This window comes from Hyla sarda, chromosome 12 (assembly GCF_029499605.1).
Source record: "Hyla sarda isolate aHylSar1 chromosome 12, aHylSar1.hap1, whole genome shotgun sequence".
NCBI classification, from domain to species: domain Eukaryota; kingdom Metazoa; phylum Chordata; class Amphibia; order Anura; family Hylidae; genus Hyla; species Hyla sarda.
This window is the reverse complement of record NC_079200.1, coordinates 21743569-21887747: the sequence shown is the minus strand read 5'-3', so window position 1 is coordinate 21887747 and position 144179 is coordinate 21743569. Positions and strand designations below refer to the sequence as shown.

The 144179-nt window shown below is 44.4% G+C and overlaps 1 protein-coding gene across 8 annotated transcripts; it reads right to left on the bottom strand.

Moving 5' to 3' along the window:
• Positions 1-37756: 37756 nt before the first annotated feature.
• On the bottom strand, positions 37757-138166 carry LOC130296323 (keratin, type I cytoskeletal 17-like). 8 transcript variants are annotated; one of them, XM_056547730.1, is made up of 10 exons: positions 63803-63850; positions 63610-63710; positions 63356-63522; positions 44004-44086; positions 42533-42689; positions 42279-42440; positions 42051-42176; positions 40631-40851; positions 39011-39027; positions 37757-38122 (listed from the first exon to the last, which is right to left on the bottom strand). In XM_056547730.1, the coding sequence occupies exons 3-10, from the start codon at positions 63413-63415 to the stop codon at positions 38025-38027; spliced, it is 924 nt and encodes a 307-aa protein (XP_056403705.1). In that variant the 5' UTR covers positions 63416-63522; positions 63610-63710; positions 63803-63850; the 3' UTR covers positions 37757-38024. The 8 variants fall into 8 exon arrangements, with proteins under 8 accessions (XP_056403705.1, XP_056403707.1, XP_056403709.1 ...); XM_056547732.1 differs by lacking the exons at positions 63356-63522; positions 63610-63710; positions 63803-63850 and adding exons at positions 114325-114428; positions 138128-138166; XM_056547734.1 differs by lacking the exons at positions 63356-63522; positions 63610-63710; positions 63803-63850 and adding exons at positions 114325-114428; positions 115328-115378.
• Positions 138167-144179: the final 6013 nt, after the last annotated feature.

Here is a 144179-nt window from a genome sequence, read left to right as displayed (position 1 = left end):
AGATGATGGGCGACCACAGCTGTCACCCCCTTCCACTCATGTCTATGGGAGGGGGAGTGGCAGTAGTGTACTCCTGCTCCACAGCCGTCACACCCCCACCCATAGACATAAACAGAGGGGGCGTGACGGCTGTGATTATGTCACGAACACGGAAGCCCCAAGTCGGCATTCTAAACGTAAATGTTCAGCCTGCTGGGCTGCTGATCAGACATCGTATCCCTTATCCTTTGGATAGGGTATAAGATGTCTAGGGGCCGAGTACCCCTTTAATGTTAGAAAACCTTCTTTAGGGTACGTTCACACGTACGCAGATTTGATACACAGGATTTGCTGCTGCAGATTTCAATGCAAACTAAACAACTGAGCACAGCTTCTAATCTGCAGTTACAAATCCTGTGCATCAAATCTGCGCAGGATCATGTTCGTGTGATCGTACCCTTTAAGAGGTACTCGGGTGGAAAACTTTTTTTTTTTTTTAAATCAACTGGTGCCAGAAAGTTAAACAGATTTGTAAATTACTTCTATTAAAAAAATCTTAATCCTTCCAGTACTTATTAGCTGCTGAATACTACAGAGGAAATTCTTTTCTTTTTGGAACACAGAGCTCTCTGCTGACATCACGAGCACAGTGCTCTCTGCTGACATCTCTGTCCATTTTAAGAACTGTCCAGAGTAGGAGAAAATCCCCATAGCAAATATATGCTGTTCTGGACAGTTCCTAAAATGGACAGGGATGTCAGCATAGAGTACTGTGCTCTTGATGTCAGCAGAGAGCTCTGTAGTATTCAGCAGCTAATAAGTACTGGAAGGATTAAGATTTTATAATAGAAGTAATTTACAAATCTGTTTAACTTTCTGGCACCAGTTGATTTAAAAAAATAAAAAGTTTTCCACCCGAGTACCTCTTCTAGATCGACAATGAGCTATGGCTAGGGCCAATATAACCCCAATTGAGGAAACTTGGCTTGCGGACATGAATCCAAACACATCTAAGAACATTAACGTACCTGGATGGATTCATAAATTTACAAGAAATAAAAGTATTGTCCCTACTGACTGTCAAACATTGTGGTTATGGTAATGCATGGTTCCTTCAAGGTTCAAGGTTGTGGTTCATTCAAGACAGAGACTTAGCGCTCCGTTCAGGAAATGGTGGTGGGGGGGGGGGCAGTGGTTGGGCCCCCATGACCTGACACTTATCCCCTATCCACAGATAAGTTTAACTCAGATGACCCCATTAAAGGTTCTTATGGAGTGTAAATAAGCTTTAATATAAAGACATATCATTGGCAAATATTATGTTCTATTATTAAGTTACTTACTTTTAGAATTAAAAAAAATTATACAACAAAAATTCTTAGTTGTACAGGATGGAAAAAAAAAAAAAAACACATTTCAGCTTTCTACCTAAAACAGCGCCACACATGCCTAAGAGTTTTGTCAGGTATTGCAGCCCATTAGTATATGGGGTTAAAGGGGTACTCCGCTGCTCAGCGTTTGGAACAAAATGTTCCGAGCGCTTAGAGCCGGCCCCGGGAGCTTGTAACGTCATAGCCCCGCCCCATCATGAAGTCACACCCCGCCCCCTCAATGCAAGATTATGGATTGAGGGGACAGGGCGAGACGTCATGAGGGTGCCGGGCTATGACATCACGAGCTGCTGGCTCTAGGCATTCAGAACATTTTGTTCCAGAGGCTGAGCAGCGGAGTATCCCTTTAAGTAAACCAAACACCAAAATGTGGTGCTGCTTATGGAAGAATGCAGATATGCTTTTCTAATCCAAGACAACTCCCATAAGACAACATCTTCGTGTTTGATAGTTGGGCAGAATAAGGTGGTAGCAACTATGGAGATGGAAAACAACAATATTTTGCCAAATCTCAATTATGCACATAATTATTCTTTACTGTGGCAGCACCCAAAAGTAAAGCAGCTATTGACTTTATTATAGTATAACAATATTATGCTTACTACACACCAACACAATAGCGCATTGTACCAGAACCCACATAAAGAAAAATAATTTATCTTGCAAGATGAGAATTTGATATAAGCTTGTAAAGCATGGTGCCCGTGTGCTAGAGATGTGTATACAGATATACACAGGACACTTTATTAGGTACACCTTGCTGGTAGTGGGTTGGACCCCCTTGTGCCTTCATTCTTCATGGTATACTATCTACAAGGTGCTGGAAACTCCTGCTCCACCCTATCCCAGCGGTGATCTATTGGATTGAGATCTGGTGACTGTGGAGGCCATTGGAGTCATGTGACCTCATTGTCCTGTATGAGATGATGTCATGTGACACCATTGTCCCGTATGAGATGATGTCATGTGACACCATTGTCCTGTATGAGATGATGTCATGTGACCTCATTGTCCTGTATGAGATGATGTCATGTGACCTCATTGTCCTGTATGAGATGATGTCATGTGACACCATTGTCCCATATGAGATGATGTCAAGTGACACCATTGTCCTGTATGAGATGATGTCATGTGACCTCATTGTCCTGTATGAGATGATGTCATGTGACCTCATTGTCCTGTATGAGATGATGTCATGTGACATGGGGAATTATCCTGCTGGAAGTATCATCAGAAGATGGGTCCACTGTGGTCATAATGGGATGGACATGGTCAGCAGCAATACTCAGGTATTTTTCAACTTTTTTTTTTACAATTTTTATGTCCCCATAGGGGACTATCTATAGCAATCATTTGATTGCTAATACTGTTCAGTGCTATGTATAGGGCATAGCACTGATCAGTATTATCGGTGATCTTCTGCTCTGGTCTGCTCGATCTCAGACCAGAGCAGGAGAGACTGGGAGATGGACGGAGGCAGGTGAATGGACCTCCGTCCGCCATTACAGATGATCGGATCGCCGCGGCAGCGCTGTGGGCGATCTGATCATCCATGTTAAATTGTGCATTGCCGCAGATGCCGTGATTTGTACTGATCAAGATCCAACAAATTATAAACATCAATTAGAATAAAATATAACTTTTACTTGAGATATAATAAAATGAATAGTAAATATGTACACAATTAGTGAAAATGAGCACAAACAGGGGGAAAGACAGGGGAGTAAAGGTAACAAGTGATGCCCTAATTTAATTCCCTACCTAGAAAAAATCTCCTAACAGCTAAGTGAAGGATAGGGTTATGGGAGTGATTACAATATGTCCAGTTAGTACAAATATAAATATATCAACCTCTCTGGCCAACGCGTTTCTCTCCCGGGTTGAAGGGAGTTCATCAGGGATATGAGGATAATATTCACAGTGCAAATAGTGCACAACAAATACAAAATAGTATACAGGAGATGCCAAAAACAATAACAACGATAAATAAATGATAATACACAGGTCCGGATCCGTCAGTCATAGGTACCAGTCATATGTGTGAGTCTGTTAATGTCTGGTCAAACATGAATGAAATGCACATACATTATCATAAAACATAGCAAAAGATAGTATGTAAAATATTCATATGCAATGTTAGTGAAGTAAGTTGACTCCAGACAGAGAGGAGGATGTTCTGTTCAATATGCATACAGATACACTCCTCTGTAGGGTGGCGATATTCACTTAAGACTTAAAGGGGTACTCCGGTGAAAACCTTTTTTCTTTAAATCAACTGGTGGCAGAAAGTTAAACATATTTGTATATTCTATTAAAAAATCTTAATTCTTCCAGTACTTATTAGCTGCTGAATGCTACAGAGGAAATTCCTTTCTTTTTGGAACAGTGCTGACATCTCTGTCAATTTTAGCAACCATGCATAGCAGATGTATGCTAAGGGCAGCATGGTGGCTCAGTGGTTAGCACTGCTGCCTTGCAGTGCTGGGGACTTGGGTTCAAATCCCACTAAGGACAACAATAAATAAAGCATTATTATTATTATAATAATTACAGCAGAGAGAACTGTGCTTGTGATGTCATCAGAGAGCATTCCAAAAAAAAAAGAATTTCCTCTGTAGTATTCAGCAGCTAATAAGTACAGGAAGGATTAAGATTTTTTAATAGAAGTAATTTACAAATATGTTTAACTTTCTGCCACCAGTTGATTTAAAAGAAAAAAGGTTTTCACCAGTGTACCCCTTTAAAGCACCAACAGAACAATCTGTTCCTGATATTAGAGCAGATCTCAGTTTGACGGACTCCTAAGACTGATGCCGGTCAGGCAATGATGTACTCCCACAGGGTAGGTCAAGTACTACTGGTCTCAATTGGGGTCATGTTCCCATTAAGAAAGGATGTAAATGGGTAAGCACTTGATAGAAGTGATCCACAACAAGGTTAGGTAACAGGGGCCATGACAGATACAATAATAGATGTAGCCCAGACCTGGTACCTGTAGATGAACAGGAATGCCTGGACCACATGGGACGCCGGTGACCAACTTACTTCACTAACATTGCATATGAATATTTTACTTACTATCTTTTGCTATGTTTTATGATAATGTATGTGCATTTCATTCATGTTTGACCAGACATTAACAGACTCACACATATGACTGGTACCTATGACTGACGGATCCGGACCTGTGTATTATCATTTATTTATCATTGTTATTGTTATTTGCATCTCCTGTATACTATTTTGTATTTGTTGTGCACTATTTGAACTGTGAAGTGTGAATATTATCCTCTCATCCCTGATGAACTCCCTTCAACCCCGGAGAGAAACGCGTTGGCCAGAGAGGTTGATATATTTATATTTGTACTAACTGTACATATTGTAATCACTCCCATAACCCTATCCTTCACTTAGCTGTTAGGAGATTTTTTCTAGGTAGGGAATTAAATTAGGGCATCACCTGTTACCTTTACTCCCCTGTCTTTCCCCCTGTTTGTGCTCATTTTCACTAATTGTGTACATATTTACTATTCATTTTATTATATCTCAAGTAAAAGTTATATTTTATTCTAATTGATGTTTATAATTTGTTGGATTCTGAGTATTTAACATCAAGGATCATAAAAATTTTTGACTATGGTGTACTGGATCGACAGAGATATTGCTTAGTTCCAGTGGTAGTGATAACCTGTACTGATTAAGGCATCTGAGGGGTTAATGGCAGACATGCGCGCGATTGCGGACGTCGGCCATTACCGACGGGTCCCCGGCTGCTGATAGCAGCCGGAACCTGCGGTGTATGACGCGAGCACCGCTCCGATGCTCGCGGTCATACACAGAAAGTAAATGTACGTCCTGGTGCGCGAAGTATCGCTAAACCAGGACGTACATTTACGTCCATGGTTGTTAAGGGGTTAAACTCAAATTGCGTCAGAAATGCATGAGAACGTTCACATTATGCGATTATTTCTCAATAAATATCAGTATGAACGTTCTCATCAATACCATCCGCTCCTACTTATTTTATATTATGTTATATGATATTCCTAATCCAGTGAAAACACAGGAAAAATGACATATAAAAGTATTTATAAAAAGATATATATTTAAAAAATAGTAATAATAAAAATAAGATCTTATAAGTACCTGCACAGTTATATTAGCGGACATTTTCGATCGTCTCATTAAGACCCCACGGGACTAAGGTGACTAATTTATGGATCCAACAAAAGGACTCCCGATTAATCAGACATTGATATCTGTTCAGGGTATTTTCAGGGATAGATTCTACAATTGTGAGACTTAAAGGGGTACTCCGACCTTAAAACATCTTATCCCCTATCCAAAGGATAGGGGATAAGATGCATTCGGCACCCCCCTCTTTGAGCTGCACGCCGCGCTGCCAGCTCACAAACTGCCGGGTGCCGACTACGGGGCCGGAGTGTCGTGAAGTCACGACTCCGCCCCCAGTGTGACGTCACGCCCCGCTCCCGCTATGCAAGTCTATAGGAGGGGGCGTGATGGCCGTCACGCCCCCTCCTATAGACTTGCATAGCGGGAGCGGGGCGTGACGTCACACGGGGCGGAATCGTGACGTCTCAATATTTTTTTTTTTTTTTTTTTTTTTAATAGCCTCAGTTTCGTGTTTTTATACAAGATTAGCACCTTGTGTGGTCTTCAGCTGCTGTAGCCCATCTGCTTCAAGGTTGGACATGTTGTGTGGTCAGAGATGGTATTCTGCATACCGTGGTTGATTATTTGAGTTACTGTTGCCTTCCCGTCATCTCGAACCAGTCTGCCCATTCTCCTCTGACATAAAAAAAAAATTCATTTTCGTCCACACAACTGCCGATCACTGGATATTTTCCAGAGATGGTTGTGGCTGAAAATCCCTGTACATCGCAAACAACCCTGCCATGTTCACAGTCACTTAAATCTTTGCTATTCTGATGCTCGGTTTGAACTTCAGCAGGTTGTCTTGACCACGTCTACGTGCCTTAATGCATTGAGTTGCTGCCATGTGACTGGCTGATTAGCTCTTTGTGTTAACAAGCAATTGTACCTAATAAAGTGGCCGGTGAGCGTATAATACATGGATAAAGTGGTTCACACAATAAAGTAGAGTAATATCTCCTGTTATTACAAATATGCAACAACATATCAAATTTAGACAAGAACATAATTGTTTAACTGGTGCCAGAAAGTTAAACAGATTTGTAAATTACTTCTATAAAAAAATGTTTTAATCCTTCCAGTACTTATCAGCTGCTGTATACTACAGAGGAAGTTGTGTAGTTCTTTCCAGTCTGACCACAGTGCTCTCTGCTGACACCTCTGTCCGAGTCAGGAACTGTCTAGAGCAGGAGAGGTTTGCTATTGGGATTTGCTTCTACTCTAGACAGTTCCTGACATGGACAGAGGTGTCAGCAGAGAGCACTGTGGTCAGACAGAAAGGAAATTTAAAAAGAAAAGAACTTCCTGTAAAACATACAGCAGCTGATAAGTACCGGAAGGGTTAAGATTTTTAAATAGAAGTAATTTAGAAATCTGTTTTAACTTTCTGGAACCAGTTGATTAAAATAAAATAAAAATTTCCAGGGAAGTACCCCTTTAACCCTCAGTGGGTTGCAGCTTTCTAACATAGACCCCATTCCAAGTTCGTTTCTACAAACATAAGATCCTATGATCCTATGTTAAAGGGGTACTCCGCTGCTTAGCGTTTGGAACGCTGGAGCCGGCGCCGGGAGCTCGTGACTTCATAGCCCCGCCTCCTGATGACTTCACGCCCTACCCCCTCAATGCAAGTCTATGGGAGGGGGCGTGGGACGCCCCCTCCCATAGACTTGCATTGAGGGGGTGTGGATATGACGTCACAAGCTCCTGGCGCTGGCTCCAGCTTTCTGAACAGATTGTTCCAAACGCTGAGCAGCGGAGCAACCCTTTAGGGTGTGTTCCCACCTGGCTTATACGCAGCGTATTTCATGCTGCGCAAAATTTGCGGCAGCATCGGGAAATACGCTGCGTATTCCTCGCTCACTATACACACAGGGCTTTCTGGCGGCAGCACTACGCGTGTAGTGAGTTTTAGAGGCGGGGCTGTGACGCGCGGTTCCACCTCCAAAACTCACTGCACTCATAGGACTGCCGCCAGAAAGCCCTGTGTGTATAGTGAGCGAGGAATACGCAGCGTATTTACCGATGCTGCCGCAAATTTTGCGTAGCGTGAAATACGCTGCATATACACCAGGTGGGAAGGCAGCCCTGGCCAGTGAATGTCCCTGGTCAAAGAAGGTCCCCATATATAGTTCTACAGGGTATCCCAAAAAGATAGGACCTACATAGACTAGGCCTCAGCCAAATAGTGTACTTACCAAAGAGCGCCCAAATCTACAGTTCCCAAGTCAAAGGGTGACCCTATATAAGGTGCACCAGCTATATGATGTGCCTTTATATAAGTTGCCCCAACAGTGTCCTCCAATACAAAGCTCCAGCTACAGTGTGCCCTACCATATACAGTGCTCCAAAATATAGGGGACCCAAGAGTGCCACAATATACAAATCCCCACCCAGACACTAACCTGAGGACACATACAGTGACCCCCCAGACCTACGATGGCCTCAACATACGATCATTTCAACATACGATGGCCTCTCAGAGGCAGCATCAACATACGATGCTTTTGTATGTCGGGGCCTTCGCAAAAACGGCTATCCGGCAGCGCAGACTGCTTCAGCTGCCACCGGATAGCCGTTTAAGGTGCCCCGTGTGGTCCGCTGACGATCACTTACCTGTCCTCGGGGCTCCGACACTAAAAAAATTTGCACAAAGGATGCGGTCTATCGCTAAGCCCTTCTCCAACAGGAGAGAGGCCCCCCAACAAACCTACCCTTCACCTCGGGGCCAAAAGGCACCTGCAAGGATCCAGGTTCGATGCCTCTTTTCGCCAAAGCCACTAAGGGGCCGAAAATGCTCCTGTCTTCAACCTAGGCGTTAACCAAGGTATCAGCCAAGGAGCCGTATACTGATGGCAACTTGACCGAAGCCAAGATGCCCAGGGGCTGCAGGGAGGTGAGGAACCTAATGGCCACACACACCTCCCCTAGACCGCCAGGAGGGACACCCAGAAGAGCTACCGCATCCTGCTAATCCTGTGTACAAAGAAAAACATGAAACGTGGCACAGTGACATACAAAAAAAAATAAAAAATGTTGTACTGAAATTCGCATAGTGCGCATGCGCAATTATATCTTTCACCTAAAAGTAGGGAGGGATCAGTGTCCAGTCTGGAAGTGCCGATATTTGCATAAATATTTGCATAAAAAATTAGAATAAAAATGTGCATTAAAAAAAATTACGAAAATATATATCACTATATACTAATATATTCCCATTTTCGATATTCGCACTCAACACTGATGACATCATCCCTTCCTTCCTATGTAACCAACCAGTTAATTACTAGGGATGAGCGGTAGGGGCCATATTTGAATTCGCCATATTTCGTGAATATATGGACAAATATTGGTGGTAAAAATTAGCATTTCGAATATTCGCGCTCAACACTATTCTTTTATGGCCGTTCTTTTACGCCTCTTCTTTCAGGTTAAGGGATAACTACACTGACAGCCCTTTCGCAAGGTAATCTGTCACCTAATATCTACAAATAGCGTTAATCCATTGCTGTAATGTGACTTTCAATATCATCAGGTTCCTCTACAATTCTTCATTTCATCTGTTATCACTCTTCAATTTACATTAATGTGCAGTTATTATGAGTATATAAAATGTCATTTTATAAGCTCATAATCCAGCACAGTAAAAAAAAGCTTTATATGGACAATAAACTACTCTTAAAGTGCTTCCCAAAGCTGTAATCCACCATATTGTTAAAATATCAACCGAAAATCTGGATCCAACCTAGTGACCCCCCCACCCCACCCCCCCAAACATATATTATTTTATAGTCCCATTTACACCCAATTTATGAGAACAATTAATGGGAGGGGTAAAGTACATTCTATTTTATTGGCGTCTTATGATCTTGGGGAGGTCGAGCCCAATATCTCCTGACGAGAATTTCGCTTATTGTGGCGTATTAGCGATGAGTTGTGTTCGTGGTTCCTGCTTTGGCAACCAAATGTGAGTCAGCACTGACATGTCTAAAAAACCTCGTAAAATGAGGCATTTCGTACACCACATGACATGTCAGGACAATGGTGGAGACATTAAGACAAATAAATGAGTTCCTACTAACTAACACCCATTTCTATTGTAGGCATAGAGGACTACATGTTAAAGGGGCATTCCAGGAAAAAACTTTTATATATATATATATATATATATATATATATATATATATATATATATATATACACTGGTTCCAGAAAGTTAAACAGATTTGTAAATTACTTCTATTAAAAAATCTTAATCCTTTCAGTACTTATGAGCTTCTGAAGTTAAGGTTGTTCTTTTCCGTCTAAGTAATCTCTGATGACACGTGTCTCGGGAAACGCCCAGTTTAGAAGCAAATTCTCATAGCAAACCTCTTCTAAACTGGGCGGTTCCCGAGACACGTGTCATCAGAGAGCACTTAGACAGAAAAGAACAACCTAAACTTCAGAAGCTCATAAGTACTGAAAGGATTAAGATTTTTTTTTTATAGAAGTAATTTACAAATCTGTTTAACTTTCTGGAGCCAGTTGATATATATATTTTAAAAAAAAGTTTTTTCCTGGAATACCCCTTTAAGTGTAACCTAAGGTGGCTTCCAAATCCTGCTAGCTTCAATGTACCTGTGCAGAAAGAAGCCCAACCACAGGAGAAAGGGGTCGGGACCATCATCACCTGACAGCCTAATCTCTATGTAAAACCTCAAGTAATGATGCTTAAATGTGTATTCCAGGAAAAAACATACCGTATTTTTCGCCCTATAGGACGCACCGGCGTATGAGACGCACCCAATTTATAGGTGCAAAATCTAAAAAAAATTAAGATTTTGAACCCAATAGTGGTCTTCAACCTGGGGACCTCCAGATGTTGCAAAACTACAACTCCCAGCATGCCCGGACAGCCGTTGGCTGTCCGGGCATGCTGGGAGTTGTAGTTTTGCAACATCTGGAGGTCCGCAGATTGAAGACCACTGCATAGGAGGTAATACTCACGTGTCCCCGCCGCTCCGGACCCGTCACCGCTGCCCTGGATGTCGCTCCATCGCTGTCGCCGTGTCCCCGTCGCTCCGGAACGTCTCTGCTGCCGGCCGGGTATCCTCGCTCTTCGTCGCCGCCATCACGTCATTACACGCGCCGACGCACGTACGCGACAACGTGATGACGAGGAAGGAGAGCGCCGGCCATACAGGGGATCCCTGAACGGAGAAGACACCGAGGAGGCAGGTAAGGTCCCTCCCGATGTCCTGTAAGCACTAACCCGGCTATCCAGTCGGGCTGTTCAGGACCGCCACGGTGAAATCGCGGTGGTCCCGAACAGCCCGTCTGAACAGCCGGGTTAGTGTCACTTTCCCTTCAGACGTGGCGGTCAGCTTTGATCGCCGCATCTTAAGGGTTAATACAGGGCATCACCGCGATCGGTGATGTCCTGTATTAGCCGCGGGTCCCGGCCGTTGATGGCCGCAGGGACCGCCGCAATAGGGGTGTATTCGCCGTATAAGACGCACCGACTTTTTCCCCCCAGTTTTGGGGAAGAAAAAGTGCGTCTTATACGGCGAAAAATATGGTATATATATATATATATATATATATATATATATATATATATATATATATATCATCTGGCTCCAGAAAGTTAAACAGATTTGTAAATTACTTCTATTAAAAAATCTTAATCCTTTCAATAATTATCAGCTGCTGAAGTTGAGTTGTTCTTTTCTGTCTGACAACAGTGCTCTCTGCTGACATCTCTGTCTGTCTTGGGAACTGCACAGAGTAGAAGAGGTTTGTTATGGGGATTTGCTTCTACTCTGGACAGTTCCCGAGACAGGTGTCATCAGAGAGAACAAAAGAACAACTCAACTTCAGCAGCTCATACGTACTGAAAGGATTACGATTTTTTAATAGAAGTAATTTACAAATCTGTTTAACTTTCTGGAGCCAGTTGAAAGTCCCATTCGTACAGCCACCTGCTATAGGTTACAGGAGCCGCGTCTCTCACTCCGGGAGTCCACGCTTGTGTCCTCAGCAGCCCTTGCTGTGCCCGCCTGGCACTGGACACTGTGTCTCCCCCCCCCCCCCCCCCCCTCTAACAGCCACTTCTGTCTAGGGGAGAGCCAAGGAAATACACCCTTTCCTTGCCACACATCCCCCCCCCCCCCCCCCTTTGCTCAGACCACCTGGAAGGAGCACATGTATTTGAAAGGCAGAAACCATCTGCCTTTCCTTTCTCTTGGACAATTTTTGTCCCACAGTCTCTGAAGTCCTTGCCTTTTTTCTTCCGGACTTTTACCAGCCACCAATTGCAAGTCTCTCGGTCACACCTCTCCAGTACCAGGTTCTTCACCCTGGTGTGGGCAGGGTTCTTTAAATTAAGGAGTGAGAGGACCGATGCTTCTAACCTTTGTCTTCTTCTGGCTTGCCGGACCTCTGCCTCTGCTTCAGAGAATCTTTCGGCCTCAGTGGCTTCACCAACCACTGTCTTGTTCTCTGTACCGTCAGGGGACCTCTGACACGGGTCCATCTCAGTTTCAACTTTAGAAGACTTCCCACCTGGTTTCACCTCAGTCTTGACTTCAGTGGATTTCTCACATGGTTTCACCTCATCCCTTCCAGCTTTCTCTTCAGGGGCACCAGCTTCCTCAGGTTTGGCTTCAGAGTCTTTGGCTCCTTCAGATTCTTGTGTAGAATCAGCTTCTACTACTGCAGCTTCTTCAGGCTTACTCTTCTCTTCACCTGTAGCTTCAGTTGTGCGATTCTCTTTACTAACAGCTTTTGAGGTTGACTCTGGTTTAGCTTCTGCTTCAGAGGATTTCTCTGCCTCAGCATTACCTTCAGAATTTTTGGTCTGCTCAGGTTCAGAGGATTTCCCACCTCTCTTCACCTTAGTCTTCACTTCAGAGGATTTCCCACCAGGTTTCAGCTCAGTCCTAGCTTCAGGAGACTTCTTATAGGACTTCACCTCAATCTTAGCTTTAGAGGACTTTTTCGCAATCAGAGAAAGCATAAATGTATCCTGTAACTTCGGCCCCAGAAGCCTTTCTTGAGCCAATTCTGCCATGTCTTGGTCTCTGCTCTCTTTTAGGACTTCCTGGTCCTCTTCCTTTTTCTCACATTTTCGCAGCTTACACTGGAGCTTAGCGGACTTCATCCTCTCACTGTCAAGTAACTCTGTCAAGTCTCTGACAGTATCTTCCGAAGACAGCAATTGTTTCCTCAATTGTTCATTGTCCGCCAGCACAGCCACCTGCTCGTAGAGTTGCGCTCCCAGCAAAACCAAGGCAGCTACGTGGGACCTTCTGCGCGTTTCGTTCTGCGCTTCCAGGCTCTCTTTTAAGATCTTCATGTCATCTTCCAGCTTTATATATCTCAGCTGCTCACTCTTGAGTTGTGCGGAGATCATCTTCTCACTGTCCAGCAACTGTTTCTTGGACTTCACTAACTCATTGATAGATTTTCCACTCTCACCAGTGAGATAGATCTGAGATCTCTGGTTGCAAGTTCTTGTTTTCATGTTGCAGAGTCTCAACTTGTTCCAGGGCCTCCTCATACTGCTCACGGAGCAAGACATTGTCATGACGAGCAGATTGAAGAGCATGTGCAAGGACATTCTTCACCTTGACTTCCTCCTCAAGTTGTCTCTTAGCTTTAGAGACACTCTCCAGATTGCTGGCAAGAGCTTCAGCTTCCATCTTTATTTAATTCTTCTCTTTTTCTATTTTTTCCATGGCTATCAGGCTAGCCTTGTGATCACTCCGCAGAGCCTGATATGCACCATGTAGAAGACTCATTTCTTCTTCCTGGAATGACATCCGCTTGGCCAGACTCTCCACTTCACTCTCCTTGCTGGTCACAAGACCCTGGGAGCGGGACAGTTCATCCTGCAGAGCCACAAACTTACTTCTGTGATGCTCCATGACTTTTTCCAGCTGAAGCCTCACTTCTTGCTCTTTTTTAAAGTCAGCAAGTGATTTGTCCCTCTCCTCTGTCAAGCGGTGTACCTCTTTTTCTTTCTCCAACAACTTCACAGAAACCATCTGCAAGGTTTCTTCCAGATTCTGGATCTGCTCCAGTTTTTTTCCAAGGCCAGCTCGTCTTTTCCGAAACCTTTTACTGACAGTGGTCTCCTAACTCTCGCTGTTAGACCTTGAGACATCCTCTGGTCCTCTGTCAGACACTTGACCCAGCTCTTCTACATCTCTAGATGAAGTATCCCCCTTTTTCGGGGTTGCGGCCACTTGTGCCTCATTATTATCATCCACAACAGGTGCCACTGACACCTGGCACTCTTCCTCTCCCACCACGTTGGCAACTCTGGAGACTCTCACTAAACACTCCCTTCGGACCGGCAATCCCTTGGCGGTAAGTTTGTTGCCCCTAGCAACAACTTCAATGGTTCTTGGCACCAGCGAGTCAGGGAGATTCCTGATCAGTTCCTCTGAACTGTCTCTCGGCTTCTTGGCAGACTTTTCTTTTGTCTTGTCACAGTCTCCTTCACTTAGGACTCTGTCTGTGACCGTAAGCGCAGCCCCCAGCTCCACTAGTACTCTTTTCTGGAGTTTTGGTTTTTCCACAGCCATCTCTGGAGCTTCTATTCCAGTCACCACTTTAACTTGACTCGCAGACTGTTCTTCAGCTCCCCTAGTGGTCTGGCACACTCCCACCTGACATATACCTAGGGTCTGCTGACACTCCCACCTGACATATACCTAGGGTCTGCTGACACTCCCACCTGACATATACCTAGGGTCTGCTGACACTCCCACCTGACATATACCTAGGGTCTGCTGACACTCCCTGTCCTCAGTTAAGTTACTGTCCCCTGCTATGTGGTGAAAACCAAGTGTTGTGAGCCTATCAGGTGTTCCTGCTCTAGTCACCTGACTATCTTCCCACAACTGCTGAAAAAACGGAAAATCTTTCCCCAGCACTACTTCATACTGTAAGGTAGGCTCTATTGCAACCTTGTGACTTATGGTACCATAGGGAGTAGAAATACACACATTAACTGTTTTATAACCCCAAATACCGGCCTGTATAGACACTATAGCGGGGTCCGGCTTTCTGCCGCTGGTCTTTACCAGACTTATTACACATTTTGGATCTAACAAAACAGTCATCTTTTCACCTTCTATTTCCAGCTCACACAGGTTTTCTTTTGTCCTGCGAGCGGTGGGAATAGAACTCTTTACATCAGAACACATTAACATAAGTGTTTCAAGAAAAACATTATCAGCCTGCATGGGTTCCCAATATACAGCCCCATTCACACAGTCCAGTAGAGACCCCCCAGTCCTCACTACTTCCGGAACCTTTGAGTGCGAACTCTCAGGTGCACTCTCAGCATCCCACAGCTGCCAGAAATACGGAAAGTCTCTGCACAGTACAATTTCCACTGTAAGTTCCGCACATACCTCCATCATATGGCTTACTGTCCCAAAACATGTATCAAAGGTAATTTGAACAGTCTCACCGGGCTCCGGGCGGGACTTCACAAATGGAATTATTTCTGGCATAATCCGAGATACAGTCTGGCAACAATCCAAGTCCACCCACAGTGGGATTCCGCCCACCGACAACTCACGGGACCTCGGCTTCTTCTTGGCGTCCATCGGTTGTGGCCCACGTCGGTTGCTCCCAGCAACAGCCTTTCGAGGTTGTCCCATTTTCTTGAAAAAAAATTCTCGATCCGTTGCCCCTAGCAATGCTCCTCCACAGACACCAAACTGGGCTTGAACTCCTCTGCTGGGCTCCTCCGACTTGCAATCTTGCAGGGGGTTGCTCCTAGCAGCAGCTCCTCTCCAACTCGCTTGTTGGTTGCCCTTGGCAACGGGTTGCCCTTAGCAACGGCGTGCCCGCATCCTCCACCAAAATGTGACGATCCGTCTTGGGGATTAGCTCTGGGATCGTCCTGGACCACGCCACAGGATGCGTTTCTTCTCAATAAACCAGCAAACAAACCTGTCTAATAAAACTCGCAAGGTGCCAGATTTGCATTATAAGCGTTTGTTTGCTGGTTTATTGAGAAGAAACGCATCCTGTGGCGTGGTCCAGGACGATCCCCGAGCTAATCCCCAAGACGGATCGTCACAATATATATATATATATATATATATATATATATATATATATATGTAAAAAAAAAAAGTTTTTTCCCTGGAAAACCCCTTTAAAAATTGTAGGCTTGACCAGAATTCAAAACGTTCTTTTGTTAGGTGTTTTTTAATTTTTTTTTATATATATTACATAGTTAGTACGGTCGAAAAAAAGACATATGTCCATCAAGTTCAACCAGGGAATTAAGGGGTAGGGGTGTGGCGCGATATTGGGGAAGGGATTTTATATTTCTTCATAAGCATTAATGTTATTTTGTTCCATGAATGTATCTAATCCTGTTTTAAAGCTGTTAATTGTTCCTGCTGTGACCAGTTCCTGAGGTAGACCGTTCCATAAATTCACAGTCCTCACGGTAAAGAAGACGTGTCGCCCCTTGAGACTAAACTTTTTCTTCTCCAGATGGAGGGAGTGCCCCCTCGTCCTTTGGGGGGGTTTAACCTGGAACAGTTTTTCTCCATATTTTTTTAAAATATATTTACATTTATTTTTTTTAAATATATTTTTTAATAATGTTTTTTTTTTAAATATATTAGTGTAAGATCTTTCTGAATTGTACACTTAATTTAAATGTGAAGATCTTTTAATTTGCTTTTATAATAGTGATTAGAAGCCGCATGTTATAACGTTGCATTGCAACAATTTAAACTGAGCGCCAGAATTATTCGGTAGCGTGGGCCACGATAATAAACGCGCCGGGTTGTACACAGTCGGGATTCTGAAAAACCAGGTAAATGAAACCTGACACAATTACTAAATTCCCCCTATTATGACTATTTATCACGGATAATCTGATAATGCAACGTAATAATGGAGAGGCGGGTGCTACTTTTATATTATTAGAAGTTTAGTATAAATAGTAGGTGGAAACTAAGAACACAGTGGGGTGAATATATTAAAGAAACAGAAACAGGATATCCCTTTGTTGTGATAACCCAGCAATCAATTGTTATCTGTAGGAGAACATGGTATGTTATTCCTTTACAGTGCCTCCACTGGGGGAATTAAGTATTACATTGTGCCCATTAAAGGGGTACTCCGGTGGAAAACTTTTTTTTTTTTTTTTTTTAATCAACTGGTGCCAGAAAGTAAAACAGATTTGTAAATTACGTCAATTAAATTTTTTTTGAATCCTTCCAGTACTTATTAGCTGCTGAATATTACAGAGGAAATTCTTTTCTTTTTGGAACACAGAGCTCTCTGCTGAATCACGAGCAAAGTGCTCTCTGCTGACATCTCTGTCCATTTTAGGAACTGTCCAGAGCAGCATATGTTTGCTATGGGGATTTTCTCCTACTCTGGACAGTTCCTAAAATGGACAGAGGTGTCAGCAGAGAGCACTGTGGTCATGATGTCAGCAGAGAGCTCTGTGCTCGTGATGTCAGCAGAGAGCTCTGTGTTCCAAAAAGAAAAGAATTTCCTCTGTAGTATTCAGCAGCTAATAAGTACTGGAAAGATTAAGATTTTTTTTAATAGAAGTAATTTACAAATCTGTTTAACTTCCCGGCACCAGTTGATTTTAAAATAAACTAATAGACTGTCCATAAGTCGGGTCCTTATCTTCAAAAGATAAAAGATGCTCTTTGTAACCAAATTAAAGTATTCTCACAAGTGCCGGTGGCAGATTAGACAAAGAAAAGTACAGTAGTCCCTCAAGTTACAATATTAATTAGTTCCGGGACGACCATTGTATGTTGAAACCATTGTATGTTGAGACCATAACTCTATGGAAACCTGGTAATTGGTTCTAAAGGCACCAAAATGTCATCCAAAAATAGGAAAAAAAAGTGAGAATTAAAGAAAAATAAGTAGATAACTAATACAGATAAAGCAAATCCTTACATATAAAGTAATAAAGATCTGCTGGGAGCTGTAATCACTGTCTATGTCAGTGTTTCCCAACCAGGGCGCCTCCAGCTGTTGCAAAACTACAACTCCCAGCATGCCCGGACAGCCAAAGGCTGTCCGGGCATGCTGGGAGTTGTAGTTTTGCAACAGCTGGGGGCACCCTGCTTGGGAAACACTGGTCTATGTAGAGGACAGGAGCTTCTTCAGGGTCCTGTACAGTAAAAAGTGTCCTAAAAAGTAATGGAGTCACCCTCACCTGGTGTCCAAAGGAGCAGCTAACATTGGGACAGGTAAAGAGTACAGAACATGTAATACCTCCCTGTACTGTAGGGGGCGCTACCAGACACCAGTCAGTACATACACTCCAGTAATATAGGTAAAGAGTACAGAACATGTAATACCTCCCTGTACTGTAGGGAGCGCTACCAGACACCAGTCAGTGCATGCACTTTAGGAATACACTGTTTTACCAGTGAAATATCCATTCTGATTGGTCGGTTCTTCCAGCCATTGACACGTTTCGCAGATTCCATAGCATTGTATGTTGAGTCTGGTTTCAAGTTACAATGGTCCAGAAAAGACCATTGTATGTTGAAACCATTGTATGTTGAGGCCATTGTATGTTGAGGGATCACTGTAATTATAATTAAAAACAAAATGTAATTTATTACTACGATGCATAGTCTATATGTGAAGGAAATGAATGCTTAAATGTTTGTTCTTTTCCCTTGAAGTAATCAAAATCTGACATAAATAAAATGCAAAGGGGGCAAATGAATCATGGGTCCTTGCGTGTAGTTACTTTTCTCACCCTTTTTTTGTGTAGAATTTTGCGCAGTTGAGGGAAATGTATTAAAGGTGCGAAAAATGGGGGGTATTTATGAAGCACTTTACCATTGTTTTCTGGGGTTAATTTGGTGCAAAATTTTGTCGCAGTGCGTTTTCCTGCACCGTTTGTTGCGCCTTTTCATTTACGCACATTCCTTTCCTTGGCGGCAGTATGTGTGTTTTCAATGGGGTTTTTGCAGTGGTCAGAAATTTGTGAAAATGCAACGCGAAATTTGTCGCAAACCCTTTAAAAAGGCGCAAATCACCTCCATAAAAAAAGTGGCATAGAAAAGACACATTACAAAAATTTGTTGAAATTACTCATTAATATAAGCAGACCACTGCCCCAAAAAATAAAGGGAACACTTAAACAACACAATGTAACTCCAAGTCACTGACACTTCTGTGGAATCCCACTGTCCACTCAGGAACAACACTGATTGACAATCAATTTCACATGCTGTTGTGCAAATGGAACAGACAACAGGTGGAAATTATAGGCAATTAGCAAGACACCCCCAATAAAGGAGTGGTTCTGCAGGTGGTGACCACAGACCACTTCTCAGTTCCAATGTTTCCTGGCTGATGTTTTGGTCACTTTTGAATGCTGGCGGTGCTTTCACTCTAGTGGTAGCATGAGACGGAGTCTACAGCCCACACAAGTGGCTCAGGTAGTGAAGCTCATCCAGGATGGCATCAATGCGAGCTGTGGCAAAAAGGTTTGCTGCGTCTGTCAGCATAATGTCCAGAGCATGGAGGCGCTGCCAGGAGACAGGCCAGTACATCAGGAGACATGGAGGAGGCCGTAGGAGCAACAACCCATCAGGACCGCTACCTCCGCCTTTGTGCAAGGAGGAACAGGAGGAGCACTGCCAGAGCCCTGCAAAATTACCTCCAGCAGGTGACAAATGTGCATGTGTCCACTCAAATGGTCAGAAACAGACTCCATGAGGCTGGTATGAGGGCCCGACATCCACAGGTGGGGGTTGTGCTTACAGCCCAACACTGTGCAGGACCTGAATCCGATTGAGCACATCTGGGACGTCTGGCTCCATCCACCACAGACTGTCCAGGAGTTGGCAGATGCTTTAGTCCAGGTCTGGGAGGATACCCCTCAGGAGACCATCCGCCGCCTCATCAGGAGCATGCCCAGGCATTGTAGGGAGGTCATATGGGCACGTGGAGGCCACACACACTACTACTGAGCCTCATTGGGACTTGTTTTAAGGACATTACATAAAGTTGGATCAGCCTGTAGTGGGGTTTTCCACTGTGATTTTGAGGGTGACTCCATTTCCAGACCTCCATGGGTTGATACATTTGATTTCCATTGATAATTTTTGTGTGATTTTGTTGTCAGCGCATTCAACTATGTAATGACGAAAGTATTTCATACGATTAGTTCATTCAGATCTAGGATGTGTTATCTTAGTGTTCCCTTTATTTTTTTGAGCAGTGTATGTATATAAATGCATAATCCACCATAGAGCACACTGGGTCAAAGCAGCAACCGTTTATATGCTTTTGTTAAAGGGGTATTCCAGGAAAAAAAAACTTTCTTTTAATTTTTTTTAAATCAACTGGTTCCAGAAAGTTAAACAGATTTGTAAATTACTTCTATTAAAAAAATCTTAATCCTTCCAATAATTATCAGCTGCTGAAGTTGAGTTGTTCTTTTCTGTCTGTCAACAGTGCTCTCTGCTGACATCTCTGCTTGTCTCGGGAACTGCACAGAGTAGAAGAGGTTTGCTATGGGGATTATCTTCTACTCCAGACAGTTCCCGAGACAGGTGTCATCAGAGAGCACTTAGACAGAAAAGAACAACTCAACTTCAGCAGCTCATTAGTACTGAAAGGATTAAGTCTTTTTTTAAAGAAGTAATTTACAAATCTGTTTAACTTTCTGGAGCCAGTTGTTATATATATATAAATGTTTTCCTGGAATACCCCTTTAAAAAAAAAGCTCAGTAATTCCAGCTGTTCTAACATGCAGCTATTTCTTTTATCTTTACAATCTGTGTACAGGTTATTGTTGTTTCTTAGAAGTGTATGGGTTAAAGGGGTACTCTTTAACCACCCCACCCATTGCAGCACAAATAAGCTCACAAGATCAGTGTTTTCTAATCAGGGTGCCTACAGCTGTTGCTAAATTATCTCTATGCAGAGAAAACAGCTGGAGAGAGAGGAGCCTGGCAGGGTTTACCTTTCTGGACCAGGAGAAAAAAATCAGATTTTTAGGCTCTAAAGGTGCACTCCCGAAGACTTTAGATGGGTATATCAATGCCGTCTTTATTATGTCAAGGATGGCAGTTTACAGCAAGGACAACGCGTTTCAAAGGTTACACCTTCTTCTTCAAGTCCAGACTGGACGGTCTGGACCTCTCTCTCTCTCTCATCTCTCTCATCTCTCTCATCTCTCTCTCATATCTCTCTCTCTCTCATCTCTCTCTCATATCTCTCTCTCTCTCATATCTCTCATCTCTCTCTCATATCTCTCTCATATCTCTCTCATATCTCTCATATCTCTCTCTCTCTCTCATATCTTTCTCTCTCTCTCTCATATCTTTCTCTCTCTCTCATATCTCCCTCTCTCTCTCATCTCTCTCTCTCTCATCTCTCTCCCTCTCTCTCTCATCTCTTTCATATCTCTCTCTCATATCTCCCTCTCTCTCTCTCTCTCTCTCTCTCTCTCTCTCTCTCTCTCTCTCTCTCTCATATCTCTCATCTCTCTCTCTCATCTCTCTCCCTCTCTCTCTCATCTCTCTCATATCTCCCTCTCTCTCTCTCTCTCTCTCTCCCTCTCTCTCTCATATCTCTCTCTCTCTCTCTCTCTCTCTCTCTCTCTCTCATCTCTCTCTCATCTCTCTCTCTCATCTCTCTCCCTCTCTCTCTCATCTCTCTCATATCTCCCTCTCTCTCATCTCTCTCTCTCTCTCTCTCTCTCTCTCTCTCTCTCTCTCTCTCATATCTCCCTCTCTCTCATCTCTCTCTCTCTCATCTCTCTCTCATAACTCTCTCTCTTATCTCTCTCTATCTCTCTCTCTCATCTTTCTCTCATAACTCTCTCTCATCTCTCTCTCATATCTCCCTCTCTCTCTCATCTCTCTCTCATATCTCTCTCATATCTCTCATATCTCTCTCTCCCTCTCTCTCTCTCTCTCATATCTCTCTCCCTCTCTCTCTCATCTCTCTCATATCTCTCTCTCATATCTCTCTCTCTCTCTCTCTCTCTCTCTCATATCTCTCTCTCTCATATCTCTCTCTCATCTCTCTCATATCTCTCTCTCATCTCTCTCATCTCTCTCTCTCATCTCTCTCTCTCTCATATCTCTCTCATATCTCTCTCTCATATCTCTCTCATATCTCTCTCATATCTCTCTCTCATCTCTCTCATATCTCTCTCTCTCATATCTCTCTCTCTCTCTCTCTCTCTCTCATATCTCTCTCTCTCTCTCTCTCTCTCTCATATCTCTCTCTCATATCTCCCTCTCTCTCTCATCTCTCTCTCTCTCTCATCTCATCTCTCTCTCTCTCATCTCATCTCTCTCCCTCTCTCTCTCATCTCTCTCTCATATCTCTCTTTCTCATATTTCCCTCTCTCTCTCATATCTCTCTCTCTCTCTCTCTCTCTCTCTCTCATATCTCTCTCTCTCTCATATCTCTCTCTCTCATCTCTCTCTCTCTCATATCTCTCTATCTCTCTCTCATATCTCTCTCTCATATTTCCCTCTCTCTCTCATATCTCTCTCTCTCATATCTCTCTCTCTCATCTCTCTCTCATATCTCTCTCTCTATCTCTCTCTCATATCTCTCTCATCTCATCTCTCTCCCTCTCTCTCTCTCATCTCTCTCTCATATCTCTCTCTCTCTCATATTTCCCTCTCTCTCTCATATCTCTCTCTCATATCTCTCTCTCTCATCTCTCTCTCTCTCATATCTCTCTCTCTCTCTCTCTCTCTCTCTCTCTCTCATATCTCTCTCATATCTCTCTCTCTCTCATATTTCCCTCTCTCTCTCATATCTCTCTCTCATATCTCTCTCTCTCATCTCTCTCTCTCTCATATCTCTCTCTCTCTCTCTCTCTCTCTCTCTCTCATATCTCTCTCATATCTCTCTCTCATCTCTCTCTCTCTCTCATATCTCTCTTTCTCTCTCTCTCTCTCATCTCTCTCTCTCTCTCTCTCTCTCTCTCTCTCTCTCTCTCTCATCTATACAGATTATGAAGTGGAAAATGTAACAATGGAGTTATGTCTATTCTATACTGTAATCTTTACTGACCATTGTGGATTTGTCCTAGTGTTATCTATAGTGGATTATGCACTTTTATATATTTACTATTGTTGAGTTTTATTTATGTCCGACCTTGAGAACTCAAAGGGAAAAGAACTTTCATAGCTAAGTAAATTCATTGAAATTACTCATTAATATAAGCAAATTACCTTGTTATTTGAAATATATATATATATATATATATATATATATATATATATATACTGTATGAGTAAGGCTGAAATGCGTAACTTTTATCTTGTATCCCTTGGTGCTTTAATAAAGAAGTAAATCACACGAGGTCCACTCTGGATTCATCCTTTGTTGCTTATATATATATATATTTAAAAAAAATATAACAAAAATATATATAACTTTATTTATTTATTTATTTTGTAAACATTTTTCAATAGGGTTAGGATGGACATGTTTAAAAGTCTGGATATTTGGTACAATAATTTTTAAAAACCATACTTGTTTACATGTTTATCCAAATTATTACTTTAAAATAAAATTACTACGTTTTTAGGGATGCAAATGCATGAGCAGGTGCACCAATCACATCCCACCACCACATGGCAGGGACACGCCCCCCTTCCCCTCATCTGATTTCTTACCTTGTGAGCTGATGAAAAAATTTAAAATTAAATTTAAATTAAAGGACATTCAAAATCTCCTCTGAAAAAGCTTCTTGGAACTGAAAGGTGGGCACATTCACACATATGACATTTCTGAAATTGCACCAAATTTATAGCCCGACTTGCGCCTTTTTGTAAATTTGGTGCAGTGAGTTAAAAAGCCAGCCATGAAAAAAGGAGTAAAAAAAAAAAAAAACACATGCCACCGCCATTATTAATAAATACCTCCCAATATAACAAAGGGGGGGGGGGTATTTATGAAAAAGGGAGTAGGTGAACATCTTTTTACCCCATTAATTCATGTAGTGGAAACTGTGTATTTGCACCTAATTTTACACATGGTGCATGACATGTGATGAATCTGGTGCTGATCACATTTCTTACATCAGTTCTCCACTCTGTAGGGTGTTTTTCTGTGACTTTTTGTGCAACTTTTTAATCCGTGGGACAATTATGCAGCTTTTAATAACGCTGTTCACAGTAAGTTTGTAAGTGCTTTTTTTATTTGGTGGTGATTAGCGCCCGTTTTGGTGGGTTATGCCAAAGTATTTTCATAAATCCCTGACCAGTGCAAAAAAATCAACCAAAAACATTGTCTACCACAGCAACAAACCAAATCACAGGTAAATGAAAAGTCGCAGGAAAAGTCGCAAAAAACACACTGCGCCAAAGTATTGAGATAAATTTACCCAAGAAAACCAGGGTAAAATGCTTCATAAATACCTCCAAAAAGCACTTGTGAGAATATTTAAGTTTGCGTCCTTTTACTGCGTACAGTTTGCAGGGTACCCTACAGGGTGATTCAAAAAGGATGGCGCAAAATTATAGGTTCAGTATTGATACCGAGAGAACATAACACAGATGTATTAAAGGGGTATTCCAGGATTTTTTTTTTGTTTGACTATGCTACAGGGGCTGTAAAGTTTGTGTAGTTCATAATATAGTGTCTGTACCTGTGTGTGACGGTTTTCTCACAATTCTTATGTGATTTTTACCCCAATATTTATTTTTATCAGCATACAAAATGACTGTTGTCCCAGATTTTTCCCAGGATGCAATGCGGCCGAGACCTGACCTCACTAGTCAGCTGATGACAGGAATCCTGTCTGCTTCAATGGGTGGAGCGATCACTTGGTGGGAGAGAGATCAATCTGCAACTAATGCAACAGCTTTAGGCACACTGATTGAAAACCACAGGTCTTTTGAATGGATGCAGCTCATTTATGTTTCAATGGGTGGGGTGGCTTATGTGTGGGAGGGAGGAAAACGGAATTATGGGATTTGTAGGCAAAAAAAGAAAACTCAAAAAGGAGATGCCAGTTCACAAAAAGCTAGCCACAGTGTTATGGTATCTGACAAAATAGCCATTTAGCCCCAAGACAAGCGCAGATCCTTCCTAAGCATGTCCATTACTGTCTGCCAGGTACGTACTAAAATCACCTTATGGTGGAGAACCCCTTTAACCTAAAAACATGCACTATTGATCCAAGTTCTAGCTACTAATGTTTTGTACACTACAAATGTCAAAATGCAGAGATTTTGGTACGATACACTATAACTTGGTTTGGGGAATCCATAGTTTCATATAAATCCATAGTTTCATATAAATCCATAGTTTCATATAAATAGTCTTAATAAGTGGGTATTACAATATGAGCTTTGATTTGGCCGTTCTCTACCTGAGCATTTTATTTGATACAGTTGATCAAAGTGGTTGCAGGGCATATACATTGCCAAGTCAAACCTCTTGCCAGGTACATTTACCAATTGAATTTATGAGAAAATGACACTGGCATGTGTAATTACGTGAATCATTTATAAGGCTGGCAGAACCTGTATATACGGTAAGTGTTATTGGACAAATCGCAACGTGTCATTATCTGTGTATCTATAATAATCGGAGTTATTAAGCAACTAACTAATTGTCTCCATCTAATCCTGTCATGAATTAAGTGTCAGACATTGTCTTCCCAGCGCAAGGCTTGCCAAAGATCTGTAAAGTTCAATAAACTCATTTGTGAGAATTTGTCACATGTAGCTTGTGGCAGGTTGGAGAAATCTATTGGCAACATGACCATAAGATAGCTATTGGCCTCCATTGTGCACCATTAGGCTACGATTCCACTTGTTTTTTTTTTCTGGCAGTTTTTGGAAAACTGCCACTGCAGTTTTTGAGCCAAAGTCAGAAGTGGATCCATAAGGGAGGAGAAGTGTAAGTCCTTCCTTTTTTATGTCCTATTCCTTTTGAATACACTTCTGGCTTTGGCCCAAAAACTGTAGTGGCAGTTTTCCTAAAACTGCCAGAAAAAAAACCAAGTGGAATCCTAGCCTTAGGGTATGTTCACACTACGTAATTCCCGTGGAATTCCGCAATCGGAATTACGAGCTGTGAACATAAACATCAGTGTACATGACAAGGATGACCCTTATGTTTCTGATGACTGATCAATATATTAATACTAAAATGCCATTGCTGATGCTGGAGAAAGATATTTGTTAAACTACCCTTAACCCATAAAGCTTGCTATTTGCTTGCAACTAAGAAACCTTGGAATGACGCCAGGAGGCCCATACTGAGACGTTCGAAGGCAAAACATTTGAGGAAGATACAGATTTGATAGAAGGGCAAAGATCTGGGTTTTTCCAGTCTCAGAGTGAAAAGAGCCATATAAATGAACTTTGGCCAAGAAAGAAATAAATGTTTAAATATGCTAAAATATACAGAGATAAAGCTCAACTAACCAATCAGAATGTGACATGATGATTTTGACGTCAAAACTAAACCTCCCTTTTTTGTCAAATGTAAAAACTTACTTCCGTGTAATTAAACAGTAATTCCTTTGGGGCAGCTGCTTAGCAAGTATGCTGAGAAGGAGATATGATACCAACATTCTGTTTGATGTGTATTCCTTGTGCCGGCAATCAGCAGTATATAGCGGCAGTCACTCACATTTTAATGCCTCACCTTAGGCCATCCTTGACATGCACACTAAAAAAACAGGTACCCGCACTCACTGCTAAGCTGCTGTAGCTAGACTCCTTCAGCTCATGGACGATCCAGTATCAGACCTGTAGCAGGGCGCTCAGAAGCAAGGCTTCTGAGCGCCCTGCTACAGGTCTGACACCGGATCGTTCGTGAGCTGAAGGAGTCTAGCTACAGCAGCTCAGCAGTGAGTGCGGGTACCTGTTTTTTCAGCGCATATATTTGGTAGATGACTTTGGGTTTTCTGGTTCCCAGCACCCCTGGATTCCTAATCACAAGGACCGTGGTCTCCTGAAGTGACAGCTCACACTGATCAGCATCCTTACAAGCAGTGACATGTCATACTAAGCCAGGTCTCCGACCACAATAGTGCCATCTTCAGTTTTCTAGTAGTTGCATAAACATCAGTGTAAATGAGTCTTCCCCGAGACCCATTGGGGGACATTTATGAAAGCATTTAGTCTTTTTTTTTTGGGCTTAAATTGTTGCAAAAATTTCGCATGTGCAACTACTCTTTTTTTTTGCGACTTTTTGATTGTGCAGTGCCCTAAGCAAAAAATAATAATAATAAAAAAGAAACTTGCTTGCCAAAGCAAAAAGTGATTTTTGACTTGCAGTGGTCAGAGATTTGTCAAGTGCGAAAGTTGCATTGCATGAAAAAAATAAAATAAAATTTACTCCAGCTCAAACCTGGAGCAGAAAAAGCTACTACCAAAGCAAAAGAAAAATATAATAATTGCTTATGTGCAACAAATTTATCAACAGGCTGCAACCAGTTGATAAAAAGTTGCGTGTAAGTAAAAAAAAAAAAAAATGGAAGGAAAAAATAACTAAAAAAAGGAATACATAAGTAAACATTGATAACTGTCCCCCATTCACACTGAGAAATTTCAGCAGCAGACAATCCGGCCGCTGAATTTGTTCCGCGCAAAGAAGGAACATGTTAATTCTTTGCGCGGAAGTCCGCAAGCACTGCATAGCCGTCAATGGTAATGGCGCAGTGCCGCGCGGTCCTACCACCAGAATGGAACATGCCCTTGTGAACATACCCTTAGTCTCTAGATCTTGAGAGGGTTCCATGTGGTCATACCCTGCTTATCACACATATTACATCCATATGGTCAATGGAAATTTGGATAAGGCCCCTTTCACACTACAGGTATCATCCTGCTTTTTTACTTCCATTATTTTACAATAACAGATGAAAAAAAAACGGATGCAATAACTGGCAATAACGGATAATAACTGATAACCATCATCCGTTATTTAAAAAAAAAAAAATTCTTAAAAAACCTGATGTTGTTCATCCGTTATCATCTGTTATCACCAGTTACATCTGTTTTTTTTTTTTTTATCAGGTTTTTATCCTAAAAAAGAATGATAAGGCTGGGTTCCCATTAGGTTTTCCCCCTTACAGGCGCGCATATGGCAGGGGAGAGCTAAAAACTTGCGCTCCCATATGCATTTCTATGCGCTCCCGTATGTAATTCATTTCAATGAGCCGACCGCAGTGAAACGTTCGGTCCGGTCGGCTCATTTTTGTGCTTTTACAACCAGACCTAAAACCGTGGTCGACCACAGTTTTAGGTGCGGGGGGAAAGCGCATACGGGGCAAAAATGAGCCGACCGGACCAAAAGTTTCACTGCGGTCGGCTCATTGAAATTAATGACATACTGGTGCGCATAGAAAGGCATATGGGAGCGCACGTTTTTGGCTCTCCCCTGCCGTATGCACTCCCATATGGGGGAACACGTAATGTAAACCCAGCCTTTCGGATGTGTGGTGTCCCGGTACCGTATCCTATATAGCCAGAGTCCCTAGGACGTCGTGGTCCCGATTGTCTTATCTACCCCTAGTCACCTCTCATCCCTATAGTGCTTATCCTGTAGCCATTTAGGATTTGTATGTGTAAGATTGTATAAATGTAAATAAATAGTTAATTGCCTGTCCATAGCGTAGCAGGACCTGCGGGTCACGTGGTCAGGTGAACTCTATGGTATTTCTGCTTGAGGACCTTTGGAGGTCCTTGTGACGTAGTTAACCCCATCACACTGTGTAACGGTGAGTGACGGGTGTTCGGACCAATAAGATTAGCCCCGCCCCCTGCCCATATAAGGGAGCGGCGGCCAGGTTCTCGCTCTCTCTGTTCCTGTGCAAGCAAGCAAGAAGCATCTGCGCTGCTGAGATCAGTGAGTCTAGGCCTGAACCTTGCGGCGACGGCCGATAACTTCTAAATTCTGAGTGTATCAATCACCACGCACTCTGCAAGATCACAGGACCTTATCTAACCCCCTAAATCCGGACAGATCTGCAATAATTATCCTAAATTCAGAGACTTTAGTCTATTTCAAGGTCCGCAACTGCTGTCAGTCATTGAGCTATATAAAGACTGTATTCCTGAGACTGTCATTGTTCACTGGATGTACCGTAAGCACTTAAGTAAAGTTACCCAAGTTCAAGTACCTTGTGGACCTTCAGTCATTTTATTACATGCACCTATCGTTTCAGGGAAGGGCGGCGATAGGCCGGAGAATTACCTCAGCATACTAGCCCTCAGCCTGGCGTCACGAACTCTAGGGTTAACATTAACCCCTTATCACCTCTCATCCCTGTAGTGCTTATCCTGTAGCCATTTAGGATTTGTATGTGTAAGATTGTATAAATGTAAATAAATGGTTAATTGCCTGTCCATAGCGTAGCAGGACCTGCGGGTCACGTGGTCAGGTGAACTCTATGGTATTTCTGCTTGAGGACCTTTGGAGGTCCTTGTGACGTAGTTAATCCCATCACACTGTGTAACGGTGAGTGACGGGTGTTCGGACCAATCAGATTAGCCCCGCCCCCTGCCCATATAAGGGAGCGGCGGCCATGTTCTCGCTCTCTTGTTCCTGTGCAAGCAAGCAAGAAGCATCTGCGCTGCTGAGATCAGTGAGTCTAGGCCTGAACCTTGCGGCGACGGCCGATAACTTCTAAATTCTGAGTGTATCAATCCCCACGCACTCTGCAAGATCACCGGACCTTATCTATCCCCTAAATCCGGACGGATCTGCAATAATTACCCTAAATTCAGAGACTTTAGTCTATTTCAAGGTCCGCAACAGCTGTCAGTGTCACGGGTCGGCAGGCTGGAGGTGGATCCTCTGTGTCAGAGAGGGTTTGGCGAGGACCGTGTCGGTGGACCGGTTCTAAGTAGCTACTGGTTTTCACCAGAGCCCGCCGCAAAGCGGGATGGTCTTGCAGCGGCGGTAGCAACCAGGTCGTATCCACCGGCAACGGCTCAACCTCTCTGACTGCTGAGATAGGCATGGTACAAGGGATAAGGCAAGAGCAAGGTCGGACGTAGCAGAAGGTCAGGGCAGGCAGCAAGGATCGTAGTCAGGGGCAACGGCAGGAGGTCTGGAACACAGGCTAGGAACACACAAGGGAACGCTTTCACTAGGCACAAGGGCAACAAGATCCGGCAAGGGAGTGCAGGGGAAGTGAGGTATAAGTAGGGAGTGCACAGGTGGAAACTAATCAAGCTAATTGGGAAGATTGGGCCAGGCACCATCATTGGTGCACTGGCCCTTTAAATCTAGAGAGCTGGCGCGCGCGCGCCCTAGAGAGCGGAGCCGCGCGCGCCAGAGCATGACAGCCGGGGACCGGGACAGGTAAGTGACCTGGGATGCGACTCGCGAGCGGGCGCGTCCCGCTGTGCGAATCGCATCCCCAGCGGCCATGACAGTGCAGCGCTCCCGGTCAGCGGGACTGACCGGGGTGCTGCAGGGAGAGAGACGCCGTGAGCGCTCCGGGGAGGAGCGGGGACCCGGAGCGCTCGGCGTAACAGTACCCCCCCCCTTGGGTCTCCCCCTCTTCTTGGAGCCTGAGAACCTGAGGACAAGACTTTTGTCCAGGATGTTGTCCTCAGGTTCCCAAGATCTCTCCTCTGAGCACTCGACTACAAAGGGTCCAAGATAACGTGGTCCGAGATAAAAACTGGGGACACGGAAGCCGAAATACTTGGCGGAGAGCCACACAAAAACAGGAGGAGCTCTTCTCTTTTTTCCGGCAAGCTTCTTCACCCGGGATGAGGCCAGCATGAGGAATTTCAGAGTCTTTTTCCAGATGGTGGCGAAGCCCCGGGAAACCACATCAACAGCGGGCACACAAGAAGGCGTGGGGGTGGGGAGGGAGGGAAGAGGGTCAAGCCCGGCACGGGGCAGAGTGTCAACAGGACGGGAGCCGTGAGGAGGAGACACAGCATAGTCCAGACAGGCCTTGGGGAGGCCAGGTAAAGGGGGAGACACAGAGGCTTGACTGACGGGACTGGGAGCAGACGTGAGGCACTTCCTGTGGCAAGAAGCACCCCAGCTCCCGATCTCCCCGGTGGTCCAGACAAGGGCAGAAGATGGGGGTTGGAGCCATGGCAGACCGAGGAGGACTTCAGAGGAGCATTTGGGCCAAACAAAAAGTTCCATGCTGAAGAGCAGGGGTTCTGCGCGGTAACGCACAGTGCAGTATAGAAGTAAATCTTCTTTCTTCCTGCGGCGAGTCCTCTCTTCAGGGGTCAGGCGGGACCGATCCACTTGCATAGCCTCCTCGGCGGGAGGCACAGGGGTGGATTGCAATGGATACTGTAAGAGAGGTGCTCCGGGCGGTGTGGCACATGGCAGGGTCTTCCCAGGCAGGAGACCACGGCAGAGTCTAGAGTCCCCATCAAATTTGTCCGGCAGGGACAAGCAGGGGTTAGGAGCGGCCGGTCGCTGCGTAGGAGTTGCAGGAGCCGGCGGAGGAGATGGTTGTTGCTGTTGCAGCTGCTGTGTCTGAGACTGAAGTTGCTGTATCTGCGGCAGCAGCTGCTGTATCTGTGACTGAAGTTGCTGTGTCACGGTGGTCAAGTATGCCAGCTGGTGATTTCGTTGGGTGATCTTTAGGGATTGCTGGGCGATCACCATGGAAATGTCGGCAAGACTTGACAGCGGCACCTCAGCGGAATCCATGGCCGGATCTACTGTCACGGGTCGGCAGGCTGGAGGTGGATCCTCTGTGTCAGAGAGGGTTTGGCGAGGACCGTGTCGGTGGACCGGTTCTAAGTAGCTACTGGTTTTCACCAGAGCCCGCCGCAAAGCGGGATGGTCTTGCAGCGGCGGTAGCAACCAGGTCGTATCCACCGGCAACGGCTCAACCTCTCTGACTGCTGAGATAGGCATGGTACAAGGGATAAGGCAAGAGCAAAGTCGGACGTAGCAGAAGGTCAGGGCAGGCAGCAAGGATCGTAGTCAGGGGCAACGGCAGGAGGTCTGGAACACAGGCTAGGAACACACAAGGGAACGCTTTCACTAGGCACAAGGGCAACAAGATCCGGCAAGGGAGTGCAGGGGAAGTGAGGTATAAGTAGGGAGTGCACAGGTGGAAACTAATCAAGCTAATTGGGAAGATTGGGCCAGGCACCATCATTGGTGCACTGGCCCTTTAAATCTAGAGAGCTGGCGCGCGCGCGCCCTAGAGAGCGGAGCCGCGCGCGCCAGAGCATGACAGCCGGGGACCGGGACAGGTAAGCGACCTGGGATGCGACTCGCGAGCGGGCGCGTCCCGCTGTGCAAATCGCATCCCCAACGGCCATGACAGTGCAGCGCTCCCGGTCAGCGGGACTGACCGGGGCGCTGCAGGGAGAGAGACGCCGTGAGCGCTCCGGGGAGGAGCGGGGACCCGGAGCGCTCGGCGTAACAGTCAGTCATTGAGCTATATAAAGACTGTATTCCTGAGACTGTCATTGTTCACTGGATGTACCGCAAGCACTTAAGTAACAAGTTCAAGTTCAAGTACCTTGTGGACCTTCAGTCATTTTATTACATGCACCTATCGTTTCTGGGAAGGGCGGCGATAGGCCGGAGAATTACCTCAGCATACTACCCCTCAGCCTGGCATCACGAACTCTAGGGTTAACATTAACCCCTTATCTACTACAACATCCCAACTACCCTACACCCCCCAGGGCTACCACAGATGTTTTTTTTTTAACATCCGTTTCCCATAGACTTCAATGTTACATTTTAACGGCTTTTTTTTGGGCTGCTTTCACACTATAAAATGTATCCGTTTTAAAGATCCGTTTGATGTTCCAATTATAGTCTATAGGATTTTTACATTATCTGTTTTAACCCGTCATGGCCCATTATTAATAACGGACGTTATTTTGTGATGGGAGAATGAACGGAAGAAATAGTGCATGCTCTGTTTCTCCCGTTACTATTGCCAGTCACAAAATAATGTCCTAATCCTGATCATGTACATGTAATTATTATGTGTTTAGGACCTATCTATCCCTAAATACCATTTATATGTTGCTCACTTGCTTTGTCTTCTTGCCTTGTGGAGGGGGTGTGTCCATCTCTCTCCCTCACTGTAATGACTCATCTGCTCTGAGTCTGGGAGCAGCCTGGCAGTCTGCAAATCACTGCACAGTAGTTTTTATGAATACATTTTCAATCTGTTCCTAGTAAAGCTGGATGCTATTCAACATAGCTGTCACTATGTGTGTCCTCCAGCTTTCACAGACTCCTGAATGTCCGATCAGCTTCTTTGTCATTCAGGAGTCATAGAAAGCTTTGGCTGTTCAAGCATGCTGGGAGTTGTAGTTTTACAAGAGCTGGAGCTGCAGTGTTTGTAAAGCACTGTGTTAGAGCAGTGTTGCCTTTAGCTGTGGCAAAACTACAACTCCCAGCATGCCCACACATCATTTGTCTGTAGTTGAAGGCACTCAGCCGCATAATACACAGCTCTAACACAGAGTTTTACAAAGATTGTACCCCCAGCTGTTGCAAAACTACAACTCCCATCATAGGAGTTGTAGTTTAGGAACAGCTGAAGGCTGCAGTGGTGCAGTGGTGATCTCCTACACTGAATACCAACACTTTATTCAGATATTCAGTATGCTGCAAAATACAGAGTAGTCTGTTGGCATAAAGATAGATGACCGCTAGTGGCGGCTATTTTCGTTCTTTACTAAAATTGAAAATAAATGCATATTTAACCCCTTAAGGACGAAGGACGTATATTTACGTCCTCTGCCGGCTCCCGCGATATGCCGCAGGGTCACCCGTCAACGGTCGGGACCCGCGGCTAATACAGGACATCACTGATCACGGTGATGCCCTGTATTAATTCTTGAGACGCGGCAATCAAAGCTTACCGCCGCGTCTGAAGCTAAAGTGAAAGTAACCCGGCTGCTCAGTCGTGCTGTTCGGAACAGCCGCGGCGTCCCGAACAGCTTACAGGACACCGGGAGGGCCCTTACCTGCCTCCTCTGTGTCCGATCGACGAATGAATGCTCCGTGCCTCAGATCAAGGCAGGAGCAGTCAAGCGCCGATAACACTGATCACAGGCGTGTTAATACATGCCAGTGATCTGTGTAAAAGATCAGTGTGTGCAGTGTTATAGGTCCCTATGGGATAACAATGATCAGTGTGTGCAATGTTATAGGTCCCTATGGGAGCTATAACAATGCAAAAAAAAAGTTTAAAAAAGTTAATAAAGATCATTTAACCCCTTCCCTAATAAAAGTTTGAATCGCCCCCCTTTTCCCACAAAAAAATAAAACAGTGTAAATAAAAATAAACATATGTGATATCGCCGCGTGTGTAAATGTCCGAACTATAAAAATATATAATTAATTAAATGGCACGGTCAATGGCGTACACGTAAAAAAAAATCCAAAGTCCAAAAAAGCATATTTTTGGTCACTTTTTATACCATTAAAAAATTAATAAAAAGTGATCAAAAAATCCAATCAAAACAAAAATGGTACCGATAAAACTTCAGATCACGGCGCAAAAAATGAGCCATCATACCGCCCTTTATGTGGAAAAATAAAAAAAAGTTAGAAGGGGTCAGAAAAGGACATTTTTAAACGTATAAATTTTCGTGCATGTAGTTATGATTTTTTTCAGAAGTACGACAAAATCAAAACTATATAAGTAGGGTATCATTTTAACTGTATGGACCTACAGAATAATGATAAGGTGTAAATTTTTACCGAAATATGCACTGCGTAGAAACTGAATCCCCCAAAAGTAACAAAATTGCGTTTTTTCTTAGATTTTGTCGCACAATGATTTTTTTCCCGTTTATCTGTGGATTTTTGGGTAAAATGATTAACTGCAAAGTACAATTGGTGACACAAAAAATAAGCCATAATATGGATTTTTGGGTGGAAAATTTAAAGGGTTATGATTTTTAAAAGGTAAGGAGGAAAAAACGAAAATGCAAAAACTGAAAAACCCTCCGTCCTCAAGGGGTTAAGGATTCAGCGTTTTTCAGTTTTAGCATTTTCGTTACCTTTTAAAAATCATAACTCTTTCAATTCTCCACCTAAAAATCCATATTAAGGCTTATTTTTTGCGCCACCAATTCTACTTTGCAGTGACATTAGTTGTTTTACCCAAAAATCCATGGCGAAACAGAAAAATAATAATTGTGCGACAAAATTAAAGAAAGAACGCCATTTTGTAAGCTAATTGGGGGCTTCCGTTTCTATGCATTTTTCGGTAATAATTACACCTTATCATTATTCTGTAGGTCCATACGGTTAAAATGATCCCCTACTTATATGGGTTTCATTTTGTCGTACTTTTTGAAAAAATTATAACTACATGCAGGAAAATTTATTCGTTTAAAAATGTCCTTTTCTGACCCCTATAACCCCTATAACTTTTTTATTTTTCTGCATTAACATGGCACTGATCAGTGTTATCGCTGCTCGACTGCTCCTGCCTGGATCTCAGGCACGGAGCAGTCATTCGGCGATCGAACACACAGGAGGCAAGTAGGGATTTCACCGCGGCAGTCCCGAACAGCCTGACTGAGCTGCTGGGATGCTTTCAGTTTCACGTCAGACACAGCGGTCAACTTTTATCGTCGCGTCTAAAGGGTTAATACCGGGCATCACCGCAGCCGGTAATATCCGATATTAGCCTCGGGTCCCAGCCGTTGAGGGCCGATGGGACCGACCTGATATGACGCGGGGTCACCCCGGGAGCCGACACAGGACGTAAATATACATCCTGCGCCGTTAAGGAGTTAAAAAACTCACCTTATCAGTAGTTCTACAAAATATAAAAGTTTTTTTCGTAATGACAGTGCTTCTTTAAGGTACCCCATCCTGGGCAATCCATCTTTCCATCCAGGTCTAGAGGTCTATTTCAGAAACGGCATAAAGCCTCCAAATTTAGGGTCGTTCGCTTGATCAACAATGCCAACTGGAAACCCATGCCTGGGCTAGTTAGGGTAGGGTCACATGACATGGATCCACCGGTGACTTGACCCTTAGTGTGCCTCCAGCTGTTCCCCCCTGCTCGCAACAGCAATATGCCGCTCCCAGCAGTCACACAGGGTGAATCGCTGTGCGACTGCTCGGGGGGAACAGCAGGAGGGGGGGAAACAAATGGAGGTGACCCTACCCTTAAAAAGTCTGACGATACTTGGGTGACAGCACTTATCTCCCTTCTCCTATCTCTTATACTTCCCAGCATATAGCCTTTAAAAAAGCAATATGTGCCTCTCAGGGATGTCTCCTTTATATTCTTACATCTGTCTAGACTATCAAATTATCTTGTCAACTGGAATGGAAACTTGATGTTCCGCTCAAGCCCGAACAAAGAACTTGCCTCTATATTCTCTCCCGTAAATCCTCTGTGTCTGGCAGGATTTAGGAGGCTGGTGTTAAACTACTTTCTTGATGGTACAAGGTCATCTCTTGTCACCTCAGTCTCCAATTTGTAGGAGCTATGATAGAGACTTAGACAGTTCATTACATATTTTTTTGGCCATTTTTTGTATGGAGGTCTAGCACATAACATACAATTTCGATGAATTTCCTCTTCCATTGTTACCAGGATTATTGGCCCTTTGAAACGCATCGCCTATGTATGTCTTCCTACTGTAAACTGGTAATCCGTCACTTAGTAAATACAGTCAGATCCGGGACCCGATCTATGTGGAGGCAAGTGAAGCAGGTGGTGCAAATTGCAGATTGCACAGCTTCATTGAAAGGTTCTCACAACACCAGACGTTCTGGGCTTTTTGCATTGCGTTTCAGAATTCTTCATTAGGTCTTGCAGCTCCCTGGCAGCCAGTAATCATGTGATCGCTGGGAAGGAAGGAAAAAGCATCATGGCTGTTTCATGCACAGTATACATGGCACTCATTAAGGGCTTAGTATACAGTGAATGGAAAAAGTAGGAATGACAATAAGCTGTCTCTCTGGAGAGTCCAGCAGCCTCAGACAGCCAACTGTCCCCTTTCCCGCAACCGCACAATTTGCATGCAGCTGCAGATTCTGCAAGGAAATTCAGAAACTTCCTTGCGGAGTCACACGTGGACTTGTTTGACATTTTTAGTCAACCTGCCAAACCAACAAACAAATAAATTCAAGGGTGGGCATTCACTTTAAAGGGAATCTTCCGGACACTGCTGAACAGCTGTTAGGGTATTAAAGCCAACTACATCTTTCTTGGAGCTGATGTGTCCAGGAGGTGGAGCCAAGATGCTCAAGTGCCACAGCCTGGCACACCTCCTTGTTTGCCTACACCTTCCAGCCTCTCCTTGACTAATGTACAGAGTTCTATCCATCAGCTATTCAACAGTGTCCGTGGCTCAGAGCCCGGCATGGGACCATTTTCTTAATCCCACGTGCTCCTGACCATTGCAGCCTACTCCTACAAGGTGTGTGTCCAATCCCGGCTGCTCCCACAAACATTTCTCACAACTTTTACAGATAGCTCCCCCTGTGCCATTTCATTATCCACTTGTGCCATCTTATCACCCCCTGGACATTTCATTACCCACTTGTGCCATTTCATCAGCCTTCTGTGGCATTTCAGAGGTTTGCGGGACTGTGGGGGATTTTGCAGGACCCGTGACCGCCCACTCCTGCCCACTCAAGACAAAAAACTGCCCGCTCCTTCAAGTTTTATATCGGGTTTTGTAGGACCCGCGGGATCCCAATCCCATTGCAGTCCTCGACCATGGTTCCTAGCGGGAAATACAGCTGACAGATTCCCTTTAAACGGGTACTCCGCCCCTAGACATCTTACCCCTGATCCTTTGGATAGGGGATAAGATGTCTGCTCCCCCGATCTCCATGCAGCACCCAGCGTTCGTTTAGAGCGTCGGGTGCAGCGCCGGAAGCTCGTGACATCACGGCCATGCCCCCTCAATGCAAGTCTATGGGAGGGGGCGTGACATCCGTCACGCCCCCTCCCATAGACTTGCATTGAGAGGGCATGGCCATGACATCACGAGCCTCCACCCCGCATTGCCAGTCATGCTGCAGGGAGCGAAGTTCTCTCCGCACACCGGATGTCTGGGGTGCCGCAGCCAAGATTGCGGGGTTCCTTTGGATAGGGGATAAAATGTCTAGGGGCGGAGTACCCCTTTAAGGTTGAATATAAGAAGACTTAATGGACATGTTTCTTTTTTCAGCCGTAGTAACTATGTATGTACTTTCAACGTAACCATAAATTAGAATAAATATAACAAACAGACAAGGTAAAAGTGCATGAAAAAGCTGAATTTATTAGATATAGAAAATATAGAGGCCTCGAAAGGTAGCACAAGGAGAATTATCATCTGGTTACGCTAATACAGGCGCTACATTTGGCATCAGAAACTCTGTCAATCAACTCAGCATATGATACTCGTGATGCTTTTTGCAAGGTCGGCATGTGCAGCCTATGGTCCTCCACCTGCTGCAGAACCTCATTTTATGTTAGACATACTCCATCTGGATCACTGGGATATCTGTGCTGAGTTTGGAGACAGGTTTAGATTAGTATGAGGACTGATGGACCTTCTCCCGCGACGACACCACCCTTCCGTCAACGCTATCCTCAATAATGGTGCGGATTTGACGGACGGTTTGAGGGGCTGTAATTGTGGAAAGATGTGTTAGTGAAAAATTGGGAATAAAATTTGCTTTAAAGGGGTACTCCACTGGAAAACATTTTATTTACCGTAATTTTTTTTTGTTAATTACTTCTATTTAAAAATCTTAATCCTTCCAGTACTTACCTGCTGTATGCTCCACAGGAAGTTCTTCTCCTTTCTGTCTGACCACAGTGCTCTCTACTGACACCTCTGTCCATGTCAGGAACTGTCCAGAGCAGGAGAGGTTTGCTATGGGGATTTGCTCCTACTCTGGACAGTTCCTGACATGGACAGATGGTGTCAGCAGAGAGCACTGTGGTCAGACAGAAAGGAGAAGAACTTCCTGTGGAGCATACAGCAGGTAAGTACTGGAAGGATTAAGATTTTTAAATAGAAGTCATTTACAAAACTGTTTAACTTTTTGGCACCAGTTGATTTGAAAAAAAAAATGTTTTACAGTGGAGTACCCCTTTAATCAATCTTAGACAGTCATCTAAATAAGTCGGTTTTAAAATGTGCCCAAACACACACCTACTTATGCACTGTTTTTGTATGTCCTTGTGCGTATTATACATGCATTATGAGAAATAGCTATGCAGTGGATTCATGTATTTTTTTTTTCACCATGAATTGTGCCAAGCAACATAATAGAATAATATATAATAAAATACATAATAATATTTATTAATATATAATATGTATAATAATTATGATAGAATGTATCCTACTGAAAGGTATGGTAACTCTTTAAAGCACATTTATGGTTAAGGCCTCTGTTATTTGCAAAAAGTGCCCATTTTTGGATACAATAGTCAAATACCATTCTATGTTTAAACCCGAATTAATAAAATTTTAATAAAAAAAAAAAAGAGAATACAATGTACTTACATTCTTTGTATGAAAAGCTGTTGTTAAAAAAAAAAAAGAAAAAAGAGAGAATGAATAGTGAACCTCTGTATTTTGCACCATGTCAGATTGGCAGCACATAACAAGGCCTGAAGGGTTTCCATACGTAACAATGGGATGATTCAAGTCTGAGGAAAGTATGTACCCTCAAAAGAGAATGTTGACTTAGGCATTAGATCAAGTAAGTGATGAACAAGTTCCCTGACTAGTATGTGAGAGAAGACTTAGCACACCAAACTTACCGTATATACTTGAGTATTAGCTGAACCTAATATAAGCCGAGGCCCCTAATTTCACCCTAAAAACCCTGGAAAACCTATTGACTCGAATATAAGCCTAGGGTGGGAAACACATCATTCCCCCCCCCCCCCCCCCCCCGTCATCATGCCGCCCTCCTCTGTCATCATCCCGACTCCCACTGTCATCATCCAGACCCCTCCCCCTCATCCCTCCTGTCATCATCCAGACCCCCCTCATCCCCCCATCATACAGATCCCCCTTGCCGACCCTATAATTATCCAGACCCCCCCTGTCATCACCCAGACCCCCCCTCTCTTGTTCTCCACTCACCTCCCCAGTTTCAGCTCTGTCGGTCCTTCCCTAGCAGCCAACCAATGTTGCTGCAGGGACCGTCCGACTTCCAGTGGGGAGGTTGAGCCGGTTCGGGCCATCCATCTTTACCGAGAGGCCCTCTTCTCCGCTGGGGGCTGGCCCCGGACTAGTGACAATGATGCTGTATGCTCCACAGGAAGTTATTTTCTTTTTTTTTTTTCTGTCTAACCACAGTGCTCTCTGCTGACACCTCTGTCCATGTCAGGAACTGTCCAGAGCAGGAGAGGTTTGCTATGGGGACAGTTCCTGACATGGACAGACGTGTCAGCAGAGAGCACTGTGGTCAGACAGAAAATAAACTTAAAAACAAAAGATCTTCCTGTGGAGCATACAGTAACTGATAAGTACTGGAAGGATTAAGATTTTTTTAAATAGAAGTAATTTACAAATCTGTTTAACTTTCTGGCACCAGTTGATTTAAAAAAAAATTATAATGTTTTCCACCGGAGTACCCCTTTAAGTTTGGTGTGCTAAGTCTTCTCTCACATACTATTACGGATTGGGACTCCTACTTCAGCACCCACATTTCTGAGAGAGTGATGTATTCTTGACATAGTTCCCTGACTATTTTTTCAGTGCTCAGAAATCATACCATGAGCCCTGTCAGGGGGGACCTAATAATCCCACCTCTACATAAAATGAATAGTAAATAAGTAATGGCGACAGCTGCCAATGATCAGCCAAGGAGCCTATAGAGGTAACGAACCGAAAAAGGCTTTGGAACCATTGGAATTTCATCATGGGATCCCACATTATACTGATGTTATCACCAGTCTCTTTTACGGTCCATGGGGGAGATTTAACAAAACCTGTCCAGAGGAAAAGTTTCTGAGTTGCCAATAGCAACCAATCAGATCGCTTCTTTCATTTTTGAAAAGGCCTCTGAGAAATGAAAGAAGCGATCTGATTGGTTGCTATGGGCAACTGGACAACGTTTACTCTTCACAGGTTTTGATAAATCTCCCCTCATATGGTTACATTTTCACTTACCTGGCATCTTCACCATCCAGGAGACGTCTGTAGGTTGCGATTTCTTGTTCCAGACGGGTCTTCACGTCCATGAGGATTTTGTACTCGTAGCTCTGGCGTTCCATATCTGAGCGTAACTCTCCGAGCTGAGCTTCCACACTGCCGATGAGCTCCTGGAGCTGAGAGAGCTGCATGCAGTAGCGTCCTTCTGTCTCCGCCAAGGTGCCTTCCAGTGCCGCTTTCTATGGTAGAGAGAAGTGATTAGGATATTTAGTAAATAGGCCTTTCACCCTAGACAAAAGCTGATTTTGCCGCCCCTTGACCCCGCACATTGGCTCTGCCCTTTGACACTCCCCACCTTACTTCTGGGGTAACACACTGTAACAAATCTCCTCCTCATGTAATCTCCTTACTACAGGGGTGACACACTGTAACAAACCTCCTCCTCATGTAATCTCCTTACTACTGGGGTGACACACTGTAACAAACCTCCTCCTCATGTAATCTCCTTACTACTGGGGTGACACACTGTAACAAACCTCCTCCTCATGTAATCTCCTTACTACTGGGGTGACACACTGTAACAAACCTCCTCCTCATGTAATCTCCTTACTACTGGGGTGACACACTGTAATAAACCTCCTCCTCATGTAATCTCCTTACTACTGGGGGGACACACTGTAACAAACCTCCTCCTCATGTAATCTCCTTACTACTGGGGTGACACACTGTAACAAACCTCTTCCTCATGTAATCTGCTTATTACTGGGGGGACACACTGAAACAAACCTCCTCCTCATGTAAACACCTTACTACTGGGGTGACACACTGTAATAAACCTCCTCCTCATGTAATCACCTTACTACTGGGGGGACACACTGTAACAAACCTCCTCCTCATGTAATCTCCTTACTACTGGGGTGACACACTGTAACAAACCTCTTCCTCATGTAATCTCCTTATTACTGGGGGGACACACTGAAACAAACCTCCTCCTCATGTAAACACCTTACTACTGGGGTGAGACACTTTAACAAACCTCCTCCTCGTGTAAACACCTTACTACTGGTGTGACACACTGTAACAAACCTCCTCCTCATGTAATCTCCTTACTACTGGGGTGACACACTGTAACAAACCTCCTCATGTAATCTCCTTATTATTGGGGTGACACACTGTAACAAACCCCCTCCTCATGTAATCTCCTTACTACTGGGGTGACACACTGAAACAAACCTCCTCCTCATGTAAACAACTTACTACTGGGGGGGCGGGGTTTAACTGGATGGGCGGGTGCTTCGAATGCTGGCTAATTTTATTGCTGTGGGCAGAGTGGCGCCCCCGTCAAGTGTTCGCTCTAGGCGGCTGCCTATTTTGCTTACCGGCCCTGCTAGTAAATGTCATTGGTAGCAGATCTCATGAATAAGGAAGCGGATCTCACCATGCTCAGTTGTGTCTGAAGTTCGATCTCTAGGCTTTGGAGGGTGCGTTTAAGGTCGGTTATTTCGGTTTTGCTGGACTGGATCTGTTCACTGTGACTTGCAACTTCTCTGCTCAGTTCCTCTGTCTGTGACACAAAAATGGGATATTGAATGACGGATGGTTATGGTTTTTTATAACACTACTATTTTTTAGGAACATCGTGAAATAACTTTTTGTTTTTGCTCACCTGCTTGAAGTACCAGGCCTCAACTTCCTTACGGTTCTTCTCAGCCATGGCTTCATATTGTTCTCTCATGTCAGCGATAATCTTAGATAGGTCAACAGCCGGGGCAGCATCCATCTCTACATTCACTTGGCCACCAATTTGTCCACGGAAAGAATTCATTTCCTAAGCAACCAAATATGTGTTTTGATCTTTATCGTTTTGATTTAATCCTGAATAAAATGTTATCTCCTGCTCTACAAGATGACCAGCCTTACCTCCTCATGGTTCTTCTTCAGGTAGGCCAACTCTTCCTTCAAGCTCTCAATCTGGATCTCCAGATCTGATCTGGTGAGGGTCAGTTCATCCAGGACCCTGCGTAGTCCGTTGATGTCACCCTCAACATTCATACGCATGGACAGTTCGGTTTCATACCTGAAAAGAGGCAAATAAAAGTATAATACGTTTTCTGAAGAAAGCATACTACAGATATATGGCTTAAAGGGGCTGTCTACTTTAGATGATTTTTTATTTCTTAGAAGGGTCCCTTGACAATGAAAAAAAATCTTAAGCCTTCTAGTACTTATCAGCTGCTGTATACTACAGAGGAATTTGTGAAGCTCTTTCCAGCCTGACTACAGTGCTCTCTACTGACACCTCTGTCCATGTCAGGAACTGTCCAGAGCAGAAGAGGTTTTCTATAGGGATATTATTCTAATCTGGACAGTTCCTGACATGGACAGAGGTGTCAGCAGAGAGCACTGTGGTCAGACAGAAAAGAGCAACACAACTTCCTCTGGAGCATACAGCAGCTGATAAGTACTGGAAGGATTAAGATTTTTTAATAGAAGTAATTTACAAATCTGTTTAACTTTCAGGCACCAGTTGATTTGAAAACATTTGTTTTCTACTTGTTTCCACTGGAGTTCCCCTTTAAATTTAACTGCAGCATCCCCACAGTTGAAATTAATCATTACACAATTCCCATTTAAAGGGGTACTCTCCTAAAGGGGATAAGATGTCTGATCGCGAGGGTCCCGCCACTAGGGACCCCTGCGATCTCAGCTGCGGCACCCCAGATATCCGGTGCACGGAGTATGGATGACTGGTGATGCAGGGCGGAGGCTTGTGACGTCGCGGTCACGCCACGTTCGTGATGCCACGACCACGCCCCCTCAATGCAAGTCCATGGGAGAGGGCGTGACAGCCGCTACGTCCCCCTCCCATAGACTTGCATTGAGGGGGCGTGGCCGTGACATCACGAGCCTCCGACACTGCACCTGACGCTCTAAACGAACACCAGGTTCAGTAGGGAGATCGCGGGGGTCCCCAGCGGCGGGACCCCCAAAATCAGACATTTTATCCCCTATTCTTTGGATAGGGGATAAGATGTCTAGGGGCGGAGTACCCCTTTAAGTCAATGTATTGTCTGTATATTGTCTGCAAGGCAGAACAGGTCCTCCAGAGTGAGAGACGCTCTTTCTTCCTGCTCTACACTCAGAGGAGGAACCTGAACAGAGGACCATCCTCAATTAATTCTGAATTACTTAATAGGGTGCATAAAAATGCTTTATCTTAACAACCAATTTTTAAATAATTTTCATTGAAATATAAAGTTATTGTCCTTGTGATGATGAGTTATGATTCTTGATGGGTCTTATGGTGACGAAGAGGTAAAATTGACCAGAAAGTAACATTTCTTATACTGTATACCCATGTCACATGTTACAGCCAAGAAGCACATCTTACTTGGTTCTGAAGTCATCAGCGGCCAACTTGGCGTTATCAATCTGCAGCAGAATGCTGGCATTGTCCATGGTGGCAGTCAGGATCTAAGAGGTCAAAAAATATATTCTAGTTATGATCTACAAGAAGTTACAACATTAAAACAGGGACCAACATGGTAACAGGGGCCCATTAGGTTAGGGGGCCTACTACCACCTGAAAAAGCAACTTTATACCGTCTAGTAGATAGTTTGTTATGGACTAAGCTTATGGACATGATGGCTCAATCTATTGGGGGAGCACAGGGCCCATATAATGTTTTCGTACAGGTCTATCATACTAGGTCGGAGGACATTCGAGACCTCTTTTGTGTTACTCAAGATTAATAATTTGCTAATGAAACGTGAAGCAAAAGTCAAAGAAAAGAATGTGTTAATATAGATTCATGTGAAAATTCTTTAACAATAGAATATTATTTAGTAGAAGGTGTCATATTTGGCACCTGTGTGGTATATCCATTACACTATGGGAACATTGTGCAGAGTCAAAGGCCAATTCGAGGAGGCCAAAGCCCTTCATCTATTATCCTACAGACAAAAGGTCCAAGTTTGTATCATCGTCCTATGTGAATTTCTTCAGATACTAAAAAAGTTGGCTTTGTATGAAATTGTTCATATGAAACTATGTCATGAATCCCATAGGAGGAAAAAAAAACTGATGAGTGATCATTTCTATAAGGTTCTACAGAATAAATTGGCGCCATAGTGATGTCATTGTTGTGAAACTGCAGGTCTGAATAAAGTTATCTCAATGAAACCTTCATTTCAACCTGACACCAGCTCTCAGTATAATTTAATATGAATTAAATGAATGACTAGGTATCACTGGTGTTTAACTCGTAGTCATACATGCATCTTATTGGTGACGTCATTGATATGTGGTAATGATTGGCAAATGGTACGGGAAGATAGTTGTGCAATGTGATATGTTACACAATCAGAAAGAACCTGGTGATGGCACCGTAAAGGAGAAGTCTTCTGTCTGCTACAGTACTTGATGGACATATGTCTTTTTTCGACCGTACTAACATAGAGCCAGTAATAGTTATTGTTGGGTGTATATATATATATATATATATATATATATATATATATATATAAAACCCATCAGATGTATTGGGATTCCATCTGATATTCCAAGAATAGATGGATATTCATACAGACAAAACCATCTTTCATGTATGGATACAAGTCATTCTAGAAGACTCCAGATGAATATATTTCAAATGCATTCACACATCTAACAGAAGTTTTACTTACCTTGTTGCGAAGATCTTCAATGATTTTGTAATATTGGCTGTAGTCACGGTCTGGTTTTGGTGCTTGTTTCTCATACCATTCACGAATCTTAATCTCCAACTCAGAATTGGACTTCTCCAGGGAGCGTACTTTGTCCAAGTATGAGGCCAGACGGTCATTCAGGTTTTGCATAGTCTCCTTTTCACCTCCTGCTAAAAGACCCTCTCCGCTACCATGTCCACCTCCATAGCCAAAAGAGTAGTTAGATGAATAGCCACCACCCATACCACTTGCTAGGCCACCGTATCCACCACCGAAGCCACTTCCAAAACCCCCACTTCCAAAACCACTACTTCCATGACCACTAGCCCCAGATGAAACCATCCTAGAGGTGGAAATTGAGATATTTTTGCCACCACTGCCTCCATGGATGCTGGGTGCCCTGTAACTACCTACAGATAATCTGCTTGACCCACCACCATGGCCTCCTAATCCCATTCCAGATGAGGATCCTGAGGATGAAGTGGTCTGTCTGATGCTGTATGTGGACATGGTGTAATTGTGTAACCTGTCTTTCTATGTGCTACCTGTGATGGTTGGTAAATGTAGGAATCTAGAGTTTCCATCCATCTCTTTATACAAAAGGATGTGGGTGTGACTTTCACATGAGGATCGGTCCTGCAGCAGAGTCATCAGCTTTGATTTGCGTGCCAACAAGAGGGATTCATCATTACCTCATTGGTCTGGGAGAATTACCTGTGCGCGTTTCATCATATCACCCCCCTCCCCCTCTTCCTTCTCCTCTTCCCTTAAACCTCCTTACACAAAGTGCTTTCACTCATCCAGGAGGAGGTATTGTATGTGTGTACGGCGTTAGTTCCTAAAACAAAAGCTCTGATTCACATTGAGTCAGGGAGGCTCCCGGCCCCAAGGCTATGCTTTTGACATTCTGTTACCATAACCTGGTAAGAAATATGGTGGCCCCTCCCAAATCTGGAAAGTTTAGGAAATAAACTGAAATTGGAGTTGGTGTTGTTGCAGACAACAATTCAAGACTCCATATTTTTATACTGTTAACCCTTTAGTTGAATATCAGCAGTGTGGGAAGGTGAAAGGCACGGTGGTTGATGGGCAATATATGTCACCAAGGCTCCTGGCCTTAGTAAAGTAAGAGACAGTATATATTCAGTGTCTGTGCTGCGATGCAGACTGACACTATGGCCGTGGTATGGCTGGAAGTCCAATCCGGGACGGCTCTAACTGGGAATGATCAAGTGTAGGGTGGGGGTCATTCCCCACAATCCAGGCCATCTTTTGTTGGCCTTAAAGCTAGGCTGCCTCACCAGCTGAGGGGGATTTGCTAGTTGCAGCTCACACTGCCAGAGAGAGCTGAGCGTGGAGTTCTTCCCTGAGAGTTTGGAAGCTGGTCAGCAGACTGCCTGGAGGCTTGGAAAAGACTTGCTTGATGCCACATGGCATGGACTCAGGTGTGAACAAACACCTAAGGAATACAGGTGGACTTTTGTTACGTTTTCCTTTGTTCTTCATTTAAAGACTGTTTCCTGTTTGCCAAGTGTGAATAAAACACTGAACTTTAAGTTGAAAAGTACTGTTTCCTTGCCTATATATTGCAATCGTACCTATCTGCAAGAGCGAGTCATCACATTTGGTGGAGGATGCGGGCAACGCAATGAGGTCAACGATTGAGTTACAGCACGCTGTTGCTAAGAACTGAGCCTGGGATAACCCATTAGAGTTGTTGCTAGGGGCAACGATCCTGCCGACAAGTGACTGACAGTACAGCGGGAGTGTTTTCTCCAAAGAGTCAAGGCAAAGCAGTGTCGTCAAAATGGAGGCGGTTATAAAAGCACTCATGGAGGCCAACTTGCAACAGCGGGAGACCAACAAGACCCAGCAGGAGTCCACCAAGCAACAGCAGGAGTTCAACAGGCAACAGCAGGAGTCCCACAAACATCAACAGGAGACCAACCAGCTGCTGTTACAGCACATAATGGGGCTACAAACCACAGACAGATGGCCTGGTAGAAAGGTTTAACCAAACAATAAAAATATGTTAAAGCGAGTGGTGGCTAGAGATGGAAAAAATTGGGATCTTTTGCTGCCCTATCTCATGTTCGCAGTGTGAGAAGTGCCCCAGGCTTCAACTGGGTTCTCGTCCTTTGAACTGCTATACGGCAGACATCCACGTGGTCTGTTAGACATAGCTAAAGAGGCGTGGGAACAACAGCCCACACCACACAAAAGTTTAGTTGAGTATGTCATTCAGCAGTAATGGATGGAAACAGTGTTGCCCTTGGTTAGGGAACATATGGAGGAACTCAGAGCAGAGTTTATAATTGACAGGCTCGGGTTCGGAATTTTAACCCGGGAGATCGGGTTTTGGTTCTGGAACCAATGGTCGACAGTAAATTTCTGGCTAGGTGGCAGGGTCCCTACGAAGTGATCGAAAAGTTAGGGGAGGTGACGTACAGGGTACATCAGCCCGGGTGAAGGAAGCCCGAGCAAGTGTATGATGTAAACTTGTTGAAACCTTGGAAAGATAGGGAGACTAGTGTGGATGACAGCTCCTGGTCAGGTTTGTTAGGGGTGGAGTTTCCCGTCCCTCAGTCTGGTGCCAGGGAAGCAGTTGCCATAGTGAAAATTGCTGACAGCCTTTCCTCTGCACAGACTCAGGAGGCCAGGAAGTTCGTCAGTAGGAACACCGATGTGTTCTCAGATCTTCCTGGAGGTACTTCTGTCATCCGCCATGACATTGTCACTGAACCTCAGGTAAAAGTACGGTTGAAACCATACCGGGTACCTGAGTTGCGGCAACAAGTTATCTCGGAAGAAGTACAGCAGATGTTAAAACTTGATGTCATCGAGGAGTCAAAGAGTGAGTGGGCCAGTCCCATAGTCTTAATACCCAAGCCAGACGGTACGTTGCGATTCTGTAATGATTCCCGCAAACTTAATGAGGCATCCAAGTTTGATGCCTATCCCATGCCCCGAGTTGATGAGCTTATTGAAAGGCTAGGACAGGCTCTGTATTTTTCTGTTTTGGACCTCACAAAAGGGTTCTGGCAGGTGCCCTTGATGCATGCTGCAAAAAAGAAAACAGCCTTTGTCACACCAGAAGGTTTATTTCAGTACAAGGTGTTACCCTTTGGTTTACATGGCACTCCCGCTACGTTTCAAAGGCTAATGGATATTGTACTTCGGCCACATCGTCGGTATGCCTCAGCTTATCTGGACGATATCATCATCCACAGTACAGACTGGGAAAATCACCTTCCAAAAGTACAGGCAGTGGTAGACTCCCTTAGGAAGGCCAGGTTAACTGCTAACCCCATAAAATGTGCCATAGGGTTGGAAGAGACCGAATACCTGGGGTATGTCATTGGGCGTAGAGTTGTCGAACCCCAGGTAAACAAAATAGAGGCCATCCGGAATTGGCCCCGACCGGTCACTGACCGACAGGGGAAGTCATTTCTAGGAATGGTGGGTTACTGTATGAGATTCATCCCCCATTTTGCTACGGTGGCTGCGCCCTAAACAAACCTCCTGAAGGGATGCAAGTCCGTAAGGAGGGATTTTGTGGTACAGACGGATGCCTCTGAGGTAGTTCTCGGTGCTGTACTCTCCCAGAAATTCAACGGGGAAGGGTATCCCATTGTCTTTCTCAGCCGCAAACTGACCCCGGCCGAGACCAGGTATAGTATAGTGGAGAGAGAGTGCCTGGCCATTAAGTGGGCACTCGAGTCTCTCCACTATTATCTGTCGGGCAGGAAGTTTTGTCTTGTGATGGATCATTCCCCCCTTAAGTGGAATGCTAAGTGCCAAGCTAAGGACAAAAATGCCAGGGCCAAGTTTAGGGTTGAACACAGAGCGGGTCGTTTGCTAGGCAAAGCCGATGCCCTATCACAAGTCCACTGTTGCACAAGGGGGGGGGTATGTGAGAAGGTGAAAGGCATGGTGGTTGATGGGCGATATGATTCACCAGGGCTCCTGGCCTTGATGAAGTAAGAGACGGTATTTATTCAGTGTCTGTGCTGCGATCCAGGCTCTTACTGAGAATGGTCAAGTGTAGGGTGGGGGCCATTCCCCACAATCCAGGCCGTCTTTTATTGACCTTAAAGCTAGGCTGCCTCACCAGCTGAGGGGGATTTGTTAGTTGCAGCTCACACTGCCAGAGAGAGCTGAGCGTGGAGTTCTTCCCTGAGAGTTTGGAAGCTGGTCAGCAGACTGCCTGGAGGCTTGGAAAAGACTTGCTTGATGCCGCATGGCATGGACTCAGGTGTGAACAAACACCTAAGGAATACAGTTGGACTTTTGTTACGTTTTCCTTTGTTATGCATTTAAAGACTGCTGTTTGCCAAGTGTGAATAAAACACTGAACTTTGAGTTGAAAAGCAGATACATTGCCCAACAGGTTGCATTACCGTATATACTCGAGTATAAACCGACCCGAATATAAGCCGCGGACCCTTATTTCACCCCAAAACCATGGGAAAACGTATTGACTGACTTAAGCCTATGGTGGGACATCCCCCCACTGTCATTATCCATCATCTCCCCTCTCTCCTGTCATCATCCCGACCCCCACTGTCATCATCCCCCCTGTCATCATTCCGACCCCCCCTGTCATCATCCAGACCCCCCTCATCCCCCTGTCATAATCCAGACCCCCCTCATCCCCTCTGTCATCATCCAGACCCCCCTCTCTTGTTGTCTACTCAACTCCCCACTTGTAGCTCTGTCGGTCCATTCCCTGTTGCTTAGCAGCCGTCCATCTATGCTGCAGGGACCGTCCGAATTCCAGTGGGGAGGGTAAGCTGGTCCGGGCCGTCCATCTTGACTGGGAGGGCCCTCTTCTCCCCTCCAAGATGGCCCCGGACTAGTGACGCTGTATTGACACCGCTGAGCAGGGACATCCCTGTGCGACAGCAGCATTGCAGCGTCACTAGTCTGGGGCCAGCAAAATGCTGCTGACACCTGTGGGGTGCACGCAATCCAGATAAAGGATCAAGTAATACAACCACAAAAGAATAATAGCATGCACTCACTGCTAGAACTGCGTCTACCAAGATGTGCGTCATACCAGGATGTGCCGAAGCACTCAGAGGCAATGCCGGCCATTTGATGCGACTATGCACGCTTCTTCTGACTGTCGCTCCGTGCCCAATGACAGGTGATGCGGGGGCTTGTGACATCACGGTCACGCCCCATCACGCTCGTGACATTACAGCCCACCCCCTCAATGCCAGTCTATGGGAAGGGGCGTGATGTCCGTCATGCCCCTTCTGATAGACTGGCATTGAGGGGGCGTGGCTGTGACGTCATGAATGGGGCATGACCGTGACGTCACGAGCCTCCGGCACTGCACCTGCCACTCTAAAGGAACGCCGGGTGCAGCAGGGAGATTGCAGGGGTCCCCAGCGGTGGGACCCCCGCAATCAGACATTTTATCACCTATCCTTTGGATAGGGGATATGATGTCTAGGGGTGGAGTACCCTTTTATAGGGAACATGGCTTAGCAGGATAGGTGGGACAGCTTACATGTACCATAAACTGCACCAAAATTATGGCATAACATTTTGGTGTAAAGTAAGTAAACTAATAGACTTCACTTAGATTTGATAGTCTGAAGATATGCCAGGTTTATCAAGACCATTATACTCTTTCTGAGGGTCCTTTTATGGGGCCGATTATCGACTGAATGAGCATTCGTAGGAACACTTGTGTAAAAGGGGCAGGGATCAGCTGACCAGAAAACGCTCCTTTGCTGGTGATCGCATATTTTGTGCAGCCATTGAAATCATTGTTATTGGCCCCATGCTACCCTGTGTATGTCAACAATGATGAAATTAAAGGGCCACATGAATGATCCAGTGATCGTTCCTATGGTTCAATCTGCAAATCATTGATCCACGTGAAGCCTCATTAAACTAGCGCCGATCAACAAGATCAGCGTCCACTATTGTGCAACCATCTTCCCATGTATAAGGGCCTTAAATATTAGACAGTATTAATAAATCTGCCCCAAAATACACCTATTACTCATCACTATTAGCAAGGTGCAGCCGAGTAATACAGATGTGTCTAAAAGGCAATGAAGGACACATAGTGTCGGTAATTACAGTCATGGCTTGTACCATCACAAGAATGTTTTATATCTACACATAGGGTATGCTTACATCACAGAGCAGGTACTGCGTACAATCTTGTGCTATTGCTAGGCTTGTGTCTTATTAGCAACCTTTCATTTAGACTATGTTAAAGATGTATTTATGTCTATAAAGGGGTGTCCAGGACCTGAAAAAAAGCTACAAATAAACTGATCCGCAAGTCAGAGATAAAAATCCCTTCCACTTTTCATCTTTAAAAACATATTCATCCAAAAACACAAATACTGAGAGGATGGTGATGCAACTAACGCATTTCGGAGGCACCTGTCATTCTTAATCGTGGTTACGAAAAAAGTATCTGTTCTGTTCACAGCTGAATAATACAAATGAATCAGTCATGAACACTTTAGATATGGTGGGGTACTAGCAGCAGTGTCCTTAGCCTTCAACTGGTCTCAACTATTCTAAAATTAGACCTTATTGACATGTTTCATTGTGCGCATCCTGGAGAAAAATGTCACCCGGCCTCTAGTGGCCGCAGGCAGAGTAATCCCTGCGGCCTGGAAGAGCTAAATGCTTAGGACAAACTATGACATCTGTGGTGGTGCTAAACAACAGGCACTCTAGGGCATCCAGTCACTATCTTGCTCACCAGACTGGCGAGGCACCCCTTGCGGGTTCTTAAGGCTCCCCAGTTAGGAACCAACCACTGAAATAGGAAATGCATACTTACTGGTTTTTATTAAGGTTAGTTGGTTACAGCATTTTATATTGGTATTTAGTAGTAGATCTGTCAATATTCTATACGGCCCTCTTAGGTTTGGATACATAAAGAATCAACGTATAGCAGATGCCTTTGCATTGACATAGGAAAAACCTGGATCCACAAGCAGCTGATAAATGTTAATTCCAGAATAAAGTATTCCATCATTATGCAATATCAGACATCGGTGCCTTATGCCCACAAAAAAAACAATTAATCTGAGGACCATCTCATGAAGTATGTCCATTTTCAATTGCATATCCTCTTATGTTACACTCATATATTAGTACAGTCATAAAATTGATAAGGACCTTAGAAATGATAGGCAACTGCTGTCCCCGTGTCTGTGACGTCACGAGCCTCCGGGACTGCACCCGGTGCTGTAAACGAACACCGGGAACAGCAGGGAGATCGCGGGGGTCGCCAGCGGCAGGATAGATCCTTTGGATAGGGGATACGATGTCTAGGAGCGGAGTACCCCTTCAAAGGGAACATGGCTTAGCAGAAAAGGCGGGAGAGCTTACATGATGTGCCAACTGCTGTCCCCAACCCAGTCCTGAAGGCCCACCAACATGCTATGTTTTTTCAGTTACTCCATTGGAATAGAACAGAGAAAAATTAAAATCCTGGACTGTTTTGGGGTCTTAAAGGGGTACTCTGCCCATAGACATCTTATCCTCTGTCCAAAGGATAGGGGATAAAATGTCCTGCGATCTCGGCTGTAGCACCCCAGACATCCGGTGCACGGAGCGAACTTCGCTCCGTGCCCAGTGACTGGTGTAGCGGGGGCTCGTGACGTCACAGTCACACCCCTCACATCCGTCATGCCCCCTCCCATAGACTTGCATTGAGGGGGCGTGGCTGTGAAATCACGAATGGGGCCTGACCGTGATGTCACAAGCCTCCGGCACTGCACCCAACGCTTTAAATGAACGCCGGGTGCAGATGAGAGATCGCGGGGGTCCCTAGCGGTGGGACCCCCGCAATGCATATTCTCTTATGGTACACTCATATATTAGTACAGTCATAAAATTGATAAGGACCTTATAAATTATAGGTAACTGCTGTCCCCAACCCAGTCCTGAAGGCCCACCAACATGCTGTGTTTTTTTCAGTTACTCCATTGGAATAGAACAGAGAAAAATTAAAATCCTGTTTTGGGGTGGGGTACGCCGTAGTGGATAAGATGTCTGATCGCAGGGGTCCCACCGCTGGGGACTCCCGCGATCTCCCTGCTGCAGCCAGCATTTGTTTAGAGCGTCGGGTGCAGCGCCGGAGGCTTGTGACATCACTGCCATGCCCCCTCAATGCAAATCTATGGGAGGGGGCGTGACGGCCATCATGACTTCCATAGACTTGCATTGAGGGGGCGTGGCCGTGACGTAACGAGCCCCTGCCCAGCATCGCCAGTCATCCGTCACAGAGTGAAGTTCGCTCCATGCACCGGATGTCTGGGATGCCGCAGCCGAGATTGCGGGGATCCCCAGCGGCGGGACCCCTTCCTTTGGATAGGGGGATAAGATGTTTAGGGGCAGAATTCCCGGACTGGGTTGGGGGACCTCCAGAATGGAGTGCCACTCTGCTGCTTTGTCGAACTCAAGCCAGATTTATCATTCATGCTTTTGCATCTGTGGCTACTTTTGCCAATGGGTTGTCGTTGATACAACAATACCGCAGGCTGTCTGGGCATAATGGGAGTTTTTGTTGTGCAATAGCTGGTCTGCTCTATTTCATACAATGGGTGTGCCCTCTCATATATGCTACTATTTACCTTTATTAGTGCACACTCCATATAAGTGGCTTCATAAGTGCCCATTATAACTCTGCCTTGCTACTCCTTGCCTGGTAGCTGTGCTCCGATCTCATGCCACCTCTTTCCCCTGTTCTCACTACTGTTGGGTATAACCTACTGGTCATATATGGAGATAAAGACAAACACATTGGGAATGGAAGAAATGTAGAAAATCAAGGCACCATGTGAACAACTGCAGAAAAAGTGGAGGGGGTATGCTGGAAACAGCAGCATGGAGTACAGGGAAAACAGTATACAGAATGCTATGGATCAAAATGCAAAAGGATTTACAAACTGAGGAAATCCACAAGGCTTACATAAGCAAACAGTGGACCGAGGCAAAAGGTGAAGCAGTAAGATAAACACACTGAAAACATATAAATAGTACAATACCAAATAAGAACATCCTGCCATGCACTGCCTACCTACCACCTCCAACCCCAACGTAAGTTTCGCTGGTGCTTCGTCAGGGGGCGTGAAAAAAAAAAAAGGTAAATGGCAAAAGGTGAATGCAATAAGATAAACACACTGAAAACATATAAATAGAACAATACCAAATAAGAACATTCTGCCATGCACTGCCTTCCTACCACCTCCAACCCCAACGTACATTTCGCTTGTGCTTCGTCAGGGGGCGTGAAAAAAAATTTTTTTTTACATTACTGTTGTTTTTTTTTTGGTTTGGTGTGTATATTTTGTATAAACCAGTGATGGCTATCTGCATATGGCCGATTTTTTCTGTTGGTGATATATAATAATCCACTGGGATAGAGGAACCATTGACAAATATTAATAAAATATAACACATTTATGCATCTGCAGGGAATTTCTAGAGGTGCGGCCTTGTTTCTAAGAACAATGATTGAAAAAAAAGAAATAAACTCATTAAGACCCACAATATGAAATAATCTGCACATGGCTACTCCACCCAACCCATTAAATCATTATGTATTCAGTTCATTCAGCACAAACATGAGACACTGGAAGCCCCATTGTGTTCTTGATCCATTGTGATTAGTCAGTGACTTTCCATGTTTATTTGCTGTATATCCCAGGTCTAAATAATACATACTTAAAGCTGTCTCACTAAAACAACCCTTTAAATTATACCCTAATAGGCCAATTGGATGCAATATTAATGTTCCAGTAAGGACTCCGCCTACAGAAGCCAGAGCAGAGCATATAAGAGGCTTCGGCTGTCGTAGACCCCTACATTTGAATAGTCGTGTGAATAGTCTTACACACCTGCAGTGGAAATGTTTGATAAACTACAGCCTATCCCAGTATTAAAGGGGAACTCCGTCCCTAGACATCTTATCCCCTATCCAAAGGATAGGGGATAAGATGTCTGATCGCGGGGTTCCTGCTGCTGGGACCCCCGCGATCTCTGTGCAGTAGCCTCTGTACAGGATCCGCTTGTGTGAACTTACCCTAAAGTAGCACCTTTCCTCGATAAAAATATATTCCTAATTAGATAAAGTGGGGCATCCTTTTGGATTCCCAATGAGGAGAGCATGCTTAGAACACAAAACCAAACATCTCTTTAAAGGGGTACTCCAGTGAAAAACATTTTTTTTTTAAATCAACTGGTGCAAGAACATTAAACAGATTTGTAAATTACTTCTATTTAAAAATCTTAACCCTTCCAGTACTTATCAGCTGCTGGATGCTCCACAGGAAGTTTGTTTCTTTTTAAATTTATTTTCTGTCTGACCACAGTGCTCTCTGCTGACACCTCTGTCCATGTAAGGAACTGTCCAGAGCAGGAACATATCCCCATAGCAAACCTGTCCTTCTCTGGACAGTTCCAGAGACAGACAGAGAGGTGTCAGCAGAGAGCACTGTGGTCAGACAGAAAATAAATGTAAAAAGAAAAGAACTTCCTCTGTAGTACACAGCAGCTGATAAGTACTGGAAGGATTAAGATTTTTAAATAGAAGTAATTTACAAATCTGTTTAACATTCTGGCACCAGTTGATTTAAAATAAATTGTTTTTCACCGGAGCACCCCTATAAAGGGGTACTCGATGCTCAGCATTTGGAAGAAACTGTTCAGAACGCTGGAGCCGGCGCCGGGAGCTCTTGACGTCATAGCCCTACCCCGTCATGATGTCATGCCCCGCCCCCTCAATGCAAGTCTATGGGAGGGGGCGTGACAGCAGTCGCTCCAGTGTTCGGAACAGTTTGTTTCAAACGCCATAGACTTAAAGGGGTACTCCAGTGAAAAATGTTTTTTTTTTTTTTTTAATCAACTGGTGCCAGAAAGTTAAACAGATTTGCAAATTACTTCTATTAAAAAATCTTAATCCTTCATGTACTTATTAGCTGCTGAATACTACAGTGGAAATTATTTTCTTTTTGGAACACAGAGCTGTCTGCTGACATCACAAGCACAGTGCTCTCTGCTGACATCCCTGTCCATTTTAGGAACTGTCCAGAGTAAAAGGAAATCCCCATAGCAAACATATGCTGTTCTGGACAGTTCCTAAAATGGACAGAGATGTCAACAGAGAGCACTGTGTTTGTGATGTCAGCAGAGAGCTCTGTGTTTCAAACGGAAAAGAATTTCCACTGTAGTATTCAGCAGCTAATAAGTACAGGAAGGATTAAGATTTTTTAATAGAAGTAATTTACAAATCTGTTTAACTTTCTGGCACCAGTTGATTTTTAACAATTTTTAACAATTTTTAACAACCCCTTTAACAATGCAATACAGCGCACTATACTTTAGTGACAAAATATTTAGTCCCCAAGTCTTGAATACTGAGGTAGCAAGATACCTCTAGAGATATAGTCAGAGTTTAACGGCTCTTCATGACATGACTTATGGTTATTTAAATCCATCTTTAGCAATAATTTATATATATAACAGTATTTCCCTAGCTGTAGTCTTAGCTCTTACTTTATATGTGGGGCACACCCAATCTAGAAGAACACATCATTGTGAAGGCTTGTCGAGGAAACCATCAATTACGAGGTGAAATGTCTAATATCTTAGAACTGCATCGGAAAAAGTTTCGGTTACCACACCAAAATATGTCCTACAACACCGTGTCATCAAGAAATGGCGTCATTCATGGTGACACATTAGAGAGAAGACTTCTACATAGTTGACATAGTTGATAGGGTTGACAGAAGACCCAGGTCCGTCAAGTCCAACTGTTAATAAAATCCTATTAAAAGAAGATTGAAACTACCAGGATTCTTCCTAGAGATGGACACTTCACCAAACTAAGGACAAACTAAGCTATCAGCCTGGGCAGAGAAATAGCAAATAAGGTTAAAGGGGTATTTCGGCTTCATACATCTTATCCCCTATCCAAAGGATAGATCCTATGACTCTTTTTGCTTTGCTAGCAGCTGTCTGGCACTGATCACTGTTGAGCTTTTTGTCCACCAATATCCCAAATCCTTTCCAGTGTCAATTTTACCTGGTGTTTTAATATTTAGCACATGGTCATTCGTCTTGTTGCATGAGCCCAAGTGTATAATCTTGTATTTATGCTCCTTTAAAGGGGTATTCCAAAGGATAGGGGATAAGATGTATGATCGCAGGGGTCCCCTACGATCTCGGTGCAGTCCCCGGCATTCTGTGTTGGGCGCTGCCTCTGAGACGGGGACGTGACGTCATGGCCACGCCCTCCTAGTGGCATCACACCAGGCCCCCTCCATTCATGTCCATGGGAGGGGGCGATAGACATAAATGGAGGAGGCTTGGCTGTGATGTAACGTCCCCATCTCGGAGGCAGCGCCCGACACACAATTCCGGGGGCTGCACTTTGGATAGGGGATAAGATGTATAAAGATGTATAAAGCCAGCATACCCCTTTAAATGAGGATAAATGTAAGATTATACACTTGGGCTCATACAACAAGATGTATGACCATGTGCTAAATAGTAAAACATGAGGAAAAATTGCCACTGGAAAGGATTTGGGGGTACTGGTGGACAAAAAGCTCAACTTTAGTGATCAGGGCCAGGCAGCTGCTGGCAAAGCAAAAAGAGTCATAGGATGTATAAAGAGAGGCATAGAGGAACATCTATGACAGGAACATTGTTTTGCCTCTGTATAAATGACTAGTCAGACCGCATATGGAGTATTGTGTCTAATTTTGGGTGCCTGTAAATAAGAAGGACATGGCCGAACTAGAGAAGGTGCAGGGGAGGGTGACCAAGGTTATTAAGGGAATGTGTGGATTGCAAAACCAAGACAGATTATTAAGCTTTAGGGTTATTTAGTTTGGAGAAAAGACATCTTTGGGGCGATCTGATCACAATGTACAAGTATATGAATGGACAGTACAGAGATCCTTCCAGTCATCTTTTTATACCTAGGCCGGTAACCATAACAATGGGGCATCCTCTACATCTAGAGGAAAGATTTCCCCTTCATCACAGACAGAGATTCTTTACTGTAAGAGCAGTGAGAATATGGAACTCTCTGCCACATGATGTTGTGATGGTTGAGGGGCCTGGATGTCTTTCTTGGAAAAAAAAAACATTTTGGGTTTAATAGTTATGGTTAAAGGGGTACTCCCCTGGAAAACATTTTTTTTTTAAATCAACTGGTGCCAGAAAGTTAAACAGATTTGTAAATTATTTCTATAAAAAAATCTTAATCCTTCCAGTAATTTTCAGCATCTGTATGCTCCAGAGGAAGTTCTTTTCTTTTTGAATTTCCTTTCTGTCTGACCACAGTGCTCTCTGCTGACACCTATGTCCGTTTTAGGAACTGTCCGGAGCAGGAGAGGTTTGCTGTGGGGATTTTCTTGTACTCTGGACAGTTCTTAAAATGGACAGAGGTGTCAGCAGAGAGCACTGTGATCAAACAGAAAGTCCAGCCAGGCTCTATCAATGACGGAGCCACAGACACCAGGGAACAACCTCTATAGGGGAACGCTCCCCGCGATCACGCTGCGGGAGAGGCGATCCACCCCACTAGCCCACCAGGCAGCATTCACATGTCCCTTTAGACGCTGCTGTCAGCTTTGACAGAGGAGACCTAAAGGATTAATACCCAGCCACGGTGATCACCGCATGCTGGCTATTAGCGGCGGCCCCCGCCTACTGAGAACAGCCGGGGGCTGCAGAGTATGGAGCGGGCAGGAGTCGGGAGCCCGCTTCATACAGACTGCTCAGTGCCGCCGTACTTGTCAGGTCCGGCCCTACTTGCCCGAAGCCGGGCTGAGGGCCCGAAAAGTTCACCTGCGCGGTGCCCGGGACTGCATGTCCCAGGCGTCGAGTGATAGGAATTCCACATCCCTGCGTCTGGTCTGGTTATCTTTCTATAACAGTATTTCCCCAGCTGTAGTTTTTAGCTCTTACTTTATATGTGGGGAACACCCAATCTAGCAGAACACATTAATTACATTAAATACAGGTTACATGTCTAATACTGTATCTCAGAGCTGCATCATAAAAGTTTTGGTTACCACAGCACAACATGTCTTATAATAGCAAATGGCATCATTTACAGTGACAGGTTAGAGAAAAGATGACTTCTACATAGCTGATAAGAAGATACAGGTCCATTAAAGACATCTGACAGGTAAGTTAAGGTCTTTGGGTTTGGAAATTTTAGTTTGTAACTGGATTGAACACTGGCTCATGGATCGTACCCAGAGAGTGGTGGTCAATGATTCGTACTCTGATTGGTCCCCGGTAATTAGTGGTGTACCCCAAGGTTCAGTACTGGGCCCGCTGCTGTTTAATTTATTTATCAATGATATAGAGGATGGCATTAACAGCTCTGTTTCTATCTTTGCAGATGACACCAAGCTTTGTAGCACGGTACAGTCTATAGAGGATGTGCATAAGTTACAAGATGACTTGGATAGACTAAGTGTCTGGGCATCCACTTGGCAAATGAGGTTCAATGTGGATAAATGTAAAGTTATGCATCTGGGTACTAATAACCTGCATGCGTCGTATGTCTTAGGGGGGATTAAACTGGCAGAGTCACTGGTAGAGAAGGATCTGGGTGACTTGTAGATCACAGACTACAGAATAGCATGCAATGTCAGGCTGCTGCTTCCAAAGCCAGCAGGATATTGTCATGTATCAAAAGAGGCATGGACTCAAGGGACAGGGACATAATACTCCCCCTTTATAAAGCATTGGTACGGCCTTACCTGGAATATGCTGTTCAGTTTTGGTCGCCTGTTCATAAAAGGGACACTGCGGAGTTGGAAAGGGTGCAGAGACACGCGACTAAACTAATATGGGGCATGGAACATCTTAGCTATGAGGAGCGATTAAAGGAGTTACAATTGTTTAGTCTTGAGAAGAGACGTTTAAGGGGGGATATGATAAACGTATATAAGTATATTAATGGCCCATACAAAAAATATGGAGAAAAACTGTTCCAGGTTAAACCCCCCCCAAAGGACGAGGGGGCACTCCCTCCGTCTGGAGAAGAAAAGGTTTAGTCTAAAGGGGCGGCACGCCTTCTTTACCGTGAGGACTGTGAATTTATGGAACGGTCTACCTCAGGAACTGGTCACAGCAGGAACAATTAACAGCTTTAAAACAGGGTTAGATACATTCCTGGAACAAAATAACATTAAAGCTTATGCAGAATTATAAAACTACATCCCTTTCCCTTATCCCCTTACACCCTTCCCTTCAATTCCCTGGTTGGACTTGATGGACGTATGTCTTTTTCAACCATACTAACTATGTAACTATGTAAAGGGGTACTCCACCCATTGACATCTTATCCCCTATCCAAAGGACTGGCAATGTAGGGAGGAGGCTCGTGACATCACGTTCACACCCCACTCGTGACGTCACAGCCACGCCCCCTCAATGCAAGTCTATGGGAGGGGGCGTGATGGACGTCCTCCTATAGACTTGCATTGAAGGGGTGTGGCCATGATATCACGAGCCTCCGGCGCTGCACCTGATGCTCTAAACAAACGCCAGGTGCAGCTGGAGACCCCCGCGATCAGAAATCTTATCCCCAGACATCTTATCTTAAGATGTCTAGGAGCGGAGTACCCCTTTAGTCCAACTAATTCCATGTTGATCGAGACATCGGCTGAAATCTCAGGTAAATTGCAATTGACTTTTTTAATGGGAAAAATTCCCTATCCAACTCCAAATATATATCATGATCAATCGATGTCCCATCTCTAGAAATGTATCCAGACCATTTCTGAACTTGTTTATAATCACAACATCGTGTGGCAAAGAGTTACACGGTTTCACAGCTCATACAATAATATGATTATTAGTTTACAAGACTATTAATATTAGAAATGAGATATGAGGGGGAGAGCTATGAGAGTGGTAGCTATACAACGTGCAGAGGTATCAGTTGCCCCAGGGCCCTGGTGCCTGAGGGTGTCCAGATGTCCCTCTGCTATGTAAGAAGACACCAGTACAGCTCAGCCCAGCAAGGAAAGAGTTTATTAGCCCTGCTGAACATCGCTAGTTCACTCCTTGGGGGGTATACATTATACAGCTAACTATATGGCTGAATAATGTATACAGGGAAGAGAATAATACTTACCATCTCAATGCTGGTCTGGACCTCTTCTTATGTAGCTCCGCGTCCCCTAGTGACATCATCACTAGAAATGGGGCTACAAAAGAAGAGACCCAGATCAGCAATAAGATAGTAATTATGACTCACTTCACTGTATACATGATACAGCCATATATATGGCTGTATAATGTAAACCCCCACCTCCCATGGAGGTAACTAGTGCTGCTCAGCAGTGCTAATTAACTTCTCCATTGCTGAGCTGGCACAAGGAACTTAGCCCTTTTAATGCCAATTAAAACTTCTTAGCCATGGACTGAACACTTTCCGAAAAACTCACTCAACTCTTGTGAAGACCCTTTGTAATGACACTTAAGATTTAGCTCTCAATACAATATGTATATCAAAGCAAAGTCCAAGTCAGAGAGGTGGAAAACTGCCTGTACAGCTCAGAGACAGGATTGTGTGAAGGCTCAGATTGAGAGAAGGGTCCAAAAACTGTTCTACTACAGTGAAAGTTGCCAAGAGCACAATGTCCTTCATAATTCTTAAAGCTACAAAGATCCTGTGTGCAGATGGGAGAAACTCCCATCATCACTACATCTTCCACCAATATGGGCTTTATGGTAGAGTGGACAGAAGAAAAGAAACCTCTCATCAGTAAAGGACCCATGAAAGCTGCCTAAAGTAAAAAAATAAAATGAAAAAAAAAAAAAAAACACATAAAGGACTCTCTAAAGGACTGTGAGATTCTCTGGTTTGACCAATATTGAACTTTTTGGCCCTTTTTAGAGTATGTAAATGAAAATTAACCTTATAACACAACATCAGCATGGGTTTATGAGGGATCGGTCCTGTAGGCTGTAAAGAGCCAAAAACAGGTTATCAAGCTTAAAGTTTTTTTTGTTTGGAAAAAAAAACATCTTAGGGGTCATTTGATTACAATGTACAAAATATAAATGGATAGTCAGAGATAAACCTTCCTAGTGCTCTTTTTGTACCTAGGCCGGTAACCATGACAATGGGTCATCCTCTACATCTAGAGGAAAGAAGGTTTCACCATCATCACAGACAGAGATTCTTTACTGTAAGAGCAGTGAGACTATGAAACTCTCTGCCACATGACGTTGTGATGTCCATAAACAAGTTCAATGTTTTTCTTGAAAAATTACAGGTTATGGTTGATAGATTTCTAGATGTTGATCCAGGGATTTATTCTGTCTGCCATATTTGGAATGGGAATTTTTTTTTCCTTTAGGAACTTTGTAACTATGTAATACCATCCCTACAGAGAATCGTGATGGTGGCAGCATTATACTGTGGGGGGATTTTTGGCTGCTGGGACAGAATATTGAGCATAGAGGTTTAAAAACAAAGAGCGTGCTCGCTGTGTATGGTGTCTGAGAACTGCACGTTGCGTGTGTGTCCCAATGTCACGCCCCCTCCCATAGACTTGCATTGAGAGGGCGGGGTGTGATGTCATGAGGGGGCGGGGCTATGACATCACAAGCTCCCGTCACCGGCTCCAGCGTTCGGAACAGTTTGTTCCAAATGCTGAGCAGTGGAGTACCCCTTTAACAGAGCTATGTATATATATATGTATATATATATATATATATATATATATATATATATATATATATATAAACAGAAGTAGACATATGTAGAGTGAGAAAAGAGACAGTGTGCTCAATGTAGATATTGTCCATAAAGTCAGGTGCGTGCCCCTAATACATAAAAACACTAAAAGGGAATAGACTGGTTCTCAGGGATGCTTGCTTATAAATTATATAGTGATTGTAATTAAAAGATAAGGACGATTAAGGGAAAAAAAGGAAACAAAAAGTGCAATCTAAGTGTCATTTAAATAATATAGGACTTGTAGGTAAAAAAAGGACTGGAGATACCGTATACTTCCAACTAATGATTAGGCACAACACTGTGAAGGACATGTAGGTGGGTGTCATTAGCGCCTATGGGTCCACATGGCTGCCAGGCATCAATCACCAATCGTCCAGGAGAATAGTGATGAGTGTACACATATGGAGATAGGGATCCTTAAAGGGTTACTCCACTGGAAAAAAAAAAAGGTTTTAAATCAGCTGGTGTCAGAAAGTTGTAAATTACTTCTATTAAAAAAAAATCTTAATATTTCCAGTACTTATCAGCTGCTGTTATGATCCACAGGAAGTTCTTTTCTTTTGAATGTCCTTTCTGCCTGACCACAGTGCTCTCTGCTGACACCTCTGTCCATTTTAGGAACTGTACAAATATAGAAAAGACATAGGGATGCGCTGCGTAGTGTAAGATCTTAGGGTTAGCGGGACAAACACAACAATGTGAACTTCGCTTACCAGAATAGGTTGCACTCCTGTCCAAGTACAACCATAGATATGAGCATGTAGATAAAATGAGGAAGGTCTCTGCAGCTGCTCCGCACCAAACAATATCGATAAAACCAGAATTCCTCCAAATACCAGCAGAGTAATGGAAGCGCTGAGACCAGGATAAAAGTGAGGAATCTTTATTCCCACAATGCAACACGTTTCTCAGAAGTTCCACTTCATCAGGCAATGGTAATTCGTTCCAAATGAACCATCGTTTGTTGAGGGATCCGTGCAATGTTAAATGTAGGAAGGTATACTCACCTGTCCCCGGCGCTCCGGACTGTCACCACTGCCCAGAGCCAGGGGCTTGGTCAGGCGGCAGTGGGGCTGCCTGGCCATTGGGTCACTCCCCCTGTGGGCATGGTGTCTCGGAGGAAGTGGTTGCCACCCGGTGCTACGCCAGTGTTAGGTTAGGGACCCACTCTAACTAGGCGGCCTTGACGTGGCGAGTGGGCTTGTACTTTTTGATCAAAATTTATAATAACGACCTGTTATTTTTTAAATTATGCTGAGAAGCAAGTAGATCAAATTACAAATGGTGGATGTGCGGCTGTGTTTCTCTATATGTGTTGTAAAGTACTATTTAAAAGACTGAAGTGGCCAGAAGTTGGTACTTCAGTAAGACTTCTCTAAGGCTGGGTTCACACCACGTTTTGTTAAATACGGTTCCCGTATACGACTGGGAGGAGGGGGCGGGGCTTAATCGCGTCGCCCGCACTCAGCCGTATTCGGGAACCGTATTTAATGTATGTCTATGAGCCGACCGGAGTGAACCGCAGCCTCCGGTCGGCTTCGTTTTCGGCCGTATGTGGTTTCCCGACCGTAGGCAAAAACACGGTCGACCACGTTTTTGCCTGCGGTCGGGAAACCGCATACGGACGAAAATGAAGCCGACCGGAGGCTAAGGTTCACTCCGGTCGGCTCATAGACATACATTAAATACGGTTCCCGAATACGGCTGAGTGCGGGCGCCGCAATTAAGCCCCGCCCCCTCCTCCTCCCAGCCGTATACGGGGACCGTATTTAACAAAACGTGGTGTGAACCCAGCCTAAGACTCCTATTCTGTATTGAAAATGATACAGACAATTACTGTTTCTTTACTGTTTCCATAGACCAAACAAATGAGCAGCGCGGCCTCTAACACTGCAAAGAAAACATTCGCGAGCGCTGGGCGTGTGCGTGTAATGTGCCTGGATTTGCCCTGAAGGGAATTTTCCATTGTTCTGTAAGACAGGCCGGAACACTTCTTGCCGCTCTTAAAACGGCATCGGTGTCTCCACATGCAGAATTGATGGCATCGTCCCATGTCTTCAGGTATGTTCTCCTAAGCTCTTAAGTGCTCATTGTTCCACTCATTCCTCATTCAATGGCAGGGTTGGGCACTGAATATCTCCGTTATCATTTGCGTTGCATCATATCCCGCAAATTTTACCCCAGTTTTAAATATGGCTAATCCCAAAACAGAATGTAATGCAAGGAAAAAATGGAGAAGTTGCAACTAGTGTGGAGCACGAATATTCGTAATGCTAATTTTTATCGCGAATATCGGCACTTTGCGATTTCGCGAACATTTACAATATAGTGCTATATATTGGTAATGACGAATATTCGTTTTTTTTTTTTCCAAATGCGAACTGTTATCCAAATTTTCGCATTGGAAAAAAAAGTGAACGAGCATAGCGACTATGCGAATTTCGCGAACATAGGACGAATAATCATCAATATATTCACAAAATATCGCGAATTCGAATATGGCCCCTGCCGCTCATCACTAGTTGCCACCAGATCCTAGTTCTAAATGATTGGCGGCTTTATTGGTTTGTTGTTGCAGACAATTCGCACTAGATGTCATAAGTCATACTCATTACGGGACATCTTCCAAAACCAGCCTAAAAAAGTTACAGCATTCTTCCCGACGTGTTTTCCATTGGTCTACATATATTCATCGGGTGAATGGTTGCCTTTGGAAAAATGTGTTCTTTTTAATTTTTTATTCACTTTTATTCCACTTTTATTTTGAGTCACTTTTTTCCATTTTGTATAAAAATTTAAAATTTTTGCACCAATTTAAAATCCCAAATATATTCAGTCAGGAAAATGCAAATTACAGATGAGATACTGTATGTGAGATATTCTTATTGCAGAGGATGTATTTACACGTAGCACTTTTTTAGCAGTACCGCGCATGTTTTTCCTGCATTTTAAGGGTAGTTGATTGAAATTGTGGTGCTCCAGAGTGCGCTTCTGCATGTCTTGCGTCCTCTAGAACAGTGTTTCCCAACCAGTGTGCCTCCAGCTGTTGCAAAACTACAACTCCCAGCATGCCCGGACAGCCTTTGGTTTTGCAACAGCTGGAGGCACACTGGTTTGGAAACACTGCTCTAGACGTTAGAACGTGCCACAAATGGCACATGGCACCGCAACAATGCCGCTAATAAAGTGCCAAGCTCATAGAGGTCCAGCCAAGTCAAGTCCTAAGAGTGTGTCTGGAGTCCATAGGAGACCTTAAGTCCATCCAGCAGCCACAAGTCTTCAAGTAAGCTACATTTGGGGTATAGTCAGTCCCATTCAAGTCAGTCAAGTCAAAGTCATCTGTCTTCATTCAGCGTGGCCTGCATTAATATTGTCCCAGTCCACTACTAGTCACACCCCCTACCACAACTTTTTGCATCCTACGAACAGGATACTGGTGTGCGCCTTATGCCTAAAGTACCCCCCCCCCCCCAGTCCAAACTGTGTCCAGTATTGCAGAATAAAACGCACGTGCGACAAAAATTGCACCAGAAAGTGTACGGGACTTTGTCAGTGAAAAGTGTTTAATGCGAGGCACTTGTGAAATAGAGGGGGAGGTGAAGAAAAGACTGTTTTTTGCCATTGTGAACTGTATAGAGTCTGTACCTGAAAGAGTTAATCTGGTTCGGCGGTTCCCGTGCGCGCGAGTGGTCGCAGCTCCGCCCACGTCAGTCCCCATCGGTGATGCATCTTCAATCAAGTGAGGAGGAACCAAAGAGCCGCCTGTGTTGCACAGGGGACGATTTTGCTGACCGGACCTAGACAGGAAGTTCCCTGCTCCAGTTTCCGGCAGTCACCTGAAAAGCCACACTGCATCACAGCCTCCACAACTACCACCAATCATCAGTATCAAGTCTCCGGTGCCCGAATCTGTTATTACTGTCACGTTACTACCCGCAAGTCTGGTCGCAAGACTGTTCATCGAAGGGTGCCTACAAAATAGAGGGGGAATATCCATTACAGTACCACCATCGGCAAAGTCAAAGCCGCTTCAGCGCCTCAGCAGGCATCTTAAAGGGGAACGTACGTACCTTATTTCTCTTAAAGCAACAGCGCACTCAAAAATCAACAGAATGTCAAAACCCAGCACCACAGATCAACCGGGCACCAGTGCCCCTTTATCTCCAGCAGAAAGGCCATCTCCTGCTCCAGTAACTGGGGTCCTGTCCCCTTGCCTGCAGTCAACATCAACAGTCCTGGTGTTCCAGCGTCTGCACCGGTATTCATGGGGAACCCTGTCCTCCCTACCTACAATGGAGACCCCTTTACCCTGAGGGACTTCAAAGAGAGGATCCAGAGTTTGTTTGGCTTTTACTCTTTCCCTCCTAATCAACAGGTGCAATTGCTCAAATGACAACTACAGGGACTGGCGCTAGAGGAAGTCCGCACCTCGCCAACCTCAGAGAAGGCAACTGTAGAGCAGATCCTTGAAGGACTCTACCAGGTATTTGAGTCCCATTCTCCATCAGAGGTATGTCTCAGGTTGTATGAAAGGCAACAGAAGCCAGGTGAGACCTTGAGAGCGTATGCCGTAGCCCTACAGAATGCCCTAGAATCTATTAAAAAATTAGATGGTATAACTCCCGAGCAGGGCAACAAGGTGTTAATGGACAGATTTATTGATGGGGCTCATAATAAGTAGGACAAAGCCCAGCTGCAAATGCTAGCTGTCCAAAACCCCAACCCCGCTTTCAAGAGATTGGCTATCCAAGTGATTGAGTCCGGGACTGAGTTAGAGGAAGCTTGTCTACCTGTCCAAAAGCCATTAAGGGCGGTAGCCAGATCTATACCACCACCATCACCAGCCCCCGCCCCAGTGTCACCTGCTTAGACAGTCACCACAGCATCAGATTTACAGAATGTTAGGCAGGACATTGAACAACTGACTAAGGCTGTGAAGGAGCTTGCCACCCGGTCCGCCCCACCTGACCGTGAACTGCCCCTACCCAGAAAACCTGCCCCTGCTCCCCACAATTTCAACCCCTGCAACCCTCTACCTAATAGACCCTCAGGGACTCAAAGACTCTTTCGTATCTATTGTAATAAAACAGGACATTGGAAAATGCAGTGCTGGGATTTAAACGGATTTCCCCTGAGGTCGCGGACCGGCCCACAGAAAAACAGTCATCAGGTCCAATCCCCGAACAACCTCAGTCAGGACTCTCACTTTATGTCGCTTTCTGCCCATATGTAAAAATGATTGTAGAAGGTGTACTGTTGGAGGCATTGATAGATATAGGGTCACAAGTGTCTACTATACCTAAAAGTGTTTTTTATCAGCATTGGGATGCCAGTTTATTGTGTGAACCGTAGGATGTTAACTTCAGAGTAGTTGCGGGTCATCAGACATGGATACTGGCAGCCAACCATTCAGTTGGGAGAGCATGTACTTACCGGGCAGGGAGTGATTGTAACTAATGTGACAGATAAGGGGTCTGCTGAATTTATACTGGGGATGAACATTATGAAAAAACTGTTTTGTTGAAATAGTAGAATCCTTGCATGCCTCTCTCCCCTACAAGTCTCCTTCAGGCCAGCGGGCTGCGCAGCACCACTTGAAATTCTACAAGCGGAGCGGAAGTTTTCCAACAAGCAAGGCGAAATCTGCAGAGTTCGAGTACAAGACATCAGGTCGGTGACCTTACAACCCAACATAGAGGCCATCATCTGGTGTCATGCACGTCCTGGAGTCAACAATAGAGACTATCAAGCCCTGCTGGAGCCTCTGCAACTAGAAGACCACCCTCTTGTCTGAGCTGTAAGAAGCCTTGTCACCGTTACCAACGGGAGAGTTCCAGTCCAGTTAGCCAACCTGTCTGATGCTGCTACTGTGTTACCCAAATACACCCCAGTAGCCCAGTTGTATCTCATAGAGTCAAAGTACATCTTAACAGAACGTATGGTGGCCCGACAGTGTGCAGCCCAAGAGGCTGAAGGATCCAGTACGAGTTCTCCCGAGCCCTGGTGGGCACAACTCCAAGATGGAGACGACACTACACCAAGGGACCAAGTCAAGGGAGTCATCAATGTCGCCAAAAGGTACCATGAAGCTTTTAGCAAACACCCAACAGATTTCGGGCATACGTCCATGATCCAACACCAAATCCTCACAGGCAACAGCCCACCTATCAAGGAAAGACACCGCCCGGTCACTGCCCGGTCGTGCCAGGCATGTATAAGACTGTCAAGAAGATGCTGGCCGACATGGAAGAGGCAGACGTCATCCAAGAAAGAGTCCTGGTCGAGAAAAAAGACAGAACCATCCGCTTCTGTGTCGACTACAGGAAACTGAACAATGTCACACATAAGGACGCTTATCCAATGCCAAGAATCGAGGAGTCACTTGCAGCCCTCGGGTCTGCTGCTTACTTGTCCACCCTGGACTTAACCAGCAGATATTGGGAAGTGCCCATGGCCGTGGAAGACCGGGAGAAGATCTCCTTTGCTACACCCATGGGTCTGTTCGGGTCTAAAAGTATGCTGTTTGGGCTATGTAATGCCCCTGCTACGTTTCAGCGTTTGATCCCAAAAGTGACCTATGGGCTCCCTGCTAGTCTTCCCCATATAAGTCCTGGGTGGAGCTTCTCTCTCTTTGAGCTCTGCTCTTCTGCTAAGCTGAGGTCCAGTGAAGTTGCCTAGTGTGTGTGTCCAGAGTGTTGGAGACCTGATAGACAAGTCCTGCAGCCACCATCAAGTCAAGTAAGATAAAGTCACAGCTTTATGAGTCAAGTCAAGTCAGTCCCTGTCCTCTGTCAAGTCAGCGTGGTCTGCATTCAATTGTCCAGTCCTACTACAAGTCCCAGCAAGCCCTTAAGGTTTCTGAGTCACTGGTCACCTCCTTGGGCCCTGGCTGAATAGACTTTACCATCTGTCTACCCTCAGTAAAGCTACCATTGTCCGTAACTTGGCATCGGAGTCTTTATTGCCTCCGTGCCTAGCCCAGGACCAGCTGTATACCTTCGGGTGGTTATAGGCTAAACCATGCCCTGGTATCACGGATACAAAGGGTTAATGTCATCTGCCCCTAGGGTAACAAAATCTGCCCTGCACCACACACCCCACCCCGCTACCACATGTTGCTCCGTTCTAAAGACCTGTTACAATGTCCCATTAAGAAAACCCTTAAAAATGGCCATTAAAAATTCCATTCAAGTCTATGGAAGTTTTTGACTATCCGTTATCACCTGTTATTGGCCGTTATGAATAACGGACGTTATTTGTGACGGGAGAAAAAACGTCACATGCACTAATTTTTCTCCCGTCACAAATAACATTCGTTATTCATAACGGCTATAACGGTTGATAACGGATAATCAAAAAATCCCATAGACTTGAATGGGATTTTTTAAAGAAGGTAAAGAAACATGGCATTCACCCTTGTGCTGCTATTCACATTACTTTTTATTGATAACTCCAAGGAGTTAAAATCTCAGAAGAGTAGGTTTGAGGAAATGTCCTATAGATCAATGAGGACTCATGACACCTTCTTGGACATATGGCGGCTATGGTTAGCAACCACTCCTTAGACACTAGGATTTGTGGGGCCCGGTCACACTGGGCTTGGGTTATGGAACTACACCTCTTTCCCCCCCGCCCCTATACCCAATCCTCTTCCTATGTCCTCCCCCCCCCCCCCCCTTTTTATACTTTGGAGATCTGCGACCTTGACCTTATGCTTATGCTCAGATTATGTACTCTGTAAGAACCAGTTATTGTACTATTGTATTTTTCCTTATACCCTGTTAATGTGTACTTATTTATATGCATTTCTTTTATGTATAAGAATGTTCTTAATTTTTATGATGCTACTTTGGCTTCCTTGTTCTGTTTCCGTATTGCCACCTGTTATGTTCTTCAGAAAACCAATAAAAAAAATATATTGGAAAAAAAAAAATCTCAGAAGAGTAGTGTGATTACAGCACGGATATATGACACAACAGAGTGCCACATGGCATGATGAGGCATAGCTCATAAATGTACATGTATGTGCCTAATCATTGTCATAGAATGTTTCCCTTCCCTGAAGATGCTTCATGAGCTGTGAAACATGTTGGGAGGAAATTGATAGTGTACTTGGTCCATATTTTAGTACCAGTGTCCAGCAATCTGCTAAACCAGATTCACATGTTCCACTTTAATCAGTGTATAAACCTATAAAAGGTGTTTACAGACATAGTTTGTTGCACAAAATTAACAAATAGTGGCTTTGTGGCATGCAGGGCTCACTGTGTGAAGGTATACCAGTCCAAGGATACATATTTTAAGTGTATTCCTCTGTATAAATAGAAGAGTACTGCTCCACTAAAGGGGGACAAAGCCAGAGACATTGAAAGATTAGGTGCAAATGGCTCTGCAGCTCACAAAACAGGGACCACTTGTGGGTCGGCCACTCCCAGCTAGGCTGTGTTAGGCTATGTTCACACAGCGGAAATTCCGCCAGAATTTACTGTCCATTGACTTCCATGGGATTCCGCTAACCCATTCACAGAAAAATTCCGACAAAATTCCACCAGAATTCTGCAATGCAATTGCAGAATGGAATTTGAACAGAATTTCTGAATTCAGCCGTGTAAACATAGCCTTATGAGAATTAAAGGGGTACTCCACTGGGAAAAAAAACTTTTTTAAATCAACTGGTGCCAGAAATTTAAACAGATTTGTAAATTACTTCTATTTAAAAATCTTAATCCTTCCAGTACGTCTGACCACAGTGCTCTAGGCTGACACCTCTGTTCATGTCAGGAACTGTGCAGAGTAGGAGAAAATCCCCATAACAAACCTCTCTTGCTCTGGACAGTTCCTAAATTGGACAGAGGTGTCAGCAGATAGCACTGTGGTCAGACAGAAAGGAAATTCAAAAAGAATATAATTTCCTGTGGAGCATATAGCAGCTATTAAGTACTGGAAGGATTAAGATTTTTAAATAGAAGTAATTTACAAATCTGTTAAACTTTCTGGCACCAGTTGATTTAAAAAAAAAATGCTTTCCAGCGGAGTATCCCTTTAAGAATGAAGAATGGAATGTTTAGGAAGTAGTGATTGGTGCTGTGTCAGCATTGGTGGGGTGCAGGCAGTGTTGGACACTACTTCCTATGATAATGAGAGTTGTACAATGGGAGTTGTAGATTTGCAACAGCTGGAGGCACAGTGTTTGGATTAGCATCCTGTCAGATAGATGCCCATGGCCGAATGGAAGCATTTAGTAGTCCAAGTTATTCATGAAGATGGGGGCCAACTCTTGAGGTCTTTGCACTTGGCCCAAAGACCTGGACAAAGCAGTCATTCGACCAGAGGCGTTTCTTGATTCTCTTGGGACCCAGTGCAAAATGCGTAATGGGTCCCCCACTGACCATGTGCCATATATAGGTCTTCTTATGTGGCAAAAGGGTCTTTGGGGCCCCTCCGGCTAAGTATCAGAAATACAAAGCTCCGACCACTATACAGATACATTTAAATTAATCGGATCAGATTAATCAGATTAATTAATCAGATACAATTAACCGGCACCAATATTGGGCCTTTCCTTTCAGACACTGTTTTCCTTGAGAACTTCAATACCTGAGTTAATAAAAAGGTAATAGACTCGGTTTATAGTTTCTTATAAAAGTCTCTTCTCCGTTTCATTTCACTAAATGACATTATGATTAATCACTTAGGGTGAGGGAAGCCGACGGGCGTGTCTGGGTCCTTGGCTGCTCTTCAGCCTAATCTCCGCTTACCCGCCGCGACTAATTGTGCTATTCTACAGAAGGTGTCTGTCCTACAGTAGACACGCAGCCCGCAGGATCCTCCTCTGCCGTCTGACTGCCAACTTATTGCTTATTAACATAATACAGAATATCTATTACTCTTTCTAGTGATGCCTTCGGGATAATCAATCATGTAGACTGTCATCCATGTCTTATAATGGCTCTAATATGTGAGGTGTTGTTACGCCGAGCGCTCCGGGTCCCCGCTCCTCCCCGGAGCGCTCGCTACACTCCTCTCACTGCAGCGCTCCGGTCGGTTCCACGGACCCGGGGCGCTGCGATACCGCCTCTGGCCGGGATGCGATTCGCGATGCGGGTAGCCCCCGCTCGCGATGCGCACCCCGGCTCCCGTACCTGACTCGCTCTCCGTCAGTTCTGTCCCGGCGCGCGCGGCCCCGCTCCCTAGGGCGCGCGCGCGCCGGGTCTTTGCGATTTAAAGGGCCACTGCGCCGCTGATTGGCGCAGTGGTTCCAATTAGTGTTTACACCTGTGCACTTCCCTATATCACCTCACTTCCCCTTCACTCCCTCGCCGGATCTTGTTGCCTTAGTGCCAGTGAAAGCGTTTCCTTGTGTGTTCCTAGCCTGTGTTCCAGACCTCCTGCCGTTGCCCCTGACTACGATCCTTGCTGCCTGCCCCGACCTTCTGCTACGTCCGACCTTGCTTCTGTCTACTCCCTTGTACCGCGCCTATCTTCAGCAGCCAGAGAGGTTGAGCCGTTGCTAGGGGATACGACCTGGTCACTACCGCCGCAGCAAGACCATCCCGCTTTGCGGCGGGCTCTGGTGAAAACCAGTAGTGACTTAGAACCGATCCTCTAGCACGGTCCACGCCAATCCCTCTCTGGCACAGAGGATCCACTACCTGCCAGCCGGCATCGTGACAGTAGATCCGGCCATGGATCCCGCTGAAGTTCCTCTGCCAGTTGTCGCTGACCTCACCACGGTGGTCGCCCAGCAGTCACAACAGATAGCGCAACAAGGCCAACAGCTGTCTCAACTGACTGTTATGCTACAACAGTTACTACCACAGCTCCAGCAATCATCTCCTCCGCCAGCTCCTGTACCTCCTCCGCAGCGAGTGGCCGCTTCTGGACTACGACTATCCTTGCCGGATAAATTTGATGGGGACTCTAAGTTTTGCCGTGGCTTCCTTTCCCAATGTTCTTTACACTTGGAGATGATGTCGGACCAGTTCCCCACTGAAAGGTCTAAGGTGGCTTTCGTAGTCAGCCTGCTGTCTGGAAAAGCCCTGGCTTGGGCCACACCGCTCTGGGACCGCAATGACCCCGTCACTGCCTCTGTACACTCCTTCTTCTCGGAAATTCGAAGTGTCTTTGAGGAACCTGCCCGAGCCTCTTCTGCTGAGACTGCCCTGTTGAACCTGGTCCAGGGTAATTCTTCCGTTGGCGAGTATGCCGTACAATTCCGTACTCTTGCTTCTGAATTATCCTGGAACAATGAGGCCCTCTGCGCGACCTTTAAAAAAGGCCTATCCAGCAACATTAAAGATGTTCTGGCCGCACGAGAAATGCCTGCTAATCTTCATGAACTTATTCACCTAGCCACTCGCATTGACATGCGTTTTTCCGAAAGGCGTCAGGAGCTCCGCCAAGATATGGACTCTGTTCGCACGAGGCGTTTCTTCTCCTCGGCTCCTCTCTCCTCTGGTTCCCTGCAATCTGTTCCTGTGCCTCCCGCCGTGGAGGCTATGCAGGTCGACCGGTCTCGCCTGACATCTCAAGAGAGGACACGACGCCGCATGGAGAACCTCTGCCTGTACTGTGCTAGTACCGAACACTTCCTGAGGGATTGTCCTATCCGCCCTCCCCGCCTGGAAAAACGTACGCTGACTCCGCGCAAAGGTGAGACAATCCTTGATGTCTACTCTGCTTCTCCACGTCTTACTGTGCCTGTGCGGATGTCTGCCTCTGCCTTCTCCTTCTCTTCTGTGGCCTTATTGGACTCTGGATCTGCAGGAAATTTTATTTTGGCCTCCCTCGTCAACAGGTTCAACATCCCAGTGACCAGTCTCACCAGACCCCTTTACATCAATTGTATAAACAATGAAAGATTGGACTGTTCCATACGTTTCCGCACGGAGCCCCTTCTAATGAGCATCGGATCTCATCAAGAGAGGATTGAACTTTTGGTCCTCCCCAATTGCACCTCGGAAATTCTCCTTGGACTTCCCTGGCTTCAACTTCATTCCCCAACCCTGGATTGGTCCACTGGGGAGATCAAGAGTTGGGGGCCCTCTTGTTCCAAGGACTGTCTAAAACCGGTTCCCAGTAACCCTTGCCGTGACTCTGTGCTTCCTCCAGTAACCGGTCTCCCTAAGGCCTATATGGACTTCGCGGATGTTTTCTGCAAAAAACAAGCGGAGACTCTACCTCCTCACAGGCCTTATGATTGTCCTATCGACCTCCTCCCGGGCACTACTCCACCCCGGGGCAGAATTTATCCTCTCTCTGCCCCAGAGACTCTTGCCATGTCTGAATACGTCCAGGAGAATCTAAAAAAGGGCTTTATCCGTAAATCCTCCTCTCCTGCCGGAGCCGGATTTTTCTTTGTGTCCAAAAAAGATGGCTCTCTACGTCCTTGCATTGACTACCGCGGACTTAATAAAATCACGGTTAAGAACCGCTACCCCTTACCCCTCATCTCTGAACTCTTTGATCGCCTCCAAGGTGCCCACATCTTTACTAAATTGGACTTAAGAGGCGCCTATAACCTCATCCGCATCAGAGAGGGGGATGAGTGGAAAACAGCATTTAACACCAGAGATGGACACTTTGAGTATCTGGTCATGCCCTTTGGCCTGTGCAACGCCCCTGCTGTCTTCCAAGACTTTGTTAATGAAATTTTTCGTGATCTGTTATACTCCTGTGTTGTTGTATATCTTGATGATATCCTAATTTTTTCGGCCAATCTAGAAGAACACCGCCAGCATGTCCGTATGGTTCTTCAGAGACTTCGTGACAATCAACTCTATGCTAAAATTGAGAAATGTCTGTTTGAATGCCAATCTCTTCCTTTTCTAGGATACTTGGTCTCTGGCCAGGGACTACAAATGGACCCAGATAAACTCTCTGCCGTCTTAGATTGGCCACGCCCCTCCGGACTCCGTGCCATCCAACGTTTTTTGGGGTTCGCCAATTATTACAGGCAATTTATTCCACATTTTTCTACCATTGTGGCTCCTATTGTGGCTTTAACCAAAAAAAATGCCGATCCCAAGTCTTGGCCTCCTCAAGCGGAAGACGCCTTTAAACGACTCAAGTCTGCCTTCTCTTCGGCTCCCGTGCTCTCCAGACCTGACCCATCTAAACCCTTCCTATTGGAGGTTGATGCCTCCTCAGTGGGAGCTGGAGCTGTCCTTCTACAAAAAAACTCTTCCGGGCATGCTGTTACTTGTGGTTTTTTTTCTAGGACCTTCTCTCCGGCGGAGAGGAACTACTCCATCGGGGATCGAGAGCTTCTAGCCATTAAATTAGCACTTGAGGAATGGAGGCATCTGCTGGAGGGATCAAGATTTCCAGTTATTATTTACACCGATCACAAGAACCTCTCCTACCTCCAGTCTGCCCAACGGCTGAATCCTCGTCAGGCCAGGTGGTCTCTGTTCTTTGCCCGATTTAATTTTGAAATTCACTTTCGGCCTGCTGATAAGAACATTAGGGCCGATGCTCTCTCTCGTTCCTCAGATGCTTCTGAAATTGAACTCTCTCCTCAACACATCATTCCTCCTGACTGCCTGATTTCCACTTCTCCTGCCTCCATCAGGCAAACTCCTCCAGGAAAGACCTTTGTTTCTCCACGCCAACGCCTCGGAATCCTCAAATGGGGTCACTCCTCCCATCTCGCAGGTCATGCGGGCATCAAGAAATCTGTGCAACTCATCTCTCGCTTCTATTGGTGGCCGACTCTAGAGACTGATGTGGTGGACTTTGTGCGAGCCTGCACTATCTGTGCCCGGGATAAGACTCCTCGCCAGAAGCCCGCTGGTTTTCTTCTTCCTCTGCCTGTCCCCGAACAACCTTGGTCTCTGATTGGTATGGATTTTATTACTGACTTACCCCCATCCCATGGCAACACTGTTATTTGGGTGGTCGTTGATCGATTCTCCAAAATGGCACATTTCATCCCTCTTCCTGGTCTTCCTTCAGCGCCTCAGTTGGCTAAACAATTTTTTGTACACATTTTTCGTCTTCACGGGTTGCCTACGCAGATCGTCTCGGATAGAGGCGTCCAATTTGTGTCTAAATTCTGGAGGGCTCTCTGTAAACAACTCAAGATTAAATTAAATTTTTCTTCTGCATACCATCCTCAATCCAATGGACAAGTAGAAAGAATTAACCAGATCTTGGGTGACTATTTACGACATTTTGTTTCCTCCCGCCAGGATGACTGGGCAGATCTTCTACCTTGGGCCGAATTCTCGTATAATTTCAGAATCTCTGAATCTTCCTCCAAATCCCCGTTTTTCGTGGTGTACGGCCGTCACCCTCTTCCCCCCCTCCCCACCCCCTTGCCCTCTGGTCTGCCCGCTGTGGATGAAATTTCTCGTGATCTTTCCATCATATGGAGAGAGACCCAAAATTCTCTCTTACAGGCTTCTTCACGCATGAAGAGATTCGCGGATAAGAAAAGAAGAGCTCCTCCCATTTTTTCCCCTGGAGACAAGGTATGGCTCTCCGCCAAATATGTCCGCTTCCGTGTCCCTAGCTATAAGTTGGGACCACGCTATCTTGGTCCTTTCAAGATTTTGCGCCAGATTAATCCTGTCTCTTACAAACTTCTTCTTCCTCCTTCTCTTCGTATTCCTAATGCCTTTCATGTTTCTCTTCTTAAACCACTTATCATTAACCGTTTCTCTCCCAAATCTGTTCCCCCCACTCCTGTCTCCGGCTCCTCGGACATCTTCTCCGTCAAAGAAGTTTTAGCTTCTAAAAAGGTCAGAGGGAAAACCTTCTTTTTAGTGGATTGGGAGGGTTGTGGTCCAGAAGAGAGGTCCTGGGAACCTGAGGACAATATCCTGGACAAAAGTCTGGTCCTCAGGTTCTCAGGCTCCAAGAAGAGGGGGAGACCCAAGGGGGGGGGGTACTGTTACGCCGAGCGCTCCGGGTCCCCGCTCCTCCCCGGAGCGCTCGCTACACTCCTCTCACTGCAGCGCTCCGGTCGGTTCCACGGACCCGGGGCGCTGCGATACCGCCTCTGGCCGGGATGCGATTCGCGATGCGGGTAGCCCCCGCTCGCGATGCGCACCCCGGCTCCCGTACCTGACTCGCTCTCCGTCAGTTCTGTCCCGGCGCGCGCGGCCCCGCTCCCTAGGGCGCGCGCGCGCCGGGTCTTTGCGATTTAAAGGGCCACTGCGCCGCTGATTGGCGCAGTGGTTCCAATTAGTGTTTACACCTGTGCACTTCCCTATATCACCTCACTTCCCCTTCACTCCCTCGCCGGATCTTGTTGCCTTAGTGCCAGTGAAAGCGTTTCCTTGTGTGTTCCTAGCCTGTGTTCCAGACCTCCTGCCGTTGCCCCTGACTACGATCCTTGCTGCCTGCCCCGACCTTCTGCTACGTCCGACCTTGCTTCTGTCTACTCCCTTGTACCGCGCCTATCTTCAGCAGCCAGAGAGGTTGAGCCGTTGCTAGGGGATACGACCTGGTCACTACCGCCGCAGCAAGACCATCCCGCTTTGCGGCGGGCTCTGGTGAAAACCAGTAGTGACTTAGAACCGATCCTCTAGCACGGTCCACGCCAATCCCTCTCTGGCACAGAGGATCCACTACCTGCCAGCCGGCATCGTGACAGGTGTGTACCTGAGTATTTTTACTATATCCCATAGATAGGAGAGTAGAAGGGTTGCCCTTAAATGGGCACTCTCATTAAAACTAATTTTTGCTATTGCGCTCCTTATGGTAAATAAATAAAAATTTCTAATATACTTTGATTTAAAGGGTACCTATCATCAAAAAAACTTTTTATATGTTAAAGATGAATGCCTAATCACTTTCTAATAGGATGTTATAAAAAATTTTTTAATTACTTTTATGTTTATTTTCAATGTTAAAAACTTACCACTAGGGGTCTCCCTAGCAGTCCTGGCCGCAAGGCTTTGTATTGATTTCGGACTCATGCCATAAGTCTGAAATCTGACTGCAGCCAGGACACATACAAGCTCAGCGCAGCTCCCCGGCTGTCAATCAGACAGGCGGGAGCCAGCGCTGTGCTCGTACCACAGCAGGGCACGCTCCTGACATAGTCAAATGTCAGTGCAGCGCTGCCCTGCATCATACAGGAAGTTCTCCCCTGTAGGGCTTTAGATGATGTCACAGCCTGCTGGGGAACGCCCCTTCACAGTCTGTGAATCTGACTGAGACTGAGTAGAAAATACAGAGCAATATCAAGGTAGAAAACAAAAAAATAGTAAAAAAAATAAAGGCAGGGGGTGGTTTATCATGATGGGGGCAGTCAACTGGGAGGATTATAAAATTTAACAAGATCATGAGAGGTACTCTTTAAAGGGGTTCTCCACTGCCCTGCCTTCCGGAGCTCCGCTCGCAGTGTCCAGAAGTTTATTACTCCGAACGCTGTGTGCGGGCTTCCGTGTTCGAGGCCGCCCCCTCGTGACGTCACACCCGCCCCCTCAAGGAAAGTCTATGGGAAGGGGCCGCGACCGCGGTCGCGCCCCCTTCCCATAGACTTTCCTTGAGGGGGTGGGCGGGCGTGACGTCACGAGGGGGTGGGCGTGACGTCACGAGGGGGCGGCCTCGAACACGGAAGCCCGCACACAGTGTTCGGAGAAATAAACTTCCGGAAGCTGCGAGCGGAGCTCCGGAAGGCAGGGCAGTGGAGTACCCCTTTAAAGTTCTTCTTTTCTGTATGTAGGAGGAGTAAACAATATCTCTACAGGTCCATCTACACAAGGGTTTTGATGCATTCTCTCCTATAAGGAAGGTGAGTGGGCAATAGGTATTGATGTAATGGTTTAGGGTGTTGACAATAGAAAGGCTTTTCTCTATGCAGGGGCGTTTGCAGGATTTTGACAAGCAGGGGTTTACAGGTATGGTTGTGTTCATTCGGTTTACATAGACTATGTAGCGTTACTGTAATGTCATATAGTTCACATAAATAACTCTGCTATACTCTACCTAATAAAAGGGTTGGGTCAGAATGAGAACTCATGTCCAAGTGTCATATTAAAGCACATAGCTATCATAGCCTTGGGACATCTTCCGATATGCCAGAATAGACGGCTGCTCTGTTAATGATATTAAAGGAGTACTCCGGCGCGCACTTTTTTCATTTTATCCCGTCCGGGCTGCAAAATAAAAGAAAACAAACTTTCTCTTACCTACCAACGAGCCCCAGGAGCTCCGGTACACTCCGGTACAGGTGTTCGGTCCCCGGGCTGTATTCTTCTTACTTCCTGTTAGCCCGGCACGTCACACGGAGCTTCAGCTTATCACCGGCCGAGGCGGCACATCGCTGCGGCCGGTGATAGGCTGAAGCTCCGTGTGACGTGCCGTGCTAACAGGAAGTAAGAAGAATACGGCCCGGGGACCGGACACCTGTACCGGAGTGTACCGGAGTGTACCGGAGCTCCTGGGGCTCGTTGGTAGGTAAGAGAAATTGTGTTTTCTTTTATTTTGCAGCCCGGACGGGATAAAAGGGAAAAAGTGCGCCCCGGAGTACTCTTTTAAGTATCTTTACAACACATCTGAGTGGCTGAGTGGTTCTGTCTGAATCCGTGTTTTTTGAAAAGTTGAGAACTAATCTGATTCTGATTCCGAATATATATGCTTATCACTAGTTAGGAGGGGACCCCAAACCCAATGGACAATGAAAGAAAATTCACCAGCTTTCCTTGGACATCCACTTTAAGTAGGTATCTCAATGTACAGGGGCCAAGATACCCAACAGTGACTGCTCAACATTTGGTCAGGACCAGTTGTCAGACATTAGACCGAGACCAAGACTAAAGTTCCAGCCCTCAAACAATTGCATGCCTTATATACTTGTGGTGTCCTCTTCTATGGTAACCCCTTCAACCCAATAGCTGTACCCCCCCCCCCATGAGGACCACAGCTTAATTAATCCCCCCCCTCCTTCTCACATTTCAGATGTTGCCTGCTGTAAAGTTGTGCAGTGTATTGGTGTATTACTGCGTGCCAGTTGCCCGTGTACTTGGCACCAATACAGAATATAGAGACACCACTCCCATCAACATCAGGTTCCCAGAGGAAGCATCTTTTCCTGGAACACTCCCTAACCTGTTATGTGTGTGTGTGTGTGTGTGTGTATGTATATAAATTATATATATATATATATATATATATATATATATATATATATAGACTAGCTGAGTACCCGGCGTTGCCCGGTTTTTCCTTCCTAATCCTTGTTGGGGAGAAAATTAAAAAAGGAGGAAGCTTTTGACTTCATATCCCGTCCTCATATATTGTTGTCATATCCCAACCACATATCCCATCCTCATATCCCGTCCTCATGTCCCGATCCCATATCCCGTCCCCATATCTCAACCTCATATCCCATCCTCTTATCCCGACCTCATATCTCGTCCTCTTATCTCGACCTCCTATCCTGTCCTCCTATCTAGACCTCATATCCCGTCCTTAAATCCCATCCTCATATCCCGTCCTCATATCCCGACCTCCTATCCTGTCCTCCTATCTCGACCTCATATGCCGTCCTTATATCGCGTCCTCATATCCCGTCCTCATATCCCAACCTCACATCCCGTCCTCCTATCCCGTCCTCCTATCTCGACCTCATATCCTGACCTCCTATCCCGTCCTCCTATCCGACCTCCTATCCCGTCCTTATATCCTGACCTCTATCCCGTCCTCCTATCTCGACCTCATATCCCGTCCTCATATCCTGACCTCATATCCCGTCCTTATATTCTGTCCTCCCATCCCAACCTCATATCCCGTCTTCATATCCCGACCTCCTATGCCATCCTCCTATCTCGACCTCATATGCCGTCCTCATATCCCTTTCCTCATATCCTGTCCTCATCTCCCGTCCTCATCGCCCGACCCCATATCCCGTCCCCATATCCCGACCTCATATCCCATCCTCATATCCCGTCCTCATATCTCGACCTCATATTCCTTCCTCATATTCCGTCCTCATATGCCGACCTCATATCTCGTCCTCATATCCCGTCATCATATCTAGACCTCATATCCCGTTCTCATATCCCGTCCTCATATCCTGTCCTCATCTCCCGTCCTCATAGCCCGGCCCCATATCCCGTCCCCATATCCCGACCTCATATCCCATCCTCATATCCCGTCCTCCTATCTCGACCTCATTTTCCTTCCTCATATCCCGTCCTCCTATCTCGACCTCATATTCCGTCCTCATATGCCGACCTCATATCTCGTCCTCATATCCCGTCATCATATCCAGACCTCATATCCCGTCCTCACATCCCAACCTCATATCCCGACCTTATATCCCGTCCTCATATGCCGTCCTTATGTCCTATCCTCCTACCCTGTCATTTCCATACATTTCCCATAGATTTGCATGGGACTTTAAACAAAAACCCTGACCCTCACAAATGGGGGTAGTTAAGGGTTAAATTAACTATCCTTTCTTTTTAGTGGACATATAAGTAACATGTGACCAAGTATTATCGAAATATCTCCAGCCGTTTGGATGTTATGCAGTAACATATATTTACCATAGACTTGTATGGGACTTTAAACAAAAACCCGACCCTGGCAAATGGGGGTGAGTAAGGGTTAAATCACCTATCCTGTGTTTGTTGTTAACATATAAGTAACATGTGGCCAAGTTTCATGTTAATATCTTTAGCCGTTTGGACGTAATGCTGGAACATACACACACACACACAAACATTGAATTTTTATATATATATATATTATATATATATATATATATATATATATATATATATATATAGACTAGCTGAGCACCCGGCGTTGCCCGGTTTTTCCTACCTTATCCTTGGGGGGAAAAGCAACAAAGGAGGAAGCTTTTGTCCTCATATCCTGTCCCAAAATCCTGAACCCATATCCCCTCCTCATATCCCGACCCCAAATTCCCTCCTCATAATCCAACCTCATATCCTGTCCTCATATTTTGTTCTCATATCCCGTCCCCATATCTCGTCCCCATATCCCGACCTCATCTCCTGACCCCATATCCCGTTCCCATATCCCATCCCCATATCTCGTCCCCACATCCTGACCCCCATATCCCGACCTCATATCCCGACCCCATATCCTGTCCCCATATCCCGACTTCATATCCCAACCTCATATCCTGTGCTCATATCCCGACCCCATCTCCCGACCCCATATCCCATCCTCATATCCTGACCTCATATCCCGTCCCCATAGTTAATCCTCATTTCTAATCCTCATATCCCGTCCTCAGGTGGGACTGTGTTGTAGTAAAGATATTGTGAGCTGAAAATAAAAGGGGTGTGGCTTAAAAGGTGGGCATGTCTTTGTGTGATGGGATGTGGCTTACCAGCCGGACTGACACATTCACCAGGAGATGCAGAGCGGAGCTTGTGGCGTAAGGCACCAGCGTTGCCCGGTTTTTCCTACCTTATCCTTCTGGGGGAAAAGCAACAAAGGAGAAAGCTTTTGTCCTCATACCCTGTCCCAAAATCCTGACCCCATCTCCCCTCCTCATATCCCGACCCCAAATCCCCTCCTCATATTCCGACCTCATATCCTGTCCTCATATTTTGTTCTCATATCCCGTCCTCATATCCCGACCCCATATCCCGACCCCATATCCCAACCTCATATCCCATCCCCATATCCCGACCCCATATCCCGACCTCATATCCTGACCCCATATCCCATCCCCATATCCCGACCCCATATCCCAACCTCATATCCTGACCCCACATCCCTACCCCATATCCTGTCCCCATATCCCGACCTCATATCCCAACCTCATATCCCATCCTCATATCCAGACCCCATATCCCGACCTCATATCCCTACCCCATATCCCGTCCTCATTTCCCGACCTCATATCCCAACCTCATATCCCTTCCCCATAGTTAATCCTCATTTCTAATCCTCATATCCCGTCCTCAGGTGGGGCTGCGTTGTGGTAAAAATATTGTAAGCTGAAAATAAAAGGGGTGTGGCTTAAAAGGTGGGCATGTCTTTGTTGATGGGGTGTGGCTTACCAGCCGGACTGACACATTCACCAGGAGATGCAGAGCAGAGCTTGTGGCGTAAGGCACCAGAAGTCCTATATACTTGCATGGGACTTGAAACGAAAAAAAAACATCCTTCACATATGGGGGTAGGTTAGGGGTTAATTTAACTATTATATATTTTAAGTGGACATATAAGTAACATGTGACCAAGTATTATCGAAATATCTCCAGCTGTTTGGAAATTATGCAGTAACACAAATTTTCCATAGACTTATATGGGACTTTAAATAAAAACCCAGATTCTGGCAAATGGGGGTGAGTAAGGGTTAAATTATCTATCCTATGTTTGTTGTTAACATATAAGTAACATGTGTGCCAAGTTTTATGTTAATATCTTTAGTGGTTTGGACGTGATGCTGGAACATACATACACACACACATACATACACACACATACATACATACATACATACATACATACATACATACACACATTGAGTTATATATATACTAGCTGAGTACCTTAATCACAATACGTAATATGTATAATAAATAACAGTATTAAACAAGGTACGAGCCACAACAGACCACAGACAGAGAATTATAATGCTGATACCAGATGGGATGCCAGATCCCCACGCATTCCGTCACACTGTGACTTCCTCAGGGATGTTGTGAATAACTACCATATATCTCTTTTTATATACCTATTGATAATAACATCAGAGTCTCCTATCTGCCGATCCGGATAGCTGGCGTGGACTTCCGTCCTCTGCGTCAGCTTCCGGTATTGTGTATAACCAAAAGCGCCATAACTACTCACGTGACCACACTGGTCACATGACCGCAAGATTTCTTGCATCACTTCCGCCCGCCCTCCTTACTACAATACAGACATCACTACGCTACACTAAGTACAGCGTGTGACGTGACGGCCCACGTGGGTAGTCATGTGATCACATATCCATAACAACGAACGTAAATAAACACAGTATTCATTAGCCCCAAGTACCGGCGCTACCAGAGTGAACATCCCATCACGCCTCTCATGCACAGGACTACACAACAGGGGCAAAATAGATGAGTATCTATTAACAAGGGAAAACAAAAAAATTATAAGAAAGAGAATAAGAAAAATGTATAAAATATAATAAATAAAAATTATTATAATTAAAAATTATTATAGTGAAAAATATTGTGTATACCTATAGTACCTTTAATGTGACCCATAATTGTATATAATTAATAAAAAAAATATAAAAAAAAATATATATATATATATATATATATAAAAAGATATATAAAGAAATATAATATATATATATATATATATATATATATGAGAAAAAACTAAATCCCTCCTAAATAATAGTGTAAAATGATTCATACCCTTAAAGTGAATAAATAAATAATTTCATAAATATTCATAAAGTTGTATAAAGTCTGCATATGTATTAATTATGTGTTATCAAAGTAACAAAGGCTACCATGAGTAACACACTACGCCGCCATGGACTTAAATCATGCAGTGCCAGACGTGTCCCACTGCTTAAGCCAGTACATGTCTGGGCCCGTCTGAAGTTTGCTAGAGAGCATTTGGATGATCCAGAAGAGTATTGGGAGAATGTCATATGGTCAGATGAAACCAAAGCAGTCGTCATGTTTGGAGGAGAAAGAATGCTGAGCTGCATCAAAAGAACACCATACCTACTATGAAGCATGGGGGTGGAAACATCATGCTTTGGGGCTGTTTTTCTGCTAAGGGACCAGGACAACTGATCCGTGTAAAGGAAAGAATGAATGAGGCCATGTATCATGAGATTTTGAGTGAAAACCTCCTTCCATCAGCAAGGTCATTGAAGATGAAATGTTACTGGGTATTTCAGCATGATAATGATCCCAAACACACCGCCTGGGCAACGAAGGAGTGGCTTCGTAAGAAGCATTTCAAGGTCCTGGAGTGGCCTAGCCAGTTTCCAGATCTCAACCTCATAGAAAACATTTGGAGGGAGTTGAAAGTCTGTGTTGCCCAGCGACAGCCCCAAAACATCACTGCTCTAGAGGAGATCTGCATGGAGGAATGGGCCAAAATACCGGCAACAGTGTGTGAAAACCTTGTGGAGACTTACAGAAAACGTTTGATCTCTGTCATTGCCAACAAAGGGTATATAACAAAGTATTAAGATAAATTTTTGTTATTGACCAAATACTTATTTTCCACCATAGTTTGAAAATAAATTCTTTAAAAATCTTATTTTTTTTCTCATTCTGTCTCTCATAGTTGAGGTTATAACCTATGATGAAAATTACAGCCTCTCATCTTTTTAAGTGGGAGAACTTGCACAATTGGTGGCTGACGAAATATTTTTTTGCCCCACTGTATATGTATATCAAAACTAAATTAGATGTTTAATAATCTAAAGTTACAAACAGAGACTACACTGACTGCGCTATGATGTCTACAATTGGTTATGTCTGTATTACTATCTATCAAATTGCCATAGAGAACTATAAACGATTATACAATTTTTGTGCTGGTGTGCAGGTGTTAGAGGGGGACGCCAGAGGGGAAAAAAATAAAAACCCACTGAAAATATACTGATTTGTAAATTACGCCTACTAAAAAAACTTCAATCCTTAAGCTGCTGTATGCTCCAGAGGAAGTTTTGTAGTTCTTTCCAGTCTGACCACAGTGCTCTCTCTGACTATATCCCTAGACAGAGAAATGCAGGACTTTGTGTTATAAGTGGGTGTCTGAAGAGCAGCATGGCAGCTCAGTGGTTTAAACATACATGTGGTACCACGGGGTGGTGTAGGAAAATACCTTATCACTTTTTGACGCCAGGGCACCGTTAGCCTATACACGTTCCAAGGTTGGAAACAGCTTCTCCTGGGCCAGACGCGGGGGGTAAAGGAACGCACCAACGTCAGGTTACAGATAACTCTAAAATATCGTAGAAGAATGAGAGCTTGCACTCACCGCTCCTGTAGACTTTATCTTGCGGGCGATACGTTCCGGCAGGGAGACTTCATTGATGCGGGGTGCTCAGAGGCTAACAGCCGTTTTCGCACATTAGAGACGCCCGAAGAAGCACACACCTACTGTGTGAAAACGTCTGTTAGCCTCTGTGCACCCCGCATCAATGAAGTCTCCCTGCCGGAACGGATCGCCCGCAAGATAAAGTCTACAGGAGCGGTGAGTGCAAGCTCTCATTCTTCTACGATATTTTGTATTTTCGCTTTAGCCTTTGCAGCTTAGCACCCCGCAGTAACTATCATTCCAGTTACCGGCTGGCTGTTCTGTTCATTAGGTGATTGGCAGACATATATGTTGGATACATTTTAGCAGTCTGACTGTGCTCTCTGAATCTGTCTATACTACTTTGCTTCTATTTTCAGATAACTGTCTTAACTGAGCAGAGTGCAGACGGTATTACACAGACAGTATGGTGCAGAGTGAGAGAATGCAGCATAACCCCTCGGGAGCCCTGTTGCCTTGCTGGGACTTGTGGCGCTTTCACCCAATAAATTGATACTGACTTGAGAGATTTGAAGATTGATCCAGGTCGCTAGGGTTCTGTCAAGGTCCTGTAGCTTTCTCCACCAGGGTATGAACTTCCACCGTGCGGGTGATCCTTGCAGAATGACCGGATAAAGTAGATTGGATCTGGGCCTTCCCTTGGAGCTTCTCAACACACCTCACACCTTTACCACACTTATGCTTGGGAATAACTGTGGCAACTCCTCCCCCACTACACTATATGGACAAGAATTTATGGGTTCCCATTGGCAGGGTCACTGCTCCTCTCTGAAAGCTACAATAACACATTTAAATAACACATATAGAAATAACAACAGAATAATTATAAAAATATATTTACTCTTCGCAAAGTGCTGGGACATAATAAACACAGTAATAGGTCCCTTCAGTGGGCCCGACACCTGTGCTTCAGGTCCGCCTGAGGAAGTCCAAAGCCACATCACAGCCTTTGGGGCTGGGACACCACAAACTCCCTCTCTTAAACACAGCCGTCCTCGGCACTCAGTCCTGGCAGCTGAGGAGTGACGAAGGCAGTTCAACTTGAGGTAGAGATAAGTCCAAAGTTCCTTCCTTAACAAGGTTGGTTCTTTACTGGTAACCACATGCTTGCCGGGATATGCAAAGTAGTGCCATAATTGGATACCTAAACATGTGGGGTGTTGTTTGCATTGTAACTCCAGTGATTTTACAAACAGACATAAAGACAAGACAAACATAGAACAGGCGTATTGGTTTCTTCTTGTCCCAAGGCCAGGCACTTTTACATAGTGACCATATTACACATTACAGTGCAGTTACATGTACTGACTCTAAAAAACAAACAAACACCATTTTGTTTAGGGGCTTCCGTTTCTACGTAGTACATTTTTCGGTAAAAATGACACCTTCTCTTTATTCTGTAGGCCCATATGATTAAAATGATACCCTACTTATACAGTGATCCCTCATCCTACGATGGCCCCGACATACGATAATTTCAACATACGATGGCCTCTTAGAGGCAGCATCAATATACAATGCCTTTTTATGTCGGGGCCATCGCATAAACGGCTATCCTGCAGCGCAGACTGCTTCAGCTGCCACCGGATAGCCGTTTAAGGTGCCCCCTGTGGTCTGGTGAGTGTCACTCACCTGTTCCCGACATTCTGGACCGTCCTCTTCGGGCTCTGCTGCATGGCCGTCGCTCTCCTTCGTCGTCATCACATCGCTGTCCCGACATCCAATAGGAGCGGCGTGTGCAGCAACCTGATGACGGTGATGGAGAGCGACAATCCTGGCAAGTGGTGATGGTCCGGAGCTGCGAGGACACCCCGGGGACGTGAGGACAGCAACGATCCAGGGCAGCGGTGACGGTCCGGAGCGGCGGGGACACGAGTATAACTTTCTATATTACTATTGCACGGATCCCTCAACATACGATGGATTCAAGTAACGATGGTTCATTTGGAACGAATTACCATCGTATGTTGAGGGATCACTTTATAGGTTGGATTTTGTCGGACTTCTGGGAAAAATCATAACTACATGCAGGAAAATGTATATGTTTAAAATTGTCATTTTCTGACCCCTATAACTTTTCTATTTTTCCGCTTACGGGGCGGTATGAGGGCAAATTTTTTGCGCCGTGATCTGAAGTTTTTAATGGTACCATTTTTTGTATTGATTGGACTTTTTGATCGCTTTTTATTCATTTTTTCATGATTCATTTTTTTGCACGTACGCCATTGACCCTGCGGTTTAATTAGCAATATATTTTTATAATTCGGACATTTACGCACGCGGCGATACCACATATGTTTATTTTTATTTACACTTTTTTTAAGGGGTTAAATGACCTGTAGGGAAGGGGTTAAATTACCTTTATTAACTTTTTTTTTTTTGCACATTTTTTTGCAATGTTATAGCTCCCATAGGGGACTATAACATGCAGTACATTGATCTCTCATCCTGTTCAATGCTATGCCATAGCATAGCATTGATCAGTGTTTCTGCCGCTTGACTGCTCATGCCTGGATCTCAGGCACAGAGCAGTCATTCAGCGATCAGACACGGAGGAGGAAGGTAAGGCACCCTTCTTGTGTCCTCCAGCTGTTCAGGATGCCGTGGTGGTCCCGAACAGCCCTCTGAGCTAACCGACACTGATTAGCTTTCACTTTAAACGTGGCGATCAACTTTGCAAAAAGGGTTAATATCACGTGGCACAGCGATCAGTGCCGCACGCTATTTGCCACGGGTCCCGGCCGTTGCTAGGTGGCCCATGTTATAGAAAGGGAGAGGACCCAGGACGTATCGGTAGGTCCTGGGTCGGGAAGGGGTTAAGATGTGTATAATATTGTACATTGAATACTATTGCTGTAACACCTATATTCACAATTTGATCACTGTTATATGAATGTTATGATTTGTATGTAAATGTAACAATTTGCATATGTAATGTATGACATCACTTCCTATGCCTTATAAATTGTGTCACTTGCACTTTGTAACTTGCTTGAGAATTGTAGCAGCTGAAACGTTTCCATGTTTCTTGATAGAATAAACGCTACTCACATTATTCATCACTTTGGAGTGCAGCAGTGATCTTCTTCCATCGTATCCTGGAATCCTGCAACCAAGGATCTCCGCTCTGATGTGCACCCAGGTTCAGCTCATTCTATAGGAGCGCTGCTACCTTCTTGTGTTTTTGTATCTATCTATCTATCAATCTATCTATCTCATATCTATAATATCTATCTATCCATCAATCTATCTCATATCTATAATATCTATCTATCCATCAATCTATCTATCTCATATCTATCTATCTCATATCTATCTATCATCTATCTATCATCTATCTATCTCATATCTATCTATCTCATATCTATCTATCTCATATCTATCTATCTCATATCTATCTATCTCATATCTATAATATCTACCTATCTATCTATCTCATATCTATCTCATATCTATCTATCTCATATCTATAATATCTACCTATCTATCTTATATCTATCTCATATCTATCTATCTCATATCTATCTATCTCATATCTATATCTATCTATCTCATATCTATCTATCTATCTCATATCTATCTCATATCTATCTATCTATCTCACATCTATCTATCTCATATCTATATCTATCTATCTCATATCTATCTATCTCATATCTATCTCATATCTATCTATCTCATATCTATCTATCTCATATCTATAATATCTACCTATCTATCTATCTCATATCTATCTCATATCTATCTATCTTATATCTATAATATCTACCTATCTATCTCATATCTATCTCATATCTATCTATCTATCTCATATCTATCTATCTCATATCTATATCTATCTATCTCATATCTATCTATCTATCTCATATCTATCTCATATCTATCTATCTATCTCACATCTATCTATCTCATATCTATATCTATCTATCTCATATCTATCTATCTCATATCTATCTCATATCTATCTATCTCATATCTATCTATCTCATATCTATAATATCTTTCTATCTATTAATCATTTATCTATCTATCTCATATCTTTAATATCTATCTATCTATTAATCATTTATCTATCTATCTCATATCTATCTATCTCATATCTATCTATCTATCTCATATCTATCTATCTCATATCTATCTATCTCATATCTATCTATCTAACTCATATCTATCTATCTCATATCTATCTATCTATCTCCTATCTATCTCATATCTATAATATCTTTCTATCTATCTATCTCATATCTATAATATCTATCTATCTATCTATCATCTATCTATCTCATATTTATCTATCTCATATCTATCTCATATCTATCTATCTCATATCTATCTATCTATCTCATATCTATCTATCTCATATCTATAATATCTACCTATCTATCTCATATCTATCTCATATCTATCTATCTCATATCTATCTATCTCATATTTATATCTATCTATCTCATATCTATCTATCTATCTCATATCTATCTCATATCTATCTATCTATCTCACATCTATCTATCTCATATCTATATCTATCTATCTCATATCTATCTATCTCATATCTATCTCATATCTATCTATCTCATATCTATCTATCTCATATCTATAATATCTACCTATCTATCTATCTCATATCTATCTCATATCTATCTATCTTATATCTATAATATCTACCTATCTATCTCATATCTATCTATCTCATATCTATCTATCTATCTCATATCTATCTATCTCATATCTATATCTATCTATCTCATATCTATCTATCTATCTCATATCTATCTCATATCTATCTATCTATCTCACATCTATCTATCTCATATCTATATCTATCTATCTCATATCTATCTATCTCATATCTATCTATCTCATATCTATAATATCTTTCTATCTATTAATCATTTATCTATCTATCTCATATCTTTAATATCTATCTATCTATTAATCATTTATCTATCTATCTCATATCTATCTATCTCATATCTATCTATCTATCTCATATCTATCTATCTCATATCTATCTATCTAACTCATATCTATCTATCTCATATCTATCTATCTATCTCCTATCTATCTCATATCTATAATATCTTTCTATCTATCTATCTCATATCTATAATATCTATCTATCTATCTATCATCTATCTATCTCATATTTATCTATCTCATATCTATCTCATATCTATCTATCTCATATCTATCTATCTATCTCATATCTATCTATCTATCTCATATCTATCTATCGCATATCTATCTATCTCATATCTATCTATCTCATATCTATCTATCTCATATCTATCTATCTCATATCTATCTATCTATCTCATATCTATCTATCTCATATCTATCTATCTCATATCTGTCTATCTATGTCACATCTATCTATCTCATATCTATCTATCTATCTCATATCTATCTATCTCATATCTATCTATCTATCTATCTCATATCTATCTATCTCATATCTATCTATCTATCTATCTATCTATCTCATATCTATCTATCTCATATCCATCTATCTATCTCATATCTATCTATCTCATATTTATCTATCTATCTCATATCTATCTATCTATCTATCTCATATCTATCTATCTCATATCTATATCATATCTATCTCATATCTATCTATCTATCTATCTATCTCATATCTATCTATCTATCTATCTATCTCATATCTATCTCATATCTATCTATCTCATATTTATCTATCTATCTCATATCTATCTATAGATATTATATATTACTGTCTACTAACACTAGTGTTCACTGAATCTAGGAACTATTGACTAATTGTTGTTTTGTCACTTTCTAAAATGCACCAAGAGCTCCCTCTACTGGGAAGTAGGTGAAGTTGCACCCTCTGGCTGGTGCTTAGGGAACTGGTCGTTCTGAATCTAGGTTGTAATAGTCACTTACAAGGAACTCGGTATTAGTCATGAATATATGTATTATATAACCCGGCTGAAACTGAATGAATAGTTCACAGGAAAGGAACATCCCTTTAAGGAATTCTGCATTCTGCATATTAATGTAGGTTAGCATTTTAAAGGGATGGTCTAGTGTAGAAGACCTAAGCATAAACACCCTAAGGGTACGGTCCCACGTAGCGCTCACGGAGCATATTTCACGCTGCGCACAATCTGCTCCCATTCTCCGCTGAGCATACACAGAGTTACCTGGCAGCAGCCCTATGTGTTCAGTGAGGTTTGGAGGCGGGGCCGCGAGTCACAGTCACGCCTCACGCAGCCCCGCCTCCAAACCTCATAGAGCACATAAGGCTGCTGCCAGGTAGCCCTGTGTGTATGCACCAGTGAGAATACGCAGTGTATTTTGCGCTGCGCAACAGATTTTCCCAGCAGAGAAATACGATACGTAAGCGCCACATGGGATCGTATCCCAATAGAGAATTCTGAATTTTTTCAGGGGGACCATCTTTCAAAAGAGTGCGGCAGAGCATAGCTAGAAGAAGTATTTCTCTCCGGAGGACCTGTCATATCCAAGCATCACAGTCATTTTAATGGCTTCATGTAGTACTCAATTTCCCCTGCGGAGGCGCTGTAAAAAAAAAAAAAGCTGTTACCAGGTTCTTAACAGATTACAATTGATTGAGGTACAAATCTGTTATCATATTACTTTGCTTTGCGGGACCACTTTTATAGAAGGGGAACAAGCAAAGGGAACCTTAAATGGGCACTGTCATTAAAACAAATTTTTGCTATTGCACTCCTTATGGTAAATAAAAAAATCTTTCTAATGTATTTTGTTTAAAAAAAAAAAAAAAACGTGTTCTATGTTTTATTTGTGTTAAAAAAAAAAAATGCCACTAGGTGTCTCCCTACTGGTCCAGAGCACATTTCCCCCATCTCTTGCACAGACTTTGGACTCCTGCTGGCCTGGCAGAAGTCCAAACACAGGAAATGCAGTCTGAAGTGCTGAGGGGTGGGGGGGTGTGCAGCCTTAGCCAATCATAGCTCATCTCACACTAAACTGCTCTGGGTTGTGTGTAGCAGAGTGAGGGAGGAAGTTCTCCCCTGTATGGCTTCAGATGATGTCACGCCTGCTGGGGAACGCCCCTTCCCAGTCTGTGAATGTGACTGAGACTGAGCAGAAAATACAGAACAATATCAAGGTAGAAAACGAAAAAATAAGAAAAATAAAGGCAGGGGGTGGTTTATCATGATGGGAGCAGTGACCTGGGAGGATTATAAAATTTAACAAGATCATAACAATATATATATATATATATATATATATATATATATAAAGTTTTTTCCTGGATAACCCCTTTAACATAAGGTCGTAAGTAATTATCATGGAGCTGCTTCTATGGAGATCCCCGTTGCCGTACGTGAAGACGGGAGGAGGACGTGGGTGCAATGAGGCACTAGGACCATTGGGCATCATACATGTTTTGAGCGCGAATATTTGAAATGCGAATTTTCTACCGCAAATATCGTCACTTCGCGATTTTTCGAATATAGCGCTATATAGTCGTAATGACGAATATTGTTTTTTTTTTTCTTCACAGTACACATCACACATCACATCAATGACGTGTGCTGCGTAAAAAAAAAAAAAAAAAAAGTGATCATCCCTCCCTGCTTCCAGCTTGTGGTCCAAAGATGGCGGTGTGAAGCGCGAATATTTCGTATATGCGAATATGAAAATATTCGCGAATATCGGCACTTCCAGAGGACACTGATCCCTCCCTTCTTTTAGTAGTGTAGGGGTATAGTGTTAGTTAGTTGAATTTCATTACGATTTTCGCATGGGCAAAAAAAAAGGGAACGAACATAGCGAATAAGCGAATTTCGCCATCATAGGACGAATATTCGTCCATATATTCGCAAAATATCGCGAACTCGAAAATATGGCCTCATGACTAGTTGGCAGCTCTTTTATCTCATATAATAGAGTAGTGGTCTGCAAACTGCATTCCTCCAGATGTTGCAAAACTACAACTCCCAGCATGCCCGGACAGCCAAAGGCTGTCCGGGCATGCTGGGAGTTGTAGTTTTGCAACATCTGGAGGGACGCAGTTTGGAGACTACTGTAATAGAGGTTTTCTTCGTTCTTGACAGCCAATCTGTAGTTTATATCCTAAAGTGGGGGGGGGGGGGGGAAACACCATTATCACTGCTGATCTGTTATGATGCTCTTGCCAAAATTTGGGGTTTCCCCCCTAAATGGGTAATGAAGTAAATCACTGTGTGCAATGTGCTCCTAATAATAAAGGTTACTCCACTATAATGCACCCAAACCTTGTCCACATTGCCGTTGTGCTCCACTTTAAAGGGGTACTCCGGTGGAAAACTTTTTTTTTTTTTTAAATGAACTGGTGCCAGAAAGTTAAACAGATTTGTAAATTACTTTGATTATAAATATGTAATCTTTCCAATAATTATCAGCTGCTGAAGTTGAGTAGTTGTTTTCTGTTTGGCAACAGTGCTCTCTGCTGACATCTCTGCTTGTCTCGGGAACTGCACAGAGTAGAAGAGGTTTGCTATGGGGATTTGCTTCTACTCTGGACAGTTCCCGAGACACGTGTCATCAGAGAGCACTTAGACAGAAAAGAACAACTCAACTTCAGCAGCTCATAAGTAGTGAAAGGATTAAGATTTTTTTAATAGAAGTAATTTACAAATCTGTTTAACTTACTGGAGCCAGTTGATATATATTTTTATATATATATATATATATATATATATATATATATATTTATATATAAAGTTTTTTCCTGGATAACCCCTTTAACATAAGGTCGTAAGTAATTATCATGGAGCTGCTTCTATGGAGATCCCCGTTGCCGTACGTGAAGCCAGGGGAGGAGGACGTGGGTGCAATGAGGCACTAGGACCATTGGGCATCATACATGTGTTGAGCGCGAATATTAGAAATGCGAATTTTCTACCGCAAATATCGTCACTTCGCGATTTTTCGAATATAGCGCTATATAGTCGTAATGACGAATATTGTTTTTTTTTTCTTCACAGTACACATCACATCAATGACGTGTGCTGCGTAAAAAAAAAAAAAAAAAAGTGATCATCCCTCCCTGCTTCCAGCTTGTGGTCCAAAGATGGCGGTGTGGAGCGCGAATATTTCGTATATGCGAATTTGCAAATATTCGCGAATATCGGCACTTCCAGAGGACACTGATCCCTCCCTTCTTTTAGTAGTGTAGGGGTATAGTGTTAGTTAGTTGAATTTCATTACGATTTTCACATGGGCAAAAAAAAAGGGAACGAACATAGCGAATAAGCGAATTTCGCCATCATAGGACGAATATTCGTCCATATATTCGCAAAATATCGCGAACTCGAAAATATGGCCTCATGACTAGTTGGCAGCTCTTTTATCTCATATAATAGAGTAGTGGCCTGCAAACTGCGTCCCTCCAGATGTTGCAAAACTACAACTCCCAGCATGCCCGGACAGCCAAAGGCTGTCCGGGCATGCTGGGAGTTGTAGTTTTGCAACATCTGGAGGGACGCAGTTTGGAGACTACTGTAATAGAGGTTTTCTTCGTTCTTGACAGCCAATCTGTAGTTTATAACCTAAAGTGGGGGGAAAAAAACACCATTATCACTGCTGATCTATTATGTTGCTCTTGCCAAAATTTGGGGTTTTCCCCCTAAATGGGTAATGAAGTAAATCACTGTGTGTAATGTGCTCCTAATAATAAAGGTTACTCCACTATAATGCACCCAAACCTTGTCCACATTGCCGTTGTGCTCCACTTTAAAGGGGTACTCCGGTGGAAAACTTTTTTTTTTTTTTTTTAAATGAACTGGTGCCAGAAAGTTAAAACAGATTTGTACATTACTTCAATTAAAAAAACTTAATCCTTCCAGTACTTTTTAGCAGCTGTATGCTACAGAGGAAATTCTTTATTTTTTTAATTTCTTTTTTGTGTTGTCCACAGTGCTCTCTGCTGACACCTCTGTCCGTGTCAGGAACTGTCCAGAGCAGGAGAAAATCCTCATAGAAAAAGTATGCTGCTCTGGACAGTTCCTGACACGGACAGAGGTGTCAGCAGAGAGCACTGTGGACAACACAAAAAATAAATTTAAAGGGGTACTCCGGTGAAAAACTTTTTTTTTTTTAAATCAACTTGTGCCAGAAAGTTAAACAGATTTGTAAATGACTTCCATGAAAAAAAATCTTAATCCTTCCTGTACTTATTAGCTGCTGAATACTACAGCGGAAATTCTTTACTACAGAGCTGTCTGCTGACATCATGACCACAGTGCTCTCTGCTGACATATCTGTCCATTTTAGGAACTGTCCAGAACAGCATATGTTTGATATGGGGATTTCCTTTTACTCTGGACAGTTCCTAAAATGGACAGAGATGTCAGCAGAGAGCACTGTGCTTGTGATGTCAGTAGAGAGCACTGTGTTTCAAACGGAAAAGAATTTCCACTGTAGTATTCAGCAGCTAATAAGTACAGGAATTATTAAGATTTTTTAATAGAAGTAATTTACAAATCTGTTTAACTTTCTGGCACCAGTTGATAAAAAAAAAAAAAAAGTTTTTCACTGGAGTACCCCTTTAACCCCTTAAGGACGCAGGACGTAAATGTACGTCCTGGTGAGGTGGTACTTAACGCACCAGGACGTACATTTACGTCCTAAGCATAACTGCGGGCATCGGAGCGATGCCCGTGTCATGCGCGGCTGATCCCGGCTGCTGATCGCAGCCAGGGACCCGCCGGCAATGGCCGACGCCCGCGATCTCGCGGGCGTCCGCCATTAACCCCTCAGGTGCCGGGATCAATACAGATCCCGGCATCTGCGGCAGTTCGCGATTAAAATGAACGATCGGATCGCCCGCAGCGCTGCTGCGGGGATCCGATCATTCATAACGCCGCACGGAGGTCCCCTCACCTTCCTCCGTGCGGCTCCCGGCGTCTCCTGCTCTGGTCTGTGATCGAGCAGACCAGAGCAGAAGATGACCGATAACACTGATCTGTTCTATGTCCTATACATAGAACAGATCAGTATTATCAATCATGGTATTGTTATGAATAGTCCCCTATGGGGAATATTCAAGTGTAAAAAAAAAATGTAAAAGTAAAAGTAAAAAAAAAGTGAAAAATCCCCTCCCCCAATAAAAAAGTAAAACGTCCGTTTTTTCCTATTTTACCCCCAAAAAGCGTAAAAAACATTTTTTATAGACATATTTGGTATCGCCGCGTGCGTAAATGTCCGAACTATTAAAATAAAATGTTAATGATCCCGTACGGTGAACGGCGTGAACGAAAAAAAAATTTAAAAGTCCAAAATTCCTACTTTTTTAATACATTTTATTAAAAAAAAAATTATAAAAAATGTATTAAAAGTTTTTTATATACAAATGTGGTATCAAAAAAAAGTACAGATCATGGCGCAAAAAATGAGCCCCATACCGCCGCTTATACGGAAAAATAAAAAAGTTATAGGTCATCAAAATAAAGGGATTATAAACGTACTAATTTGGTTAAAAAGTTTGTGATTTTTTTTAAGCGCAACAATAATATAAAAGTATATAATAATGGGTATCATTTTAATCGTATTGACCCTCAGAATAAAGAACACATGTAATTTTTACCAGAAATTGTACGGCGTGAAAACAAAACCTTCCAAAATTAGCAAAATTGCGTTTTTCCTTTTAATTTCCCCACAAAAATAGTGTTTTTTGGTTGCGCCATACATTTTATGATATAATGAGTGATGTCATTACAAAGGACAACTGGTCGCGCAAAAAACAAGCCCTCATACTAGTCTGTGGATGAAAATATAAAAGAGTTATGATTTTTAGAAGGCGAGGAGGAAAAAATGAAAACGTAAAAATTAAATTGTCTGAGTCCTTAAGGCCAAAATGGGCTGAGTCCTTAAGGGGTTAAAGGGGTACTCCGCCCCTAGACATCTTATCCCCTATCCTTTGGATCCTCGCTGCGGCACCCTGCTGTCATTACTGCACAGAGCAAGTTCGCTCTGCACGTAATGACAGGCGATACGGGGGACGGAGCATCGTTACGTCACGGCTCCGCCCCTCGTGACGTCACGGCCCGCCCCCCTCAATACGAGTCTATGGGAGGGGGCATGAATTGGTGCCAGAAAGTTAAACAGATTTGTAAATTACTTCTATTAAAAAATCTTAATCATTCCTGTTCTTATTAGCTGCTGAATACTACAGTGGAAATTATTTTCCGTTTGAAACACAGAGCTCTCTGCTGACATCATGACCACAGTGCTCTCTGCTGACACCTCTGTCCATTTTAGGAACTGTCCAGAGTAAAAGAAAATCCCCACATCAAACATATGCTGTTCTGGACAGTTCCTAAAATGGACAGAGATGTCAGCAGAGAGCACTGTGCTCATGATGTCAGCAGACTTTTATTAAGGGGGCGGGCCATTATGTCATGAGGGGCGGAGCCATGACATAACGATGCTCCGGCCCCTATATCGCCTGTCATTACGCACAGAGCGAACTTGCTCTGTGCAGTAATGACAGCGGGGTGCAGCAGCGGCGATCCCCGGGGTCCCCAGCAGCAGGACCGCGGTGATCTAACATCTTATCCCCTATCCTTTGGATAGGGGATAAGATGTCTAGTGGTGGAGTACCCCTTTAAGGGAGCTCTGTCAGTCAGTCGGAAGAACGGGATTTCAGCGGGGGGGGAAAAATAGCGCATATTTTTTTTTCTCCATTTAGCTCTTGTGAAATACCGGACACCCAACGGACTCCATTCAAGTCAATGGGATCCATCAGAACCTGGCGGTGACAGTTGTGCTTCGACCTGTTTCATTTGGCCCCAAAAATAAGTTGAACGGGTTGGAGCACAAGGGCCGCGTGAACTTAGCCTTACTGTGCCAGAGTTGTCTCCTTTAAAATGCGACTGTTCCCCTTTTAAAGTGCCAGCCACAGCGCCCCATAAGAAGTGCCAACTGTAGTGCCTTCTGTAGTGCCAGCCACAGTGCCCTATATAAAGTGCCAACTGTAGTGCCTTCTGTAGTGCCAGCCACAGTGCCCTATATATAAAGTGCCAACTGTAGTGCCTTCTGTAGTGCCAGCCACAGTGTCCTATATATAAAGTGCCAACTGTAGTGCCTTCTGTAGTGCCAGACGCAATGACCTATATAAAGTGCCAACTGTAATGCCTTCTATAGTGCCAGCCACAGTGTCCTATATAAAGTGCCAACTGTAATGCCTTCTGTAGTGCCAGACGCAATGCCCTATATAAAGTGTCAACTGTAGTGCCAGCCACAGTGCCCTATATAAAGTGCCAACTGTAGTGCCTTCTGTAGTACCAGCTGCAATGCCCTATATAAAGTGCTAACTGTAGTGCCTTCTGTTGTGCCAGCCACAGTGTCCTATATATAAAGTGACAACTTTAGTGCCTTCGAGTTCCCCTTTTAGAGTGCCAGCCACAGTGCCCCATAAGAAGTGCCAACTGTAGTGCCTTCTGTAGTGCCAGCCACAGTGCCCTATATAAAGAGTCAACTGTAGTGCCTTCTGTAGTGCCATCTATAGTGCCCTATATAAAGTGCCAACTCTAGTGCCTTCTGTAGTGCCAGCCACAGTGCCCTATATAAAGTGCCAACTGTAGTGCCAGCCACAGTGTCCTATATAAAGTGCCAACTGTAATGCCTTCTGTAGTGCCAGCCACAGTGTCCAATACAAAGTGCCAACTGTAATGCCTTCTATAGTGCCAACCAGTGTCCTATATAAAGTGCCAACTGTAGTGCCTTCTATAGTGCCAGCCACAGTGTCCTATATAAAGTGCCAACTGTAATGCCTTCTATAGTGCCAACCAGTGTCCTATATAAAGTGCCAACTGTAGTGCCTTCTATAGTGCCAGCCAGTGTCCTATATATAAAGTGCCAACTGTAGTGCCTTCTATAGTGCCAGCCAGTGTCCTATATATAAAGTGCCAACTGTAGTGCCTTCTATAATGCCAGCCAGTGTCCTATATATAAAGTGCCAACTGTGGTTCCTTCTATAGTGCCAGCCAGTGTCCTATATATAAAGTGCCAACTGTGGTGCCTTCTATAGTGCCAGCCACAGTGTCCTATATAAAGTGGCAACTGTAATGCCTTCTATAGTGCCAGCCAGTGTCCTATATAAAGTGCCAACTGTAATGCCTTCTGTAGTGCCAGACAGTGTCCTATATAAAGTGCCAACTGTAATGCCTTCTATAGTGCCAGCCACAGTGTCCTATATAAAGTGCCAACTGTAATGCCTTCTGTAGTGCCAGCCAGTGTCCTATATAAAGTGCCAACTGTAATGCCTTCTATAGTGCCAGCCAGTGTCCTATATAAAGTGCCAACTGTAATGCCTTCTATAGTGCCAGCCAGTGTCCTATATAAAGTGCCAACTGTAATGCCTTCTATAGTGCCAGCCAGTGTCCTATATAAAGTGCCAACTGTGGTGCCTTCTATAGTGCCAGCCAGTGTCCTATATAAAGTGCCAACTGTAATGCCTTCTGTAGTGCCAGACGCAATGCTCACAATCTAGTGACAGCTACAATGCCCCTTGTAAAGTACCAACCAGAGTGCCCTCTTTAAATTGACATTGTCCGGAATAAACTCTAAACATGTTTTCCAGACGTGTCAAAAGTTTAGATTGCACCGGTTCTTAGGGCTCATTCACATCACGTTTTGAGGATACGGCTGTCGTTTCCCTGCCGGATCGGTGCCGCACCCCTGAGTCCGTTGGTGGCACCAGTCGGCTCTTTTTTGGACCGTATACAGTTTTGTTGCCGGACCGAAACCGCGGCAGACCACAGTTTTCTGTCCGGCAACAAAACCGGAATTGGTCCAAAAAAGAGCCGACCGGAGTCACTAGCTGACTCTGTCCAGGTCCGATGGGAATACAGCAGCCACCGGTTTTCAGATTCTCCTGCTGAATCAGGCTGCTGTATCCCCGAAACCATACTTCTAAGACCTCTGCCATTGCAAGTCACAGCCGGGTGAAGTGCGTGGCAGTGCGTGCTTCACTTCCCGGTTATCATTTCAACCTGACCCTTTTACTGCATAAGTCTATGGCAGTGTTTCCCAACCAGGGTGCCTCCAGCTGTTGCAAAACTACAACTCCCAGCATGCCTGGACAGCTGTTCAACTTTCTGGCACCAGTTAATAAAAAAAAATAATAATTTCCACCGGAGTACCCCTTTAATCCCTGTGGAGCTTTTTAGTGTACGTTCACAAGGGTGGATTTTTTTGCGGGTTTCCCGCTGTGTATTTGAAAGGGGGTTCTCGGCTGTCCGCAGCAGATTTTACAAGGCGGAATTTACGCGGCGGAAAAATCTGCCACAGACCCTACTGACTTCGATGGGGCTTGCGGCGGATTTTCCGCAGCGTAAATTCGGTCACGGAAAATCTGCTGCGGACAGCCGAAGAGCCCACCCCTTTCAAATACGCAGCGGGAAACATGCAAAAAAATCCACCCGTGTGAACATACCCTAAATAGCTCCACAGGGATTAAAGGGGTACTCCGGTGGAAATTATTATTATTATTATTATTATTATTTTTTTTTTTTTTACTAACTGGTGCCAGAAAGTTAAACAGATTTGTAAATTACTTCTATTAAAAAATCTTAATCTTTCCAGTACTTAGCAGCTGTATGCTCCAGAGGAAATTATTTTCTTTTTGGAACACAGAACTGTCTGCTGACATCACGAGCACAGTGCTCTCTGCTGACATCTCTGTCCATTTTTAGAACTGTCCAGAGTAGGAGAAAATCCCCATAGAAAACATATGCTGCTCTGGACAGTTCCTAAAATGGACAGAGGTGTCAGCAGAGAGCACTGTGCTCGTGATGTCAGCAGAGAGCTCTGTGTTCCAAAAATAAAAGAATTTCCTCTGTAGTATTCAGCAGCTAATTAGTACTGGAAGGATTAAGATTTTTTAATAGAAGTAATTTACAAATCTGTTTAACTTTCTGGCACCAGTTGATTTAAAAAAAAAAAAAGTTTTCCACCGGAGTACCCCTTTAAAAGTATCCCTGTAACTCCATTCACAGGATGGATGGCAAAGGAGTGTCCTTGTGGAATGCACACGATATGTATCAGTATATCTAGTATCTTTTGTATAGGTTAGCATAGTAGGCTTTCTTTTTTTATACAGAGGCATCCCACCCAGAAGAGTAAACCAAACAGCATAGGTTTTTGTAACATGGGAATCTATGAGTAACATACTGCATGTCTACACCGGTATATACTCAGGCGTGAAACAGGTTGTGAACAAAGGCTTAGTTGTCACCCACATTTATGTGGAAAATAGCATCTGCGTGCAATATGACTTTGCACCCCTAGGTGGTGATAGTGAGCTGTGTTCTGTTGCCTGTACAACACCCAGTTGGTAATGAGATTATGTTTTAAATTTGAGCCGATCCAATGTTTCCAAGTTGCGTAACGGCCTCATATCTTCTATACATGAGAAAAGAATACAGACAGTTCTCATGTTCTCAACGCGTCATTCTTCACTGTATACTGTTACATACTGTAGCACAGGGGTTCTCAACCAGGGGTACGCCAAGGGTTATGCGGGGGGTACGCCAATTGGCTGACAAATACTGGCCATGCATTGGCCAGTATTTCTCAGCGCAGAGCGGGGATTGGACGCCACAGTCGCTGCGGCTGCTCACTATATTGTACCGCGGCCACCTTGTGTAAGCTGCAGTGGCTGCCGGGCCTGATGTGTGACGTCCCTGATGTTGTGTGGAGGTGCCGGCACAGCGCAAAAGGACGTCACCCGTCAGTGCGGCCCTCCGACTCCCACCGAACGGGATAGACACAGGCCTGGTAAGCATATTAAACTAAGTGTAACACCACAGTATGGGAGGGTGTTATTGTATGTATCTCATATATTGGCCCAGGGGGATCGGAGGGGGGGAATAAGGACAGAAGGAGATTAAAATGGAGGGGGGGGGTGGATAATGGCAAAAGGGGATTAAGATGGAGGGGGTAATCATTATCCCCTTCCCCTCTCAATCTTAATCCCCTTGTGCCATTATTCTCCCCTCCCTCTGATTCCCTTTTGCCATAATACGGTTATGGCAAAAGGGGATTAAAGGGAACCAATCATCAGATTTTACCCTATATAACACTTGGCAAATCGTTATATAAGGTAAAATTGTTGTCCTCACCATTCCCGGGGGACACTCCTGCCCTCAGGGATGGTGAAGATATGAAGTTATAAACTAGTCACCGCCGCCGCCGTAAGTAGTCACCTGGGCGGGGAACTCTTCTCACCTACTCCCGTTCTTCGGCCGGCAGCGACGCCCCCTCCGCTTGATTGATGGGCCGCGTCATTGTTCCGCTCACTGAACAGACGCAGCAGAGCGATGAAGCGGCCCATCAATAAAACAGAGGGGGCGTCGCTCCCGGCCGAAGAACGGGAGTAGATGAGAAGAGCTCCCCACCCAGGTGACTACTTACGGCGGCGGCGGTGACTAGTTTATAACTTCATATCTTCACCATCCCTGGGGGCAGGAGCATCCCCCGGGAATGGAGAAAATAAAGATTTTACCCTATATAACGCTTTGCCAAGCGTTATATAGGGTAAAATCTGATGATTGGTTCCCTTTAAGTATCACATTATTATCACATTAGGAAGGTAAGCACACGCCATTATGAAATTAAAGCGCAGCTGTCATGAAATCTGGGAGCAATAACCTGCAAGGCGCGAGGTACGCAATGCCCCGCCGCCGCCACACCCACCCCCTTTATGTCAGCGCTGGGACCGCTGTGTGATTGGCACACAGCTCCCAGCACATGCGCCCTTCAGCTAATCTAACGTGCGCACCGCTGTGTATCATCCGCTGACGTCTTCCTCCTCAGAGCGCCTGCGCATTGCTATACCCACCACCTGCACACAGTACAAAGGCTGCAGGTTATTGCACCCAGATTTCATGACAGTTGCGCTTTAAGTACTTTTATGACTTATTTTGTTCCGCGTGAACTTACACGCGAGGGGTACCCGCAGACCTACTTTCACCCTCTGGGGGTACAGTCGCTAAAAAGGTTGAGAACTACTGCCGTAGCAGAACAGCGATCCCATAAACATTAAAGAATGAAATAATGTGAATCTGATGGTACAATACTAGTATGAGGATATACTGCACGGGTAGGGTCACACGGAACAGATCCGAAGCGTTTTCTACCCTACAGGGCTGCCTCCAGCTGTGCCTGCTCGTTTTGTGCTGGCGCAGTATACTCACACACTTCACGGCTGCTCTCGAGCCCAGCTCAGCGAGCAGAGGGAGCGACCACGATGCCCACGAATACACTGGGACAGAACGTTGATCCAGGGATTTATTCTGATGCCATATTTGGAGTCGGGAAGGAATTTTTACCTCTAGTATGAGGGTTTTTTGCCTTCCTCTGGATCAACTCAGTAGGGACTCATTAGGGTTATAGGTTGAACTTGATGGACTTTGGTCTTTTTTCTTATGAACTATGTTACTATGTTACTGCGCATGCACTACAAGCAGGCAGGCACTGTAGGTAGTCCTGTGTGTCTGCTCATAGGGGAATGCGCAGTGTATTTCCCGCTGTGCAGCGGATTTTGCACAGCGTGAAAAAATGCTGCATGTTCACAACCCTACCCTAAAGTTTTTTTTTTTTTTAATTCTCACCCCTTCCCCCTCTATTAATCAGAGTGGAGGATAGCTATAACATGCCGCTCTTGCTCTGGAGGACACATTCTTGATTGCAATACCTCATTTCCCCAGTGGTGGCACTGCAGGAGAACTGTATACAGTGCTCCCTCAACATACGATGGTAATCCGTTCTAAATGGACCATCGTTTGTTGAAACCATCGTATGTTGAGGGATCCGTGCAATGTAAAGTATAGGACAGTGGTCTACAACCTGCGGACCTCCAGATGTTGCAAAACTACAACACCCAGCATGCCCGAACAGCCGTTGGCTGTCCGGGCATGCTGGGAGTTGTAGTTTTGCGACATCTGGAGGTCCGCTGGTTGAAGACCACTGGTATTGGAGGTTATACTCACTTGTCCCCGCCGCTCCGGACCATCACTGCTCGTCACCGCTGCCCTGGATGTCGCCTTCCATCGCTGTCGCCGCGTCCCCATGCTGTCCCCGATGCTCCGGTAAGGCCTCTGCTGCCTGGGAACATCGCTCGACGTGATGACGACGATGGAGAGCGCCGATGATCCAGGGGATCCCGAAGAGGACCCGCCGGAGCCCCGAGGACAGGTAAGTGATCATCAGGGGCACCGTAAACGGCTATCCGGTGGCAGCTGAAGCAGTCTGCGCTGCCGGATAGCCGTTTATGCGATTGCCCCGACATACAAAAGCATCGTATGTTGATGCTGCCTTCAACATGTGATGGCCTATGAGAGGCCATTGTATGTTGAAATGATCGTATATCGGGGCCATCGTAGGTTGGGGGGTCACTGTACTTGATTGCAGGTTCCTCTACAGCTCACAGATGATTGTTGGTCATGTGATCGGCTTCTCAGCACATTATCTTATTAAAGGGGTTATCTCGGATTATAACAGAGCTGATTTCTTTTTTTTTTTTTTAAACACAGCCACTCCTGTCCTCAGGTTGTGTGTGGTGTTGAAGCTCATTTCCATTGAAGTAAATAGAGTGGCTTTGTAATGTCACAGACAACCCTGGTTGGAACACACCGGTCTAGGGGAGTTCAAACATTGCCAAGCCCAGCGCTAGGCAATGTTCAGTAGCCCCATAGAGTATGATGGCTAGGTACATGTCATAAAATTGAGTTTCACACTGCAGGGCCCTTGCAGATGAACTCAGAATCACTGATTCAAGTTATAATAAAAATATAAAAACTAGAGTATTAAAATACAGTGACCCCCTCGACCTACGATGGCCCCAACATACGATAATTTCAACATACGATGGCCTCTCAGAGGCAGCATCAACATACGATGCTTTTGTATGTCGGGGCCATCGCATAAACGGCTATCCGGCAGCGCAGACTGCTTCAGCTGCCACCGGATAGCCGTTTACGGTGCCCCGTGTGGTCCGCTGACGATCACTTACCTGACCTCGGGGCTCCGGCGCGTCCTCTTCGGGATCCCCTGCATCGTCGGCGATCTCCATCGACGTCATCGCGTCGCTGCGCGCGCCGTCCCGTCATCCAATAGGAGCGGCGTGCGTAGCGACGTGATGGCGGTGACGGAGAGCGAGGATGCCGGGGAAGCAGAGGCCTTAACGGAGCGTTGGGGACACCCCGGGGACGAGGCGACAGCGATGGACGGCGACATCCAGGGCAGCGGTGACGGTCCGGAGTGGCGGGGACAGGTGAGTACAACTTCCTCTAACAGTGGTCTTCAACCTGCGGACCACCTTGCTGGGTGTTGTAGATTTGCAACATCTGGAGGTCTGCAGGTTGTAGACCACTGTCCTATACTTTACATTGCACGGATCCCTCAACATACGATGGTTTCAACAAACGATGGTCCATTTGAAACGGATTACCATCGTATGTTAAGGGACCACTGTATAAGTTTTGGTATGCTTAGCATCCATAGGTAGCCGTATATAAATTGTATCTAGTGTCTCTGGTCATATGTATTAGACACTGCATGTGTGGTAACGGGGTGTAATGAGGGCTGATGTTGTTACCCTAGGGGCAGATGACATTAACCCCTTGTATTCGTGACGCCAGGGCATGGTTTATCCTCGATACCACCCTAAGGTATACCGCTGGATCCTGGGCTAGGCACAGGGGCAATAATGACTCCGACGCCAAGTTACGGATAACGGTAGCTTTACTGAGTGACAGATGGTAACGTCTATACAGTTCAGCCAGGACCCACGGAGGTGACCAGTGACTCAGAGACCTTAAGGGCTTGCTGGGACTTGTAAAAGGACTGGACAATGTAATGCAGGCCATGCTGACTTGACAGATGACAGGGACTGACTTGACTTGACTCATAAAGCTGGGACTTTATCTTACTTGACTTGATGGCGGCTGCAGGACTGGACTTTGAGGTCTCCAACATTCTGGACACACACACTAGACAAGACTGACCTCAGCAGAGACTTATCTCCAAAGAGAGCGAGCCCATAGGTCACTCTTGGGGTCACCTGGTCACTGAAACCTCCTGGGTAACAATCACATGACATATCACATGGTGCAACTCTTAAAGCAACATTACATTTTATAATACATTACAATGCAGAACATATGTACAGTGACCCCCCGACCTACAATGGCCCCGACATATGATCAAATCGACATACGATGCTTTTTTATGTCGGGGCCATCGCATTAAGTGCTATCCGGCAGCGCAAAATGCTTAAGCTGCTGCCGGATAGCAGCTTAATGTTCCCCGTTTGGTGCGGTAAGTATTACTTACCCCTCCACGATGCTCTGGGGTGCCCTCTGGGTCCAGCGCTGGTCTTCCGGTGTCTTCTCGGCCCTCTCCGATGACGTCAATACACTGCTGCGCACGTCATCCAATAGGAATGGAGGACCGGAGAAGACAGCGGAGGACCGGAGAAGACAGCGGAGGACCGGAGAAGACCAGGAGAGCCCAGCGGAGGCCTGGGGTCACCATCGCGAGCGGCGGGGACTGGTGAGTACAGCTTCCTATACTTTACATTGCACGAATCCCTCAACATACGATGGATTCGACAAACGATGGCTCGTTTGGAACGAATTACCATCGTATGTTGAGGGACCACTGTACAGGGGGGAAACAAGTACAAGGGGCCCAGGGGACACTGAAGGGGGGCTGTCTGACAGGGCAGCAAGGGTAGAGGGTAACACCTCCCATACTGGGCCACCACACATGTATATATTTAGTTGTCTGTATTAGAACTTCTGTAGTGCTGGAAGCGAATGCCAAGAATGTAACAGTTCATGCAGAGATTTCCTCCTTGTTGGATACTGTGTATCCTTGTGTGGGTGAATCCTATGTGACTTTGGAATATTGTCTATATAAAGCAAGGGACAGGATACACTGTAGCACAGTATGATCTCACCAGTCCCAACGAGGTCCCTCCGCGCTCTCACACTTACCTTCTGCGGGCGCACGGACATCTAGTCGCTCCGGGTTGCGAGTCCTCGGTGTTAGTGGTCCTGGGGAGGGAGAGAGCTATTGCCAGAGTGATGTCCGTTGCGGCTTTCTGATGGCGGCGTCCTCGTGCGCTATTCCAGGTGGACATTCCGCCATGTGAACATACCCTTAGAATGAAGCCTCTAACACAGATGTGAACATAGCTTAAGTATCAGGCCATTTTGACCAAATTTTGGCATGTATTTTGGGGCGAATAATAATATTTTGTGCCTGAAAAATTAAAAAAAAGCAAAAACCTGTCAGAACCCGTAGGGTTAATCGGTTATGAGAGTCTTTTGTTTATCTGGTTGCTGTGGCTACACCTAACTCTGGGCTGGTCAGCTGACCTTGTTTAGTTCACCTGTGTAGCTGCCTATTTAAACCTGCTATGTGCTTTCAAACCTCCCCTGCAAAATAGTTTCTCCAGTAGTTAGCGTTTGTATCTGTAATCTTAATCATCTGGTATTTTTGACTTCTTGGTTTGGCATTCTGACCTTTCTCCTGTTTTTGTTTGGCACCCTTGACATTTCCTTGTACAGACTTGGCTAGTTGACTTTGACAAATTGTGTGTGTTTGTATTATTTCTGTTAGTTTGAGTGCTTCCTGACTGTATCCTGACCTGTGTCTGTTTTGTAGTTTATTTTGTTGACAGTGACTTCCATCACTTACATAGGAAGGGACCGTCACCATAGTTGTCAATCCGCTGTTTAGGGCGGATAGGCAAGTATGCAATGTCAGAAGGAGTGGGTGAGATTAGGGCTGCACTCCTTCCCTGCCAATACGTGACATTACCTTTGAAAGTTTTAGATGCTTTTTAGTTATAAAAAATGTACATTTTAACTATTAAATATAAATTTTAAATTAACCATAAAATATGTCTAAAAAGCTGAGTGTGCACATAGCCCCAGGGTTATTATAGAAATAACCTATCAGCCCATATTGATAATATGAGCTGTACATACACGTTCTATTCACACATAAAATAGAATAGGATTTGCACATATTTGATGAATAGGATTTGAAGCTGCAGATTTAAAGCTGTGTTCAGCCATTTCGTTTACACTGAAATCTGCAGCTTCAAATCCTGTGCATCAAATATGTGTAGGATACTGCCCCCAAACCTCACGGGTAGCCCTGTGTGTATGCTTATCGCAGTATTTCATGGTACGTTAGCGCTAACTGGGACCGTACCCTTAGGGTACGTTGACACGTACAGGATCTGCTGCATATTTTGTGCAGCTGATTTTGACACCCATTAACTTCAATGGGCAGCAACAAAATCAACTGTACAAAATATGCAGCAGAATCCTGTACATGTGAACGAACCCTTAAAGGTGTTATCAAGGATCAGAAAACCATATTTGCTTTCCTCCAAAAACAGAACTAACCCTGTATTTAGATTGTGTGTGATATTACAACTCCACCCCATTCACTTTAGTGGAGCTAGGCATCAATATCACACACAAACTAAGGGCAATTTCTGTAAGAAACTGTTCTCTATCCTAAAGGCTAGGCTTACACTTCATTGCTATTCCCATTAGGATACAAATGTATTCTGTAAATGGGAGCAGCAGACCCCAATGATTTCAATAAATGTGTGCGCTATTTTAAGCAAACTCGAAAAGGAGGAAAACATTTTTCGGTGGAAAACATTTTTTTTTAAATGAACTGGTGCCAGAAAGTTCAACAGATTAGTAAATTACTTCTATTTAAAAATCTTAATCCTTCCAGTATTTATCAGCTGCTGTATAATACAGATGAAGTATCTTTTCTTTTTGAATTTATTTTCTGTCTGACCACAGTGCTCTCTGCTGACACCTCTGTCCATGTCAGGAACTGTCCAGAGCAGGAGCAAATCCCCATAGCAAACCTCTCCTGCTCTGGACAGTTCCTGCTCTGGACAGAGGTGTCAGCAGAGAGCACTGTGGTCAGACAGAAATCAAATTCAAAAAGAAAAGAACTTCCTCTGGAGCGTACAGCAGCTGTTAAGTACTGGAACGATTAAGATTTTTAAATAGAAGTAATTTACAAATCTGTTTAACTTTCTGGCACAAGTTGATTTAAAATAAAAATTTCCCACCGGAGTACCCCTTTAAGTCCACTTAAAATAGTGCATACATCCCAAACTGAGTCACTAGGTGACTTTGTTCGGTCTATTGAAATCAATGGGGTTCGCTGCTCTCATTTACAGTATACCTCTGCGTCCTAATGTAAACTAAGTCTAATTGTAACCATTCACTTATGATCCTATAGGTGCATGGTTATAATTATGGACTTATAATCCTGTTGTGTGTCTGGGCATCGGCCTAGACACACAACAGGATTAAAAAACAAGAAGTCTTCAGCGTAGTCCCATAAAATGCATAAGGTTTATCGAGGAATCATATAACATACAGGTAGTTATTATCTCAAAAGGTCAGAAAACCAACTAATGCGTTTCCAGCCTTATAAGCAGACTGGACAACGCACCAAACCACACTTTTGAGTCAGCCTAAAAAAGCATATACGGCCCAAACTGAGTCACTAGTTGACTACATTCAAGCAAGTTGGTGCTCTCCACTACATTGAACATCAGCATCCCGTTCTATGAACCTAGCCTGAGTCATAGGCAAAAGATTATGAGTAAGAGTGCGTAACACTGGAAATGCGTCAGTCTGTTTTCTGACCTTTTGAGATTCTACTCACCTGCATTTTATAGGATTCTTTCATAGAGATTTTGTAGTGCGGTTCAATAATACAGAAATACAATTTTGTGCTTTATTTTCCCATGCATTTAGATTTAGCTAAAAAAAACATAAGAACTCCCTCATTTTATATGCACCCCTTAAAGCCTGGGCTGCTATGCTTCACCTGTCTCTGGTAGCACAATACAACTGTCATTTAAACCTCGTTTACATGGGGAAATTTCTGAGCAGAATCCGGCAGAAATAATAGTTTTCAATGGGATTCTGCTGCACCATCCACACCTCTCTGCTCAAATTCTGCTGCACCATCCACACCTCTCCGCTCAAATTCTGCTGCACCATGCACACCTCTCCGCTCAAATTCTGCTGCACCATGCACACCTCTCCGCTCAAATTCTGCTGCACCATGCACACCTCTCCGCTCAAATTCTGCTGCACCATGCACACCTCTCCGCTCAAATTCTGCTGCACCATGCACACCTCTCTGCTCAAATTCTGCTGCACCATGCACACCTCTGTGCTCAAATTCTGCTGCACCATGCACACCTCTCTGCTCAAATTCTGCTGCACCATCCACACCTCTCCGCTCAAATTCTGCTGCACCATGCACACCTCTCCGCTCAAATTCTGCTGCACCATGCACACCTCTCCGCTCAAATTCTGCTGCACCATGCACACCTCTCTGCTCAAATTCTGCTGCACCATGCACACCTCTGTGCTCAAATTCTGCTGCACCATGCACACCTCTCCGCTCAAATTCTGCTGCACCATGCACACCTCTCCGCTCAAATTCTGCTGCACCATGCACACCTCTCCGCTCAAATTCTGCTGCACCATGCACACCTCTCCGCTCAAATTCTGCTGCACCATGCACACCTCTCCGCTCAAATTCTGCTGCACCATGCACACCTCTCCGCTCAAATTCTGCTGCACCATGCACACCTCTCCGCTCAAATTCTGCTGCACCATGCACACCTCTCCGCTCAAATTCTGCTGCACCATGCACACCTCTCCGCTCAAATTCTGCTGCACCATGCACACCTCTCCGCTCAAATTCTGCTGCACCATGCACACCTCTCCGCTCAAATTCTGGCCTCCGCAGAAGAACCTGACAAGTCAATTATTTTGGTGAATTCCGCTTGGAGATGCATTACCATCTACGGAGATGGCTCATTTCTGAGATATTTTAGTGCCTAGCCTCCACAGACAGCCAGGTGCTGGCAGAACATGCTGGTGGTAGGATTGCTTGGAAATGCACCGTCTCATAGACGGCAATGCATTTCCTGGCGGAATCCGCACAAACATTGAACAGGATTTCTGCTGTGTGAACACATTACAGCAGAATCCCACTGAAATGAATGGGACTCTGCTGCTACGGAATGTCCGTGCGGAATATTCATGCAGGATTCCACACTGACAATCTGCCGGGTGAACGTAGCCTTACAGTTCCATATAGGCCAATAGAAGTTTTATGGCATGTTCACACAGCAGAATGTCTGCCCGGAAACATTCCGCAGACAGCGGGCGTTCAGAATTGCGCCGTCTCCACATATTGTTATGCGTTCCAAGCGGATTCTGCCGAAAGTATTAACATGTAAGTTCTTAATTTTCATGCCAGATGTTTCTGCTGTCAAAATTCCGCCATGCACACGGTGCAGCAGAACCCCATTGAAAACAGGGGGGCTCTGCTACAAAGGAATTTCCGAGCGTAATCCAAGGCGTTATCCAGGAGTACATCACTTGTGCCCTGGCAGATATTGGGGGAGATTTATCAAAACCCGTCCAGAGGAAAAGTTGCTGAGTTCCAGAGCAGCATAGGTTTGCAATGGGGATTTTCTCCTGCTCTGGACAGTTCCTGATATGGGCATCAGGTGTCAGCAACGAGCAACGAGGACAAGTCAAAAAAGAAATTAAAAAAGAAAAGAATTTCCTCTGTAGCATACAGCTGCTAATAAGTACTGGAAGGGTAAAGATTTTTTTACAAATCTGTTTAACTTTCTGGCACCAGTTGATTTAAAAAAAAATAATTCAACCGGAGTACCCCTTTAATTCACCATGTAGCTTATACTCTGGGGGGCTTTTGAATCCGCACCCAAGCAATAGGAGTTCATAACCATAACTTGTAGGGGGTCCAATGTAAAATCATTGACAGTTCCCCCCCCCCCCACCTACTGTGTGTCATTTCTAATACAGGTATCTTCTGATGTGGGGGTAATGGGCACACAGGAGTGACTACTACCTCTGCACCTCCTATAGCAGTGGTCTCCAACCTGCGGACCTCCAGATGTTGCAAAACTACAACTCCCAGCATGCCCGGACAGCCGTTGGCTGTCCGGGCATGCTGGGAGTTGTAGTTTTGCAACATCTGGAGGTCCGCAGGTTGAAGACCACTGCCCTATAGCTTCCCATAATGCTAAAACAGTGCTCGCTGCTGCCCCCCAAATACTACAGTGGTATACAACTGTATACAGCTAGGGATTGCATTGTCATCTACAGACCTGTTCAGCCCAGGTGTGTTCAGGAATGCTGCGGCTCTGCCCCGACAAGCAATGACAGCCGGTGATTATCTTGTCAAGGTTATTACAGCCCGGTGACACCCTGCCTGCGGGGGAAATGAGGAGACAGGGTGATGAGGGTCAGATCAGCAGCTAAAGTCCGGTCTGACTATGGAGACCTATGGGATACATAAATGCGTCACAAAAAGGACATTAAAGGGGTTAAGGGGTTATCCAGGGAAAAACTTTTTTTTATATATATATATATCAACTGGCTCCAGAAAGTTAAACAGATTTGTAAATTACGTCTATTAAAAAATCTTAATCCTTTTAGTACTTATGAGCTTCTGAAGTTTAGGTTGTTCTTTTCTGTCTAAGTAATCTCTGATGACACCTGTCTCGGGAACCGCCCAGTTTAGAAGAGGTTTGCTATGGGGATTTGCTTATAAACTGGGCGTTTCCCGAGACACGTGTCATCAGAGATTACTTAGACGGAAAAGAACAACCTTAAGTTCAGAAGCTCATAAGTACTGAAAGGATTAAGATTTTTTTTTTATAGAAGTAATTTACAAATCTGTTTAACTTTCTGGAGCCAGTTGATATATATAAAAAAAAAGTTTTTTCCTGGAATACCCCTTTAAAATATATACATAAAACGTATGCACTTTACATGTAGGTACTGTATATTACCACTGGCATGTATAAGTCGTGCAATTTTGCAGCATGCATGTAAACGCTGTATACTTGTGTTATTGCTATATACACATGTACCCTGCACGTCCATGCTGCCTGCACATGCAGCTGAGTAGTATATGTGTCTTCCTAGGCAGCATTTCCCCAACCAAGGTGCCTCCAGCTGTTGCAAAACTACAACTCCCAGCCGTTGGCTGTCCGGGCATGCTGGGAGTTGTAGTTTTGCAACAGCTGGAGGCACACTGGTTGGGAAACACTGTCCTATGCAGTATCCTAATGGTCATTACACACATAGGGGGAGATTTATCAAAACCTGTGTAGAGGAAGAGTGATGCAGTTGCCCATAGCAACCAATCAGCTTGCTGCTTTCATTTTTCACAGGCCTCTTTGAAAATGAAAGTAGTGATCTGATTGGTTGCTATGGGCAACTCAGCAGCTTTTCCTCTGGACAGGTTTTGATAAATCTCCCCCATACATCCTATGGTTGTAAATTCAGGTCCATATAAGACTGTGATAACAATCTACAAAGCCGACAATCCAAAAATGTAAAACTTTCTTAACCCCTTATGGACGCAGGACGTAAATGTACGTCCTGGTGAGGTGGTACTTAACGCACCAGGACGTACATTTACGTCCTGTGCATAACCGCGGGCATCGGAGCGATGCCCGTGTCATGCGCGGCTGATCCCGGCTGCTGATCGCAGCCAGGGACCCGCCGGCAATGGCCGACGCCCGCGATCTCGCGGGCGTCCGCCATTAACCCCTCAGGTGCCGGGATCAATACAGATCCTGGCATCTGCGGCAGTGCGCGATTTGAATGAATGATCAGATCGCCCGCAGCGCTGCTGCGGGGATCCGATCATTCATAACGCCGCACGGAGGTCCCCTCTCCTTCCTCCGTGCGGCTCCCGGCGTCTCCTGCTCTGGTCTGAGATCGAGCAGACCAGAGCAGGAGATGACCGATAACACTGATCTGTTCTATGTCCTATACATAGAACAGATCAGTATTAGCAATCATGGTATTGCTATGAATAGTCCCCTATGGGGAATATTCAAGTGTAAAAAAAAATGTAAAAAAATGTAAAAGTAAAAGTAAAAAAAAAAGTGAAAAATCCCCTCCCCCAATAAAAAAGTAAAACGTCCGTTTTTTCCTATTTTACCCCCAAAAAGCGTAAAAATTTTTTTTATAGACATATTTGGTATCGCCGCGTGCCTAAATGTCCGAACTATTAAAATAAAATGTTAATGATCCCGTACGGTGAACGGCGTGAACGAAAAAAAAAAAAAGTCCAAAATTCCTACTTTTTTAATACATTTTATTTAAAAAAAATTATTAAAAATTTATTAAAAGTTTTTTTATATGCAAATGTGGTATCAAAAAAAAGTACAGATCATGGTGCAAAAAATGAGCCCCATACCGCCGCTTATACGGAAAAATAAAAAAGTTAGAGGTCATCAAAATAAAGGGATTATAAACGTACTAATTTGGTTAAAAAGTTTGTGATTTTTTTTAAGCGCAACAATAATGTAAAAGTATGTAATAATGGGTATCATTTTAATTGTATTGACCCTCAGAATAAAGAACACACGTCATTTTTACCATAAATTGTACGGCGTGAAAACGAAACCTTCCAAAATTAGCAAAATTGCGTTTTTCGTTTTAATTCCCCCACAAAAATAGTGTTTTTTGGTTGCGCCATACATTTTATGATATAATGAGTTATGTCATTACAAAGGACAACTGGTCGCGCAAAAAACAAGCCCTCATACTAGTCTGTGGATGAAAATATAAAAGAGTTATGATTTTTAGAAGGCGAGGAGGAAAAAATGAAAACATAAAAATTAAATTGTCTGAGTCCTTAAGGCCAAAATGGGCTGAGTCCTTAAGGGGTTAAAGGGTTACTCTGGTGGAAAACATTTTTATTTTTTTATTTTTTTTTTATGAACTGGTGCCAGAAAGTTAGACAGATTTGTAAATTACTTCTATTAAAAAATCTTTATCCTTCCAGTACTTATGAGCAGCTGTATGCTACAGAGGAAATTCTTTGCTTTTTGAATTTCTTTTTTTGTCTTGTCCACAGTGCTCTCTGCTGACACCTCTGTCCGTGTCAGGAACTGTCCAGACCAGCATAGGTTTGCTATGAGGATTTTCTCCTGCTCTGGACAGTTCCTGATACGGGCATCAGGTGTCAGCAGAGAGCACTGTGGACAAGACAAAAAAGAAATAAAAAAAGAAAAGAATTTCCTCTGTAGCATACAGCTGCTAATAAGTACTGGAAGGATAAAGAGATTTTTTAATAGAAGTAATTTACAAATCTGTATAACTTTCTGGCACCAGTTGATTTAAAAAATAAATAAAAAAACGTTTTCCACCGGAGTACCCCTTTCAGCAACTAAATATACAACTGCGATGTCCCAGTACGGGATATGCTCCTACAGTCCTATCAGGTTGAGTCCCTGTACCTCTTCAGGGCTCTCCTGCAGTGTTCCCCCATATTGTGTATAGGTTGTACATTTAGTGTGAAGGACCTTTGATATGGCCACATGGTTGTTAGTCACATGATAAGGGTTATCACATGTTCATGTCATATGTTATGTTACCCAGAGAACACCAGGTGACCAGGTGACCTGCAGCTAGCCTATGGGCTCCTTGTACAGCCCCCTTTATAAGAGGGGGGGGTTCTACAATCTCTCTCTAAGGCTGGGTTCACATCACGTTTTTGCCATACTGTTTTCAATCCATTTTTCTAAAGAAAACCGTATGGCAAAAAACGGATGGAACAGTATGGGAAAAAGTAAACCGTATGCGTTTTTAAACAGTATACTGTTTTTAAAAGTGCATACAGTTCCGTCAGTTTTTATAGAAAAAAAACCATACGTTTTTGAAAATGTTGTCCATTTTTAATGAGAGGGGTCTTGGGTGGGGACTTTAGGATTCAAATGCGCATGTGCAAAGTAAAAACGTATACGTTTTTCCCGTATGGAACCGTATACATGTGCATTTCCCATTGACGTCCATGTTAAAAAAAACGTATGCGGTTGCAGTACGGTTTCTAAACCGGAGTCAAAACTGTGGATTTTGTCTCCGGTTTAGAAACCGTTCTGCAACCGCATACGTTTTTTTTAACATGGATGTCAATGGTAAACGCACATGTATATGGTTCCATACGGGAAAAACGTATACGTTTTTACTTTGCACATGCGCATTTGAATCCTAAAGTCCCCACCCAAGACCCTTCCCATTAAAAATGGACAAAATTTTCAAAAACGTGTTTTTTTTTTCTATAAAAACTGACGGAACTGTATGCACTTTTAAAAACAGTATACTGTTTAAAAACGCATACGGTTTACTTTTTTTCCATACTGTTCCATCCGTTTTTTTGCCATACGGTTTTCTTACCTCTCTGACCTCACTACCCTGTAAAGACTGTCATACTTGTTAAACTTCAATAAAGCTACAGTTAACCTTAACCTGGCCTTGGACTATTATTTACCCCTGCCTAACCTAGGAGTAACGGGATTACCTTTGGGTGGTTACATAGGCAAACCACGCCCTGGCGTCACGAACACTAAGGGGTTAATACCATCTACACCCTGGGCAACACCATCTGCCCCTACACCTCACATGGCACCCCCGTGGCTCAACACACAACATTACAAAAAAAAAGTATGTACCCCAAAACCATATAAGACTGTGTTTCAGCTTGTTTTGGCATATGCGCCACATTCCCTGCACAGTACTTTTTAGTGCAAAAAAACAAACAGCGGCCAGATGTAAGCAGGGAGTCAAAAGGGAAATAAATATAAAACACCCGTCCAACTTGGCATTTTTTATTTTTTTGGGGTGTTTTTTCACTCATTATTGGCACAATGGAATTTCCATGCGGAATTCTAATGCGGAGATTCCGCAGCAGCAGAGTCCCATTGATATCAATGGGATTCTGCTGCACTGTTCACATGGCAGAATTTTCTCACCGGAAACAAGTAAAAACAAGCAAAAAAGTATAGTCATGTCTATTTCTTTCTATTACTTTCTGCGGAGTCCGCGCGGAAACACATTGCCATCTATGAGACGGCACATTTCTGAGCGTTCCTAGCGCTGGTGTCGTGTCCCAGCTCCAATAGTTGTCCTGTGGCTTTGGACTGTCTCGGGCTGCTTGGCAGCAAAAGGTGTTGAGCCCACCAGAGTTCTACAGTTAAATGATTTGTGTATTATAATGTCAAATAATATAAAACATATATACACATAACAATGATAGACTTAATTTAAGAAAATATATGTGACTGTACCTTTAATTGAGAGCAGTGAACCCCATGTGACCCTGCCTGCAATGAGAACCCCTAAAGTTTCCCCTGTATAGTTAGGGGGGGGGGGATGTTCAGTCTAGTGGCTCCTGAGCTAGAGTGTGGTTCAGGTGTGCTGTGTGTCGTGTGCTCTGAGGAGAGGCCTACCACAAATCTAATCTGTCATCTGGTCATCCTGCAAGGACTACTCGCAAGGAGGAAATTCATGCCTCTCCGGAAAGGTCTTCAGTACCTTGACAGGACCCTAGCAACCAAGACTAAATCTTCTGTCTCACAAGTCAGTATAAATCTGTTTGGTGTAAGCACCACAGGTCTCAGCAAGGCAACAGGTCTCCCAAGGGGTTTCGCTACATTCTCCCACCTATAGCCAGCTGTATGTGTATTACCATCTGCACAAGCTCAGTAAAGACAGTTATCCGTAACCTCATGTCGGTGTTCATTTACTCCCTGTGTCTGGCCCAGGAGAAGCTGTCTCTAACCTCGGACCGTGTATAGGATAACGGTGCCCTGGCGTCACGAAGTTATCAGGTATTTCCACCAAGACCCCCCGTCTCACCACACTGGCATGTTCACATGGGAGCTCTGCTGTCTGGTGAATGTCTGTGTGGACATTCTCTCGTGTGAACATAGCCTTACAGCTGCAACACCCAGTAGACCTTGCAAAGTTGTGCTGGACACGAAGTACATCCCTATAGAACCTTAAGGCTCGTTCACAATGCTTGTGGCAGGCTTTGTCTAAATCATCGCCAGTAACACCACACAGATGTGTGCCGTCTCGTAGACATCAATGCCGTCTGGCGAAGAATTGTGCTCTTGGAATCTTTGGGCGGATGTCCATTTGGCTGGTGGAATTCAGCAGAGATTCTGCCATATGCACAGAGCAGCAGAATCCCATTGAAAACAATAGGACTGGACTACAAGCAGAGTGTCCGCAGTGTGGTGGGCCCTTGAGGCCTCATTCACAGGGCGGAAAAATTCTGCTCAGAAATTCCGCTGCAGTCCCATTGTTTTCTATAGGATTCTGTTGCACCACGCACCTGGCAAAATTCCGACTCTGGTCTTGTCAGAAAGACTCGACATGTGAATTCTTTCTGCGAAATCTGCTCGGAAATGCATTGCTCTCTATGGAGACAGCGCATTTCCTAGTGCTGGCATCATCTACCAGTGCCCCCTGTTTGTGGAAGGTCTGCCCAGAAATTTTCCGGGCGACATTCCACTGTTTGAAAGATGTATCCAAATGATACCCATGGATCTCTTATGCAGATTTGAAGCTTGTATGCTGCAGATTTGGACAAGAATTTGGAACATTCAGAGGAAGTAATCCGCACTCAGGCTACCTGACAAAGAATCCGCACGGATTCCCTCATCAAAAACTTGATGGAATTACTCATGGAAATTCATCTCAATTACAAAGCAGCAGCCTCCCATTGTTTTCAAAGGGATTCGGCTGCACCTTGCAAAAGCAGAATTTTGGTTGTAGAAATTCCAGATTCCAGGCTCGGTCAAAAGTATGAGCATGAATGAACATTCTTTTGGCAGTATTTCATGTGAACTGCGTGCATGCTGTACACGGAATGGGCAGACATGCAAATTGGCCCTTAGAGTATGGCCAGACATGGCGGATTGGCTGCACAGAGCTGCACTATGATCATTTTTCATAATACAGTGATCCCTCAACTTACAATGGCCTCAACATACAATAGTTTCAACATACAATGGTCTTTTCTGGACCATCGTAAGTTGAAATCAGACTCAACATACAATGTACAGACAGTGCAGATCTGTGAAACGTGTCACAACTGGAAGAACTGACCAATCAGAATGGACATTTTACTGGTAAATCACCTGTATTACTGAAGTGCCTGCACTGACTGGTGTCTGGTAGCGCCCCCCACAGTACAGGGAGGAACTACAAGTTCTGTACTTCTCCTTACCTGTGCCAGGGTTAGCTGCTCCTTTGGACACCAAGTAAGGGCGGCTCCATCTGGGACACTGTGTGTACTGTATAGGACCCTGAAGAAGCTCCTGTCCTCTACATAAACCATTGTTTCCCAACCAGGGTGCCTCCAGCTGTTGTAAAACTACAACTCCCAGCATGCCCGGACAGCCAGCGGATATCCAGACATGCTGGGAGTTGTAGTTTTGCAACAGCTGGAGGCACCCTGGTTGGGAAACACTGACATAGACAGTGATTTACAGCTTCCAGTAGTTCTTTCTTAATTTTATATGGAAGAACATGATTTATCTGTATTAGTTATCTACTTATTTTTCTTTAATCATCACCTTTTCCTATTTTTGGATGACATTTTGGTGGCTTCAGAACCAATTACCAGGTTTCCATAGAGTTATGGTCTCAACATACAATGGTTTCAACTTACTATGGTCATCCTGGAACCAATTAATATTGTAACTTGGGGGACCACTGTAGTTCACAAAGCAGCGGAGGTACACTTTAAGTCCACAATAAATGTCCACAATTAAGGCCACAAACCCGTCACCTGTGCAACTTTGCTCCATACCTGCCCGCTGTGACTGCAGGATACAAAAAGTTCACAAACGGAAAACATCATAACAAAAAGGGAGGGAGGGCAGGACAACCTCCGGGACCCAACTGGGGGGAATGGTGCCACGGCCGCAGACACCCAGCAGTATAGTGGTAGCGATCTGGCTGTTTACCACTAAAACTGTGGGAAACAGCCAGACCGCAGGGATGGGGGGGGGGGGGGGGGTAACAAGCCCACCCAGGGGAGGGAAGGAAAAAACATAACCCCTGAAAAGACAGGGGATGACCTGCAAGGTTCAAACTGTTGTAAAAGGAATCGGGGGGCTTCTAAGTCAATGTGCCCCTGCAGTATCACGCCAATTCCCATAGTAAGTAATGAAGAAATAATATTGCCGTACAGATGTGAATCTACATGCAGATCTTGGTTTGGGGCTCCATTCGGGATGTATTAGTTATGTTATGCCTGGTCTGCTGCATTGTCCAGTCTGCTTAAAATAGTAAATATGTCCCAAACGGAGTCAATAGGTAACTTCATTTAAGCAACTGAAATAAATGGCATCCACTGCTCTCCGCTACGGTATACATCAGCATTCCGTTTTCATCAGGATGCCAATGAATACCTTGGACGGAAGAACGAACGCAGTGTGGACTGAGCCTTAAAGGGTTACTCCGCTATCCAGCGTCTGGAATATTGAGTCCGAACGCTGTGTGTGGGCTTCCATCTTCACACCCGCCCCCTCGTGACGTCACGCACCATCATGTGCCGCCACGTCCCGCCCCCTCAATGCAAGTCTATGGGAGGGGGCGTGAGGTGTCAGCAGAGAACAGAGGTGTCAGCAGAGAGCACTGTGGACAGACAGAAAAGAAATTCAAAAAGAAGAGAACTTCCTCTGTATTATACAGCAACTGATAAGTACTGGAAGGATTAAGATTTTTAAATAGAAGTCATTTATAAATCTGTTTCTTTCTGGCACCAGTTGATTTATAAAAAAAAATTTTTTTCCATCGGAGTACCCCTTCAAGTCTCCTATTAAAGTACTGGATCTAGAGGATAAGATACAGCACTATGCAGACCAACTACGGGTCCATAATACAGAAATGTAGGGACAAAGATTTCAAATGTCCAGCGCAAATGGTCGAGCAAAAATGGATTTCTTTATTGTTAAAAAGCCATAACAGGGGTCAAAAGTTACACGTTTCAGGTGCATTAGCACCCTTAGTCGTACATATACAAATGTACGACTAAGGGTACTAACGCACCTGAAACGCGTTACTTTTGACCCCTGTTATGGCTTTTTAACAATAAAGAAATCCATTTTTGCACGACCATTTGCGCTGGACATTTGAAATCTTTGTATGAAGTGGTGCTGCCTTGCACAGTCCGTGCGCTCTGGGACCGCTGTGGGTGAGCTGAAAATTGCATTTATTGCTTGGATCTTTAGAAATGTAGGGACTATTGTGCTCACAGCATGCCCCCAAGGTGTTGTACATGCTGCATTCTTAGGTTGACCCACAACATATCTGTGTATATACTAGGGTGAGCATCAAACAGAGATTCTCAGGTTCTTCTGCATTGTTGTGTGCAGGGTTTTCTAGGTGACCGGTCATTACCAGAAAATCCAGTTACTGTAGAAAAGGGCTTACAATGACTACCGTATTTTTCGCTGTGTAAGACGCACTTTTTCTTCCCCAAAACTGGGGGGGGGGGAAAGTCGGTGCGTCTTATACAGCGAATATACCCCTATCGCGGCGGTCCCTGCGGCCATCGACGGCCGGGACACGCGGCTAATACAGGACATCACCGATCGCGGTGATGTCCTGTATTAACCCTTCAGACGCGGCAATCAAAGCTGACCGCCGTGTCTGAAGGGAAAGTGACACTAACCCGGCTGTTCAGTTGGGCTGTTCGGGACCGCCGCAATTTCACCGCGGTGGTCCCGAACAGCCCGACTGAATAGCCGGGTTAGTGCTTACAGGACACCGGGGGGGACCTTACCTGCCTCCTCGGTGTCTTCTCCGTTCAGGGATCCCCTGTATGGCCGGCGCTCTCCTTCCTCGTCATCACGTCGTCGCGTACGTGCGTCGGCGTGCGTAACGACGAGATGGCGGCGACAGAGAGCGAGGATACCCGGCCGGCAGCAGAGACGTTCCGGAGCGACGGGGACACGGCGACAGCGATGGAGCGACATCCAGGGCAGCGGTGACGGGTCCGGAGCGGCGGGGACACGTGAGTATTACCTCCTATGCAGTGGTCTTCAATCTGCGGACCTCCAGATGTTGCAAAACTACAACTCCCAGCATGCCCGGACAGCCAACGGCTGTCCGGGCATGCTGGGAGTTGTAGTTTTGCAACATCTGGAGGTCTGCAGGTTGAAGACCACTATTGGGTTCAAAATCTTTATTTTTTTAGATTTTGCACCTATAAATTGGGTGCGTCTTATACGCCGGTGCGTCCTATAGGGCGAAAAATACGGTAAACAGTCAGACTGTATGGAGCAGGACATTACTGCCAGCAGGTATTACCAGACGTGTGGCATGAACTCTTCTGTTCTGATGTAAAGTATATACCAGGACCGCCACACTGTATCCCTTCAGTCAGGGCTGAGGTACAACTTTAAAGGGGTTCTCCACCATAAGGTGATTTTAGTACGTACCTGGCAGACAGTAATGGACATGCTTAGGAAGGATCTGCGCTTGTCTTGGGGATAAATGGCTATGTTGTGAGATTACCATAACACTGTGGCTAGCTTTTTGTGAACTAGTATTTCCTGTTTGACTTTTCTCTTTTTGACTACAACTCCCACAATTCCATTTTCCTCCCTCCCACACATCAACTACCCTACCCATTGAAACATAAATGAGCTGCAGACCTGTGGTTTTCAATCAGGGTGCCTACAGCTGTTGCATTAGTTGCAGATTGATCCCTCCACCCATTGAAGCAGACAGGCTCCCTGTCATCAGCTGACTAGTGATGTCAGGTCTCGGTCGCATTGCAAGCTGGGAAAAATCTGAGACAACAGTCATTTTGTATGTTGATAAAAATAAATATTGGGGTGAAAATCACAGAAGAATTGTGAGAAAACCGTCACACACAGGTACAGACACTACATTATGGACTACACTAACTTTACAGCCCCTGTAACCTAGTCAGATAAAAAAAAAATCCTGGAATACCCCTTTAACCTCATTGGCCCCCTATGACTATGCCACTGGGTCCTGAACAATATCCTACAATCTGTTTCCATTTAAAGGGCTGTGTAATGGCCCCCAACAAACTTTACTCAAAAAGTTGGTAGGACTGCCAACTTCAGTGGGACCAGCCGACTGGCTATTGTGTATGAGAACCTCCCAACTCCCCTCCATTCATATTTAGTCCTTTTCCATCCCCAAGTAAGCTTATCCATGATTTCCAGTGCCCTAAACCATTAGTCTGGGAAAGGCACACAGATAATATAATATTTGCGGTAAAACCACCATCTTTATGCTCGCTGCTCTATCAGCCATAGGGATTAAAGGGGATCTCCGGCCCTAAGACATCTTATCCCCTATCCAAAGGAGATGTCTGACTGCGGGGGGTCCCGCCGCTGGGGATCCCCGCAATCTTGCATTCGGCACCCACCTCTTTGAGCTGCACGCCGTGCTGCCAGCTCACAAACTGCCGGGTGCCGACCACGGGGCTGGAGTATCGTGACATCATGACTCCGCCCCCGTGTGATGTCACCCCCCGCTATGCAAGTCTATGGGAGGGGGCACGACGGCCGTCACACCCCCTCCCATAGACTTGCATGGCAGGGGCAGAGTCGTGACATCATGATTCTCCGGCCCCGTGGTCGGCACCCGGCAGTTTGTGGCGGTACCCCCGCAGTCAGACATCTTATCCCCTATCCTTTGGATAGAAGACAAGATGTCTTTGGGCCGGAGTACCCTTTTAAGAGTTTTATCCAAATTCCCACTTTTTTACTCATTTTGAGGTGCCCCAGCACCAATAGCTGTCCTGTGGCTTCTGACTGCTTCAGGCAGCTTGGCAGCACAAGGTGTTGGACCCACTAGAGACTTATATTAATTATGTTTAAATTCTATTGCAAAATATTATATATATGTAACCTTAAGAGTGAGCAGTGAACCCCATGTGATCCTGCCTGCCAATGGCAACTCCTAAAGTCTCCCCTATATAGTGTAGTGGGAGAGGAGTTACCCCAGTGTTCAGTAGTGTGCCAGCTGAGCCACAGTTTGGTTCAGGTGTGCTGTGTGTTGTGTGCTCTGAGGAGAGGCCGAGCTCAAATCTACTCTTTCTGGTCATCCTGCAAGGATTACTTGCAAGGTTGGAAGTTCATGCCCCGGCGAAGAAGGCTTGAGTACCTTGACAGGACCCTACCTACCAGGATTCATCTTTCTGTCTCACAAGTCAGTATTAATCTGTTTGGGGCAACAGGGCTCCCAAGGGGTTACGCTGCACTCTCTCACCTAAAGCCAGCTGTTTGTGTATTACCATCTGCACCAGCTCAGTAAAGACAGTTATCCGTAACCTGACATCGTTGTGTTCATTTACTCCCCGTGTCTGGTCCAGGAGAAGCTGTCTCCAACCTCGGACCCTGTATAGGATAACGGTGCCCTGGCGTCACAAAGTGATCAGGTATTTCCACTTACACTTACACCACAAACTGTAGCCCTCCAGATGCTGCCAAACTACAACTCTCAGCATGCCTAGACTGCCCAGGCATGCTGGGAGTTGTAGTTCTGTAACATCTGTCCCTTCAGATTTTGCAATTTTCATGAAATTTTTGAAAATTGCTGCTCTACTTTGAAGCCCTCTAATTTTTTCAAAAATATGTCCATTTTATGAGGCCAACATTAAGTGGACATATTGTATTTGTGAATAAAAATAAAATTTATTTGGAATATCCATTTTCCGTACAAGCAGAGAGCTTCAAAGTTAGAAAAATGCTACATTTTCTAAATTTTCATGAAATTTTGGAATTTTTCACAAAAAAAAGGATGCAAGTAACCGCCGAAAATGTACCACCAAAATAAAGTAGAATATGCCACGAAAAAATCTCAGAATCAGAATATTCGGTAAAAGCATCTTAGAGTTATTAACTCTTAAAGTGACGGTGGTCAGATGTGCAAAAAACGCTCTGGTCCTAAGGTGTAAAATGGCCTGGTCCTTTCATGAAATTACCTATTTATGTAAGTATGTGGACTTGCTCTAATACTACATAGCTGTGTTCTCAAATCTGTTTAACTTTCTGGCGCCAGTTGATTAAAAAAAAAAAAAAAAGTTTTCCACCGGAGTACCCCTTTAATTTAACAAGGGTAAATCATCTTTACCAACATTGCTATCACCAGTGGGCCCCAGCATGTGCCTGGTGTTGATGCCAGTCCAGTTCAAAGTGATGGAACCATAAAAAAAGATCTTTTTGTGCTTACAGATCTGCGGGAGATGGACAACCCTTCTCTTCTGGCCAATATCAATATAGTTGTGAGGTATCAACGTGAATATAGCCCTTATAAGAAAATAAGCTAATAGAAGAGAAAAGCTGAGTCCTGGATAGCCCCCAGAAATGATAGCATAAGTTGCATACTTTGTGGGCGCAGCCGCTTCCAAAGTAAATTACCCTGGCATTGCTTGGGATGATAATCTGCAGAACACAAAGGTGGAGATTATTCAGCTTTCTCAGGGTGTGGAGAGGCGAGGCGAGGCCTGTAGTGTGGACACACCTGAAGCTATGAGTCAGGATGGGAGCAGCGAACGCCTTGGCACACAAACATAGCACAGGAGGAAAGGGAGACTCTGTCTTTTGTGCTGTGCTGGCATTTAGGACATGTTTAATATTACTTAAAGGGGTACTCCGGCGCTAAGACATCTTATCCCCTATCCAAAGGATAGGGGATAAGATGCCTGATCGCGGGGGTCCCGCTAACAATGCAGGTAAAAATTCTGCATGGGACCAACCAAAGCTGGGCACCTTCTCTGAGCAGGCAGATAGCAGATGCATAGGTTTTCTCTATGGCACGTACACATTTGCTACAGACAAATGACTGGCCTATTAAGATCCGTGAAAAGAGTGCTACATGAAGCTTCTAGAGCAACAGCAATTCCTGGATCATTACATTCAAATACCACTCTATGCCATTTCATCACATTACTGAATTCACATACATTATATTCATAAAATACAGCAAAATAGCTCTGAATGTATTGTGGTGTCCCAGCACCAAAGACTGTCCTGTGGGCTGCGGATCTCCTCGGGCATGCCTGCTGCTCCTGTGATGGGCCCACTGTTCTGTTGTTTACTGTGTTTATGCACTTTGCTGTATTTAATCTATTCTTGTATATGTGTACTGTACCCTTAAGAAGGAGATGCAGAGTAACCAGGTGACCCCTGTCCACCCAATGGGAACCCGCAAATTGCCCTGTATATAATGTAGGGGGGAGGAGTTGCCCCAGTTCAGTCAGAGACTAGTGTGTGTTCAGTTCTAGTTTCAGTAGCTGCTGTGTGCAGAGCTCCATGTGAGCTACAGTGTGGAAAGGAGGTGGAAGAAGTGTGAGGTGATTCCAAGGGAAGCCTAAAGAAAAGCTCTTAATCAAATCCGCCATTCTGCAAGTGTTCCCCGTACAGTTGGTGAGTCACACCCTGGCTGTGTCAGTAATTGGACCTTAACAGAACCCTGGTCAGCGTGGGATATCTCTTAATCTCCAAGCCTCAAGTCTATGTAATTCAAGTGGTTGAAAAGCACTATAAGTTCTGTCAAGGCAACAGGGCTCCCAAGAGTTACACTGCATTCCTTCTACTCTGCTCCGTAGTGTGAGTGTTTTACCATCTACTCCTGCTTAAGCAAAAGACAGTTATCCGTAACCCAGCATCAGTGTGTTTATTGCACTGTGCCTGGCCCAGGAGAAGCTGTCTCCTCCTCAGACCGTGTATAGGTTAACGGTGCCTTGGCGTCACGAATTGACAAGTCTATCTTGCGCTCCCCGTGTAACCACAGTATTAATAAATAAATCCTTATATGTCACTGCCTACATGACAAAAACTTCTCCCCAGCACTGCAGATTGGCCTTTCTCACATCAGTCCTTGTCCCCAATGGGCAAATCAGTGTCTCTATTACAAATAAATGCGATGACCTGTGTTATAAGAATCCAATAATGTTCTTAGGAAACGAAAGAATTATATTTGTGCTCGGGGCTTCACACTCGTGCTCGTGATTACAGCCATACATACCTACCTGTATGAAAGACATTAAACTTAACAAGGCGGTCAGATTTGTGCCCGTAAACGCGACAGAGGGCACACCTTTAGGGGGCATAACCTGTAATGGAATAATTTGAAAAAGGGGAGGGCTGGGAGGGGTCCGCAAAATGTTACGTCCGCCCCACCAGTAGTGCAGGGGCGGAAATACTCACGCCCCTCGCACAAATAAAGCCTTATAGGCTTAACACATATCAGTGTACCAATCCACTTATATCAGGATAGCACCGAGACAAGGCCCAGTAACTGAAGTAATGGAAAACTGGGATCCAGTATTAAAACTAAATATAAAACTAAACACCAAAAATTGAAGATTCAAGGCTTTAGTTCATAAAAATAGTAAAATGCTACAGAAGCTTATGCATTTCAGACATACTCCTTACTTGTACATTGATGACCACCGTACTACTATGGTATGTACCCTGCAGCTCCCATGGGCCCTCTAGACATAAGACAGTGACCTTTACAACTATACTGCTCGAAAAAATAAAGGGAACACTAAGAGAACACATCCTAGATCTGAATGAATGAACTAATCGTATGAAATACTTTCGTCTTTACATAGTTGAATGCGCTGATAACAAAATCACACAAAAATTATCAATGGAAATCGAATTTATCAACCCATGGAGGTCTGGATATGGAGTCACCCTCAAAATCACAGTGGAAAACCCCACTACAGGCTGATCCAACTTTATGTAATGTCCTTAAAACAAGTCACAATGAGGCTCAGTAGTGTGTGTGGCCTCCACGTGCCCGTATGACCTCCCTACAACGCCTGGGCATGATCCTGATGAGGTGGAGGATGGTCTCCTGAGGGATGTCCTCCCAGACCTGGACTAAAGCATCTGCCAACTCCTGGACAGTCTGTGGTGCAACGTGGCGTTGGTGAATGGAGCGAGACATGATGTCCCAGATGGGCTCAATCGGATTCAGGTCTGGGGAATCGGCGGGCCAGTCCATAGCATCAATGCCTTCCTCTTGGAGGAACTGCTGACACACTCCAGCCACATGAGGTCTAGCATTGTCTTGCATTAGGAGGAACCCAGGGCCAACCGCACCAGCATACGGTCTCACAAGGGGTCTGAGGATCTCATCTCGGTACCTAATGGCAGTCAGGCTTCCTCTGGTAAGCACATGGAGGGCTGTGCGGCCCCCAAAAGAATTGCCACCCCACACCATTACTGACCCATTGCCAAACCGGTCATGCTGGAGGATGTTGCCTGCAGCAGAACGTTCTCCACAGCGTCTCCAGACTCTGTCACATCTGTCACATGTGCTCAGTGTGAACCTGCTTTTTTCTGTGAAGAGCACAGGGTGCCAGTGGCGAATTTATCAATCTTGGTGTTCTCTGGCAAATGCTAAACGTCTTGCACAGTGTTGGGCTGTAAGCACAACCCCCACCTGTGGACGTCAGAAACTCATACCACCCTCAAGGAGTCTGTTTCTGACCGTTTGAGTGGACACATGCACATTTGTTGCCTGCTGGAGGTCATTTTGCAGGGCTCTGGCAGTGCTCCTCCTGCTGCTCCTTGCACAAAGGCGGAGGTAGCGGTCCTGCTGCTGGGTTGTTGCCCTCCTATTAGGGCCAGTGTTAGGGCGGGGCAAACCAGGCAATTGCCTAGGGCCCCCATCCCCCAGGTGCCCCTTGCCGGCTGCTCAGCATAGGCATGCGCACGTGGTGCCCAGGGGGATCCGCGGCCGCCACTGAGCAGCCTGCAGGGGGCCCCCGTCACTTTCTGGACATCCTTGAGTCCCGAAAGATCTTTTTGGGACACAAAGATGTTTCTGTTACCTTTCTGTGGCGGCCCCCACGGTAATTTTAAAAATGCAGGCGAGGTAGCGCCGGGAGGTAGCACACGCAGGGACATCACTGAGGTCCCGTGCGTGTGCCCATAGCAACGGAGGAACGGAGCATCGAGGAGGATGTGCACCGGCCAGCATGGTAAGTCACCAGCACCAGCTGGCAGCACGTCATCTTCGGTGTTTTTCCGACCACCGCTCCTCCGGTCCCAGGACCAACTGCTATGGTCTATAGGCCATAGCAGTAGATTGTGACCCCGGACCAGAGGACCAGTGGTCGAACCACTGAAGTGGGGCAGTACACAGGCATATAGCCTCCAGCCATACGCTGTATATGGTTGAAGGCTGTATGTCTGTGGGGGAACTATACTGCACCTAATGTGGAGAACTATACTGCACCTAATGTGGGGGAACTATACTGCACCTAATATGGGGAGAACTACACTGCACCTAATGTGGGGAGAACTACACTGCACCTAATGTGAGGAGAACTATACTGCACCTAATGTGGGAAGAACTATACTGCACCTAATGTGGGGAGAACTATACTGCACCTAATGTGGGGAGAACTATACTGCACCTAATGTGGGGAGAACTACACTGCACCTAATGTCGGGAGAACTATACTGCACCTAATGTGGGGAGAACTATACTGCACCTAATGTGGGAAGAACTATACTGCACCTAATGTGGGGAGAACTATACTGCACCTAATGTGGGGAGAACTATACTGCACCTAATGTGGGGAGAACTATACTGCACCTAATGTGAGGAGAACTATACTGCACCTAATGTGGGGAGAACTATACTGCACCTAATATGGGGAGAACTACACTGCACCTAATGTGAGGAGAACTATACTGCACCTAATGTGGGGGGAACTATACTGCACCTAATGTCCCCCACACTATACTGCACCTAATGTGGGGGGGAACTATACTGCACCTAATGTGGTGGGAACTATACTGCACCTAATATGGGGAGAACTATACTGCACCTAATATGGGGAGAACTACACTGCACCTAATGTGAGGACAACTATACTGCACCTAATGTGGGGGGAACTATACTGCACCTAATGTGGGGGGACTATACTGCACCTAATGTGGGGGGGAACTATACTGCACCTAATGTGGGGGGAACTATACTGCACCTAATGTGGGGGGGAACTATACTGCACCTAATGTGGTGGGAACTATACTGCACCTAATATGGGGAGAACTATACTGCACCTAAGATGGGGAGAACTACACTGCACCTAATGTGGGGGGAACTATACTGCACCTAATGTGGGGGGAACTATACTGCACCTAATGTGGGGGGACTATACTGCACCTAATGTGGGGGGGAACTATACTGCACCTAATGTGGGGGGAACTATACTGCACTTAATGTGGGGGGAACTATACTGCACCTAATGTGAGGAGAACTATACTGCACCTAATGTGGGGAGAACTATACTGCACCTAATGTGGGGGAACTATACTGCACCTAATGTGGGGGAACTATACTGCACCTAATGTGGGGGGACTTATACTGCACCTAATGTGGGGGAACTATACTGCACCTAATGTGGGGGAACTATACTGCACCTAATGTGGGGGGAACTATACTGCACCTAATGTGGGGATAACTATACTGCACCTAATGTGGGGAGAACTATACTGCACCTAATGTGGGGAGAACTATACTGCACCTAATGTGGGGAGAACTATACTGCACCTAATGTTGGGGAACTATACTGCACCTAATGTGGGGGAACTATACTGCACATAATGTGGGGGAACTATACTGCACCTAATGTGGGGGAGCTATACTGCACCTAATGTGGGGGAACTATACTGCAACTAATGTGGGGGAACTATACTGCACCTAATGTGGGGGAACTATACTGCACCTAATGTGAGGGGACTATACTGCACCTAATGTGGGGAGAACTATACTGCACCTAATGTGGGGAAACTGTACTGCACCTAATGTGGGGGAACTATACGGGACCTTGTGTGGGGAGAACTACACTGCACCTAATGTGGGGAGAACTATACTGCACTTACGGTGGGGGAACTTTACTGCACCTAATGTGGGGGAACTGTACTGCACCTAATGTGGGGGAACTATACTGCACCTGATTTGGGGGAACTATACTGCACCTAATGTGGGGGAACTATACTGCACCTAATGTGGGGGAACTATACTGCACCTTATGTGGGGAGAACTACACTGCACCTAATGTGGGGAGAACTATACTGCACCTAATGTGGGGAAACTGTACTGCACCTAATGGGGGGGGGGAAACTGTACTGCACCTAATGTGGGGGAACTGTACTGCACCTAATGTGGGGGGAACTGTACTGCACTAATGTGGGGGGAACTGTACTGCACTAATGGGGGGGGAACTGTACTGCACCTAATGTGGGGGAACTGTACTACACCTAATGTGGGGAGCTATACTGCACCTAATGGGGGGAACTGTACTGCACCTAATGTGGGGGGAACTGTACTGCACCTAATGTGGGGGAACTGTACTGCACCTAATGTGGGGGGAACTGTACTGCATCTAATGTGGGGGGAACTGTACTGCACCTAATATGGGGGGAACTGTACTGCACTAATGTGGGGGGAACTGTACTGCACTAATGTGGGGGAAACTGTACTGCACCTAATGTGGGGGAACTGTACTGCCAACCTAACTATACAAAAATATAAAATGGTACTATTTTGATCCCTATAACTCTTTTATTTTTCTGTATATGGGGATGTTTGAGGGTAATTTTTTGCGCTTTGATTTGTAGTTTTTATCGGTACCATTTTTGTTGCTTTTTAGATATTTTTTATGGTATTTGAAGTGACCAAAAATGTGCAAATCTGGTTAGTGCACCATTACGACTTTTGGGGCCCCTCTTTTGATTTTGCCTAGGGCCATGCTAAGCCTAAAACCTGCCCTGCCTCCTATGGCCTCCTCCACGTCTCCTGATGTACTGGCCTGTCTCCTGGTAGCGCTTCCATGCTCTGGGCACTACGCTGACAGACACCGCAAACCTTCTTGCCACAGCTCGCATTGATGTGCCATCCTGGATGAGCTGCTTTACCTGAGCCACTTGAGTGGGTTGTAGACTCCGTCTCATGGTACCACTAGAGTAAAAGCACCGCCAGCATTCAAAAGTGACCAAAACATCAGCCAGGAAGCATAGGAACTGAGAAGTGGTCTGTGGTCACCACCTGCAGAACCACTCCTTTTTGGGGTTGTCTGGCTAATTGCCTATAATTTCCACCTGTTGTCTGTTCCATTTGCACAACAGCATGTGAAATTGATTGTCAATCAGTGTTACTTCCTGAGTGGACAGTGGGATTTCACAGAAGTGTCAGTGACTTGAAGTTACATTGTGTTGGTTAAGTGTTCTTTTAATTTTTTTGAACAGTGTATTATCCCTTTAAAGGGGTACTCCAGTGAAAACCTTTTTTCTTTTAAATCAACTGGTGCCAGAAAGTTAAACATATTTGTAAATTACTTCTATTAAAAAATCTTAATCCTTCCAGTACTTATTAGCTGCTGAATGCTACAGAGGAAATTCCTTTCTTTTTGGAACACTGATGACATCACGAGCACAGTGCTCTCTGCTGACATCTCTGTCCATTTTAGCAACCGTGCATAACAGATGTATGCTAAGGGCAGCATGGCGGCTCAGTGGTTAGCACTGCTGCCTTGCAGTGCTGGGGACTTGGGTTCAAATCCCACTAAGGACAACAATAAATAAAGCGCTATTATTATTATTATAATAACGTCAGCAGAGAGAACTGTGCTCGTGATGTCATCAGAGAGCATTCCAAAAAGAATTTCCTCTGTAGTATTCAGCAGCTAATAAGTACAGGAAGGATTAAGATTTTTTTAATAGAAGTAATTTACAAATCTGTTTAACTTTCCGGAGCCAGCTGATTTAAAAGAGAAAAGGTTTTCACCGGAGTACCCCTTTAAAACAGTGTTTCCCAACCAGGGCGCCTCCAGCTGTTGCAAAACTACATCTCCCAGCATGCCCGGACAGCCGAAGGCTGTCCGGGCATGCTGGGAGATGTAGTTTTGCAACAGCTGGAGGCACTTTGGTTGCAAAACACTGCCATAAACCTAACACCTGGTATTGAACATTCAACTATTTCTTTACATTTAGTGCAATGTATTATACGACTGTGGTATTTACAGAGGTTTTGTGAGTTTTTATTATTTTTTTAAATTTTTTATTATTTGTGCCTCAGGTTAGAGCAAGCTGCCTATAATTCCCAGAAGACAATATACAAGAAAGTAACCGGAATCAGTAGGAATGAATTCCAACCTTGCATGCCCTATACACATGGGGGAGATTTATCATCTGCAAAGTTTTGGCGCGACGTATTCTGCGCAATTTTTAGTGTCTGTCTATAAGCTGGCCAGAATTTACACCTTGTCATCAATTCCTTTTTATTTATTACGTTGCCATTTGGACGCACAAAACTGCGCCCCTGGCCTGCATGCTACACTTGAGGGATGAACAAGCGACTTAAAGGGGAACTCCTCTGGAAAACATTTTTTATTTTTTTTTATTTTTTTTTTTAAATCAACTGGTGCCAAAAAAGTTATACAGATTTGTAAATGACTTCTATTTAAAAAATCTTAATCCTTCCAGTACTTATCAGCTGTTTTGAATTTCCTTTCTGTCTGACCACAGCGCTCTCTGCTGACACCTCTGTCCATGTCAGGAACTATCTGGAGCAGGACAGGTTTGCTATGGGGACTTAATCCTACTCTGGACAGTTTTTAAAATGGACAGAGGTGTCAGCAGAGAGCACTGTGATCAGACAGAAAGGAAATTCAAAAAGAAAAGAACTTCCTGTGGAGCATACAGCGGCTGATTAGTACTGGAAGGGTTAAGATTTTTTTTTTTAAATAGTAGTCATTTATATTGAGTATATGTTTCTGTCATTTGTTCTCCCTTTACACGTTATATGTTATATATATTTTTTTCTTTATTTTTTATTCTTTTTTTATTTCTGCATTTCTTCTGTTAAAAATTATGGAAAGAAAAAAAACTTCTCAAAAATAAACAGTTATTCAAAAAAATAAAAATAAAAAATACCTCCATTATTTTATGGTACATATGGACACATACGGTGAGGGCAAGCTGTACTAAAATTAAAATCATACTGGTATAATGCACACTGCCAAAGACAGTGAGACCTGGGACATGAACATAGGGGAATTGTGACTATGTTCAACTTGTTATATAAAGACCCAACGTGGGATCTGTGGGGGTCCAATTGGGACCCCATTGATCTGTAAAACACAATAAAATGTCCCCAGGAATGACTGAAGTGCACTGTGCATGTGCAGCCAGCACTCGGCAATATTCAGAAACCCCATAGAGCATTGTTTCCTAACCAGGGTGCCTCCAGCTGTTGCAAAACTACAACTCCCAGCATGCCTGGACAGCAAAAGGCTGTCCAGGCATGCTGGGAGTTGTAGTTTTGCAACAGCTGGAGGCACCCTGGTTGGAAAACACTGCCAAAGAAAATGAATGGAGCCATGGAAGCACAATGCACTCCTCATTCCTGGAGATGATTCATTCCTATGGATCGATGGGGTCCCAGCAGTCAGTAGAAATGCCCCTTTAAAGGGGTACTCCTGTGGAAAACTTCTTTTTTATTTATTTATTATTAATTTTTTTTTTTATGAACTCTCGCCAGAAAGTTAAACAGATTTGTAAATGACTTCTATTAAAAAAAATATTTACCATCCAGTACTTTTTAGCAGCTGTATGCTACAGAGGAAATTCTATTCTTTTCGAATTTCTTTTTTTGTCTTGTCCACAGTGCTCTCTGCTGACACCTGATGCCCGTATCAGGAACTGTCCAGAGCAGGAGAAAATCCCCATTGCAAACTTATGCTGCTCTAAACAGTTCCTGACTCGGACAGAGGTGTCAGCAGAGAGCACTGTGGACAAGACAAAAAAGAAATTCAAAAAGAAAAGAATTTCCTCTGTAGCATCCATGCCGTTCATGGATTCTGGTGTTTCATGGCCATGGACGTTGAACATGATACTTTTCAGGGGGATCAATAACCACGTCCTAAATCCGAACAGCCACGTAAAGCGCCTGACACACATACAGTAGAAGTGTGCTTGTTGCCTATAGCAACCAGTCCGAGTTCAGCTTTCATTTTCAGAAACCGCACTGGATAAAGTGGTCTCTGGTTGCTAAGGGCAACTACGAGGCCACATCAGTTGTGTGTAGCACGTGAATACGGAATAGCTGCCATGACAGTAGCGGCTCATACTGTGCTTGCTGCCTATAGCAACCAGTCCGGGTTCAGCTTTCAGTTTCAGAAACCGCACTGGATAAAGGGGTCTCTGGTTGCTAAGGGCAACTACGAGGCCACATCAGATGTGTGTAATATGTGAACACGAAATAGCCGCCATGACAGTAGCGGCTCATACAGTGCTTGTTGCCTATAGCAACCAGTCGGGGTTCAGCTTTCATTTTCAGAAACCGCACTGGATAAAGTGGTCTCTGGTTGCTAAGGTCAACTACGAGGCCACATCAGATGTGTGTAGCACGTGAATACGGAATAGCCGCCATGACAGTAGCGGCTCATACTGTGCGTGTTGCCTATAGCAACCAGTCCGGGTTCAGCTTTCATTTTCAGAAACCGCACTGGATAAAGGGGTCTCTGGTTGCTAAGGGCAACTACGAGGCCACATCAGATGTGTGTAATATGTGAACACGAAATAGCCGCCATGCCTATAGCAACCAGCCCGGGTTCAGCTTTCATTATCAGAAACTGCCCTGGATAAAGTGGTTTCTGGTTGCTAAGGGAAACTACGAGGCCACATCAATTGAACACGGAATAGCCGCCATGACAGTAGCCGCTCATACAGTGCTTGTTGCCTATAGCAACCAGTTCGGGTTCAGCTTTCATTTTCAGAAACCGCACTGGATAAAGTGGTTTCTGGTTGCTAAGGGCAACTACGAGGCCACATCAATTGAACACGGAATAGCCGCCATGACAGTAGCCGCTCATACAGTTGAGTCAATACAACTAGGGCAAAAGGTTTACAATGCATCAATAGCTTCTACTATGAATGAATGATGCCAGGCTCGATATGGCGGTGGTATACACTGTAGTATATGCGAATTGTCTTGTGTGACCGATAGGTGAGATTCTCCCAGGCCCGGCCAAAGCTTTGGGTGTTCTCAGCACCTTGAGAAAATATGCTGAGCTCTTACATTCCTCCTGCGCCCATCCCTCAGGGCCCGGCCCAGGCACGCAGTGATCTGTCAGCCAAACTCATCGCACCGCACCCCGATCCCTGGGGCAGATTCCATTACAACGACACTAGCAACATAACAACATGTCGTGTCTATACCGGAGAACCTACCCCTCCCATATACACTATACTACCCGTGATTCATTTATACTTTTCCTTATATTTTCCCAATGCACAGCCCGGCACAAATCTTATTCTTACTGTCGTGTTATCACCTAAAAATAACCGAAACGTATGCAGTATGAGGGTACGTTCACACATAATGTTTGCGATGCAGATTTTATGTTACAGATTTTATCGTTGATTGACCTGCATAAAATCTGCACCATAAAAACTGCAACACATATAGTACGTGTGAACATACCCCAAATGGTGAATTGAATACGAGATAATGAAGTCACTATGTAGTACCAATAACATATAAAACAGTGTTTTTCAACGAGGGTGCCTCCAGCTGTTGCAAAACTACAACTCCCAGCATGCTGGGAGTTGTAGTTTTGCAACAGCTGGAGGCATACTGGTTGGGAAACACTGATATAAAACAACAAGGTTATAGGAACTATATGTTCTCTAGCATTTTTTATAATTTATTGTAGTGATACATTGTTCCTCATAATAATCTCAGATGCTGCAGAACCTCTTTTTGTACAAAGGTAACTTTCTATGGATTGATATGAAACTCATCCTTATCATAAAAAGGTCTGCAGCGGCGGCGGTTTATTGTGATATTCTTAAGCAGCAGTGTATAATACACGCTACAGCTGCTAAAGAACCTCTTCTTAGATGTCACTCATTTGGTGGTTCACACTGGAAAAGCAGAAAATTCTTGCAGAAACAGTTAAAGGGGTTATCCAGGAAAAACTTTTTATATATATCAGATTTGTAAATTACTTCTATTAAAAAAATCGTAATCCTTTCAGTACTTCTGAGCTGCTGAAGTTGAGTTGTTCTTTTCTGTCTAAGTGCTCTCTGATGACACCTGTCTCGGGAACTGTCCAGAGTAGAAGCAAATCCCCAACCTCTTCTACTCTGTGCAGTTCCCGAGACAAACAGAGATGTCAGCAGAGAGCACTGTTGCCAGACAGAAAAGAACAACTCAACTTCAGCAGCTGATAATTATTGAAAGGATTAAGATTTTTTAATAGAAGTAATTTACAAATCTGTTTAACTTTCTGGAGCCAGTTGATATATAAAAAAATTTTTTTTCCTGGAGAACCCCTTTAAGCGGTCAATGGCTTAGCACCTGGTGATAACTAAGGGGATCTGATGCCTACGTTCATGTTTCATATACCTCTGAATTTGTTACTGGAGAAAACAGAACGGGCCATAACTTTATGATCAGTGGAGGTCTGACTTCTGGGCTCCACAATGATCTTGAGATCTAAAGGCATGAAGTGCTGATTTAGCATAAGCCCCAAGCATAAGGTTCCCCGTGGATGAGCGTGTTATATACGTATTTTTATTGCGGACACAAGTCCAGGTATGGCCACGGGTATAATGATCCGAACTTACTAGTGGCGCGCAGTAAAGCTGTGGCCATAATACAGATGCAAAAATGTGTCTGTTATACTCCCAGTTAAAATGTATACTGTAAAACCCAGTCTAAGGGTACGTTCAGACGTGCGGATTTTTGCAGCGGATTTCGCTGCAGATCCGCCGCTGAAGGACCTCCTATATGCTGCCTTTATATGTGCCTGCTCTGAGCGGCAATACGCTGCTACAAGCAGACACACTGCGATGTGCGAGTCGCCGCGCGCAGCTCTCGGCCTAGCTCATTGGGCAGGGGAAGCGGCCGCGATGTGTGCAAGTACACCGCAAATGCGCGGCGACTCGCACATTGCAGTTTGTCTGCTCGGAGCGGCACATTTAAGGGCACCATACAGAGGTCCTTCAGCGGCGGATCTGCAGCGTAAAATACGCTGTAAATCCGCACGTGTGAACGTAACCCTGACAGTATACATTATTTTCTGTAGTGTTTCTGTAAAGGGGTACTCCGGTGGAAAACATTTTTTTTTTTTTTTTAAATCAACTGGTGCCAGAAAGTTAAACAGATTTGTAAATGACTTTTATTTAAAAAAAATCTTTACCCTTCGAGTACTTTTTAGCAGCTGTATGCTACAGAGGAAATTCTTTTCTTTTTGAATTTCATTTTTTGTCTTGTCCACAGTGCTCTCTGCTGATACCTCTGTCCGTATCAGGAACTGTCCAGAGCAGAAAAAAATCCCCATACCAAACCTCTTCTGCTCTGGACAGTTCATGACACGGACAGAGGTGTCAGCAGAGAGCACTGTGGACAAGACAAAAAAAAAAGAAATTCAAAAAGAAAAGAATTTCCTCTGTAGCATACAGCCGCTAAAAAGTACTGGGAGGGTAAATATTTTTTTAATAGGAGTCATTTACAAATCTGTTTAACTTTCTGGCACCAGTTGATTTAAAAAAAAAATGTTTTCCAACGGAGTACCCCTTTAAGCGTGTTCTCCATGATGATATTGTCCTGGTCTTATAATCAGTGCTATATGGTAGCAATGCTATCTATTGTCACACCATGGGGCAAGACCTTGGCGTGAGTGTATTTGGGGTGAAATTACTGCCACCTTTCAGGACACCCAAAAACAAATACCACCAGTTATATACCACGTATCTTGCATCTATATGAAAATGTGACCTCCAAGGTTAACTTGTACCCCAATACAACAGGACTCCCCCCTATCATGTGCTGTTTATAAAGCCGGTGTATTCTAAAGTGGCACTAGGCTCTTTGGGTGACTACTACCTCTGCAATCCCTCTTTCTTTCTGTCTGTCCACAGTGCTCTCTGCTGACACCTCTGCCCATTTTAGGAACTGTCCAGAGCAGGAGAGGTTTGCTATGGGGATTTTCTCCTACACTGGACAGTTCCTAAAAATGACAGAGATGTCAGCAGAGAGCACTGTGCTTGTAATGTCAGCAGAGAGCACTGTGCTTGTGATGTCAGCAGAGAGCACTGTGTTCCAAAAAGAAAAGAACTTCACAAATTTCTCTGTAGTAGATCTGTAGTATACAGAAGCTGATAAGTACTGGAAGGGTTAAGATTTTTTAATAGAAGTGATTTACAAATCTGTTTAACTTTCTTGCACCAGTTGATTTAAAAAAAAAAAATATTCCACCGAGTTCCCCTTTAAAAATCTTAATCCTTCCAGTACTTACCAGCTGCTGTATGCTCCACAGGAAGTTCTTTTCTGTTTGAATTTCCTTTCTGTCTGACCACAGTGCTCTCTGCTGAGACCCCTGTCCATGTTAGGAACTGTCCGGAGCAGGAGAGGAGGTTTGCTGTAGGTTTTCTCCTGCATTGGACAGTTCCTGACATGGACAGAGGTGTCAGCAGAGAGCACTGTGGTCAGACTGGAAAGAACTACACAACTTCCTCTGAAGCATATAGAAGCTGATAAGTACTGGAAGGATTAAGATTTTTAAATAGAAGTAATTTACAAATCTGTATAACTTTCTAGCACCAGTTTATTTGAAAACAAATTTGTTTTCCACTGGAGTACCCCTTTAAGCTGGTGATATATTTGAGATAGCTGTTGGCCAACAGCTATCTCCCTCTCAAGCCCACCAAAATCTGCATGCCCAGATGCCGAGTATGAATGTGGTCTGAAGAGGCGAGTTATCTCCCCTATGTATAAAAGGATTGGACATTTTGAAATTCCATTGGAAGGCCCTCAGAAATAGGGTTGAGCGCGAATATTCGAAATGCAAATTTTTACCGTGGATATCTGCACTTCGCGATTTCGCAAATATTTAGAATATAGTGATATATATTGGTAATGACAAATGTTCGGGTTTTTTTAATGCAAATTTTTATGCGAATATCAGCACTTCCAGACTGGACACTGATCCCTCCCTAATCGCGCATGCGCACTATGGGAATTTCATTACGAATTTTTGGATAAAAAAAACGAACATAGCGAATACAGTGATCCCTCAACTTACAATGGTCTCAACATAAAATTGTTTCAACATACAATGGTATTTTCTGGACCATCGTAAGTTGAAACCAGACTCAACATACAATGTACAGACAGTCCAGATATGTGATACCTGTCAATGGCTGGAAGAACCGAGCAATCAGAATGGGCATTCACTGGTAAAACCCCTGTATTACTGAAGCGTATTCACTGACTGGTGTCTGGTAGCGCCCCCTACAGTACAGGGAGGTATTACATGTTCTGTACACTTTACCTGTACCAGGGTTACCTGCTCCTTTGGACACGAGGTGAGGGTGACTCCATTACTTTTTAGGACCCTGAAGAAGCTCCTGTCCTCTACATAGACCAGTGTTTCCCAAGCAGGGTGCCCCCAGCTGTTGCAAAACTACAACTCCCAGCATGCCCGGACAGCCAACGGCTGTCCGGGCATGCTGGGAGTTGTAGTTTTGCAACAGCTGGAGGCTCCTTGCTTGGGAAACGCTGACATAGACAGTGATTTACAGCTCCCAGCAGAACTTTCTTACTTTTATATGTAAGGATTTGCTTTATCTACATTAGTTATCTACTTATTTTTCTTTAATCCTCACTTTTTCCTATTTTCAGATGACATTTTGGTGCCTTTAGAACCAATTACCAAGTTTCCATAGAGTTCTGGTCTCAACATACAATGGTTCCAACATACAATGGTCGTCCCGGAACCAATTACCGTAATATTGTAACTTGAGGGACCACCGTATGCGCATTTCACGAACAAAGGACGAATATTCGTCCACATATTCGCAAACTATCGCGAATCCGAATATGGCCCCCGCCGCTCATCACTAACTCATAAACAGATTATTTTGGCGGGTTTGGTGGACATGTGCATGACCAGCTTTAGCGCATGCAGTGCCAGTGCTATTGTCCTATATAGAAAAATTGGATGTGTAAAGGGTTAATTCTCATAAACTCTTTTTTTGGCTCCGGGGCCTCTGATTCATCCTGCAAACAACTCCTACATTAAACAGGTTTGTGCAGGTCAGTCGTGTACTCCGGCGTACCACACATAGGAGGGGGCGTTGTGGGAATCGGCGCATACAACAGACAATAATCTAATGTTTTTTGTTCAAATTTAGTGAAAAACTAAAACTAAATATTTTTCTTTTATCTAAAATCTAAAATCCTTATAGTGAACTGTATAATGGGTCAAGATTTACGGAGTTTCCGTGAAAGTGCCAACATGTTCTGTATCGTTGTACTGAGGTTGCACTCATACTGGCCCCTGTGTTCTGCCAGGCAGTGGTGTATAGTGATGAGCGGCAGGGGCCATATTCGAATTTGCGATATTTGGCGAATAGATGGACGAATATTCGCCCTATGTTCGCGAAATTCGCATATTCGCTATATGGGTTCTCTTTTTTTTCGTAATGAAATTTGCATAGTGCGCATGCGTAATTATGTCTCGCCTAAAAGAAGGGAGGGACCAGTGTCCAGTCCGGAAGTGGCCATATTCGCATAAATATTCGGCAAAAAAATTTGCATAAAAAAAACAAAACGAATGTTCGTCATTACGAATATATGTCACTGTATTCTAAATAGTCGCAAAATCGCGAAGTGCTGGTATTCGCGGTAAAAATTTGCATTTCGAATATTTGCGCTCTACACTGGGCTCCAAATAGGGTTACCACCTTTTTTGCAAAAAAGAAAAATTCCGGCCATGCTAATTTGCATAATTCATTATATATGCGTGACATCACAGGATACACATATGTGGGGGAAATTTAGTCCTATTCTGACCCCTATAACTTTTTTATTTCCCCTTATACGGCCTGTATGAGGGTCATTTTTTGCGCCCTGATCTGTAGTTTTTACCAGTATCATTTTGTTTTTGATCGCTTTTTTTTTTAATTCGGGAGTTATAGTTAGTTACTAACTACAACTCCCAGCATGCCCTTATACAGCCTGTGGCTCAGCAGCCGCCCCAAACGAAAACTACAACTCCCAGCATGTTGGACTATATATAGTATATAGTATAGGTCAGTGTTTCCCAACCAGGGGTACCTCC

What these genes read in the sequence shown, in the direction of transcription:
- LOC130296323 (XM_056547726.1), bottom strand. Translation starts at nt 45,829, where the DNA reads ATGTCCACATACAGCATCAGACAGACCACTTCATCCTCAGGATCCTCA. An exon ending in TTGAAGATCTTCGCAACAAG is followed by an intron (nt 44,087 to 45,298) that starts GTAAGTAAAACT and finishes TTGACCTCTTAG; the next exon opens with ATCCTGACTGCCACCATGGA. An exon ending in AGGCCTGGTACTTCAAGCAG is followed by an intron (nt 42,177 to 42,278) that starts GTGAGCAAAAAC and finishes TTTGTGTCACAG; the next exon opens with ACAGAGGAACTGAGCAGAGA.